Genomic DNA, 121,896 nt, shown 5'->3' with positions numbered 1-121,896 from the left:
TGATTAGGGTTAAAAACGTTTTATTCAGAGGTAAAGAAAACATGTGTGTATATATAGTATAGATATAGGAAGTAATAGGCGTGCTATTGCAGCCATTTGAATAATAACAGGTCTCTTAAGAGACCTGTTAATAAAATGGGTATGGCCATGCACAATGCATGGGCTATATAAGAATAAGAATGGCCCATAGATGGCCAAATAATATGAATGGCAAAAAAAAAAAAATCAAATAATTACCGAAAGTTCAACGGAAAAAAAATCAACAAAAATATGGGATATTACATTCTCCCCAACCTAATAAAAATTCGTCCTCGAATTTAACACAACACAACCCGCTTAAAAGAATATCATAAAACCATATGCTGTCTGAACGAAAACGCATATAGCCAACGTAAAAACCCATAAACAAGATAGTCTTGGTAATCAAGGACAGTACTAATTACAATTCTGCATAACGAACTCGGCCTCTTAAAAACATTCCTCAACCAAGTAACCAATAAAACCAAAACCATATAACAGTTAAGCCTTATCCAGTTCCATTTGAAAATATAATCCGGAAACCTTTTCAAACCATTTGGTAAAACAACTTAAAATAAAACAAAATGGTACTTAGCCGAGTCAACCAAGACTTCCAAGCTTAAATCACGTGTCGGACGACTCAAGTCAAACCCGAACCGAGGAAACCCTAATATAAACCAATGTTTAAAATCTAAAAAATCATTTGATAAAACGACAGGAAGTTTGAAAATTAACGGAACTCAACATTACTTAACTAGTCAACAATTATAAACGCGCACCCAGAGTGTTCGATAAAATCCAAAATAACAAACATGCTAAAAATGGCACCACAAGCCACAACATAGTAATTTTGTGCTTAACAACTTAAGCGCTTACGTAAGTAAAACTCAACAGGTTGTTCCTCGAACAATGACTCAATACTACAACTCATACACTAAACAATCTCAAATGGTCACAAAAAGTAATAACACTAACTTTCACTTGACATAAACGATAGCACCATATCTAGATGACATTAACGAGGGAAAACAAACTCTCCCACTAAAGTTTTGACTAAAAAACTTAAAATAATCTAGAACGAAACCTCGAATCTCTCGCAGTGATAACTCCAAACAAAATTTCCACTCAGAAAGGTCAACACAAGACAAAACACGCCGAAAACATATGGGGTATTACATTCTCCCCAACCTATGAAAAACTCGACCTCCAATTTTTAAATCTAAAATTGACTCGCAGTTTAAACGGTCACAACACATTTATGCGCAAAATTCTGATTCTAACAACTTAGTGCCCCAACGATCACTCGATCATCATAATGTGAATAATCAACAATTATCCAATTGAGAGCCACAAATACTCTTTAACAAGTTGGCTTTCAAAACTAACTTAAATCTATATGATTGCTAACTCCACATTATCAAAGTGCAAGAACAAGCCCTAAGCTCAACTATAGTTCTTACAATTCCAAACTCTATCGTTTCATACAGGGTCTTGAAAACACAAGCTGATAAAATCTTGCGTTCTACAACACCTACTCACTTATCCACTTATAATGAGCTCGACACCCAAAGCAATCGATAACAATACTCCACAATAACTAAATAATATTTTGGCCAAAAACAACCATTATTTGAATCATTTGATCCAACGATTAAAACCAATTTCGATAATACCATTAACTTCATGAATCATAAACACAAAACTCTTACCGTCATTCAAAAGAATACGTAAACTTAACTCATGATAACATAATCTCCAGATTAGCAACAAAATCTCAATCCTAGTTATTTCTCCAATAATTCAAAAATAAAATAGGTCGTAATAATCTAAGTATCCAATCATCAACTTACATCCTAACTATGTCTCACAAACTTAACTTTATTCCATACAGTTAGATTTTAATATTCGAACAAAACAATATCAAAACTCTCAACAATTAAACCCTCATTTTACAGTGTCGACCAACCAACTTTATTGTCGAAACTCACCAAACACATCATTAGATTTTTTTCAAATCAACTAGTTCATATACCCAAATCAAATCTAAATTCTCAAAAATTTTCATCGATTGACTATAACCTCGTATACAACAAAAAATCACTACGACCAATTTATCCGACCGGATTGTTAGTTATGCTCTAATCCAACCTATGAAAGTATAAAATTTTCAAATACGCAAAACATTTTATATTTGAAATTTTCCACCTCTCTTTTAAAAAACTTCACATTTTAAACCTTCTTTTTATATATCAAAATCGAAGTACATTTACCGTTGGAAAACCATAAGTTTTGTAAACCCCTGAAAATTTTCAAAATATTTGGATTTTTAAATTCGCAGATTCCCCTTAATTTTAAATAAGTTTGCAATTTGTGAAATCTTTCAACTGATAAACTTATGTGATCGGTAAATCAAACTTGCTAAATGATTTATCATTTTCTCGTAAATAATCAAACTGTGGAAAAATCCTCCATATTCAGAATTCACATTAAAGTTTCAAAATATCCAGAATTTAAGTCGCTCTTAAGTCTTACTCTCAAACAAAAACACGATATGAAGAATCGTTCAACCGAAAAAAGTAATTTTTCTTTTTAAATCAAATTTGACAAAATTCCTTTCTTCCTATCAGGACGTAAAATTTACCAATGTAAATCTCTTTATTTACAAAAATACCTTTCTATCAATAAACCAAAATGTTTGAACAAAAATCAAATTAATAAAACAAATTTTATTTTAAAATCATAGTGTAATTACATAAGTTGAGCATAACCAAATCATTTAATCCATAAAAATTAAATTCAATATCGGAAACTTCTATGAATGTTTTCTAATCTACTTATAACTATGTACCGCACTTAGCACAACTAAAATCTCGAACGCAACCTCAAAATATTCCTCCAACTCCATACTTACAATCTACCAAATCATATGATACCACCATAACAATTTGAAAACGATATTTGCACTAAAACTCATAAGTATAAAGTAATATCAAATAAAACTCCAAATAAATTGAAACTTAAAAGAAGACAACACATCACATATTAAAACAAAACAAAAATTTACGAATTCTATAAACCATAAACCACGTAAGCATGTCATTGAACACAATTAACTCAAACATACTTAAAAGACAAAATTCAGACATGCTACAACAAGCTCGGATTTTCGTACCAAATCAACTTGTAATAAATCATCTTTCAAGAGTACGCTTCAAAATTCAATTTGAAATTTAAAGTCAACTACAAAACATCCAAATTTGTTGAGCCCCATGGTTAAAAAAAATCCAGAAAATATCTTCTTATAATTTCATTGCTTAAAAGAATTCCCAATGTATCTCAATCTATAGAGCCATCGAGTTAGCCGAGTCATTACAACTACCAAGCTTAACTCCAAAATTTGGGGGACCCAAGTCGAACCCAAAACAACCGTTTATAAAACGATTTAAAAATATTTGTAAATCTGAAAAAATATTTAAATAAAATTTCAATCCTTTCAAAGTTATGAGCTCAACGAAACCCAAACAATAAACAGCAGTTTAAAAAAAATACTCAAATGAGAAATCTTTAATCTCAAACAGCCATTTTATAAATCTCAAAAATTCAAAACAAGAAAATTCTTTTTACTGGCAACTTAATCAAAATCAAACTTCTCTTCTGATTCTGTGTCAAAACACAGATCGAATAAAACAATTTTCTCAATGAAACTCTTAAAACAACATATGGTCAAACAATGTATGACCATAAGACACGTTTAAAGTTTAACCCAAAATTTCTTTACTAGAAAAAAACAAGTCTGAAGCCCATCATACAATCATATCTAAAATCAACAATCGAGGCCAAAGCCAAGATGTACTTTAATAATAAGACAAAATCAATCCAACGCATCAAGTAAAATAACCGTAACCATACCATATACTCAAAGTCATTTCAAGCATAAACGCCAAAATTTATCAAACAAAATCATACCCAAGTATGAATTTAGGAAAATTACCAACATAAGATTTCCCAAGAAATTAAAAGCAATTAAAATCACTCAAGTGAGATTGCATCAACAGTATAAGGTATTAGCATTAAATCAAGACATCAAATTGACTGACTCAACACATTTCTATTGGTGTAGGCAGAAAGTTTTAAAACAAAAGATGACTTTTCAAAAGACATGACACGAATCCTAATTCCGCAGTAGTTCCTAGGACAAGTTGACCACTTAACATGTCAAACAATTAAACACTTAACAATTTAAAAGGCCTTGGTTTGAAATCAAAGCTCTGATACCAAGTTTGTCACGACCCATTTTCATGAATCGTGACCGGCGCTAGGGTATGGGTATGGTTGTACCAAAACCCGTAGCTAGCCTTGCGGATAACCAATTTATAACATTTAAAATAATGTACCTGCAGAAAACCACATGCTCGGGGCAACCGAGACTCCAACCTAGTCTAGCAGTACATTTAAGCAACATATATTCAAAGCATACTTAATTTCAAATTAAACTCCAACAACATGGCAAATCAATATATAATACCAAAGTTACTGTAATCATGCCAAAGCTGATAAAATCATAGTTGAACTATATCAACAATCAATAGTCTAAAACAATAAGTATAAGACCAAAACATAAATAATCCAATACTACTATTGCGGTCTAAGAGTTTAAAACAGTTCGACTCTTTTATTTTGAAAATAAATAAAGAACCTCCGAGAATGAAGAAACGGAGATCGACAAAAGCTCAAATCACAAACCTGGAAAATTTGGGAAAACAACGGGGTCAGATTTACTGAGTAGAGTTTATATAACCATTTACATTTATTAAGTTAAAAACCTTTAAAACGTTTAATAAAACATTTTCATTATGGATTATCAATGAAACCCTAAACCACAATTCTAAATCCATTGTCGTGTCGGTGAGACGTATCTCAATAACCGATCCCCGACTAACACTTAATAAATAGTGAGCCCAGGAGACGTATCTTCCACCGGTGCCCTTACTAAGGTGAGACGTATCTCAAACCTACCTCAATATCATAATCATTACCGGTGCGCACGCAGTCCCGATGATGCCCATCGAGTAGCACGTTCCAAATCAAATCCACAATATCGAAAAACAGTTCAAAAGCTGTTTATACATATACATATACAAAATATAATATTTGCTTAATAAAGAGGTAAATAGAGATATAAACTCACTGCTTGCTATTCCACGTGAACCTGGCAAGCAACCTAACTCTGGTTCGCCTTTAAAGTACGAAAAGTCGACGGGTCTAGACAAGGTATAAAATCATTATTAAAAACAGACCCTAACTCTAGAGAGTACTAGACACCATATAGGACTAGCACAAGCAACAGATCATGGCAAAGCAATCCAGAGTAACACAATAACCAAATAAATTATAATGCCAAAAATAATACAAGTCTATTGAGTTCGCTATAAAATCCGTTTTGAAAAATATTACTTAATTATTATTTAAATAATAAAATAATTTAAATTATAAATAATGGGTTAGCCGAGTTACCGATAACTACTAAACTAACCTCAAATGTCTGGCGACCGAAGTCTAACCCGACCCACACATAATCCAAAATTATAAACCACACTTTATAATTTAAAAAAAATAACCATTTGATAAAATAATAAATTAATGTTTAAAACGGAACTCACTAACTTGACGCAAGTAACCAATAGTTACTAATAATTTATTTAATTAAAATAAGTTAAGAAAAAAAAAATTCAAAGCTAAAACGTAAATTAGACAAATTGGCACGTCAAGCTAAAGTTTAAATTAGACAATAATTACATAAGTAATTATATGAATTTAGGCTATAAAATAATTATCGATTTTTTTAGAGTATAACTATTTATATCAAGCCAATTATAAATAAAATAATATTATTTTTTTTAAATTTAAAATAGTGTTAACAATTAACAATTTAGCAATTAAAACGATATTCAAAAGTTTTTTTTTTTTTTATAATCAGTAATTAATCAAAATAATAGTTTCATTTTTTTAAATAACTTAAAATTATAATAATTGGAATTTAAAAACCAATTATGAATATCCTAATAATTGAAATAAATAAGCCAATTATGGATATCATAATAAGCATAACCAAAACAATGATATTATCATATTATGTAATCAAGTGGCCAAAGTTTTATGCCAAAATTGCCGCCAAGTCAAAGCATTAAGCATTCCCAACATTTAAGCCTCAAGCCATAAACAAGTCCTAATTATGCCTAAACACCCATGAAAATGAAGTAACTCCATGCACAGAGGCAACTCAACCACGTTGGTTCAACAATGAACGAAATCAACGTAAAAAGCAACTGTTAGGAGAAACCAACCCACAATAATGACTTACTCCCCTGATATCATATAACATGCAAGTTTAAGAAGTTTAACACTCAACACCATGTAATCACATCAGCAAAATAAAATAATGGCAGCATCATGAACAAGAATAACGCGCAATGAAGGATTGAACTAATGCAGAAATTTCACGATTTAAAAACAAGATCATTAACAGCAAACACATGAGATTATAATCAAAGCAAAACCCATCATTTACTGATCTCAAATACAACACATAAACACCTCAGTACTCAAGAACAAGGGCAGCAACTATAAGGAGAGATTGGAAACAACAAACAATAACAAGTAGCCTTAGAACATTTAAAAGCGGTGAAACGACGGCGCTTAGTACGGAGAGAATAACGTACCAAAATATGATTTCCAAGCGTAGAATCAAAGAGGGCTGACCTAGCTACGACGGAAAACAAACGGAGCTTGATTTGGTGCAAAAACGAATGAGATATTGATGAAAAACGGGACGTTACGTTAATGAACTAAAACTGAAATTTAGATAAGAATTCTTACCGATTTTACAAGCAATTTGATGGATTTCTTTGACGAACAAAGTCAGAGAACAAAGGCGTTTGTGACGGCTAGGGTTGAGTAAAATAATTGAGAATGATTAGGGTTAAAAACGTTTTATTCAGAGGTAAAGAAAACATGTGTGTATATATAGTATAGATATAGGAAGTAATAGGCGTGCTATTGCAGCCATTTGAATAATAACAGGTCTCTTAAGAGACCTGTTAATAAAATGGGTATGGCCATGCACAATGCATGGGCTATATAAGAATAAGAATGGCCCATAGATGGCCAAATAATATGAATGGCAAAAAAAAAAAAATCAAATAATTACCGAAAGTTCAACGGAAAAAAAATCAACAAAAATATGGGATATTACATTCTCCCCAACCTAATAAAAATTCGTCCTCGAATTTAACACAACACAACCCGCTTAAAAGAATATCATAAAACCATATGCTGTCTGAACGAAAACGCATATAGCCAACGTAAAAACCCATAAACAAGATAGTCTTGGTAATCAAGGACAGTACTAATTACAATTCTGCATAACGAACTCGGCCTCTTAAAAACATTCCTCAACCAAGTAACCAATAAAACCAAAACCATATAACAGTTAAGCCTTATCCAGTTCCATTTGAAAATATAATCCGGAAACCTTTTCAAACCATTTGGTAAAACAACTTAAAATAAAACAAAATGGTACTTAGCCGAGTCAACCAAGACTTCCAAGCTTAAATCACGTGTCGGACGACTCAAGTCAAACCCGAACCGAGGAAACCCTAATATAAACCAATGTTTAAAATCTAAAAAATCATTTGATAAAACGACAGGAAGTTTGAAAATTAACGGAACTCAACATTACTTAACTAGTCAACAATTATAAACGCGCACCCAGAGTGTTCGATAAAATCCAAAATAACAAACATGCTAAAAATGGCACCACAAGCCACAACATAGTAATTTTGTGCTTAACAACTTAAGCGCTTACGTAAGTAAAACTCAACAGGTTGTTCCTCGAACAATGACTCAATACTACAACTCATACACTAAACAATCTCAAATGGTCACAAAAAGTAATAACACTAACTTTCACTTGACATAAACGATAGCACCATATCTAGATGACATTAACGAGGGAAAACAAACTCTCCCACTAAAGTTTTGACTAAAAAACTTAAAATAATCTAGAACGAAACCTCGAATCTCTCGCAGTGATAAATCCAAACAAAATTTCCACACGGAAAGGTCAACACAAGACGAAACACGCCGAAAACATATGGGGTATTACATTCTCCCCAACCTATGAAAAACTCGACCTCAAATTTTTAAATCTAAAATTGACTCGCAGTTTAAACGGTCACAACACATTTATGCGCAAAATTCTGATTCTAACAACTTAGTGCCCCAACGATCACTCGATCATCATAATGTGAATAATCAACAATTATCCAATTGAGAGCCACAAATACTCTTTAACAAGTTGGCTTTCAAAACTAACTTAAATCTATATGATTGCTAACTCCACATTATCAAAGTGCAAGAACAAGCCCTAAGCTCAACTATAGTTCTTACAATTCCAAACTCTATCGTTTCATACAGGGTCTTGAAAACACAAGCTGATAAAATCTTGCGTTCTACAACACCTACTCACTTATCCACTTATAATGAGCTCGACACCCAAAGCAATCGATAACAATACTCCACAATAACTAAATAATATTTTGGCCAAAAACAACCATTATTTGAATCATTTGATCCAACGATTAAAACCAATTTCGATAATACCATTAACTTCATGAATCATAAACACAAAACTCTTACCGTCATTCAAAAGAATACGTAAACTTAACTCATGATAACATAATCTCCAGATTAGCAACAAAATCTCAATCCTAGTTATTTCTCCAATAATTCAAAAATAAAATAGGTCGTAATAATCTAAGTATCCAATCATCAACTTACATCCTAACTATGTCTCACAAACTTAACTTTATTCCATACAGTTAGATTTTAATATTCGAACAAAACAATATCAAAACTCTCAACAATTAAACCCTCATTTTACAGTGTCGACCAACCAACTTTATTGTCGAAACTCACCAAACACATCATTAGATTTTTTTCAAATCAACTAGTTCATATACCCAAATCAAATCTAAATTCTCAAAAATTTTCATCGATTGACTATAACCTCGTATACAACAAAAAATCACTACGACCAATTTATCCGACCGGATTGTTAGTTATGCTCTAATCCAACCTATGAAAGTATAAAATTTTCAAATACGCAAAACATTTTATATTTGAAATTTTCCACCTCTCTTTTAAAAAACTTCACATTTTAAACCTTCTTTTTATATATCAAAATCGAAGTACATTTACCGTTGGAAAACCATAAGTTTTGTAAACCCCTGAAAATTTTCAAAATATTTGGATTTTTAAATTCGCAGATTCCCCTTAATTTTAAATAAGTTTGCAATTTGTGAAATCTTTCAACTGATAAACTTATGTGATCGGTAAATCAAACTTGCTAAATGATTTATCATTTTCTCGTAAATAATCAAACTGTGGAAAAATCCTCCATATTCAGAATTCACATTAAAGTTTCAAAATATCCAGAATTTAAGTCGCTCTTAAGTCTTACTCTCAAACAAAAACACGATATGAAGAATCGTTCAACCGAAAAAAGTAATTTTTCTTTTTAAATCAAATTTGACAAAATTCCTTTCTTCCTATCAGGACGTAAAATTTACCAATGTAAATCTCTTTATTTACAAAAATACCTTTCTATCAATAAACCAAAATGTTTGAACAAAAATCAAATTAATAAAACAAATTTTATTTTAAAATCATAGTGTAATTACATAAGTTGAGCATAACCAAATCATTTAATCCATAAAAATTAAATTCAATATCGGAAACTTCTATGAATGTTTTCTAATCTACTTATAACTATGTACCGCACTTAGCACAACTAAAATCTCGAACGCAACCTCAAAATATTCCTCCAACTCCATACTTACAATCTACCAAATCATATGATACCACCATAACAATTTGAAAACGATATTTGCACTAAAACTCATAAGTATAAAGTAATATCAAATAAAACTCCAAATAAATTGAAACTTAAAAGAAGACAACACATCACATATTAAAACAAAACAAAAATTTACGAATTCTATAAACCATAAACCACGTAAGCATGTCATTGAACACAATTAACTCAAACATACTTAAAAGACAAAATTCAGACATGCTACAACAAGCTCGGATTTTCGTACCAAATCAACTTGTAATAAATCATCTTTCAAGAGTACGCTTCAAAATTCAATTTGAAATTTAAAGTCAACTACAAAACATCCAAATTTGTTGAGCCCCATGGTTAAAAAAAATCCAGAAAATATCTTCTTATAATTTCATTGCTTAAAAGAATTCCCAATGTATCTCAATCTATAGAGCCATCGAGTTAGCCGAGTCATTACAACTACCAAGCTTAACTCCAAAATTTGGGGGACCCAAGTCGAACCCAAAACAACCGTTTATAAAACGATTTAAAAATATTTGTAAATCTGAAAAAATATTTAAATAAAATTTCAATCCTTTCAAAGTTATGAGCTCAACGAAACCCAAACAATAAACAGCAGTTTAAAAAAAATACTCAAATGAGAAATCTTTAATCTCAAACAGCCATTTTATAAATCTCAAAAATTCAAAACAAGAAAATTCTTTTTACTGGCAACTTAATCAAAATCAAACTTCTCTTCTGATTCTGTGTCAAAACACAGATCGAATAAAACAATTTTCTCAATGAAACTCTTAAAACAACATATGGTCAAACAATGTATGACCATAAGACACGTTTAAAGTTTAACCCAAAATTTCTTTACTAGAAAAAAACAAGTCTGAAGCCCATCATACAATCATATCTAAAATCAACAATCGAGGCCAAAGCCAAGATGTACTTTAATAATAAGACAAAATCAATCCAACGCATCAAGTAAAATAACCGTAACCATACCATATACTCAAAGTCATTTCAAGCATAAACGCCAAAATTTATCAAACAAAATCATACCCAAGTATGAATTTAGGAAAATTACCAACATAAGATTTCCCAAGAAATTAGAAGCAATTAAAATCACTCAAGTGAGATTGCATCAACAGTATAAGGTATTAGCATTAAATCAAGACATCAAATTGACTGACTCAACACATTTCTATTGGTGTAGGCAGAAAGTTTTAAAACAAAAGATGACTTTTCAAAAGACATGACACGAATCCTAATTCCGCAGTAGTTCCTAGGACAAGTTGACCACTTAACATGTCAAACAATTAAACACTTAACAATTTAAAAGGCCTTGGTTTGAAATCAAAGCTCTGATACCAAGTTTGTCACGACCCATTTTCATGAATCGTGACCGGCGCTAGGGTATGGGTATGGTTGTACCAAAACCCGTAGCTAGCCTTGCGGATAACCAATTTATAACATTTAAAATAATGTACCTGCAGAAAACCACATGCTCGGGGCAACCGAGACTCCAACCTAGTCTAGCAGTACATTTAAGCAACATATATTCAAAGCATACTTAATTTCAAATTAAACTCCAACAACATGGCAAATCAATATATAATACCAAAGTTACTGTAATCATGCCAAAGCTGATAAAATCATAGTTGAACTATATCAACAATCAATAGTCTAAAACAATAAGTATAAGACCAAAACATAAATAATCCAATACTACTATTGCGGTCTAAGAGTTTAAAACAGTTCGACTCTTTTATTTTGAAAATAAATAAAGAACCTCCGAGAATGAAGAAACGGAGATCGACAAAAGCTCAAATCACAAACCTGGAAAATTTGGGAAAACAACGGGGTCAGATTTACTGAGTAGAGTTTATATAACCATTTACATTTATTAAGTTAAAAACCTTTAAAACGTTTAATAAAACATTTTCATTATGGATTATCAATGAAACCCTAAACCACAATTCTAAATCCATTGTCGTGTCGGTGAGACGTATCTCAATAACCGATCCCCGACTAACACTTAATAAATAGTGAGCCCAGGAGACGTATCTTCCACCGGTGCCCTTACTAAGGTGAGACGTATCTCAAACCTACCTCAATATCATAATCATTACCGGTGCGCACGCAGTCCCGATGATGCCCATCGAGTAGCACGTTCCAAATCAAATCCACAATATCGAAAAACAGTTCAAAAGCTGTTTATACATATACATATACAAAATATAATATTTGCTTAATAAAGAGGTAAATAGAGATATAAACTCACTGCTTGCTATTCCACGTGAACCTGGCAAGCAACCTAACTCTGGTTCGCCTTTAAAGTACGAAAAGTCGACGGGTCTAGACAAGGTATAAAATCATTATTAAAAACAGACCCTAACTCTAGAGAGTACTAGACACCATATAGGACTAGCACAAGCAACAGATCATGGCAAAGCAATCCAGAGTAACACAATAACCAAATAAATTATAATGCCAAAAATAATACAAGTCTATTGAGTTCGCTATAAAATCCGTTTTGAAAAATATTACTTAATTATTATTTAAATAATAAAATAATTTAAATTATAAATAATGGGTTAGCCGAGTTACCGATAACTACTAAACTAACCTCAAATGTCTGGCGACCGAAGTCTAACCCGACCCACACATAATCCAAAATTATAAACCACACTTTATAATTTAAAAAAAATAACCATTTGATAAAATAATAAATTAATGTTTAAAACGGAACTCACTAACTTGACGCAAGTAACCAATAGTTACTAATAATTTATTTAATTAAAATAAGTTAAGAAAAAAAAAATTCAAAGCTAAAACGTAAATTAGACAAATTGGCACGTCAAGCTAAAGTTTAAATTAGACAATAATTACATAAGTAATTATATGAATTTAGGCTATAAAATAATTATCGATTTTTTTAGAGTATAACTATTTATATCAAGCCAATTATAAATAAAATAATATTATTTTTTTTAAATTTAAAATAGTGTTAACAATTAACAATTTAGCAATTAAAACGATATTCAAAAGTTTTTTTTTTTTTTATAATCAGTAATTAATCAAAATAATAGTTTCATTTTTTTAAATAACTTAAAATTATAATAATTGGAATTTAAAAACCAATTATGAATATCCTAATAATTGAAATAAATAAGCCAATTATGGATATCATAATAAGCATAACCAAAACAATGATATTATCATATTATGTAATCAAGTGGCCAAAGTTTTATGCCAAAATTGCCGCCAAGTCAAAGCATTAAGCATTCCCAACATTTAAGCCTCAAGCCATAAACAAGTCCTAATTATGCCTAAACACCCATGAAAATGAAGTAACTCCATGCACAGAGGCAACTCAACCACGTTGGTTCAACAATGAACGAAATCAACGTAAAAAGCAACTGTTAGGAGAAACCAACCCACAATAATGACTTACTCCCCTGATATCATATAACATGCAAGTTTAAGAAGTTTAACACTCAACACCATGTAATCATATCAACAAAATAAAATAATGGCAGCATCATGAACAAGAATAACGCGCAATGAAGGATTGAACTAATGCAGAAATTTCACGATTTAAAAACAAGATCATTAACAGCAAACACATGAGATTATAATCAAAGCAAAACCCATCATTTACTGATCTCAAATACAACACATAAACACCTCAGTACTCAAGAACAAGGGCAGCAACTATAAGGAGAGATTGGAAACAACAAACAATAACAAGTAGCCTTAGAACATTTAAAAGCGGTGAAACGACGGCGCTTAGTATGGAGAGAATAACGTACCAAAATATGATTTCCAAGCGTAGAATCAAAGAGGGCTGACCTAGCTACGACGGAAAACAAACGGAGCTTGATTTGGTGCAAAAACGAATGAGATATTGATGAAAAACGGGACGTTACGTTAATGAACTAAAACTGAAATTTAGATAAGAATTCTTACCGATTTTACAAGCAATTTGATGGATTTCTTTGACGAACAAAGTCAGAGAACAAAGGCGTTTGTGACGGCTAGGGTTGAGTAAAATAATTGAGAATGATTAGGGTTAAAAACGTTTTATTCAGAGGTAAAGAAAACATGTGTGTATATATAGTATAGATATAGGAAGTAATAGGCGTGCTATTGCAGCCATTTGAATAATAACAGGTCTCTTAAGAGACCTGTTAATAAAATGGGTATGGCCATGCACAATGCATGGGCTATATAAGAATAAGAATGGCCCATACATGGCCAAATAATATGAATGGCAAAAAAAAAAAATCAAATAATTACCGAAAGTTCAACGGAAAAAAAATCAACAAAAATATGGGATATTATATATACTATCAAGTCACATACTTGATGACCTTAGAAAGAATTAACCATTCAAGTATTTTAATCATTAATATAAAATGATAAAAACTGCCAATCAATAAATAACAAAATGATAAAGTCAAAACATGGTCAAACATGATTGACCTAGTGCATATCACTAACACTGTTCCCATTTAATTAATGAGAATGAAATCGTTTCCATTTAATTAATGGGGATGAAATCGTCTCCATCTCCATCCCTATGGAGATCCCTGTTTCCCGTACAATTTAATATAAATTCATAAATAATTTTCTTATTTTCATAATATTTAAAATTTTTCCGATTATAGAAAATTCTGTTACCTTTATGATATTATATGTTTATAATGAACATATACTAATAAAAAATTAAATTAAAATATTTAAAATTATAAATAACATACAAAAAATTATATATATATATATATATATATATATATATATATATATATATATATATATATATATATATCGAGTCTCCATGGGATGTGGATTTTCATAAAGTGGAAATTATACTCTCTGTTCCTTTCCCATTCCGTGGATGGAGAATAATTTTTCTACATTCCCGTATTCATAGGAGTTATTGATGAGGATTTGCTGCCCCCATTAAGGGTGGGTCTCCATGGAAAACGGAAAATCCCGCCCCGTTGTTTTCCCTAAATGAGAAGGTGAAAACTAGGGGTGTAACCGAGTCGAGCTGAGTCGAGTACTGAGAAAATTGAGATTGACTCGTTTAATTTCGAGTCGAGTTTCAAATTAATTTATCGAGTATTTATCGAGTTTATCGAAAGCTCGCGAGCTTAACGAGTTTAATCGAGTCTTATTATTATTTAATAAATTTTTAAATTTCAATAAAAATTTAAAATTTAATAAAAATTTAAATACTATATTTCTTTTTATATATAAATAAATTTATATTACCTATTTTATGCATATTTCTTAACGAAAGATATATGAATTAGATATTTAAGGTTCAAAATTAAAATAACATCATGTCAAATTAGCATAGAAATATATAAACGAGCTTACTCGCGAGCTTTCGAGTCGAGTATCACTGAGATTGAGATTGACTCGTTTATTAAACGAGCCTTGAAAATTCGAGTTCGAGTAAGCTTTATCGAGTCGGGTTTCGAGTAGCTCGCGAGCGAGATTGACTCAGTTACACCCCTAGTGAAAACAATCCTTTGTTTAAAACAAAATATTAGTATAATGTTTTTAATGATAAAAATAATAAAAGAATACAAAAAGAAAACACAGATAATAAAATAAAAAAAAAAGAATGACGGGTTACGTAGCTGATAGTGCAACCTAAGTTAAGTGACCTCTGTCTCAAAAACAAAACTATAAAAACTGGAGTAAAAGCCGCTGCTACCACTTCACGAGCCGAGCCCGATCCTTCAATTCAATTCAATTCAGGCTTTCCCCATGCAGCCGCCGCCTCCTCCGCCGCTGTTACAATCAACCCAACACCACCACCACCTTCACAATCCCAAGTCAGCCAGGAAGAGAGCGGTGATGGCGGATATGGAAGGTGACGTGATCGAAATCTCTCCTCCTCCGCCCTCTGTCCGACACTATCCGCATAACAACAGTCAAGACAAACTTAAAGAGGTGTTTTTTCTTTTTCGATCACAACAATTTAAAATTTAAGTGCTTTAGGATGTTGGTTTTTGCTAATTCTTGAATTAGTTTAAAGGAATCAAATTTTCATATAAAAGTTTTCCCTTTTCAATGTTAATTTTTAAAATTATGTCAAACAAACCACCACGTAAAGTTTATTACTTTTCTTGGTTTCAATCGGTAGAAGCATGGATTGTATGATCAGGTACTGTTTTTGATTGCTTTCTTTGAAAAATGTGGATCATTCTGAAGTAAGATGCATTCATGAATTGCTTATAGTATCGGGTTTTTGACGGATGAACTTATTGCAAGAATCATTTGTTTTCGATGGATTAATGATGTTGGAATAAGAAAATATGATTAATGATGTTAAGAATCATTTATTCCCCACTAGATCATGTTAAAGAGTGATAAAGGAAGACAATTTAGGAGTTAATCTCGATTTAGTTATATTGGGCTATGAATCCATGTCATACTAACTATTTAAGAAAGCATGTTTATTTGACTTCTTACTTTAAAAGTTCAATTTTCATGATGGTTTTTAGCTAGACAAGCTTAATCACTATGTTTGTTTGATTAAACTATGGATGGATGGTATGAATACGGTGGAAAAGAATGTGACCAAGAGGAAGAGCAAAAGAGGGGAAATAGAAATATAAGAGTAAATCGTTTGAGGCAGAGAATGGAAAAAAGAACTGTTTGCTAGGTGGTGAGGGGGAGAGGAATAAAGCAATCAGAAGAAGAATAATCTAAGGCAGTTAAACTAACCAGAGAAATGTTGGAGAGGAATTTGGGTAGTGTTACAAAGATGATAGCAAGCACGAGTCAATACCTAATTAGTTAGAGTAGTTCCTGGAGATGGTCCCTTTGGCTGAAAGGAAGTTACTGCAAGTGCGTTTGCTAGACGTTATAGGACACACACTTGAAGGTTTTGATAGATTTAATGGTTCACAACACATTAGTACTTATGTTTTGGTGTTTTTCTCCTGGTGTCATATTTATGCTATAGTGATTAAATGAATTGTAAATCGAATTGGAAACCGAGCTGTCTAGGATTTTCATATTACCTAACAACTCTGCAATTATCAGCAGCAGTTATCCTTTTTGTCCACTAAATAGTATTGATTTGAAGAATGAATTTCCTGTAGGCGATACTTCAAGAAGTAATTGATGTTGACAATGATGAAGATTTTTCTGATGTCATGGTCCTCGGTGAGAAAGTTGACACAAAGATCAAAGGGAAAGCTTTAGAAAAACATTCTGATGGATATCTTCCAGCTTTGGTACTACAAACGCAATTTCTCTTCTTTCAATGTTTCATTGCCTTACTTCTGTCTTTGTTTTATTTGTTCTTCTTTTCTAGGATGCTGCAGCCGGTTATCCTCCTAAAAGCTATGCTTTTGATAACCTAATCAGTGTAGATGATTATACTTCAGATATGTTTTACGGGAGTGAGTTTATGGATATCTATGATGATGACTCGATGGAGTTTGATTCGTACGCGTATTTACAAACCCATTTTGATAATGTGGATGTTCCTGCTGGAGTAGAGGCACCTTTTCCATGCTTGCTGGATTCTATTCCCAAGACAAAAAATACTGTGAATGGAAATGACGCTTCGGGTACACAAAATCAAAAGGATCAGAATAATTTGGTTACATGGAAATCAAAATCTTCTGGTGCTTGCAAGAAGCTGTCTTCCGAGAGTAGTTCAGTTTTTGAATTCACTCCTGGGAGCCATGCTTCTGGAGCCGACTTATCTTGCCATCAGTCATTTCCACAAATTTCCGGAAGTAAGAATAAATCAACTGTCTTACAACATAGTAAAAGCATTATGAATCCACCAAATCTTAAGGGAAAAAAGGTACCATTTTCTTCAGGTAGTGCAACTAAGAATAGTTCTGTAGATCAATTGCATAAGAAAACAAGTTCATTTGGCTTTAAGCCAAATCAATGGGCACCTCCTCCTCACGCATTCCATTTCAGCAAGCAAGGTGGTTCAGGTAATCCATTATGGTCAAATTATTCTACAGATGAGAATGGATTGAAATACTTCGGGCTGCAGCCGTCACATATGTTAGTTCCCCCTATGCCAGGCCATCCTATTTCAGCCCCACCTATGCCGCCTGTGTCCTCATTTAAATTAAAGAATGCATCGTTTAACTATGCAATTCAAGCAGATTATTATAATCCATATTATGGTCCACGAGATCTTCCTGAAGATGGCGCAGCAAGAGCTCCGAAGCATGTAAATAAAGAGGACATTCTAAGAAAGTACCAAAACTTTAAGAGATTTGATACTGTTGAAGATCATTCAGATAATTACTACAGTTCCAAGGGTTCTTCAGCTGGGCAGGTTGTTAACTTTAGAAGATGCATTTTATTCTTTCTTTTTTCAATGGCTTTTCATTTTTGGGTAACTTTTTTTTTTAATTTTACTTCCAGCCAACGAAGACATGGGCGAAGAAAATTCAGGATGAATGGAGAATCCTGCAGAATGATTTGCCAGGTAAGTTATGCGTTTTCTATTCTGAGTCCTCATGGCAATGATAAGCACCTGCACAGATATCCTATCCTTTTTCCGAGGCATTGTTTCTATGAACTACATTAATTTCTAGAGACTTGATTTTTTGCTAGAGAAAGAAACCAATTTTTTCCTTAAAATTTTAAGCTGTATAGAAAGGCTTTATACGTGAAATCTAATAGCTTATTTACCTCGTAGGATTTCTATGGTTTTGTTTGCCATTTCCATATCACAATAGCAGGTGAATAGGTGCTATGTATAGTATTCTATTTATTATGCTAAGAAAATAGAAAATAGCTGTTTATACTTGCAGGATAATGAATTAAAAAAAGAAAAGAAGAAGCTGCAATACCTATTTTCATGCTCACGTGCATTTACTTGTCAATTCGTTCAACTTCTATTGCTATCATTGTTCTCACACAAATTACTATAAATTCTATTTCTGTCATTGCTTTGAACTTCATCGTTTCTCTAGCTCTATTTTTTTTATTTCACAGAAATGTCAAATACTTTTGTTTGTTATCTTAAATTTTATTTTTTCGAATCGTACTGTCATGATTGGAGAGAACATCCCCAAAATATAACTATTTATGAAACAATTTGCCGATAATATTTTAAAAAGGAGCTGTATCTACTCATTTTGCCCTTGAAGTTGCATTCTTTCACTCCCTGGGGCCAATGGCGGTACTTAAAATTAGTTGAAAAAATGACTACAGAACCTCCTTTAAATTCTCATATAATGATCTTGACGGATACTAATAGAAGAGTGTTTTTTCTTAGTTCATTTTACACATGTCACTATTTTGTATTTGGCAAACGTGGACCATAATTATATGACAATTGTCTGATTTTATGGATGCAAATATGTAATTTTAGTGTTTCTTCTGTGCTCTTCCTTGTCATCTTTACTTGTTTTGACCACACTTATTGATCAAGATAGAAAGTTAAAGGTAGTTTGAGAAATAGTTTTTCATTAGGTATCTTTTTTCTTGCCAAGTTTTAGGCCAAATTATTGCCGGCATCTTTAATCCATTTTTATCATGTCGACAGATGCAATATTTGTCAGGGCTTACGAATCAAGGATGGATTTATTGAGGGCTGTAATAATCGGAGCGGAGGGCACTCCCTACCATGATGGCCTCTTCTTTTTTGATGTTTTTTTCCCTAGTTGTTATCCCAACGTACCACCGGTATATAATTTAAGTTGTCTATGATAATTTTGCATCCTGTCTTGTAAAGTTCTGCTCTCTCAATGTTGGAATTGTCCTTGTCAGAATGTCTACTATCATTCTGGTGGGCTTCGTCTCAATCCGAACTTGTACAATAATGGTAAGGTGTGTCTCAGCCTTCTTGGCACTTGGCAAGGTAACAAGAATGAGATGTGGCAACCTGGTGTGTCCACTGTGTTGCAAGTTCTCGTATCTATACAAGCACTGATATTGAACCAAAAGCCCTTCTTTAATGAGCCTGGATTTGCAAGTATGAGTGGATCAGTATCTGGTGAAAAGAGGTCACAGCAGTACAATGAGAGCACATTTATGTTATCACTTAAGACGATGGTTTACTCAATGAGGAGACCACCAAAGGTACGTTTTTAAGCATTCGTGCTCGCTTGTTATCACCCGTTTTTGGCATTTTGGGAACAGCATGTCTGGAACTTTTCCATTTAGCCAGCTTAAATTGCCGCTTTAATTGTTTTTATAATAATCTAAGTGGGATAAATAATTTGGTTGGTGAGAACAGTATGAATGCTGGGGAAAATCACTATGAATAGCTGAATGGAGCTGTACCGCTATTTTTTCTTGCTTTTGATGCACTAAAATTCCAATTGCTATTGGTTTGTAAATGATTTCCCTAAATTAGCATTCAAATGGCATGGACTCTTTATTCTTTAGATAGAAAATGGAAGGCTTAACCTATCCTAAGGTCTCTTTACTTTCTATTCTTTCTTTACTTCGTCTCAATGCGGTGTTGTTTCTTTATTTGATCCTTATACTCTCAAAAACAGTTTTATAAACTCCTTTTTATTTACTTAGTTGCTGTACTTTCAAAAAGATTTTCACTTAGTCCCTCACTCTTTCGCATTTTTATTAACAGAAGGACTTTATAAAATTATTTTCGCAAGTACACGGACCAAGTAAAGAAACAAAACCACTTAGGGAGGAAGTAGGGAAAAAATAGAAAGTACATGGACCTTATGATAGGTTTTGCCAAAATGAAATGTTAAAATGACCCATCCACATTTAATGAGCCGATTTCACTCTTTCTTGTTTTGAGTAATGAAATTCAAGTCCTTATGCACTTTGTTCAGTAAATCTATCTTCTTATTGTTTTCTGTATATAGATAGTCAAATTTTAAAGACTTCGGTGAATTTGAACAAATATTTTTAATTTTTTTATTTAAGAAAATCATTGAAAACGCTCTTACTGAGTTCCGTTTCAAATTGTGGTTGAACTTAGTATTTCGAGGACTTTGTTTTGGGCCATTTCCACAAGTACGCGCATGACATTCTGGTGGCATGTAAAGCTTACATGGAGGGAGCCCAGGTAGGATGTCTTGTCAAAGGTGGGGTTCAGGATGTTGACGAGGGCGACAAGAGCTGCTCAAAGAATTTTAAGGAATCGTTACCTGCGAGTGTTGATTTACTTTTGAAAGAGTTGTCACTAAATGGAGTAACGGACATTGAAAAATTCCAAATTTTGGCGAAAAAGGATAATAACCAAGCGCCAACTGTCCCAAGGCAGCAATAACCGAGTTCTGGGTAAGTAGTTTTGAATTCGACACCAAGCGTTTTAACGTCTCGCTTGAGAAAGTTCAAAATTTCATAATGGGGGATTCATTTTTTGCTTTTGTATTTAAAAAATAGTTCTCTAACTGTACATAGGTGTAGATATGGTTGCAGATCATAGAATTGAGACTATTAAACCTTAGCATATTATCTAATTGCATCTTTTGATTATGGTGCAAGATCTCATGTCTCTGAGTGTTCGTATCTAATTTATCGCTCATTGTTCAAATGATTGGCCGTACTAGCAGTAAAGAATGAGTTTTCAAGGTTGATCTTGCACGATTTCGTGTGTATCTCACAGGTAGTCGTGAATTGGCTTGGTTACAACTTACAAGTGTAGTTTTTGCTGTATTCACCGTATCTTTTGGTGTAACTCGTTTTTTTTTTTTTTATCTTCGGGTTACATCGATTATTAATTTATTCGGGACTTTAAATTATCACAGGCATATGCCTTGAGTTATTCATTTAGAAGGGTAACCTTTGGGGGAGTTAATTTGGAAAATCATACAGATCTTGACAGAAACCATGAACTAAAACTAACAGAATGCTGTTTCAATTTTTGGGCCAAACTTGAAACGTATTGGTAAAAACATACCAAAAAAATCATATGAAGCAACATTATATGATAAAAGTATGAATTATTTATACCAAAAAGTATACTATCTTATTTTTTTTTTTTTTTTTTACCAAAGATAGAATTCATTGATGAAGAGTAAATTACATTGGAAAGTCATATAACAAAGTTAATATATGATCTTTCAATTTTGATCTAAAATACTAACAAACAACCCAAGATACAAGCAAAAAATAAATCGAAATTAAGCAAATCTAAACATCGATTCCGCATAAAAGGACCGAACATGAACTTAAGAGTGAAGTTCCGTTGGAGCGGGTCTTCGATTTGTCCTTCCGATTTGACCGGCAAACCGCTTGATCCGTTGAAGCTAAGTATTTCCGATCCTCATCTTCAATGAAGTTCTAAAAAGTTAGAACAATACCCATCCAAAAAATTTAGATCTACAAAAAATTGACTATGAAGCTTGAACAATCACTTGAGATTCTTGATAGATCTAAAAACACACACCATAAAAACATAAAAACATAAACTTTCAAGTAAAAAAACACTAAAATCCATACTAAAAAAGCTATTAAACGGATAAATTTATTAAAATAAGGCTTAAGTTTATAAAAGATTAAACTTTTATGGGCGGAGAGGAGGCGATTTCCGATTGAGATCGGAAAATCACCTCCTCCCACCCTTTAAGAGATGAAATAGAGAGGAAGTTGTTTAGAGAGAAGGGAGAGGAAAAAAGTTTGAGAGAGAGAGTGTGTATACTATCTTATGCTAAACATATAAATAACGTGTACAAAAAATAATTAATTATACATGGATTGATGTTGAATTGTCTACCAATACATCGCCCCTATATTGGAATTTTGGCATTGTATATATATTATAACCTATTAAAAAATCTTTATTACATTCTATAAGTGTAAAAATATATATTAAAAATAATTACTTTAAAATTATTAATTAAAAATGTGACATTATAAACTAAACTAAAAATAAAATATATCTACAGTATATTATGGTATATTAAAATTATACATGTCGTATACGAACAATATAAAAATGATCCACTAAAAATCATTTTTAAAATATGATACTATGTATTAAATTTAATAAACTAAATTAAATTATATTCAAAATATACATATTTTATATTCAAAATATAAAAAAATATACAAAAAATAGTTTATTTTAAAATCGCATTTGTAACATTGTTGCATATTAAAATATAAAAAATAAATTATCGACACATGAATGGGTATCAAAGGTATAGATAAAGTGCACCAACATAATTTGATTTTGAATACTCTATTATGTGGTACCATATAGTAAACTATAAATAAGTGAGATTAGATGTATAAATATTGATATATTAATGTAACAAAAACAATGATTTAAAAGACATGTTCACCCAGGTTTCAGAATAAACGTTTTTTAGTTGGCTTCCACGTGAGAATTGAACTAATAAATAATGACGATTCTTTCTCTAGACCTGCATTTGGTTTGTCATTAACCACACTTAAAGAAGATTAAAAATTAAACTTCATTTTATTACATGATCCATAATTTAATGACTTTAAATTTAAAGAAACTATAAAGAAGTTTGGAGAAATATAAGGTTTTTGGATTCCAACTTGAAAGTTCGCGAGTTTAATACCTCATACTCGTTACCTTCTTTATCAAATAGTATAATTTGTTTTTTCAATTAGAATGAAACGAAATGTACTAATAATAAGTCAACGCTAATTATAAGTGCTTCAAATAATTTGATCAAGAGTATCAACAAAGTACATCTTTGTATTCAAAGGCTAACTCCATCACATTTTCAATTAGCACAGTAATAATTTTTATTTCTAAAATTAATTCTCGATCGGCATATATTATTTAACTCAAACTAAAAATATTTCTGAAAACCAAAAAAAAAACACTACCTACTAAGAAAGTGATAGTAATCGTTTATGCTACTGGATAAAGAGCAATCTGTCGCTATACCACAAAGGCCGTTCTCCGATTTTACTTCTTTTTCCATCCTTACGAATCCTTTCCCTCCCCATTTAGTTCCCCACGAATTCTTGACAAGCCAATACTTTATTTCAGTTTTAGTTCTTCCATATCCTACTGCTAATACTCCATGATTTACATTACTTCCACAACTTCCGCTGTAAATTCCACTTTTATAGAATTGAAAAGATTTTGCACCAGCATCAATTGCGACCGAGACAGGCTGATTAGCCACTGCCTTCATTAGTTTTCCTCGTTGTTGGTCGGAACTTTTTGGTACCCGGTGATTTTAACTATCCTAGAAGTTACCTTTTTAGGGTCACACTTCTCGTCGGTTCCTTTATAAGGGTATTTCAGTTCGATAGTGATACCACGATTATTTATAATAAACTTGTAAGCATCCTCCATCAAACCGCCTTCGCAACCTTTGTCTTCGCTTTTAATGTCGCAATTCTACAAGCTCTTTTACGGATAGGGATTCTAAGTGTCTTGTTTCTATCTTATGAAGTCTTTCTGTTGCTCCAACGGCTGAGAAAGCCCAGCAACTTCCTGCTCGTACGAAATATAGTGTCACGACCCGAAATCTCGAGTCGAGACCGGCGCTAGGGAATGAGAGTGGTTGCTCCGAAACCCGTAGCAAGCCTAAAAAAACACTATAAATTTTTCGCTTTGAAAATAGACATGTATGAAATATTTATTAAATAACTTATGAGGCAAAACATCAGAGTTTAAATGCGCTATAAAACGTTTGAATACAATAAGACTATATTAATCTACTGCGGACAACTATAATTTAAAACCTTCTATACAGTCTTTTACCAAAATAGACTTCCAAGAAATAAATATTCGAAAGCCTCCTTCAAAATCGGACCAGCTTTCCCTGAAAATGTTGGGAGGAGTGGGTCAGTATAAAACTGAGTGAGTTCATGCTGTTACAAATAAATATTACATAAAGTGAAAAACGTTTTGTATTATAAAATAACTTTATGTATTTTCGAAAACCTTTGAAAACATTTTAAAAACCATTGAGGCCTGAGCTCACACATAGCATATTTTGACAAGTCATTCCATATCAATAAAAGTCAACCATTCGCCTTGACTTTTAAATCGAAAACACATTTCTCAATTCCATCCATCTATCATTGATGGCAAAACTAACAGGTGTGATATACACACATATTACTATGGGATCGATAACATAGCCAACCGATCAACCATATTCACCTGACATCGATAGCACAGCCAACCGATGTAACACACACAAATAAACTAATATCGATAGCACAGCCAACCGATGTAATATACAATCCTAATATCGATAGCACAACCAACCGATGTGATACACACACAATATTATGGGACCGATGGCACAGCCAACCGATCAACCATATTCACCTGAGACCGATAGCACAACCAACCGATCTAATACACACACACACAATATTATGGGACCGATAGCACAGTCAACCGATCAACCATATTCACCTGACACCGATAGCACAGCCAACCGATCTAACACACACACATACACACACACACAATATTATGGGACCGATAGCACAGCCAACCGATCAACCATATTCACCTGAGACCGATAGTACAGCCAACCGATCTAACACACACACACACAATATTATGGGACCGATAGCACAGCCAACCGATCAACCATATTCACCTGAGACCGATAGCACAGCCAACCAATCTTTCCTAATCGCCTTAGACCGATAGCACAGCCAACCGATTTTTCCTAATCGCCCGAGACCGATAGCACAGCCAACCGATCTTTCCTAATCGCCTGACATCGATAGCACAGCCAACCGATGTAACACACACATAAACTGACATCGATAGCGAAGCCAACCGATGTAACACACACACACACATAAACTGACATCGATAGCGAAGCCAACCGATGTAACACACTGTCACGACCCATTTTCATGAATCGCGACCGGCGCTAGGGTATGGGTAATGTAGTACCGAAACCCGTAGCTAGCCTTTCAATTAATTCATAAACGCATAAACCTGCAGAAAACCAATGCTCGGGGGCAACCGAGACTTCAGCCTAAACTAGCAGTTATAATAATCAACAGTTAATATAACATGCTTATTCAATTCTGAGTCTAAAATAGATTTATCATAACCAATATAACATGCCAAAGCAATATAACCAGTCGAACCAATCCGACAAAATATATAATAATAACAAAGACGTCTAGTTACTACTGCGGTCTAAGAATAAAATAGTTTCACTGTTTTACTAAAATAAAAGGGAACCTCCGAGGAAAAGTAAATGCGGAGATCACCAGACTCTCTCAGATCATAACCCTGGGAAAAATTGGGAAAACAACGGGGTCAGATATACTGAGATGAGTTCATACCACTATTTACATTTATTAAGTGGAAAACCTTTAAAACGTTTAAAACATTTAATAACGATATTACAGTTAATAGTTGGAACCCTAATCCACAATTCTAAATAATAATCATAATCCAATAGGTCTGGTCCCGAGAGCTGAGCTACACCGAGTTACCACTGACCCCACTTATACCAGAGTCCCGAGAGCTGAGCTACACCGAGTTACTCTACCTGGTCCCGAGAGCTATGCTCACACCGAGTTACCACATTACCATATATACCTTACCCAGATCAATACCGGTGCGCACGCAGTCCTAATGACGCCCATTAGGTAGCATGTTCCAACTAAGAACCATAATATAAAAACAGTTCGAAATATACGTACAGTATATATATTTAATATTAAAATAACAATTTACTTAATAAAGCGGTAAATAGTAAATATAAACTCACAGCTTGCTAATCCGCGTGAAATACCGGCAAGCAACTAACTCTGGTTCGCCTCTGAAGCACGAACAGTAGACGAGTCTAGACAAATAAAATAATTATTAAAATCAGACCCTAACTCTAAAGAGTACTAGACACCACATAAGACTAGCACAATTAACACGTAGTAAATAAACAATCCAAAGTAACACAAATATAACCAAAAAGTAATAAAGCCCAATTAATATAAGTCTATTGAGTTCCCGCTTAAAATCCAATTTATAAATATTATTTAATAACTTTAAATACTAAATAATTTCCAAATTGTGGGTTAGCCGAGTTATCACAAACTACCAAGCTAACCTCACTTGTCGGGCGACCCAAGTCTAACCCGATTCAAAACGTTTATCAAATATAAACCCAAGTTTATATTTATAAAACAATTTAACAAAATAATAATCCATTTTAAATGCGGAACTCAATAACTTCAATTTCAAGTAATCCAAGTTACACCCCAAAAATATAACCATTATAAGTTTATAAAAGTTTAGGGACTAAATTGCACTTTAGCCAATTAGGGACTAAACTGTACTTTAGTCAATTTGATATCCGAAATCAAATTAATTACTTCTGTTTATAATTAATACTAAATATAACGTTACCAATCAAAAACTTAAGTAAATAAGTTTTAAAAACATTTAGGGACTAAATTGTAATTTAGCCATTTTTTGACAAAACGACATTTGAAGGCAAATATAATTTCCCGAGTAAATATATTAACTTAGATTATAAAAATATCGTTTACAATAAATCAATTGTAAGTTATAATGAAATTTAAGTTATTATCAAATAAAATAAACCTAAAGGACTTAATAATATCAAGCCAAATAAGATGGTGACTTAACATGGCATTTATACCATCATCTTCAACTAAGAGAAAAAAGAACAGAGCCATGTTCCTGCCGCCATTTCCCATTTGAAATAATCAAAACCGAACTAAATCTCATTCACTATATAACTAACAACTTAAACACTGAACACGAATCCAACATTCCCAATCCAATCATACCACCTTCATTCTATAACTCAACAATTAAACACAACCAAATCACAAGAACTAACAAGAATCATTCGGCAAAACTCAAGATCATGGCATGACATAATTCAACCAAAATCTAATTAACCCATTAACAAGGATGCCAAACCATGAAGAAGAAACAAAACCTAAGCCTAATGCGTGAAGGAACACAACGGCAGCAACCAACAAATCAAGAACAGAATTTTAACAAAACCAAAGCGATAAACCGAACGGCAAAAGAACGAGATCAACGGCGTACCGTTAAGCGAAGCGAACGAATTGAATCGAAGGTAAACGAGTCTAGAACGCCTGAGATCAAACGGTTTCAGTTTCGATCTAGAAACGAACACACACGGATCAGAAAACCGAAGTATGTTCAAAGCTAAAATTCTGAAATGAAAATGGTTAAGAACACTTACCACGGGGCTGAGTTTGGAGCAGATTTTGGAGGTGAAAATCATGAAGGGAAAAGAGAAGGATGGTGGCTAGGGCTAGCTGAATATGTAGAGAAGGAAAATGAGGAATCAAATCAGCTAAAAAGGGAAAGAAATCAGAATGGTAACGGCAGAAATTAAGCCTCCTAACTGCCGTTACCAGTCTCGAACGAGACTCAGCAAAAATGCTGAGTTCTCGTTCGGGACAGCCTGGTCTCGTACGAGACCAGTGCAAAATTTGCACAGTCCCGTACGGGACAGGCACAGTCCCGTACGAGACCGTACGGGAAAACATCAGGTCTCTTACGAGACCTGGTTTAATTCCTTGGTTCAACCATTTGGTTGAACCAAGACCCAAGGAAGAAGTTTATATTTTTTTTTTTTAAAACCGAACCGAAAATGAATCGAACCACAATTAATTTACGAAACTTCAAATACCCCTCAAAACACATTCGGAACCACGTCGGAAATTAACCAAAATAAATTTAAAATTTTACGGGATATTACATTCTCCCCAACTAATTAAAAATTCGTCCTCGAATTTATCACGACAAGCAAATCACATCAGAACAACACGTAACACAGTAAAAATCGTAAAAGTCACAGAAATCAAGATATCGTACCTCACGGAAAAAGAAAAGGATAGCGATTCCGCATATCCAACTCGGTCTCCCAAGTACACTCCTCTACAGAATGATTGCGCCAGAGAACTTTAACCATCGGAATCTCCTTGTTCCGCAGTTTACGCACTTGCGTATCAACAATCTCAACTGGCTGCTCCTCATAGGACAGCTCCTGGTCAATCTCAACACTCTGAGGCACAATCACGTGCGAAGGATCAGAAATGCACTTTCTCAACATAGAAACGTGAAACACCGGATGTACTAACGACATGTCTGGCGGTAGAACCAGACGATAAGCCACAGCTCCAATCCTCTCCGAAATCTCATAAGGACCAATATACCTCGGTGCCAACTTTCCCTTGACACCAAAACGAACCACGCCTTTCATAGGCGAAACCCGAAGAAATACGAAATCACCAACCTGGAACTCAATGTCTTTCCTCTTCGGATCAGCATAACTCTTATGCCGACTAAAAGCAGTCTCTAACCTCCGCTTAATCAACGGTACCTTCTCAGAGGTAATCTGAATAATTTCCGCTCCCGAGAGTTTACGCTCCCCGACCTCCTCCCAACAGATAGGAGATCTACACTTGCGCCCGTACAAAGCCTCATACGGCGCCATCTCGATACTCGCATGATAACTGTTGTTATAGGAAAACTCAATCAACGGCAAATGAGTATCCCAGCTACCCTGAAAATCGAGAACACACATCCTGAGCATATCCTCCAACGTCTGAATAGTCCTCTCAGACTGACCGTCAGTCTGAGGATGAAAAGCTGTACTGAAATCCAACCGAGAACCCAAGGATTCCTGTAACGCTTTCCAAAACCTCGAAGTAAACACAGAACCTCTGTCTGAAACAATGGAAACCGGTACACCATGCAAACTGACAATCCTGTCGATGTACAACTGAGCCAACCTCGAAGCAGTATACGAAACCTTTATCGGAAGGAAATGAGCTGACTTAGTCATACGGTCAACTATAACCCAGATGGAATCGTATCCCTGTCGAGTACGTGGTAACCCAACCACAAAATCCATAGCAATCCGCTCCCACTTCCACTCTGGAATAGGTAGTGGCTGCAGATAGCCAAAAGGTCTCTGATGCTCCAGCTTCACCTGCTGGCACGTCAGACACTTAGAAACATACTCAGCGACATCCTTCTTCATCCCGCTCCACCAGTAGGTACCCTTAAGATCATGGTACATCTTAGTAGAACCCGGATGAACACTATAAGCAGACTTGTGCGCTTCTTCCAGAATCTGGTCCCTCAAACCATCTGAATCCGGAACACACAATCTCGAACCATGTCTCAGAACACCATCCACAAAAGTAAATTCAGGATTTCCATCCTGCTGAACCTCCTCAATAATCCGTTTCAACTGTGAATCCTCAGCTTGTAAAGCTTTGATCCGATCAATCAAAACGGGTTGCACTTGCAACTGTGCTAACAAACAACCAGTCTGAGAAATCTGAAATCCATAGCCTGAAGCTATCAAACTGTGCCACTCTCTAACCATGGGCCTACGCCCAATCCCAGAAATATGAGCCAAACTGCCTGAAGACTTGCGACTCAACGCATCGGCTACCACATTAGCCTTACCAGGATGGTACTGAATAGTACAGTCGTAGTCTTTCAGCAACTCTAACCACCTCCTCTGTCTCAAGTTCAATTCTCTCTGATCGAAGATATACTTCAGACTCTTATGATCAGTGAAAATCTCACAAGTAGCACCATACAGATAATGTCTCCAGATTTTCAGCGCAAAAACTACAGCTGCCAACTCTAAATCATGAGTAGGGTAATTCACCTCATGCTTCTTCAACTGTCTGGAAGCATAGGCAATCACCTGTCCATGTTGCATCAGAACGCAACCCAAACCAATCCGAGACGCATCACAATACACTGTGAAACCGTCAATACCAGAAGGCAATGCCAAAACCGGAGCTGTAGTCAAAATCTCCTTGAGCTTCTCAAAGCTCGCCTCGTACTTGTCAGTCCACTCAAACTTGACACCCTTCTGTGTCAGTTTAGTCAAAGGTGCAGATATTCTGGAGAAATCTTGCACGAACCGACGATAGTAGCCAGCTAAACCCAGAAAACTTCTGATCTCGGTAACTGACCTTGGCCTCTGCCAATCCATGACCGCCTCAATCTTCTTCGGATCAACCTTGATCCCATCTTTCGACACCACGTGTCCTAGAAAGGTAACCTGATCCAACCAGAACTCACATTTTGAGAACTTAGCATACAACTGATGCTCACGCAACGTCTGTAGTATAGTCCTCAAATGATAAGCATGCTCCTCCTCACTCCGAGAATAGATCAAAATGTCATCAATGAAGACGATAACAAATTGATCCAAAAACGGCTTGAACACTCGGTTCATCATATCCATAAACGCTGCTGGTGCGTTCGTCAGACCAAAGGACATAACCAGAAACTCAAAATGTCCATAACGAGTCTGAAAAGCAGTCTTAGGCACATCTGCATCACGGATCCGTAGCTGATGATACCCAGACCTCAAATCAATCTTGGAAAAACACTTCGCACCCTGCAACTGGTCAAACAGATCATCGATGCGAGGAAGAGGATATCTGTTCTTGACAGTAGCCTTATTCAACTGTCTGTAGTCGATACAGAGCCGAAAGGAACCGTCTTTCTTCTTTACAAACAGAATTGGAGCACCCCACGGAGAAGTACTCGGTCTGATGAACCCGCTATCCAACAACTCTTGTAACTGGTCCTTCAACTCCTTCAGCTCTGCAGGAGCCATCCGATACGGCGGTATCGAAATCGGAGCTGTACCAGAAACCACATCAATGCAAAACTCAATATCACGATCAGGTGGTAATCCAGGCAATTCCTCTGGAAACACATCAGTGAACTCATTCACTATCGGAACACTATGCACATCACCACTACTAGTCTCCAAATCACGAACCACAGCAAGAAAACCCTGGCAACCCTTGCCTAACATCCGCTTCGCCTTGATGGCGGAAATCAGATTCTTAGGTGTCTCTGCCTTTTCTCCCTGAAAGGAAAAAGGTAGACCACCTGGAATCCTGAACTCGACTGACTTCCCTCGACAGTCAATAGAAGCATAATGGCGTGACAACCAGTCCATCCCCAAGATAACATCAAAAGAAAGAACGTCAAGTACAATCAAATCAGCACATAATTCTCTACCCTGAATAACCACAGGACAAGAAGGATAAACGACGTCCACTACTACACCTTCAGACATAGGTGTAGACACAGCTAGAGGTTCACTCAAAACAGATGGTGCTCTACCCAATTTCCCAGCAAAACAAGTAGAAACAAACGAATGGGTCGCACCCGCATCAAATAATACCAAAGCATCAGTAAAAGAAATCGGGATGGTACCTTGCACCACAGCGTTTGATGCACGCGCATCCTGAGGAGTAAGTGCGAATACTCTGGCCTGACCCTGCGGCTGCTGCTGCGAACTCTGTCCAGTACCATAACCGTTGGAACCTCTACCGCCGTTACCACGGCCACCAAAACCTCTGCCACCAGAACCACGGCCCCGCTGGCCACCAAAAGATGCTGCAGGTTGAGAGTACCCTACAGACTGTGTAAACGCAGGTCTCTGCTGCTGATAAGATGACTGCGCCACACTGGAGTTAGACATCTGCTGCCCAGATGTCGGACACTCCCTAGAAAAATGACCCGGCTGGCCACAAGTGAAACAACCTCCAGGAGCTAACTGGCACTGACCATAATGCCTACGTCTGCAATTCTGGCAGAACGGAATGTTCGATCCACCACTGTACCCGCGTCCTGAACCACGGTTGCTCCCACTGCTACTAGAACTGTACGGAGCACTCCTGGCACTATGCCTCCCTTTGTTGTGAGTCCGTCGACTCCCCCTGTTGGCCTGAGAAGAGCCACTGTAGTAATTCCCACTACTATGCTGCACTGGGGCCTGCTGCCCCCCACTAGGAAGGTCACTCTTTCCCTTTTGATTCTGGAAAGGGTCAGAGATCGTTCCAAACTGAACCATCGAATTCTCCATCCGCCGCGCACTATCCACTAACCGGGCAAACTCCATGTTTGTCCCTATCAGCAAAGGGAGAAACTCCGAGCCTAAACCCCTGATATAACGGTCGTTCACTCGCTCTTGATCACCCTGCAGATCTGTAGCAAACCGCCCCAAACGTACAAACTCAGTAGTGTAGTCTGTCACCGATCTATCCCCCTTCTTCAAAGTGAGCAACTTTTCTCTGAAACTCTCAGTAACAGAGAAGGGTAGATAGTAACCTCTGAACCTGATCACAAAATCAGCCCAAGGCAAAGTATCCATAACTGGCCTGATGTTATCGCGATACCAATCCTTAGCTGGACCCTTCAGCGACATTTCCACAAGCATCACTGATTGACGATCAGACGCTTGAATCCTCTGACTGTTGTACTCAAATTCCTCCAAAAAGTCAAGAGCATCACCAGTACCATCAAAAGAAGTCGGATTCAACTTCAAGTAGATCATCACCAACTCTCTGTCCGTCGGAACATGACCGACACCAGCAAGTCCACCAATACCAGCTACAGCACCAACCTGAGGTTGCTGTTGCTGCGCTAACTGACCCAGTAAATTACACTGATTCTGCAGTAGAGCCTGATTGTTCTGCATCTCGACAACGCCAGCCAAGAAAGTAGTGAAGTCGAACGCTTGCATATTTGGTGCCTGCTGCACCCCTGGTGCCTGCTGCACGTTCGGTGCCTGCTGCACATCCGGTGCCTGAACACCTGCTGCACCACGTCCTCCAGCTCCACCTCTACCAGCACCAGCTCCTCTGCCTCTACCTCTACCTCTGCCAGCACCTCTACCTCTACCACGTCCAGCATTGGCCGGAACTGGTGGTACGTTCTGATCGACTTCCATGGAAATCGCATCATCAGCCACAACGTCTTGCTCTGCCGCAGCACGAGCACGAGTACGAACAACGTTGTCCATATCCTAAGATTGAACAACAACAATTTAAATAACACATAATTCATACCCAAGTATGAAGCAAAACAGTTAATAATTAGGATTTCCCGAGAAATCAACAGCAACAAAATACTCACCCAAGTGAAATAGCATTAACAATTAACAGCATCAAATCAACAAATAATGACTGACTCGACGCAATCCTATTGGTGTAGGCAGAATATTTTAAAATCAAAAGATGACGGTTTTAAAGACATGACAGAATCCTATATCCGCAGTAGTTCCTAAGACACAACCATACTTAACAGAGTAAACACATAGCAAGCAATGGCCTTGGTTTTGAAACCAAAGCTCTGATACCAAGTTTGTCACGACCCATTTTCATGAATCGCGACCGGCGCTAGGGTATGGGTAATGTAGTACCGAAACCCGTAGCTAGCCTTTCAATTAATTCATAAACGCATAAACCTGCAGAAAACCAATGCTCGGGGGCAACCGAGACTTCAGCCTAAACTAGCAGTTATAATAATCAACAGTTAATATAACATGCTTATTCAATTCTGAGTCTAAAATAGATTTATCATAACCAATATAACATGCCAAAGCAATATAACCAGTCGAACCAATCCGACAAAATATATAATAATAACAAAGACGTCTAGTTACTACTGCGGTCTAAGAATAAAATAGTTTCACTGTTTTACTAAAATAAAAGGGAACCTCCGAGGAAAAGTAAATGCGGAGATCACCAGACTCTCTCAGATCATAACCCTGGGAAAAATTGGGAAAACAACGGGGTCAGATATACTGAGATGAGTTCATACCACTATTTACATTTATTAAGTGGAAAACCTTTAAAACGTTTAAAACATTTAATAACGATATTACAGTTAATAGTTGGAACCCTAATCCACAATTCTAAATAATAATCATAATCCAATAGGTCTGGTCCCGAGAGCTGAGCTACACCGAGTTACCACTGACCCCACTTATACCAGAGTCCCGAGAGCTGAGCTACACCGAGTTACTCTACCTGGTCCCGAGAGCTATGCTCACACCGAGTTACCACATTACCATATATACCTTACCCAGATCAATACCGGTGCGCACGCAGTCCTAATGACGCCCATTAGGTAGCATGTTCCAACTAAGAACCATAATATAAAAACAGTTCGAAATATACGTACAGTATATATATTTAATATTAAAATAACAATTTACTTAATAAAGCGGTAAATAGTAAATATAAACTCACAGCTTGCTAATCCGCGTGAAATACCGGCAAGCAACTAACTCTGGTTCGCCTCTGAAGCACGAACAGTAGACGAGTCTAGACAAATAAAATAATTATTAAAATCAGACCCTAACTCTAAAGAGTACTAGACACCACATAAGACTAGCACAATTAACACGTAGTAAATAAACAATCCAAAGTAACACAAATATAACCAAAAAGTAATAAAGCCCAATTAATATAAGTCTATTGAGTTCCCGCTTAAAATCCAATTTATAAATATTATTTAATAACTTTAAATACTAAATAATTTCCAAATTGTGGGTTAGCCGAGTTATCACAAACTACCAAGCTAACCTCACTTGTCGGGCGACCCAAGTCTAACCCGATTCAAAACGTTTATCAAATATAAACCCAAGTTTATATTTATAAAACAATTTAACAAAATAATAATCCATTTTAAATGCGGAACTCAATAACTTCAATTTCAAGTAATCCAAGTTACACCCCAAAAATCTAACCATTATAAGTTTATAAAAGTTTAGGGACTAAATTGCACTTTAGCCAATTAGGGACTAAACTGTACTTTAGTCAATTTGATATCCGAAATCAAATTAATTACTTCTGTTTATAATTAATACTAAATATAACGTTACCAATCAAAAACTTAAGTAAATAAGTTTTAAAAACATTTAGGGACTAAATTGTAATTTAGCCATTTTTTGACAAAACGACATTTGAAGGCAAATATAATTTCCCGAGTAAATATATTAACTTAGATTATAAAAATATCGTTTACAATAAATCAATTGTAAGTTATAATGAAATTTAAGTTATTATCAAATAAAATAAACCTAAAGGACTTAATAATATCAAGCCAAATAAGATGGTGACTTAACATGGCATTTATACCATCATCTTCAACTAAGAGAAAAAAGAACAGAGCCATGTTCCTGCCGCCATTTCCCATTTGAAATAATCAAAACCGAACTAAATCTCATTCACTATATAACTAACAACTTAAACACTGAACACGAATCCAACATTCCCAATCCAATCATACCACCTTCATTCTATAACTCAACAATTAAACACAACAAAATCACAAGAACTAACAAGAATCATTCGGCAAAACTCAAGATCATGGCATGACATAATTCAACCAAAATCTAATTAACCCATTAACAAGGATGCCAAACCATGAAGAAGAAACAAAACCTAAGCCTAATGCGTGAAGGAACACAACGGCAGCAACCAACAAATCAAGAACAGAATTTTAACAAAACCAAAGCGATAAACCGAACGGCAAAAGAACGAGATCAACGGCGTACCGTTAAGCGAAGCGAACGAATTGAATCGAAGGTAAACGAGTCTAGAACGCCTGAGATCAAACGGTTTCAGTTTCGATCTAGAAACGAACACACACGGATCAGAAAACCGAAGTATGTTCAAAGCTAAAATTCTGAAATGAAAATGGTTAAGAACACTTACCACGGGGCTGAGTTTGGATGTCACGACCCATTTTCATGAATCGTGACCGGCGCTAGGGCATGGGTAATGTAGTACCAACACCCGTAGCTAGCCTTACTTATAACATACAAATTAATTAAACCTGCAGAAAACCAATGCTCGGGGGCAACCGAGACTTCAGCATAAATCTAGTAGTTATAATATTCATTAATTAACATAACAAGCTTATCCAATTCTGAGTCTAAAAATAGGCATAACATAAATAATCTGAATAAATCATATAATATGTCAGAGCAATATAACTAGTCAGACCAATCCGACAAACAACTGTAATAATAATAAAGACGTCTAGTCAACTACTGCAGTCTAAGAATAAAATAGTTTGATAGTTCTACTAAAATAAATGGAACCTCCGAGGAAAAGTAAATGCGGAGATCACCAGACTCTCTCAGATCATAACCCTGGGAAAAATTGGGAAAAGCAACGGGGTCAGATATACTGAGATGAGTTTATACCACTATCTACATTTATTACGTGGAAAACCTTTAAAATCGTTTAAAACACTTCACAACGATATTACGAATAATAGTTGGAACCCTAATCCACAATTCTAAATAATAAACATAATCCAACAGGTCTGGTCCCGAGAGCTGAGCTACACCGAGTTACCACTGACCACACTTATACCAGAGTCCCGAGAGCTGAGCTACACCGAGTTACTCTACTTGGTCCCGAGAGCTATGCTCACACCGAGTTACCACATTACCATAATTACCTTTCCCAGATCATTACCGGTGCGCACGCAGTCCTAATGATGCCCATTAGGTAGCATGTTCCAACTAGAAGCCATAATATAAAAACAGTTCGAAATATACGTACAGTATATATATTTAATATCAAAATAACAATTTACTTAATAAAGCGGTAAATAGTAAGTACAAACTCACTGCTTGCTAATCCACGTGAAATACCGGCAAGCAACTAACTCTGATTCGCCTCTGAAGCACGAACAGTAGACGAGTCTAGACAATAAAATAATTATTAAAATCAGACCCTAACTCTAGAGAGTACTAGACACCACATAAGACTGGCACAATTAACACGTAGTAATAAACAATCCAAAGTAACACAAATATATCAAAAAGGTAATAAAACCCAATTAATATAAGTCTATTGAGTTCTCGCTTAAAATCCAATTTATAAATATTATTTAATAACTTTAAATAATAAATAATTTACAAATAGTGGGTTTGCCGAGTTACCAATAACTACCAAGCTAACCTCACTTGTCGGATGACCCAAGTCTAATCCGACTCAAAACGTTTATCAAATATAAACCCGAGTTTATATTTATAAAACAATTTAACAAAATATTAATCCATTTTAAAAGCGGAACTCAATAACTTCAATTCTAAGTAACCCAAGTTACAACCAAAAACTTAATCAGACAAATTTTAAAAACGTTTAAGAGCTAAATTATAATTTAGCCAAAATGACATACCAAAAAGATATTTAAAATCAAATATAATTACCCCAGTAATTATATTAATTTAAATTATAAAATAATCGTCGATTTCAATTTGTCAAATTTTATATAACGAAATCCAAAGTTTAAAAATATAAACTCAATCACATTGGCACGCTAAGCCCGAAATCTCTAATTAACCATTAAATAATAATTAATAATAATTGTTAATTGAATTTTTAATAACTCAAATATTATTTTGTAGATTTAAAAATAATATTACCAAACTGTCAACTTATTAATTTAACATGAATTCCCCAAATTAAAATCAAAATCAATTAATCAGTAGATAAAATTTAACTTAAAAATTTTATTGATTTAAACCAAAAAAACCTAAATACCACTTTAGTCACTTACCCATCTCTTTCATTTAACAAACAGATTCAACTCCCTATTGAATATAGTCCAAATAAATAATTTAATTAAAAATTATTTAAATTATAATAAGATTAATATTAATTCTAGAATTAAAATAATGGTACCCAAAGTAATTTAAAATCATAATTAACAATTAAATCGTCGAAGTAATAGTCGAAACTAAATTTGTAACTTAAATTAAAAATCAATTATAAAACAGTTAATAAATAAGTTAAGGAATCAATATGTTAAAAGCAAAATAAATCAATGACCTAAAAAAACCTTTAACCAAAAAAAAAATCAAAGCAGCCAATAAGCCAAAGACACCTCGTCATCTTCAACATAAGAGCAAACCTATCATTAACAATACAGTAAACAAAAGCCGCAACCAAGATTTCAAAAGATAAAAATGATGGAATTTACCAAATTAATAATTAATATAATAATGATTAATTCTTCAAAAAAAGCATAAGAAATAGATTATTTTTCCATTAACCCATGGCATCACAAAAAGACGAAACAATGATGGACAAGAATTATACAAATGGAAAAGTTACGTTGATGACATGGACTAATACATGGGTGGTGAAATTTTTTCCTAACAAATGTATTAGAATAAAATAATGAAAAATAATAGATTACCTCTTTTCAAATTGCAGAGGAAGGAAATAATAATCGCATAAAGACAATGCCACTTTCCGCCGAAAAATAAAAAGGAGGAGTCTGAGTTTTGTTATTGAATTAGGGCAATGAGATGAATGGTAAAACACGTGTGTGTGTATTTATATATAAGTAAATTGGAGTTAAAATATTTTAAATGCACTCAAAAAAAATATTCATCTATAAAATTTTATCCAAAAATTCAAATTTAAAATATAATACGTCATAAAATTTAAATTAAATAAAATAAGATAATAAAAAAAATATGGGATATTACATTCTCCCCAACTAATTAAAAATTCGTCCTCGAATTTAAATAAAACTATCGACATACCACATAACATAAAGTTACACATCCAGTTAAACAAAATGTACAAAGCCGATAAGAAAACACATCCACAAGATACCTATCGTAAATTAGGACAACAAAATATAACGAAACTGCACACGACCTCTGTCATTAAATAACAGATCAAAACCAAGAAACCAACCCACTGTCGTTGATGGTATTCCATGACCAACGGCATACGCACGCGCGTAAGCAAAATTTAACAGGTTGTCCCTCAAAACAATCCAAAACCTTCAGTTGCAAAAACTGAACACACTCAAAGGTCACCAAAGTACTAACACAACTTCCACTAGGCATAACGATAACATAACTCTAGGGCAGTTCAACTAAGATACAACAAGCTCTACTACCCAACACTCGGCTAATATACTAGGATAATTGAGATCCAATCTCCAATCGCATAACCGACACTGGCTCGCAATATAAGCGATCACAACACACTTATGCACCAAATCCTGTTTCTAGCAGTAGATGCTCCAACTCATAATAACACAATTTATTCAACTGAGAGTCACCATTTTTCTATACCGGAGTGGTTTCCAAAGCCAGCTCGAAACTCATCTATTACAAAATCCTCATTATCATACATGGTTAAGCGTTAAGCTCAACTATAGCTCTACAACTCCAAACTCTTTTGCCTCAAACAAAACAATAACATTGCAATATAGTTGATAAAATCTATCATTCCTAAACCCTTACTTCCTTTTACTTATAGCATCTCTACTTCAAAATGGCCGATAACAAAACCCAATAATTTCAGAAAATATTTCGGTTCCAAAACAAACATGATAATAATCATCTAATCCTAACGATTGGTACCAGCTCGATAATACTATTAACTTGTGAATCCACAACACAAAAACTCGTAACGCAATTCAAAGAAAAGCGAACATCTCTCATGAATACAAAATAAATTTCTATATCAATTATAAACAATATCCATCATAATGATTCTTCCAATCACTCAGAAACATAACGCCATGACTACTCTGCACATTGACTGCATCTGACAACATAAAATTTGTCACCCTTACCAAGGGTTCAACAAATGACCCAACGATATTCATTATTACGATAATACCCTCTATAACAAAATCAATCAACCTATTTTAGTTGTCGAAACCTATTAACCGCGATTTCGATTTTTAAATCAACTACCTCATATAACAAAATCGAATTCAAATCCTCAAAATTATTCAATCAATTGACTACAGCCTCGTATACAACGAGAGATCAATACGATCAGATTGTTAGTTATGCTCAAAACCAACTCCTGTGGGTATAAAATCTTTTAATATCAAATATTTTATACACAAAAAGAAGTTCCACTTTGATTAAAAGACTCTACGTCTTACACCTCCTTTTCGTTCGAAATCAAAATACCCTTACCGTTGAAAAATCATCGGTTTTGCAAACCCTTGAAAAATTTCAAGACCTCCACATTTAAATCCGAAATTTCCTCTTACTTTCCAATACATTTGCAAATCTATAAAACAGTTCAATTGACAAAAATTTATGTTTTTTTTTTTATTTCAAACTTGCTAATACACTTTTTAATAATTTATACAAAAAAAAAAACCACTGTGGCCGAATTTTCCGTATTCAAAATACACATTGATGTTTCAAGCATCCCAAAATTTTTAAGTCGCTTCAAATTTTTTTTTTTTTTTTCAAACAAAAACAAAATTGAAGAAATCGCTCAAGCGAAAAAATTTATTATCCCTTTTGAATCAATTTTGACAAAATTTCTCCCTCTCATCAGAAAGGTAAAATCAGCAATGTAAATCTCCGGTTTATAAACATACCTTATATCGATACAAAATTATTTGGACTAATTACATTTTGAAAAGATAAGGTCTCTTTTTTTTTTTTTTTTTTTTTTAAAAAGAAATACAGTGTATACATACACATGAGCATAACCAACATCCTTAATCCACAAATCTCTAAAATCACAAATCAAAAGTTATCACGAACACTTTCTAATCTGAATCTAACCATATTCCGCACTTGGTGCAACTATACCTCGAGCGCAACCTCAAAATCATTCTTTCTTATAACTACAAGATTCTGATTCTACAGACCAATCGCTCACAACGTAAACGTCCAATAATCATCACTATCATCACAGAGTATTTGTCTAGCTACCTTTCGGTATCGGTTTTAAAATCATTTGAAATTCCACAACTTTATAAATATATTTACCCCAAAGGGACTCGCGAGATTATTTCAAAACATTTTTTTTTTTCCAAATCACTTTATTGATAAAATCCATTTTACATAATTGTGCGCCAGGGTGATGACATCTCTCATCCCCAAAGAGTTGCATCCAACCCTAATCATTTCTATGCACGTGATGCATGTACTATTATGCATGTATTAATTATTAATTTATCTTTATTTAGTGAACATACTTTATGCTCAATGCAATCCTATTCGTGACATTTAAAATGCATGTTCATGATATGTCTGGGCACAATTACGTGTTGAAAATATTTCAAATATTTTAACGAATCAACCTTTGAAATCCATTTCCCAATAAATCATGTGCTAGACGTTACACTCTGTGAGGTGTGCACTCGAATCCTCAAAAATATTCCTCAAATTTCGTACTTGCAATCTATCATCATTCAATGTTATATAACAATTTAACTTGATAACTTGCTAAAACTTAACACATTAAGTGTCCAACCAACCTCAACCCTACTGAAACTTATTTCCAAAGAAAAAGCACATCAAATATGTCCCTAAAAAATTTACCGCCAGCTCCCGCATCGCATCATCAGACTTGATGGAAACACCAGTGTATTAATACATCGATCTATCTTTTCGGTTCAGAGTTTGCAATACCCATCCTAGGATAATCAGAAATCATCAACCAATCCAAAGGAAGTACCTCCCTTGTATTCCTCGATATCGAAACCCAAGGGTTTCGATCCACAAAACAGAAATAGTAAAGCCCCGCGCAACCCAAAACCGAAACAAAAGGGAAACAAGATTTAAAAGAAGATCTAACTCAAAGGTCAAAACTATACATCAAGGTAAGCCAACCATAACCACATGATTAGATCATCTCACGTGCTACACCGCACGAAGAGACAAAACTAAAACATTCAACTTAGTCCAACAGACAAGCGAGTTATAAAAACACAAATTCTGATCACAAGATAACAAATCTGTAAATCGCAAACCACGTAACCATGCCATTGAACACAATTAACTCAAGCATACTTAAAACAAATCAGGATATGCCACAACATTTCCTTGAAATCTCTTTACAAATTTACCATGTAATTATATCGTCCTTTAATAGTACGCTTTAAAATTCGTTTTAAAATTAAAATTAAATACGAAAATTTTCAAATTTTGCTGAGCCCCAAGGTTATAACAAAATCACAGTTCGTAAAAATCTCTTCTTATTAATCAGTTGTTTTAGAACGTATACTCAAGTATCTCAGACAATAAAATTATCGAGCTAACCGAGTCATTACAACTACCAAGCTCAACTCCTAAATTTTTTTGGTGACCCAAGTCGAACCCAAAACAATCGTTTATAAAACGTATTTAAAATATTTGTAAATCCGGAAAAGTATTTTAAATAAATTTCCACCCTTTCAAATTTTTTTTTTTTTTTTTTTTGGAGCTCAATTTAAACCAACTGCTAAACGGTAATTTAAACTCAATTGAGAAATCTTTAATTTCAAACATCTATTCTGTAAATCTCAAAAATTAAAATGCTGGCATACTACAACATGATAAAATAACTTCAACGTTGAATTCTTAAAACAATGACTTATCTCATAAAACATCATTTGAAACCATCGCTTGTTAACACCAGACCAAACATAATATTTCAAAATATTTACTGGCAACTCAACCAAAAACCATCTTTTTAAGAATTTAAAAATTAAACTTCTCTTATAACTCTATGTCGAAATACAAATCGGATAAAACAATATTCTCGATAAGAATCTCTAAATCAACATGTGGTCAAACAATGCATGACCATCAAACACGTTTTAAGGTTTAACCCAAAATCTCTTTAATTGAAAAATAAGGCTAGCGTCCAACATACGATCACATTTAACATCAACAATTGAGGCCAAAGCCAAGATGTACTTTATTAACAAGACAAAAGCAGTTCAACGCATCACGTAAAATAACTGTAACATTACCATATATTCTAAATCGTTTTAGGCATAAACGACAAGTTTTGTCAAACATCATACCCAAGTATGAGTCTTTAGGGAAGATTTACCAACCAATGATTTCCCGAGAAATCAAAAGCAATAATACTCACCCTAGTGAAATAATCTCAACATGGTAAAACACAGCAATTAACATCCAAGTGAAATAAATTGTCAATCAAAGCATCAATACCAAATAAGGACTGACAGACATCACCTATAGGATGTAGGCTGAAGGTTTGAAAACAAATGATGACGTTTAAAAGACAAGACACGAATCCTAATTCCGCAGTAGTTCCTAAGACACAACGATACTTAACAGAGTAAACACATAGCAAGCAATGGCCTTGGTTTGGAACCAAAGCTCTGATACCAAGTTTGTCACGACCCATTTTCATGAATCGTGACCGGCGCTAGGGCATGGGTAATGTAGTACCAACACCCGTAGCTAGCCTTACTTATAACATACAAATTAATTAAACCTGCAGAAAACCAATGCTCGGGGGCAACCGAGACTTCAGCATAAATCTAGTAGTTATAATATTCATTAATTAACATAACAAGCTTATCCAATTCTGAGTCTAAAAATAGGCATAACATAAATAATCTGAATAAATCATATAATATGTCAGAGCAATATAACTAGTCAGACCAATCCGACAAACAACTGTAATAATAATAAAGACGTCTAGTCAACTACTGCAGTCTAAGAATAAAATAGTTTGATAGTTCTACTAAAATAAATGGAACCTCCGAGGAAAAGTAAATGCGGAGATCACCAGACTCTCTCAGATCATAACCCTGGGAAAAATTGGGAAAAGCAACGGGGTCAGATATACTGAGATGAGTTTATACCACTATCTACATTTATTACGTGGAAAACCTTTAAAATCGTTTAAAACACTTCACAACGATATTACGAATAATAGTTGGAACCCTAATCCACAATTCTAAATAATAAACATAATCCAACAGGTCTGGTCCCGAGAGCTGAGCTACACCGAGTTACCACTGACCACACTTATACCAGAGTCCCGAGAGCTGAGCTACACCGAGTTACTCTACTTGGTCCCGAGAGCTATGCTCACACCGAGTTACCACATTACCATAATTACCTTTCCCAGATCATTACCGGTGCGCACGCAGTCCTAATGATGCCCATTAGGTAGCATGTTCCAACTAGAAGCCATAATATAAAAACAGTTCGAAATATACGTACAGTATATATATTTAATATCAAAATAACAATTTACTTAATAAAGCGGTAAATAGTAAGTACAAACTCACTGCTTGCTAATCCACGTGAAATACCGGCAAGCAACTAACTCTGATTCGCCTCTGAAGCACGAACAGTAGACGAGTCTAGACAATAAAATAATTATTAAAATCAGACCCTAACTCTAGAGAGTACTAGACACCACATAAGACTGGCACAATTAACACGTAGTAATAAACAATCCAAAGTAACACAAATATATCAAAAAGGTAATAAAACCCAATTAATATAAGTCTATTGAGTTCTCGCTTAAAATCCAATTTATAAATATTATTTAATAACTTTAAATAATAAATAATTTACAAATAGTGGGTTTGCCGAGTTACCAATAACTACCAAGCTAACCTCACTTGTCGGATGACCCAAGTCTAATCCGACTCAAAACGTTTATCAAATATAAACCCGAGTTTATATTTATAAAACAATTTAACAAAATATTAATCCATTTTAAAAGCGGAACTCAATAACTTCAATTCTAAGTAACCCAAGTTACAACCAAAAACTTAATCAGACAAATTTTAAAAACGTTTAAGAGCTAAATTATAATTTAGCCAAAATGACATACCAAAAAGATATTTAAAATCAAATATAATTACCCCAGTAATTATATTAATTTAAATTATAAAATAATCGTCGATTTCAATTTGTCAAATTTTATATAACGAAATCCAAAGTTTAAAAATATAAACTCAATCACATTGGCACGCTAAGCCCGAAATCTCTAATTAACCATTAAATAATAATTAATAATAATTGTTAATTGAATTTTTAATAACTCAAATATTATTTTGTAGATTTAAAAATAATATTACCAAACTGTCAACTTATTAATTTAACATGAATTCCCCAAATTAAAATCAAAATCAATTAATCAGTAGATAAAATTTAACTTAAAAATTTTATTGATTTAAACCAAAAAAACCTAAATACCACTTTAGTCACTTACCCATCTCTTTCATTTAACAAACAGATTCAACTCCCTATTGAATATAGTCCAAATAAATAATTTAATTAAAAATTATTTAAATTATAATAAGATTAATATTAATTCTAGAATTAAAATAATGGTACCCAAAGTAATTTAAAATCATAATTAACAATTAAATCGTCGAAGTAATAGTCGAAACTAAATTTGTAACTTAAATTAAAAATCAATTATAAAACAGTTAATAAATAAGTTAAGGAATCAATATGTTAAAAGCAAAATAAATCAATGACCTAAAAAAACCTTTAACCAAAAAAAAAATCAAAGCAGCCAATAAGCCAAAGACACCTCGTCATCTTCAACATAAGAGCAAACCTATCATTAACAATACAGTAAACAAAAGCCGCAACCAAGATTTCAAAAGATAAAAATGATGGAATTTACCAAATTAATAATTAATATAATAATGATTAATTCTTCAAAAAAAGCATAAGAAATAGATTATTTTTCCATTAACCCATGGCATCACAAAAAGACGAAACAATGATGGACAAGAATTATACAAATGGAAAAGTTACGTTGATGACATGGACTAATACATGGGTGGTGAAATTTTTTCCTAACAAATGTATTAGAATAAAATAATGAAAAATAATAGATTACCTCTTTTCAAATTGCAGAGGAAGGAAATAATAATCGCATAAAGACAATGCCACTTTCCGCCGAAAAATAAAAAGGAGGAGTCTGAGTTTTGTTATTGAATTAGGGCAATGAGATGAATGGTAAAACACGTGTGTGTGTATTTATATATAAGTAAATTGGAGTTAAAATATTTTAAATGCACTCAAAAAAAATATTCATCTATAAAATTTTATCCAAAAATTCAAATTTAAAATATAATACGTCATAAAATTTAAATTAAATAAAATAAGATAATAAAAAAAATATGGGATATTACATTCTCCCCAACTAATTAAAAATTCGTCCTCGAATTTAAATAAAACTATCGACATACCACATAACATAAAGTTACACATCCAGTTAAACAAAATGTACAAAGCCGATAAGAAAACACATCCACAAGATACCTATCGTAAATTAGGACAACAAAATATAACGAAACTGCACACGACCTCTGTCATTAAATAACAGATCAAAACCAAGAAACCAACCCACTGTCGTTGATGGTATTCCATGACCAACGGCATACGCACGCGCGTAAGCAAAATTTAACAGGTTGTCCCTCAAAACAATCCAAAACCTTCAGTTGCAAAAACTGAACACACTCAAAGGTCACCAAAGTACTAACACAACTTCCACTAGGCATAACGATAACATAACTCTAGGGCAGTTCAACTAAGATACAACAAGCTCTACTACCCAACACTCGGCTAATATACTAGGATAATTGAGATCCAATCTCCAATCGCATAACCGACACTGGCTCGCAATATAAGCGATCACAACACACTTATGCACCAAATCCTGTTTCTAGCAGTAGATGCTCCAACTCATAATAACACAATTTATTCAACTGAGAGTCACCATTTTTCTATACCGGAGTGGTTTCCAAAGCCAGCTCGAAACTCATCTATTACAAAATCCTCATTATCATACATGGTTAAGCGTTAAGCTCAACTATAGCTCTACAACTCCAAACTCTTTTGCCTCAAACAAAACAATAACATTGCAATATAGTTGATAAAATCTATCATTCCTAAACCCTTACTTCCTTTTACTTATAGCATCTCTACTTCAAAATGGCCGATAACAAAACCCAATAATTTCAGAAAATATTTCGGTTCCAAAACAAACATGATAATAATCATCTAATCCTAACGATTGGTACCAGCTCGATAATACTATTAACTTGTGAATCCACAACACAAAAACTCGTAACGCAATTCAAAGAAAAGCGAACATCTCTCATGAATACAAAATAAATTTCTATATCAATTATAAACAATATCCATCATAATGATTCTTCCAATCACTCAGAAACATAACGCCATGACTACTCTGCACATTGACTGCATCTGACAACATAAAATTTGTCACCCTTACCAAGGGTTCAACAAATGACCCAACGATATTCATTATTACGATAATACCCTCTATAACAAAATCAATCAACCTATTTTAGTTGTCGAAACCTATTAACCGCGATTTCGATTTTTAAATCAACTACCTCATATAACAAAATCGAATTCAAATCCTCAAAATTATTCAATCAATTGACTACAGCCTCGTATACAACGAGAGATCAATACGATCAGATTGTTAGTTATGCTCAAAACCAACTCCTGTGGGTATAAAATCTTTTAATATCAAATATTTTATACACAAAAAGAAGTTCCACTTTGATTAAAAGACTCTACGTCTTACACCTCCTTTTCGTTCGAAATCAAAATACCCTTACCGTTGAAAAATCATCGGTTTTGCAAACCCTTGAAAAATTTCAAGACCTCCACATTTAAATCCGAAATTTCCTCTTACTTTCCAATACATTTGCAAATCTATAAAACAGTTCAATTGACAAAAATTTATGTTTTTTTTTTTTATTTCAAACTTGCTAATACACTTTTTAATAATTTATACAAAAAAAAAAAACCACTGTGGCCGAATTTTCCGTATTCAAAATACACATTGATGTTTCAAGCATCCCAAAATTTTTAAGTCGCTTCAAATTTTTTTTTTTTTTTTTCAAACAAAAACAAAATTGAAGAAATCGCTCAAGCGAAAAAATTTATTATCCCTTTTGAATCAATTTTGACAAAATTTCTCCCTCTCATCAGAAAGGTAAAATCAGCAATGTAAATCTCCGGTTTATAAACATACCTTATATCGATACAAAATTATTTGGACTAATTACATTTTGAAAAGATAAGGTCTCTTTTTTTTTTTTTTTTTTTTTAAAAAAGAAATACAGTGTATACATACACATGAGCATAACCAACATCCTTAATCCACAAATCTCTAAAATCACAAATCAAAAGTTATCACGAACACTTTCTAATCTGAATCTAACCATATTCCGCACTTGGTGCAACTATACCTCGAGCGCAACCTCAAAATCATTCTTTCTTATAACTACAAGATTCTGATTCTACAGACCAATCGCTCACAACGTAAACGTCCAATAATCATCACTATCATCACAGAGTATTTGTCTAGCTACCTTTCGGTATCGGTTTTAAAATCATTTGAAATTCCACAACTTTATAAATATATTTACCCCAAAGGGACTCGCGAGATTATTTCAAAACATTTTTTTTTTCCAAATCACTTTATTGATAAAATCCATTTTACATAATTGTGCGCCAGGGTGATGACATCTCTCATCCCCAAAGAGTTGCATCCAACCCTAATCATTTCTATGCACGTGATGCATGTACTATTATGCATGTATTAATTATTAATTTATCTTTATTTAGTGAACATACTTTATGCTCAATGCAATCCTATTCGTGACATTTAAAATGCATGTTCATGATATGTCTGGGCACAATTACGTGTTGAAAATATTTCAAATATTTTAACGAATCAACCTTTGAAATCCATTTCCCAATAAATCATGTGCTAGACGTTACACTCTGTGAGGTGTGCACTCGAATCCTCAAAAATATTCCTCAAATTTCGTACTTGCAATCTATCATCATTCAATGTTATATAACAATTTAACTTGATAACTTGCTAAAACTTAACACATTAAGTGTCCAACCAACCTCAACCCTACTGAAACTTATTTCCAAAGAAAAAGCACATCAAATATGTCCCTAAAAAATTTACCGCCAGCTCCCGCATCGCATCATCAGACTTGATGGAAACACCAGTGTATTAATACATCGATCTATCTTTTCGGTTCAGAGTTTGCAATACCCATCCTAGGATAATCAGAAATCATCAACCAATCCAAAGGAAGTACCTCCCTTGTATTCCTCGATATCGAAACCCAAGGGTTTCGATCCACAAAACAGAAATAGTAAAGCCCCGCGCAACCCAAAACCGAAACAAAAGGGAAACAAGATTTAAAAGAAGATCTAACTCAAAGGTCAAAACTATACATCAAGGTAAGCCAACCATAACCACATGATTAGATCATCTCACGTGCTACACCGCACGAAGAGACAAAACTAAAACATTCAACTTAGTCCAACAGACAAGCGAGTTATAAAAACACAAATTCTGATCACAAGATAACAAATCTGTAAATCGCAAACCACGTAACCATGCCATTGAACACAATTAACTCAAGCATACTTAAAACAAATCAGGATATGCCACAACATTTCCTTGAAATCTCTTTACAAATTTACCATGTAATTATATCGTCCTTTAATAGTACGCTTTAAAATTCGTTTTAAAATTAAAATTAAATACGAAAATTTTCAAATTTTGCTGAGCCCCAAGGTTATAACAAAATCACAGTTCGTAAAAATCTCTTCTTATTAATCAGTTGTTTTAGAACGTATACTCAAGTATCTCAGACAATAAAATTATCGAGCTAACCGAGTCATTACAACTACCAAGCTCAACTCCTAAATTTTTTTGGTGACCCAAGTCGAACCCAAAACAATCGTTTATAAAACGTATTTAAAATATTTGTAAATCCGGAAAAGTATTTTAAATAAATTTCCACCCTTTCAAATTTTTTTTTTTTTTTTTTTGGAGCTCAATTTAAACCAACTGCTAAACGGTAATTTAAACTCAATTGAGAAATCTTTAATTTCAAACATCTATTCTGTAAATCTCAAAAATTAAAATGCTGGCATACTACAACATGATAAAATAACTTCAACGTTGAATTCTTAAAACAATGACTTATCTCATAAAACATCATTTGAAACCATCGCTTGTTAACACCAGACCAAACATAATATTTCAAAATATTTACTGGCAACTCAACCAAAAACCATCTTTTTAAGAATTTAAAAATTAAACTTCTCTTATAACTCTATGTCGAAATACAAATCGGATAAAACAATATTCTCGATAAGAATCTCTAAATCAACATGTGGTCAAACAATGCATGACCATCAAACACGTTTTAAGGTTTAACCCAAAATCTCTTTAATTGAAAAATAAGGCTAGCGTCCAACATACGATCACATTTAACATCAACAATTGAGGCCAAAGCCAAGATGTACTTTATTAACAAGACAAAAGCAGTTCAACGCATCACGTAAAATAACTGTAACATTACCATATATTCTAAATCGTTTTAGGCATAAACGACAAGTTTTGTCAAACATCATACCCAAGTATGAGTCTTTAGGGAAGATTTACCAACCAATGATTTCCCGAGAAATCAAAAGCAATAATACTCACCCTAGTGAAATAATCTCAACATGGTAAAACACAGCAATTAACATCCAAGTGAAATAAATTGTCAATCAAAGCATCAATACCAAATAAGGACTGACAGACATCACCTATAGGATGTAGGCTGAAGGTTTGAAAACAAATGATGACGTTTAAAAGACAAGACACGAATCCTAATTCCGCAGTAGTTCCTAAGACACAACGATACTTAACAGAGTAAACACATAGCAAGCAATGGCCTTGGTTTGGAACCAAAGCTCTGATACCAAGTTTGTCACGACCCATTTTCATGAATCGTGACCGGCGCTAGGGCATGGGTAATGTAGTACCAACACCCGTAGCTAGCCTTACTTATAACATACAAATTAATTAAACCTGCAGAAAACCAATGCTCGGGGGCAACCGAGACTTCAGCATAAATCTAGTAGTTATAATATTCATTAATTAACATAACAAGCTTATCCAATTCTGAGTCTAAAAATAGGCATAACATAAATAATCTGAATAAATCATATAATATGTCAGAGCAATATAACTAGTCAGACCAATCCGACAAACAACTGTAATAATAATAAAGACGTCTAGTCAACTACTGCAGTCTAAGAATAAAATAGTTTGATAGTTCTACTAAAATAAATGGAACCTCCGAGGAAAAGTAAATGCGGAGATCACCAGACTCTCTCAGATCATAACCCTGGGAAAAATTGGGAAAAGCAACGGGGTCAGATATACTGAGATGAGTTTATACCACTATCTACATTTATTACGTGGAAAACCTTTAAAATCGTTTAAAACACTTCACAACGATATTACGAATAATAGTTGGAACCCTAATCCACAATTCTAAATAATAAACATAATCCAACAGGTCTGGTCCCGAGAGCTGAGCTACACCGAGTTACCACTGACCACACTTATACCAGAGTCCCGAGAGCTGAGCTACACCGAGTTACTCTACTTGGTCCCGAGAGCTATGCTCACACCGAGTTACCACATTACCATAATTACCTTTCCCAGATCATTACCGGTGCGCACGCAGTCCTAATGATGCCCATTAGGTAGCATGTTCCAACTAGAAGCCATAATATAAAAACAGTTCGAAATATACGTACAGTATATATATTTAATATCAAAATAACAATTTACTTAATAAAGCGGTAAATAGTAAGTACAAACTCACTGCTTGCTAATCCACGTGAAATACCGGCAAGCAACTAACTCTGATTCGCCTCTGAAGCACGAACAGTAGACGAGTCTAGACAATAAAATAATTATTAAAATCAGACCCTAACTCTAGAGAGTACTAGACACCACATAAGACTGGCACAATTAACACGTAGTAATAAACAATCCAAAGTAACACAAATATATCAAAAAGGTAATAAAACCCAATTAATATAAGTCTATTGAGTTCTCGCTTAAAATCCAATTTATAAATATTATTTAATAACTTTAAATAATAAATAATTTACAAATAGTGGGTTTGCCGAGTTACCAATAACTACCAAGCTAACCTCACTTGTCGGATGACCCAAGTCTAATCCGACTCAAAACGTTTATCAAATATAAACCCGAGTTTATATTTATAAAACAATTTAACAAAATATTAATCCATTTTAAAAGCGGAACTCAATAACTTCAATTCTAAGTAACCCAAGTTACAACCAAAAACTTAATCAGACAAATTTTAAAAACGTTTAAGAGCTAAATTATAATTTAGCCAAAATGACATACCAAAAAGATATTTAAAATCAAATATAATTACCCCAGTAATTATATTAATTTAAATTATAAAATAATCGTCGATTTCAATTTGTCAAATTTTATATAACGAAATCCAAAGTTTAAAAATATAAACTCAATCACATTGGCACGCTAAGCCCGAAATCTCTAATTAACCATTAAATAATAATTAATAATAATTGTTAATTGAATTTTTAATAACTCAAATATTATTTTGTAGATTTAAAAATAATATTACCAAACTGTCAACTTATTAATTTAACATGAATTCCCCAAATTAAAATCAAAATCAATTAATCAGTAGATAAAATTTAACTTAAAAATTTTATTGATTTAAACCAAAAAAACCTAAATACCACTTTAGTCACTTACCCATCTCTTTCATTTAACAAACAGATTCAACTCCCTATTGAATATAGTCCAAATAAATAATTTAATTAAAAATTATTTAAATTATAATAAGATTAATATTAATTCTAGAATTAAAATAATGGTACCCAAAGTAATTTAAAATCATAATTAACAATTAAATCGTCGAAGTAATAGTCGAAACTAAATTTGTAACTTAAATTAAAAATCAATTATAAAACAGTTAATAAATAAGTTAAGGAATCAATATGTTAAAAGCAAAATAAATCAATGACCTAAAAAAACCTTTAACCAAAAAAAAAATCAAAGCAGCCAATAAGCCAAAGACACCTCGTCATCTTCAACATAAGAGCAAACCTAACATTAACAATACAGTAAACAAAAGCCGCAACCAAGATTTCAAAAGATAAAAATGATGGAATTTACCAAATTAATAATTAATATAATAATGATTAATTCTTCAAAAAAAGCATAAGAAATAGATTATTTTTCCATTAACCCATGGCATCACAAAAAGACGAAACAATGATGGACAAGAATTATACAAATGGAAAAGTTACGTTGATGACATGGACTAATACATGGGTGGTGAAATTTTTTCCTAACAAATGTATTAGAATAAAATAATGAAAAATAATAGATTACCTCTTTTCAAATTGCAGAGGAAGGAAATAATAATCGCATAAAGACAATGCCACTTTCCGCCGAAAAATAAAAAGGAGGAGTCTGAGTTTTGTTATTGAATTAGGGCAATGAGATGAATGGTAAAACACGTGTGTGTGTATTTATATATAAGTAAATTGGAGTTAAAATATTTTAAATGCACTCAAAAAAAATATTCATCTATAAAATTTTATCCAAAAATTCAAATTTAAAATATAATACGTCATAAAATTTAAATTAAATAAAATAAGATAATAAAAAAAATATGGGATATTACATTGGAGCAGATTTTGGAGGTGAAAATCATGAAGGGAAAAGAGAAGGATGGTGGCTAGGGCTAGCTGAATATGTAGAGAAGGAAAATGAGGAATCAAATCAGCTAAAAAGGGAAAGAAATCAGAATGGTAACGGCAGAAATTAAGCCTCCTAACTGCCGTTACCAGTCTCGAACGAGACTCAGCAAAAATGCTGAGTTCTCGTTCGGGACAGCCTGGTCTCGTACGAGACCAGTGCAAAATTTGCACAGTCCCGTACGGGACAGGCACAGTCCCGTACGAGACCGTACGGGAAAACATCAGGTCTCTTACGAGACCTGGTTTAATTCCTTGGTTCAACCATTTGGTTGAACCAAGACCCAAGGAAGAAGTTTATATTTTTTTTTTAAAAACCGAACCGAAAATGAATCGAACCACAATTAATTTACGAAACTTCAAATACCCCTCAAAACACATCCGGAACCACGTCGGAAATTAACCAAAATAAATTTAAAATTTTACGGGATATTACACACACACACACAATCCTGACATCGATAGCGAAGCCAACCGATGTAACACACACACACACAATCCTGACATCGATAGCGAAGCCAACCGATGTAACACACATTCAGGCATAAGCAATTGCATAATAATTTTCAAAACTATGTGTGTGCCTTTCTATATCAAAATAATATATACATATAGTATATACATAAAACATACATCCATACAAGGCATGTAAACATATAACACCGCAACACATTTATCACACAGTATGTTAAAATATGAGACTTTACGAATAGCGAAATGTAAAAACATGTATTCACAGAAACCGTTTAACTACGGTATTACTCCGTCAATGCTCCTTAAGATAAACTCCGTTAATTCCCTTGGTCCTCCGACCCGGTAGCCCGACAACTTGTTGAATCTAGTTAGGATCAAAATATTAATTCTCTTAATTAATAAAATCCTAACTCTAGAATTAATTCTATACCATCTTAATTAAATTTAATTAATTAATTCTATCCTCCAAATAATTTCTTATTTAATAAGTTCATAACTTATTCTATTCATGTAATTTTTCTTTACTTATCTCTTTTTACACATAAAACCATTTTTCAGAAATATTCATTTAAATATTTCACTTTTCATAAATATTCTTTAATATATAAAATATATTTCTTTATATAGAATAATACTTTCCACTTCAAGGTTATTTATTTAAATTTATTAAAACAGCCTCGCATTAGCTTAAATTCCACTTTTGGTTAAAATACCAAAATACCCTCAAACTTTTCAAAATTGACCATTTAGGTCCTTTCGTAAATCAATAAATTTTAGAATCAACAAAATCATTTTATCTCAGATTATTAACTTACATACTCTGGAATATTTGGCTAACATAGCATGTAATCCCTCAATTTTGGAAAAAATACAATTTAACTCAAAAACTCTAGTTTTCGGCAAACATATCCAATTCTTTCAAAAATCATCAAAATTCTTTAAAATTCTCAAAATCATTTCACATCAGATTATACACATCAATAATCTGGAAATATGGTTAAATTACAGATTGGTCCTTTATTTTTACAAAATTATATTTTAACCCCTAAACTTTAAATTTTGACAATCAAGTCCAAATCAAACCAAATTTAATAAATCATCAACTCTCAAACTCAGAATCCCAACTATGGTTTGATCACTCCGGTCACCAAGTTCTGGTCACCGGATTCCGGCCAAGTTCCGATGAGCTTTAAAACCGTTAAAACGTTCAAGAATCATTTTTACACAATTTTAATCACCCAAAAATCAACCAATACATATTTTAATTTAATATTTTAAAAACAGCAGCCCCTAAATCCAAAATAAATTATTTTTCATGGTTTTAATAATTTAAAACCGATTAAACAATTAATAACCAAAACCGATTATTAAACCACCAAAACTCATCACTTTAACACTTTAATCTCATGAAAATTTAACCAATAAATATATTTAATTTATCAAAAACATAAATCAGCCCAGAAATTAAATTTAACTTAAATACCCACATTTTAACAATTTTTGAGTTTTAAAACAATCAAAAACCGAAACTCATCTCTTTAAACTAATTACCCACCATTTTTAACACTTTTAACCCATGAAAATCACATTTTAAAACATATATACAAATAATATTTAACATCAGCCCATAAATTAAAATTAATTTAATTTCCCATACATAAAAATTTATTAAAACCGAATATATCAAAATTATACACAAAAACCGAATTAAACACAATTAAACCACAAATTTCAACAACTAAAACACATACTTTAAGCTTAATTGAAAGCAGAAAATTAACACAAAGTTTTGAGCTAGCAATTATACCTTGATCCTACATGCAATTGTAGATTAGTAATTAGCGGGTGATTTCTAACGTTTTTCGTTAAGGAATTATTGAGAAATAACAAATAAATAATACAGCTAAGGGTAAATGGTGAGTTGAGAGCATTCAACAATGAAGGTAAAAGAAATTTTCTGGAAATGAAGTGGGGAAGAAGACTTAGAATATTTATTAGTCTAGGTAAAATTACAAGTTTGCCCTTGTGGCAATTTCGTAAATAAAAGTAACTTTTGCAATATTCGAAATTAAACTTTCTCAATAATTTTCGAATATTATTTCATGAATAATAACTTCCAAATTATTATCTCGGGACGTCTATTTTATTTTATAATGAATTTTCTTTATTAATTATGCAGTCCAATTGCAGTCCGGCTAAAATATATTTTTTCGTCCAAAAATTCTCAAATTTATTCCTTGGACTCCAAATATATTAATAAGCTTCCTCGATTATTTAAATTCTCAATTTGAATTTAAATAATACGTTTCCTTCGTCCTGGTTACCTAAATCCTGACGAACCCAGCGGTTCGATTTGAGCTGCATTGTTCTTTAAATTTCTTGAAGAGGACGTCGATAGCTTCGATTTGACATATAGATCATCGAATTCTGATGTCGGAATAGGAAGATATGAATTTTGGAAGTTCGTCATTCCAAAATTGTCATACTATTATACTTATCCAAAAATTTCCAAAATAATTTCTTATGATTTCAATATTTTTATGGGTTTCCTTAAATATTTAAATTCTCCATTTGAATTTAAATATCACTTCTTATAATTCCGATCGTCCAAATTACGACATATAGCTTAATTTAATAATTCAAAATTCCGGGTTATTACATATAGCAAGCTCGCCCGTGAGTTAAGTTATATGAAAACAAAAATGCTCAGAAAAATGGTTAATATGGAGAAATTATATGTTTGAATATTTAAAATATATATATAACAAATGATTTTATGAATCAAAAAATTAAAATGAATATTGTGTCAATACTAATAAAACTTGTAAGTTTTAGAAGTACTGATTTTAACTAATTCTATTGAACGTATTTAGCTATAACTTATTATAATTAAAAAAATAAAAGGTTTAACCAAAATATTTAATATAAAAACGCATTAAATAGAAAGGAAAATGTTTGAGATCATGTCACTTACCACACTGTCCTTGATCCTTAACACTCGTAACAGCATGTTTGTCTGTCCAATCTATTTCGGAAGGCGGATTAGTAACATTCTCATACTTAAACGCTGTTACCGCCATTATTAAACTACTCGGCTTTTTATAACTAGTCGAATAAGCTGTAAATTCTTCATTAGTTAAATCTGCAAATTAATTAATTGTAATACCCAATATATTTTAAAGTAATTAAATCGTGTCACGTGTCGCGAATTCTGATAAATTAAATAATTATGGATTTAATTTAATAGTATCAGGAATTTAGACTAATATTATTAAGCAATTTAGCGGGATTTGAGAAAAAGTTAGAAAATTAATATAAAATAAAAAATAAATCCCGTAATGGAAATTATTTCGCTAAGGTCCGTGAAATGTCTTATAGTATCTGTGGTAAAAGTTTCGGGCCAATCGGAGATCTTTTAAAATTTGGACGCCGATACGTTTTGGGCTAAATTGCAACTTTTGAAAAGTTTCAAGGACCAAAGTGTAAGTTAGCCAATTAGGCCTCATGAATAGCAATTTAAAAGATTATTGACGGAAAATAATAATTTTGAGCTAGTATTATTTATTTGGATATAAATAATACGTAAGTAATTGAGTTAAAGCGGATATTTAACCATTGGATTAAAAGGATAAGTTTAAAAGAGAAATGGTTTAAGTTAAAGAAATGAAGGATTAAAGTGGCAAGTTAACCAAGATATGTATATATATATATATATATATATATATATATAACCTTTCCTTATGAATAAGGAAAGAAGAAAGTATCCAGAAGGGGAGGAGAGTATTAGAGAAGGAAGTGACGATCAATTCGATCCGCCGCGGTTTCGCCGTTTCTCGTCCAAATCGAGCGTTCTTTATATAGATTCGTTCAGAATTCAATTCCCTATCTACCACGAGCATCAAATCGAGGTAATTTGATGGATTTTGATGTTGAAATGATAGGATTAGGGTTATTTTGTTTTTAAACGAATCAACCGAATCGTAATCACGTTTCTATTGTCGTTTTGATGAATTTGGAGTTAAGTTGTGTTAAATAGAGGTAGGAGCATGACGGAATCGAGTTTGAGCACGTCAGAATACCCGGAAATGGATTTCGGGGTGTGCGAAAGACCGCACAGAAATGTGTGCGGGCGCACACAAATGTGTGCGGGCGCATACCAGGTTGTGCGCACGCATAGAGACAGCCAACAGTTTATGCATTTTCGCCCCGTTTTGACCTAACTTCCGACTTTGAGAGTGTCGGACATTGAAAAGGAAACACGAACCCAGAAAACTTGAAATTTGGATATCGAACTTGACGTGTTCGAAATGGGTTTCGAGATTTAAAGAACCTATGATTAAAAATCAACAAACGAGAGATATAACAAGTATCTCGACTAAGTATTAGAACACGATCAAAGTTAAAAGACGTATTTAGAATAAGATCGTGATAACTTAAGTTTACAACTTAGGATTTCGATACTAAGTTTACGTTTATAAATTAAACGTACAAGTAATCTGGATAAGTAACGGACGTACCAACGAGCTACCAGGCCGACGAGCTGGAATAGCTACGATATCGAACGACGCATGGAACCTGCGTGATAGATTGATAACGTTGCGGTTTTTGGGATAAAAATTTATGTGAGTACACTTTAATTACTCGTCAATATTCATAAAGTCGCATATTTTAATATGAAAGGCTATATGAGTATATTTTTATATATTACATGTATGTTTAAAAGTGTACTATGTTATATGATTTGAAAACAATTTTTTTCCATATTATGTTATTTTGAGAATAATATAAGTATATGAAAGAAACAAATATGTTTAAATATTGGAGAAGGGTAAAGTAATATAATACAAATCGAATATCGAATAATATACAAGTATTGGATCAAATATGAATAAGGAAGTATAGTACATTCCGATATGTACTATCAAACATAATAAATACCCATACGTGCGTGTGTTATGAATGTATGCTTGTAGATTGTAATGTGTATGCTATGATCCATAAAGGATCAATACAACAAAACGTAAAACGAGAATCGTATTATGGTACAACCAAATATAAGAACTGAGATACAAGGCTGAACTTGGTAGAATTATCCCGAGACCTGTATCTCACTCATTCTCGATAATAGTCCTCAGGACTCATATAAAAATAAAATCAAGCATAATACATCGAGAATAAATGTGAGATAAGAGCAGTAATTAAGATATGATATAAGATACATCGGTTGGCGTGGCTATCGATGTCAGGTGATCGAGAACACATCGGTTGGCTTTTCTATCGATGTCAGACATGTGAAACACATCGGTTGGCTTTTCTATCGATGTCAGAAAGATAAAGTCAGAGAAACTTAATGAGAAAAACAAAGACAATCAAATTCATAATAGTAAACAAAACATGTCAAGTAAGTACGTAGTATAAACGTACATGAGATATAAGAATGAGGCAAAGGTACTAAGTACGTCTACAACATAAACGCTTAGTTTATGATACATACATGACCTATGAAAGCATGAATGAACATACGAAGTATGTTTGGAAGTAAGATCATATGAAGTATGATCCAAAAAGAATATTTTCTACATAAAGAGGTTTTCAAACATTTTCACCCTTTATGTAAAATTACTTGTAATTGTGTGTATTCACTCAGTTTTATACTGACCCCGTTGTCACTCCAATTTTTACAGGTTGAGTTAGGTACGATTTGGAGAATGAAGTTTCCGAAGTTTTAATTCTCGGAAGTAGTACGAGTCATGAGACCAAGTTATCATTCTAGCAAATCCGCAGTAGTTTAGAATGGGCAGACTCTATTTTGTAAAGCGCTTTAACTCTGATGTATGCTTCAAACATGGGTCGTGTGTATTTTGATATTATTGTGATATATGAAGTATGATTTGATTTGCAAAAAAATTGTATGTATTTTCAGGTTTGCTACGGGTTTTGGGGCTACCACTCCCATTCCCTAGAGCCGGTTGCGACTCGTGATTTTGGATCGTGACATTGATCCCTAACTCAAATGACTAATTACCCGCATCATTAAACGACTCAATGAACTCAACATTGCTCTTGAAAATATGATACCGTTTGAGTTTCTCCTGATCATCTTTATAAGTTTTTCCATATTCAGACACCCATAGCTCATGTTTTTCCGCCATTTTTGACGCATGAAGCTAGCGACAAGAAGCGAAATTGAAAAAGAAGAGAGCAATTAACAAAAATTGAATTGCCATTTTAATACTAAAACAAGTGTGTTTGATTGTGTTTGAGTGATGAGTTCTGTCTTAAATAGAGCCGAAGAGATGTTAGAAGTGAAAGATTCAAAGAGTTAATTACAGAAGTTGTATGAAAATTTTAAAGTTGTCCATGTGTTTGGTTATGAGGATTTTAAGGTTTCCAAATGTTTTTATTTTTGAAGAATTGAAGTATTAGATTATATGTGGCGATCAAAGATGAGATGGGTTAGTTGAGAGTGTTACATGTGGTGACAATTATGTGTCACGACCCGATTTCCGCCTCGAAACTCGAGCCGAGACCGGCGCTAGGGAATGGGAATGGTTGTTCCGAAACCCGTAGCAAGCCTAAAACCTCTATAAATTTTTCGCCTCCTAAATATAAATATATATCGTACATCGCGTACGACCCGTTTTCAGAAAACACCGTTAAAACATTTTTCCGTTTAACGTGGAAAACATATTCTGAAAATATTCATATAGGCGATATCGCGTTTTCAGAAATGCTGGTTGAATAACCCTAGTTATTCTGACCCACGCGCATTTTTGAAAACCGGTGCGGTGGTACAGGGACTTAGCTCACATGCCTTGCCTCGCAGGCAGCCCTGTCTCAAACCGCGCACCCGAACAATATGTTTAATAAAATATATCGAACACTTTCCTTTTCAAAGCGTTATATCAAACATATAAAAAAACATGCACAGCAGACACACAAACGTAAGGCCAGCTAAAACTACACACAGTGTCTTTGCAGACCAAAGACACGAAGCTTGGCCACCCGTAGGGGACACCATAAAACACCATATGCCTATTGAGTAGCCACTTATTAGAGCTAGACAAAGTCAGGATTCCTATCAGAGTATATAGACAGAGGAACCATGACGTGGCTACAGGCATATCGAACCTATATACACTATTGCAGCAGCTAAGAGTTTAAAGTGTTATTTACATAATAACAGAATAAGCTTCCCTGATGGAAAAGGGTGGAAGCTCGACCAGACCCGGTAGCTAGGTACCTGAAAATGATAAACAACAACGGGGTCAGAAATATAAATATTTCTGAGTGAGTAGATAGGTTTACAATTAAATACCAAAATCGCGTATATACAAAATATCGGTATATAAAAATATTACCAGTCCTCGATCCAAATGAAACCCTAATCCTGATTACGTTATAGTGCTATCATATATATAATGCATATGCACAACTCTTGTTTAATACAGGATGAGCTGTATACATATGTATCACAGCCATCTTGACTCTGTATAGGGTTGCTGGGCCGGAACTTAAATCACTGCCACCTCAGGACTACCCATTAGGTTTAAGCCGCTTTATAAGCATCTGGCTTAAAACCTAATCTCAATATGTATGCTTATAATATTTACCTCTCATCTAGTTCATTAACACCGGTGATCACACAGTCCTATTGTTGCCCAATAGATAGCTCGTTTCAGTGGATCTTCCTTGGCTAAGTTTCATACTTAGTGCGATTTATGATTTAAAAACAATTGAATACTAATATTCAAAAGTAAACAAATGAACTCACAAACACCGCTAGGTCTGGAACTTAATCCTGTGGTTGTGGTCAGACTGCTGGCTAGCTGGTCGGACTAAACACACAAAGCAAACAGGATAAAACACATCAATATATGTTTCCTATAAAATTTCTAGGTCCTTAAACCCAGATCTAGGTCAAACATATAATCATTCAAACACGTAACACTTATGGTCTGTTTTTAAAACCATATTATAAATTCTCGTTTTGAGAAAACGTTCTAACTTCACTCTAGAAGTTATTTTAGGTATCACAATACCTAAAGAAAACCATTTATAGTATAGACCTAATTGTCAAAACAATTCTCGGTCATATACTAAGTATTTAGCAAAAGCGATTGCTAAATCTTTAAAACCGTTTAAACATTGACTTTAACTCTTTTAAAGTCCATTATAAACGTTTAACTTTACTTTTAAAATCTCCTTTTAAAAGTCTTTAGGTTTAGTATATAAAACCTTTTCAATTTCTTCTAACACAAGTTATCGTTTTAAAACGTTTTCGAATTAACGAAACTATGTCAAGTTCTTAGGGCAAAAAGCCCCAAAAACAAATCCCTATCCGTCAGCGTCTCGGCACGGTGCACGATCGTGCACCTTGGGTGCATGATCGTGCACCCCAGGGCAGTGCACGATCGTGCACAATTGGTGCACGTTCGTGCACCCCAGATGGTGCACGTTCGTGCACCTTGGGTGCACGTTCGTGCACCCTCTCATGGTGCACGTTCGTGCACCAAATGGTGCACGTTCGTGCACCCGAGTGCACAGCCCCGGGAAAGTTGATTTCCCGGGCTTTCCGACGTGCTTTAACTCCATTTTTCCGCCCCTAACACGTATACACATCCCAATCTATCCATATTCACGTTCGAAACGTAAAACTAATACGTTTACGTTCGATTCGATACGGTAACCGTTTATAAACGAATATATATTCGAAATATATCGATATATATCAAAATAAACATTTAATACGGGTATACTACCTCGATTACTTGAGTAATCGTTGAAGAAATGGAGTTAGAATCGAGAAAAGATCAAGTTTGATCCGAAACCCTAGCTCGCACACGTACTGAGAGCTAAGCAGCTCCTTTTTATTTGCTGAAATGAAGAAATGGACTTGCTGTGTCCATTTCTTACAACTTATAACATATATATAGTATTGGCTAAAGTACCATTTGGTACTAGCTCAATCATGCACTTTAAACCAACTTCTAAACTAGTCGTCCGTAGCCTAAACGGAAACGATTTCCAAATTTCGTGAAAATTTTACCAAAAACCAAATAAAATATAACAAGAATAAAAATATAATTTTTATTCCCATCCGACTTATATTTTATTCATAATAAATCATTTTCGATTTATTAAGCCCGCATTGACTGCGCTTGATAAAATTTCTGCTTCCAAATTTTATCAAATTTTCACGATAACCTTTTTAAAATATTTTGCGAATATTGGCACCAAAAATATTCGCTAGGGACTTATGAATTATTCTGCACCCAATTCATAAATCCATATTCTCTCCGTTAACTATATAACTAATCAAATTTAAATTCTAAAAATTTAAATTTGCAATCCTATAGCCATATTAAAAATTTAGGGACACTTGTAAATTAAATTTATCTTTAAATTTAATTTACCTACTCCCGTCTAATAAAATATTAGACATGTGGCTATATTTTAAATCCTTAAATTTCCGGGTTATTACATTCTCTCCCCCTTATATAAATTCGTCCTCGAATTTACATATACTTACTTTTCCCTTATAATCCAAACACCACTTATACTTAATCTCACTTCATGCTTCGGAAAGCATAGCACCATCTTGTCTGGCGTTCTCAATCATATCTCTCTTCCTCGCTGTTGTTCTTATCATCTGTTTGAACTTCCATTCCGCAACAGATTATCCACTTTATATACTCCTCTTGATCCTATAATTTGTATATAATATCTTTTACTCCTTAGCTTAGCGTCTTGCAACCATTCCAAGGACTAATCTCTAGTCTTTCTTGTTAAGCGATCCAAGTAGGTTGGTATAAGTTAATACCATTTAACTTACTCCAGGGTTATCATAAAACTAGGTTACTTTTGCTAGCTTCTGATAATTCCTCTTTTAGTATACCACCTTTGTCATACATATCTTTATTTATTTTTTTTTCTTTAACTTTTCTTTTCAATCTTAATTGTTTGTTTATGGCTCATCTTATTATTGAGATGACTTTTAGTATGTTTTATGATTACTGTTTCATAACTAACCACTCATCTTTTAGTTTCCTTACGTTTCTATACCTTGTATAGAATGTCCTTTATTTACTCCTCAATCTATAGTAACTTCCTGTTACAGATTGGGTAGCTGATCTTCTCTCTTGCAGGAATGTGGTTGAATAGGTGTGGGTGTGGTTATAATCTAACTACCTCACTATGAAACACCTTCTAACGTCCTTCACAATCATCGCAAAACTATATTTCCATTACTAGTTTTCGGGATTTTCAATGTTAATTGGACTTCTTAACTTCTTCTCCATATACATATCTTCCTTGATCACAGCTAACAGTTTTCATAACTGTGCTATAGCTGTTACTATCATGTTTAATTAACTGACTATCAACTTTAGCTCCATTTTCAAAACATTTTACATTTAAAACAAAATGTTTATTAAATATTTTTCAATTTTAGTCGGCCATGCTTTACGCATTTCTGGCCCGACACTCAAAATACATGTACGCTACATGTATATTCCGTTACCAGTCAGCCTCGACTTCATAGTCATATGGCTCGGTTCTCGGAATTTATCTTTTGAAATTACTGTCTCAATACATTTTTCAAATCCTTTTTATACATATATGGAGCTTATGTTGATAATTCCAAGTTAACTAAAGTTTACACTTATTATCGTGATTACTTGCGTTTTTGACTCACTGCCAAAATTCACGCAAGTTTCACAGCATCACCTCCATCTTCAAGCATCATATACCTCCCCGTTCGTCAATCGCAACGGTTAAAACTTAGATAACCGTCCTGGGATTATCCTATCCCAAAATCAAACCAATCTAACGGTTCGATCACTAGTTACTGGGGTTTTACTATACTCTGTTAGTTTCCAGATAACATCTGAAACTTACTCCTTGAGTTCTTTATTCTCATCTCTTTCTCACTTTGATAACATTTCCATTTATGTTAATCCAAGGTTTATTATACTGTTTAAGTATATTATTTATTCATCAAATAATTAATAATTATTTATTAATGAATACCTTCATTTGACACGACTTCACAAAGTCTGTCAGTCGTTAACATAATCAACGACTCTCTTTATTCAAATCAGAACTAGTAGTGTAACTACTTGGTTCTGAGAATTAGTTTCCTTTTCATCATCTTTCTTTTAACTATTCGTTATTATTTATTAGTTAAGTGCTGAGGTTTACTCCTCTCAGACTTATGAGTTTTGGTTTATCTAACCACTCGTTTGGATTTAAGAGATATGTCTATTACTGACATCTGCTCTGTCTGTAAGACCAATCTCAGATCCATTTTAATTAAACACATGCGTATGACTTTGTTCACCGACAGTTACTTGAAGTCAAACTAACCGAGTTGTGTTTAATTAGATCCTACTCTCTCTTATCTTAATCGCAATTATCTTCTATTATCTATTCTTGAACTTCTATTTATCATAAAAGTCCATCACTAGACTTACATCTCAGTCTATTTCAGAGTAAGAATGTAAATTCTCACTTCCTACTTTTCTCAATCCTTAATAATTTCTGATGTTTCGGAATGAAACATTAGAATCCAGATCTTTATTGTATGTTATGAACAATAAAAATCGCAACATCTCATCTCCACTATCTTGTATCCTATCTTGACATTATTACAGAGTTTTCGTTTGAGTATGCTTACATTTTAAAACAAATACAGTTTGTTTTGTAAACAAATTGTTTCTCAACAATTTATTTCACAAAAATTTTGTTTAATAAACAAATGGTTTCTCAAACTAATAATTTCAAACATATGTGCATATACACATATTCACCCACATATATAAGTATATGTGTGTACCAGCTGGATTTTTCTTTAACTTTATCTCTTCAAAACTGTGAATCTAACAATTCACATTTTAAAACTTTTGTACAATTGTGGCTCAGGGTGATGACATCTCTCATCCCCAAAGAGTTGCTATACAATCCTCTTTCTCTTTGATATGCAATATACATGATGCATGTCCTAACAAAATCATTTTGTATAAATATATGGAATTCAAGTATTCCTTTTTCTATAGTGATTGTTGCAATATGCATTCATGATGCATCTGAGCACAATAATACATTCTTTTAAAACAAAACTGCAATACTCACTTGTAAGCTTCTTTCAAACTACTTCTCCGTAACATTTCAAGTTTCTTAATCCTAATAATTTATCCTCACTTTAGGATTATTATTGCTTCATATCATTTGGTTAATTATCAATAGTTATTGATTTCTATTTAAGGATGCACGTTTTTAACATCCCTAACTTGTCAATTCTCAATTCTCATTTACTTTTAATGTTTACTTATATATGTATTTCTTTTTGTTTAAGGATATGATTTATATTTGTAGTTTATGTTTTCCAATTCTAATGTGAATATTGAAAACACATAAACATACTAACTTAAACATTAAACACATAACTAAACATTACCTGACGATGATCGCGAAGACGGAAACGCCTCACGAATCATCGGGCCTTTACCTCGCCCTCCGCGGAATTTCAGTTTTCCCTTATCCTTTCCCCCTCGCGGAACAAAGTAGGGGTTGTAGTGCCTCGCGGGTCCAGAGTTTCCTATCCTAGGAAATGTAGCAGTAGGTTCTTCAGGTTTGGTGTAATAGTACGGCTGGAGGGGTATGTCATTCCTCCTCAACTTACTTTCTATCTGCTTCGCACGCCCAGCCAGATATGCTACAGAATCAGACTTTACCGCCATGAGTTCCTCGAACTCAGGCCCTAAACCTTTGACGTACCTACTTGCAACTTCCTCACCATCTCGAACTAACTCAGGTACTTCTTCACATAAACGCATAAACTCAACAGTATATGCCTCCACATTCAAGTCTTCCCTAGTGTACTTATCCATATAATCCCTTAGCCTATCCAAACTTTGGTTTTCTTGCACCTCCCACTCGCTTACGTATTCCCACGACTGATTTGGTGAGTGTCTTATTTGCTGTTGAACCCTCCTTAGATGGTCCACCTCAGCTAAGAACTCTTTTACCTTAAATCCCAGATAAGCTGATGTAGCAGTCGATTCAGACACAGAGCTATGGCTATTTCCAGTACTGTGTATGTCTTCATTCAACATTCTCTCTAATTCCTCTACTCCAATAGCATCCTCCCATATGTCCATGTCACATGCTGATGTTGAGTCAACAGCCTCTATGGGAACAGATGTATCAGGTATAACAGGCAAACCTGGTACACTATGTGGATCAGACCCCACATGCGTATGAGCTCTACTAGGCCCAGACATACTGAAACACATGAAATTTCAGCATAAGTACCGTATGTAATAGTTATAGAAAATCACATTTTCATATAGCAGGTATCAACTATTAAACCTATATGAGCAAAACATATAACAATCACACACAATTCAGAGAAAATCTAACTATTTTCTCGAACAAAAATTCAGAGGAAATCTTCGCTTTGTCCTGTGTTCAAACAGAACCATTCTCCTCAAATACTGGTCATCTGTTCTGACCATTTCGCTTCATGATTGTAACGTGTTTCCAACTTAGGAACATCTCACATGTTCCATCAGTTGTAACGTATCTCGAACACAAGAACAACTCATGTGTTCCTGATCATAACATCAATACACACTACACACATGTATAGTTGCTATCTATAGCTGAATGTATTCAATAACTGACAACTGATCAAGACATGACTCGAATCCTATGTTGCTGCAATAGTTCACTAGGAACTCTTATGACTTCTAGTACCTCTACTTAACAAATATCAGCAACAATACTTCAGACATTCAAGTCCTAAAACATTGCTCTGATACCACCTTTGTCAGGTGCGGCCATAGCCGATATGGACTCATTCCTATCCCATAGGGTGACATCCATATGTACCTATCAAAGCACGTATAAAATACGCTCCAGGGCGGAGAGCCTCACTTCGTCACACTGATCATGAGTGAGAGTTCCCTAGAATTGGGCAGGTCTCGTGAGCCCAGCTCAACCGAGTTACCTAGCACCCTTTGCTCTGATACCACCTTTGTCACGACCCGATTTCCGCCTCGAAACTCGAGCTGAGACCGGCGCTAGGGAATGGGAATGGTTGTTCCGAAACCCGTAGCAAGCCTAAAACCTCTATAAATTTTTCGCCTCCTAAATATAAATATATATCGTACATCGCGTACGACCCGTTTTCAGAAAACACCGTTAAAACATTTTTCCGTTTAACGTGGAAAACATATTCTGAAAATATTCATATAGGCGATATCGCGTTTTCAGAAATGCTGGTTGAATAACCCTAGTTATTCTGACCCACGCGCATTTTTGAAAACCGGTGCGGTGGTACAGGGACTTAGCTCACATGCCTTGCCTCGCAGGCAGCCCTGTCTCAAACCGCGCACCCGAACAATATGTTTAATAAAATATATCGAACACTTTCCTTTTCAAAGCGTTATATCAAACATATAAAAAAACATGCACAGCAGACACACAAACGTAAGGCCAGCTAAAACTACACACAGTGTCTTTGCAGACCAAAGACACGAAGCTTGGCCACCCGTAGGGGACACCATAAAACACCATATGCCTATTGAGTAGCCACTTATTAGAGCTAGACAAAGTCAGGATTCCTATCAGAGTATATAGACAGAGGAACCATGACGTGGCTACAGGCATATCGAACCTATATACACTATTGCAGCAGCTAAGAGTTTAAAGTGTTATTTACATAATAACAGAATAAGCTTCCCTGATGGAAAAGGGTGGAAGCTCGACCAGACCCGGTAGCTAGGTACCTGAAAATGATAAACAACAACGGGGTCAGAAATATAAATATTTCTGAGTGAGTAGATAGGTTTACAATTAAATACCAAAATCGCGTATATACAAAATATCGGTATATAAAAATATTACCAGTCCTCGTTCCAAATGAAACCCTAATCCTGATTACGTTATAGTGCTATCATATATATAATGCATATGCACAACTCTTGTTTAATACAGGATGAGCTGTATACATATGTATCACAGCCATCTTGACTCTGTATAGGGTTGCTGGGCCGGAACTTAAATCACTGCCACCTCAGGACTACCCATTAGGTTTAAGCCGCTTTATAAGCATCTGGCTTAAAACCTAATCTCAATATGTATGCTTATAATATTTACCTCTCATCTAGTTCATTAACACCGGTGATCACACAGTCCTATTGTTGCCCAATAGATAGCTCGTTTCAGTGGATCTTCCTTGGCTAAGTTTCATACTTAGTGCGATTTATGATTTAAAAACAATTGAATACTAATATTCAAAAGTAAACAAATGAACTCACAAACACCGCTAGGTCTGGAACTTAATCCTGTGGTTGTGGTCAGACTGCTGGCTAGCTGGTCGGACTAAACACACAAAGCAAACAGGATAAAACACATCAATATATGTTTCCTATAAAATTTCTAGGTCCTTAAACCCAGATCTAGGTCAAACATATAATCATTCAAACACATAACACTTATGGTCTGTTTTTAAAACCATATTATAAATTCTCGTTTTGAGAAAACGTTCTAACTTCACTCTAGAAGTTATTTTAGGTATCACAATACCTAAAGAAAACCATTTATAGTATAGACCTAATTGTCAAAACAATTCTCGGTCATATACTAAGTATTTAGCAAAAGCGATTGCTAAATCTTTAAAACCGTTTAAACATTGACTTTAACTCTTTTAAAGTCCATTATAAACGTTTAACTTTACTTTTAAAATCTCCTTTTAAAAGTCTTTAGGTTTAGTATATAAAACCTTTTCAATTTCTTCTAACACAAGTTATCGTTTTAAAACGTTTTCGAATTAACGAAACTATGTCAAGTTCTTAGGGCAAAAAGCCCCAAAAACAAATCCCTATCCGTCAGCGTCTCGGCACGGTGCACGATCGTGCACCTTGGGTGCATGATCGTGCACCCCAGGGCAGTGCACGATCGTGCACAATTGGTGCACGTTCGTGCACCCCAGATGGTGCACGTTCGTGCACCTTGGGTGCACGTTCGTGCACCCTCTCATGGTGCACGTTCGTGCACCAAATGGTGCACGTTCGTGCACCCGAGTGCACAGCCCCGGGAAAGTTGATTTCCCGGGCTTTCCGACGTGCTTTAACTCCATTTTTCCGCCCCTAACACGTATACACATCCCAATCTATCCATATTCACGTTCGAAACGTAAAACTAATACGTTTACGTTCGATTCGATACGGTAACTGTTTATAAACGAATATATATTCGAAATATATCGATATATATCAAAATAAACATTTAATACGGGTATACTACCTCGATTACTTGAGTAATCGTTGAAGAAATGGAGTTAGAATCGAGAAAAGATCAAGTTTGATCCGAAACCCTAGCTCGCACACGTACTGAGAGCTAAGCAGCTCCTTTTTATTTGCTGAAATGAAGAAATGGACTTGCTATGTCCATTTCTTACAACTTATAACATATATATAGTATTGGCTAAAGTACCATTTGGTACTAGCTCAATCATGCACTTTAAACCAACTTCTAAACTAGTCGTCCGTAGCCTAAACGGAAACGATTTCCAAATTTCGTGAAAATTTTACCAAAAACCAAATAAAATATAACAAGAATAAAAATATAATTTTTATTCCCATCCGACTTATATTTTATTCATAATAAATCATTTTCGATTTATTAAGCCCGCATTGACTGCGCTTGATAAAATTTCTGCTTCCAAATTTTATCAAATTTTCACGATAACCTTTTTAAAATATTTTGCGAATATTGGCACCAAAAATATTCGCTAGGGACTTATGAATTATTCTGCACCCAATTCATAAATCCATATTCTCTCCGTTAACTATATAACTAATCAAATTTAAATTCTAAAAATTTAAATTTGCAATCCTATAGCCATATTAAAAATTTAGGGACACTTGTAAATTAAATTTATCTTTAAATTTAATTTACCTACTCCCGTCTAATAAAATATTAGACACGTGGCTATATTTTAAATCCTTAAATTTCCGGGTTATTACATTATGCAAGAATATAGAGAAAGTTATGAGGATGATTTCTCAGTTTATATAGGAATTAGGTTGATGTCCGCACAATTTTTATATTATTGATATTTTATTAAATTATCAAAAAAAAAATTATGTTTATTTGAAATTTGTTTTTAAGCCTTATACTATATAATTTAATTAGTTGTTAAAAATAAAAGATTGAGTTAATTTTATTTATTTATTTAATCTAATTAATTTAAATTTGAGATCGAATGAAATTAATTAATTTATTTTTAAAAAAATTTCCTTTATTTCTATATCTTATATTAACGTAAAATTATTTCTATAACCTAGAAATAAATTTTTGTAATTTTATAATATGATACAATTTAAATTTAATAATTATATAAAACAATATTACATTTAATAACTTATAAAATTATTGATATACTAAAATTCTTTAAATTTTACAAGCATAAAATGTATAAACTTCTATTAGTTTACACTTTTGCATGGTAACTTTAATTTTAAAAAGTATTTTATTTACTAATAATTTATAAAATACATATATATTAAAAAACTCTTCAAATAATTGCCGTAAAGCGGTTTGGGCCTACAAAATGCAAAAATTGAAAATGTGAACCAACCTCTTTTGATTTTGAATATTCGATCATGTGTTACTATACACTAAAATATAAATAAGTGATATTAGATCTTCATATTTGGTTCATGAAATAGATGTGGAATGAAATAACTATTTTTTATAGAATGATTATTATTTACTTTACTTCATGGAATAGTTATTTTATGGAATTTCTATTCCATGATTTTGTGAAATAAACATTATAAAAAATTACTATTTTATTTAATGCTATTTTATTTTATGAACTAAATATGACCTATATGTATATATCTTAACATATTAAACGTAACAGAAACAATGATTTGAAAGACCCGTTTATCCAGACTTCAGAATAAATGTTTTTTAGTTGGCTCCGAACTGAGAATTGAACTAATAAATAATGACAATTCTTTCTCTAGATTTGCATTTGGTTTGTCATTAACCACACTTAAAGAAGATTAAAATTCAAAATCCATTTTATTACATGATCCATAATTTAATGACTAAATTAAAAAAAAATAGAAAAAAGTTTGGAGAAATAGAGAGTTTTGGTTCCAACTTGAAAGTTCGGGAGTTTAATACCTTACATTAGTTACTTTCTTAATCAATTTTTTTTTTCAATTAGAATGAAATGAAATGTATTAATAATAAGTCAAAGCTAACTATGAGTGCTTCAAAATAATTTGATCAAATTAAGAGTATCAACACAGTACATCTTTGTATCCAAAGGTTAACTCCATCACATTCTCGAATAGCACAGAAATAATAATTTTTTATTTCTAAAATTAATTCTCGATTGGAATACATTATTTAAGTCAATCTAAAAATATTTCTGAGAACAAAAAAAAAACACTAACTACTAACAAAGTGATAGCGAATGTTTATGCTACTGGATAAGAACAATCTGTCGCTATACCACAAAGACCGTTCTCCGATTTTACGTCTTTCTCCATTCTCACGAATCCTTTCTCTCCCCATTTTCTTCCCCATGAATTCTTGACAAGCCAATACTTTATTTCAGTTTTAGTTCTTCCATATCTCACTGCTAATACTCCATGATTTACATCACTTCCACAGCTCCCGCTGTAAATTCCACTTTTATAGAACTGAAATGTTTTTGCACCAGCATCAATTGCGACCGAGACAGGCTGATTAGCCACTGCCTTCATTAGTTCTTCCTCGTTGTTGGCCGGAACTTTTTGGTACCCGGTGATTTTAACTATCCTAGAAGTTACCGTTCTAGTGTCACACTTCCCGTCGGCTCCTTTATAAGGGTATTTCAGTTCGGTAGTGATACCGCGATTATTTATAATGAACTTGTAAGCGTCCTCCATCGAACCTCCTTCGCAACCTTTGTCTTCGCCTTTAATGTCGCAATCTACAAGCTCTTGTACGGACAGGGATTCTAATTGTTTTGTTTCTATCTTATGAAGTCCTTCTGTTGCTCCCACAGCTGAGAAAGCCCAGCAACTTCCTGCTCATACGAAATATAGCAAGCTCGCTTATAAGTTAAGTTATACGAAAACAAAAATGCTCATAAAAATAGACATGGAAAATATATATATTTCAAATGGTTTTATGAATCAAAAAATTAACATGAATATTGTGCCAATACTAATAAAACTTGTAAGTTTTAGAAGCACTGATAAAAATGGTAAATAATGAAATTATATCTTCGAATATATTGGAAAAGAGTTTCATTTTGCAATGGTTTCATGTTCGAAAATTAAAATATACCAACAGTGTCACTACTAATTAAAAAAATTATTTAATTAATTACAGTATATGATTGAAAGACTAAATTGTAAATATAACTAAATTCACCAATTTATATTAATTGCTTCTAATTTTGCTTATGTAACGATCCTTGTCACGTAAGTTATTTGATTGAATCAAGAAAAGACACATAATTCAAATGATTCGATATATATTATCTTAGCAAAATAAAATTTAATTAACTCTATTGAACGAATTTAGCTATAATTCATTATAATTAAAAAAAATAAAAAGGTTTAACCAAAATATTTAATATAAAAAGCGTTAAATAGAAAGGAAAATGTTTGAAATCATGCCACTTACCACACTGTCCTTGATCCTTAACACTCGTAACGGCATGTTTGTCTGTCCAATCTATATCAGAAGGCGGATCAGTAACATTCTCATACTTAAATGCTGTTACCGCCATTGATGAACTACTAGGCTTCTTATAACCAGTCGAAAGAGCTCTAAATTCTTCATTAGTTAAATCCGTAAATTGATTAATCCCTAACTCAAATGACTTATTACTCGCAGCATTAAACGACTCAATGAACTCAACATTGCTCTTGAAAATCTGATACCGTTTAAGTTTCTCCTGATCATCTTTATAAGTTTTTCCATATTCAGACACCCATAGCTCATGTTTTTCCGCCATTTTTGACGCATGAAGCTCGCGACAAGAAGCGAAATTGAAAAAGAAGAGAACAATTAACAAAAATTGAATTGCCATTTTAATACTAAAACAAGTGTGTTTGATTGTGTTTGAGTGATGAGTTCTGTCTTAAATAGAGCCGAAGAGATGTTAGAAGTGAAAGATTCAAAGAGTTAATTACAGAAGTTGTATGAAAATTTTAAAGTTGTCCATGTGTTTGGTTATGAGGATTTTAAGGTTTCCAAATGTTTTTATTTTTGAAGAATTGAAGTATTAGATTATATGTGGCGATCAAAGATGAGATGGGTTAGTTGAGAGTGTTACATGTGGTGACAATTATGAAAGAATATAGAGAAAGTTATGAGGATGATTTCTCAGTTTATATAGGAATTAGGTTGATGTCCGCACAATTTTTATATTATTGATATTTTATTAAATTATCAAAAAAAAATTATGTTTATTTGAAATTTGTTTTTAAGCCTTATACTATATAATTTAATTAGTTGTTAAAAATAAAATATTGAGTTAATTTTATTTATTTATTTAATCTAATTAAATTAAATTTGAGATCGAATGAAATTAATTTATTTATTTTTAAAAAAATTTCCTTTATTTCTATATCTTATATTAACGTAAAATTATTTCTATAACCTAGAAATAAATTTTTGTAATTTTATAATATGATACAATTTAAATTTAATAATTATATAAAACAATATTACATTTAATAACTTATAAAATTATTGATATACTAAAATTCTTTAAATTTTACAAGCATAAAATGTATAAACTTCTATTAGTTTACACTTTTGCATGGTAACTTTAATTTTAAAAAGTATTTTATTTACTAATAATTTATAAAATACATATATATTAAAAAAACTCTTCAAATAATTGCCGTAAAACGGTTTGGGCCTACAAAATGCAAAAATTGAAAATGTGAACCAACCTCTTTTGATTTTGAATATTCGATCATGTGTTACTATACACTAAAATATAAATAAGTGATATTAGATCTTCATATTTGGTTCATGAAATAGATGTGGAATGAAATAACTATTTTTTATAGAATGATTATTATTTACTTTACTTCATGGAATAGTTATTTTATGGAATTTCTATTCCATGATTTTGTGAAATAAACATTATAAAAAATTACTATTTTATTTAATGCTATTTTATTTTATGAACTAAATATGACCTATATGTATATATCTTAACATATTAAACGTAACAGAAACAATGATTTGAAAGACCCGTTTATCCAGACTTCAGAATAAACGTTTTTTAGTTGGCTCCGAACTGAGAATTGAACTAATAAATAATGACAATTCTTTCTCTAGATTTGCATTTGGTTTGTCATTAACCACAATTAAAGAAGATTAAAATTCAAAATCCATTTTATTACATGATCCATAATTTAATGACTAAATTAAAAAAAAATATAAAATTTTTTGGAGAAATAGAGAGTTTTGGTTCCAACTTGAAAGTTCGGGAGTTTAATACCTTACATTAGTTACTTTCTTAATCAATTTTTTTTTTTCAATTAGAATGAAATGAAATGTATTAATAATAAGTCAAAGCTAACTATGAGTGCTTCAAAATAATTTGATCAAATTAAGAGTATCAACACAGTACATCTTTGTATCCAAAGGTTAACTCCATCACATTCTCGATTAGCACAGAAATAATAATTTTTTATTTCTAAAATTAATTCTCGATTGGAATAAATGTATTTAAGTCAATCTAAAAATATTTTCGAGAACCAAAAAAAACACTAACTACTAACAATGTGATAGCGAATGTTTATGCTACTGGATAAGAACAATCTGTTGCTATACCACAAAGACCGTTCTCCGATTTTACGTCTTTCTCCATTCTCACGAATCCTTTCTCTCCCCATTTTCTTCCCCATGAATTCTTGACAAGCCAATACTTTATTTCAGTTTTAGTTCTTCCATATCCCACTGCTAATACTCCATGATTTACATCACTTCCACAGCTCCCGCTGTAAATTCCACTTTTATAGAACTGAAATGTTTTTGCACCAGCATCAATTGCGACCGAGACTGGCTGATTAGCCACTGCCTTCATTAGTTCTTCCTCGTTGTTGGCCGGAACTTTTTGGTACCCGGTGATTTTAACTATCCTAGAAGTTACCTTTCTAGTGTCACACTTCCCGTCGGCTCCTTTATAAGGGTATTTCAGTTCGGTAGTGATACCGCGATTATTTATAATGAACTTGTAAGCGTCCTCCATCGAACCTCCTTCGCAACCTTTGTCTTCGCCTTTAATGTCGCAATCTACAAGCTCTTGTACGGACAGGGATTCTAATTGTTTTGTTTCTATCTTATGAAGTCCTTCTGTTGCTCCCACAGCTGAGAAAGCCCAGCAACTTCCTGCTCATACGAAATATAGCAAGCTCGCTTATAAGTTAAGTTATATGAAAACAAAAATGCTCATAAAAATAGACATGGAAAATATATATTTTTCAAATGGTTTTATGAATCAAAAAATTAACATGAATATTGTGCCAATACTAATAAAACTTGTAAGTTTTAGAAGCACTGATAAAAATGGTAAATAATGAAATTATATCTTCGAATATATTGGAAAAGAGTTTCATTTTGCAATGGTTTCATGTTCGAAAATTAAAATATACCAACAGTGTCACTACTAATTAAAAAAATTATTTAATTAATTACAGTATATGATTGAAAGACTAAATTGTAAATATAACTAAATTCACCAATTTATATTAATTGCTTCTAATTTTGCTTATGTAACGATCCTTGTCACGTAAGTTATTTGATTGAATCAAGAAAAGACACATAATTCAAATGATTCGATATATATTATCTTAGCAAAATAAAATTTAATTAACTCTATTGAACTAATTTATTCATTATAATTAAAAAAAATAAAAAGGTTTAACCAAAATATTTAATATAAAAAGCGTTAAATAGAAAGGAAAATGTTTGAAATCATGCCACTTACCACACTGTCCTTGATCCTTAACACTCGTAACGGCATGTTTGTCTGTCCAATCTATATCAGAAGGCGGATCAGTAACATTCTCATACTTAAATGCTGTTACCGCCATTGATGAACTACTAGGCTTCTTATAACCAGTCGAAAGAGCTCTAAATTCTTCATTAGTTAAATCCGTAAATTGATTAATCCCTAACTCAAATGACTTATTACTCGCAGCATTAAACGACTCAATGAACTCAACATTGCTCTTGAAAATCTGATACCGTTTAAGTTTCTCCTGATCATCTTTATAAGTTTTTCCATATTCAGACACCCATAGCTCATGTTTTTCCGCCATTTTTGACGCATGAAGCTCGCGACAAGAAGCGAAATTGAAAAAGAAGAGAGCAATTAACAAAATTTGAATTGCCATTTTAATACTAAAACAAGTGTGTTTGATTGTGTTTGAGTGATGAGTTCTGTCTTAAATAGAGCCGAAGAGATGTTAGAAGTGAAAGATTCAAAGAGTTAATTACAGAAGTTGTATGAAAATTTTAAAGTTGTCCATGTGTTTGGTTATGAGGATTTTAAGGTTTCCAAATGTTTTTATTTTTGAAGAATTGAAGTATTAGATTATATGTGGCGATCAAAGATGAGATGGGTTAGTTGAGAGTGTTACATGTGGTGACAATTATGCAAGAATATAGAGAAAGTTATGAGGATGATTTCTCAGTTTATATAGGAATTAGGTTGATGTCCGCACAATTTTTATATTATTGATATTTTATTAAATTATCAAAAAAAAAATTATGTTTATTTGAAATTTGTTTTTAAGCCTTATACTATATAATTTAATTAGTTGTTAAAAATAAAAGATTGAGTTAATTTTATTTATTTATTTAATCTAATTAATTTAAATTTGAGATCGAATGAAATTAATTAATTTATTTTTAAAAAAATTTCCTTTATTTCTATATCTTATATTAACGTAAAATTATTTCTATAACCTAGAAATAAATTTTTGTAATTTTATAATATGATACAATTTAAATTTAATAATTATATAAAACAATATTACATTTAATAACTTATAAAATTATTGATATACTAAAATTCTTTAAATTTTACAAGCATAAAATGTATAAACTTCTATTAGTTTACACTTTTGCATGGTAACTTTAATTTTAAAAAGTATTTTATTTACTAATAATTTATAAAATACATATATATTAAAAAACTCTTCAAATAATTGCCGTAAAACGGTTTGGGCCTACAAAATGCAAAAATTGAAAATGTGAACCAACCTCTTTTGATTTTGAATATTCGATCATGTGTTACTATACACTAAAATATAAATAAGTGATATTAGATCTTCATATTTGGTTCATGAAATAGATGTGGAATGAAATAACTATTTTTTATAGAATGATTATTATTTACTTTACTTCATGGAATAGTTATTTTATGGAATTTCTATTCCATGATTTTGTGAAATAAACATTATAAAAAATTACTGTTTTATTTAATGCTATTTTATTTTATGAACTAAATATGACCTATATGTATATATCTTAACATATTAAACGTAACAGAAACAATGATTTGAAAGACCCGTTTATCCAGACTTCAGAATAAACGTTTTTTAGTTGGCTCCGAACTGAGAATTGAACTAATAAATAATGACAATTCTTTCTCTAGATTTGCATTTGGTTTGTCATTAACCACAATTAAAGAAGATTAAAATTCAAAATCCATTTTATTACATGATCCATAATTTAATGACTAAATTAAAAAAAATAGAAAAAAGTTTGGAGAAATAGAGAGTTTTGGTTCCAACTTGAAAGTTCGGGAGTTTAATACCTTACATTAGTTACTTTCTTAATCAATTTTTTTTTTCAATTAGAATGAAATGAAATGTATTAATAATAAGTCAAAGCTAACTATGAGTGCTTCAAAATAATTTGATCAAATTAAGAGTATCAACACAGTACATCTTTGTATCCAAAGGTTAACTCCATCACATTCTCGATTAGCACAGAAATAATAATTTTTTATTTCTAAAATTAATTCTCGATTGGAATACATTATTTAAGTCAATCTAAAAATATTTCCGAGAACCAAAAAAAACACTAACTACTAACAAAGTGATAGCGGATGTTTATGCTACTGGATAAGAACAATCTGTCGCTATACCACAAAGACCGTTCTCCGATTTTACGTCTTTCTCCATTCTCACGAATCCTTTCTCTCCCCATTTTCTTCCCCATGAATTCTTGACAAGCCAATACTTTATTTCAGTTTTAGTTCTTCCATATCCCACTGCTAATACTCCATGATTTACATCACTTCCACAGCTCCCGCTGTAAATTCCACTTTTATAGAACTGAAATGTTTTTGCACCAGCATCAATTGCGACCGAGACTGGCTGATTAGCCACTGCCTTCATTAGTTCTTCCTCGTTGTTGGCCGGAACTTTTTGGTACCCTGTGATTTTAACTATCCTAGAAGTTACCTTTCTAGTGTCACACTTCCCGTCAGCTCCTTTATAAGGGTATTTCAGTTCGGTAGTGATACCGCGATTATTTATAATGAACTTGTAAGCGTCCTCCATCGAACCTCCTTCGCAACCTTTGTCTTCGTCTTTAATGTCGCAATCTACAAGCTCTTGTACAGACAGGGATTCTAATTGTTTTGTTTCTATCTTATGAAGTCCTTCTGTTGCTCCCACAGCTGAGAAAGCCCAGCAACTTCCTGCTCATACGAAATATAGCAAGCTCGCTTATAAGTCAAGTTATACGAAAACAAAAATGCTCATAAAAATAGACATGGAAAATATATATTTTTCAAATGGTTTTATGAATCAAAAAATTAACATGAATATTGTGCCAATACTAATAAAACTTGTAAGTTTTAGAAGCACTGATAAAAATGGTAAATAATGAAATTATATCTTCGAATATATTGGAAAAGAGTTTCATTTTGCAATGGTTTCATGTTCGAAAATTAAAATATACCAACAGTGTCACTACTAATTAAAAAAATTATTTAATTAATTACAGTATATGATTGAAAGACTAAATTGTAAATATAACTAAATTCACCAATTTATATTAATTGCTTCTAATTTTGCTTATGTAACGATCCTTGTCACGTAAGTTATTTGATTGAATCAAGAAAAGACACATAATTCAAATGATTCGATATATATTATCTTAGCAAAATAAAATTTAATTAACTCTATTGAACGAATTTAGCTATAATTCATTATAATTAAAAAAATAAAAAGGTTTAACCAAAATATTTAATATAAAAAGCGTTAAATAGAAAGGAAAATGTTTGAAATCATGCCACTTACCACACTGTCCTTGATCCTTAACACTCGTAACGGCATGTTTGTCTGTCCAATCTATATCAGAAGGCGGATCAGTAACATTCTCATACTTAAATGCTGTTACCGCCATTGATGAACTACTAGGCTTCTTATAACCAGTCGAAAGAGCTCTAAATTCTTCATTAGTTAAATCCGTAAATTGATTAATCCCTAACTCAAATGACTTATTACTCGCAGCATTAAACGACTCAATGAACTCAACATTTCTCTTGAAAATCTGATACCGTTTAAGTTTCTCCTGATCATCTTTATAAGTTTTTCCATATTCAGACACCCATAGCTCATGTTTTTCCGCCATTTTTGACGCATGAAGCTCGCGACAAGAAGCGAAATTGAAAAAGAAGAGAGCAATTAACAAAAATTGAATTGCCATTTTAATACTAAAACAAGTGTGTTTGATTGTGTTTGAGTGATGAGTTCTGTCTTAAATAGAGCCGAAGAGATGTTAGAAGTGAAAGATTCAAAGAGTTAATTACAGAAGTTGTATGAAAATTTTAAAGTTGTCCATGTGTTTGGTTATGAGGATTTTAAGGTTTCCAAATGTTTTTATTTTTGAAGAATTGAAGTATTAGATTATATGTGGCGATCAAAGATGAGATGGGTTAGTTGAGAGTGTTACATGTGGTGACAATTATGCAAGAATATAGAGAAAGTTATGAGGATGATTTCTCAGTTTATATCGGAATTAGGTTGATGTCCGCACAATTTTTATATTATTGATATTTTATTAAATTATCAAAAAAAAAATTATGTTTATTTGAAATTTGTTTTTAAGCCTTATACTATATAATTTAATTAGTTGTTAAAAATAAAAGATTGAGTTAATTTTATTTATTTATTTAATCTAATTAATTTAAATTTGAGATCGAATGAAATTAATTAATTTATTTTTAAAAAAATTTCCTTTATTTCTATATATTAACGTAAAATTATTTCTATAACCTAGAAATAAATTTTTGTAATTTTATAATATGATACAATTTAAATTTAATAATTATATAAAACAATATTACATTTAATAACTTATAAAATTATTGATATACTAAAATTCTTTAAATTTTACAAGCATAAAATGTATAAACTTCTATTAGTTTACACTTTTGCATGGTAACTTTAATTTTAAAAAGTATTTTATTTACTAATAATTTATAAAATACATATATATTAAAAAACTCTTCAAATAATTGCCGTAAATTGGTTTGGGCCTACAAAATGCAAAAATTGAAAATGTGAACCAACCTCTTTTGATTTTGAATATTCGATCATGTGTTACTATACACTAAAATATAAATAAGTGATATTAGATCTTCATATTTGGTTCATGAAATAGATGTGGAATGAAATAACTATTTTTTATAGAATGATTATTATTTACTTTACTTCATGGAATAGTTATTTTATGGAATTTCTATTCCATGATTTTGTGAAATAAACATTATAAAAAATTACTGTTTTATTTAATGCTATTTTATTTTATGAACTAAATATGACCTATATGTATATATCTTAACATATTAAACGTAACAGAAACAATGATTTGAAAGACCCGTTTATCCAGACTTCAGAATAAACGTTTTTTAGTTGGCTCCGAACTGAGAATTGAACTAATAAATAATGACAATTCTTTCTCTAGATTTGCATTTGGTTTGTCATTAACCACAATTAAAGAAGATTAAAATTCAAAATCCATTTTATTACATGATCCATAATTTAATGACTAAATTAAAAAAAAATAGAAAAAAGTTTGGAGAAATAGAGAGTTTTGGTTCCAACTTGAAAGTTCGGGAGTTTAATACCTTACATTAGTTACTTTCTTAATCAATTTTTTTTTTCAATTAGAATGAAATGAAATGTATTAATAATAAGTCAAAGCTAACTATGAGTGCTTCAAAATAATTTGATCAAATTAAGAGTATCAACACAGTACATCTTTGTATCCAAAGGTTAACTCCATCACATTCTCGATTAGCACAGAAATAATAATTTTTTATTTCTAAAATTAATTCTCGATTGGAATACATTATTTAAGTCAATCTAAAAATATTTCCGAGAACCAAAAAAAACACTAACTACTAACAAAGTGATAGCGGATGTTTATGCTACTGGATAAGAACAATCTGTCGCTATACCACAAAGACCGTTCTCCGATTTTACGTCTTTCTCCATTCTCACGAATCCTTTCTCTCCCCATTTTCTTCCCCATGAATTCTTGACAAGCCAATACTTTATTTCAGTTTTAGTTCTTCCATATCCCACTGCTAATACTCCATGGTTTACATCACTTCCACAGCTCCCGCTGTAAATTCCACTTTTATAGAACTGAAATGTTTTTGCACCAGCATCAATTGCGACCGAGACTGGCTGATTAGCCACTGCCTTCATTAGTTCTTCCTCGTTGTTGGCCGGAACTTTTTGGTACCCGGTGATTTTAACTATCCTAGAAGTTACCTTTCTAGTGTCACACTTCCCGTCGGCTCCTTTATAAGGGTATTTCAGTTCGGTAGTGATACCGCGATTATTTATAATGAACTTGTAAGCGTCCTCCATCGAACCTCCTTCGCAACCTTTGTCTTCGCCTTTAATGTCGCAATCTACAAGCTCTTGTACGGACAGGGATTCTAATTGTTTTGTTTCTATCTTATGAAGTCCTTCTGTTGCTCCCACAGCTGAGAAAGCCCAGCAACTTCCTGCTCATACGAAATATAGCAAGCTCGCTTATAAGTTAAGTTATATGAAAACAAAAATGCTCATAAAAATAGACATGGAAAATATATATTTTTCAAATGGTTTTATGAATCAAAAAATTAACATGAATATTGTGCCAATACTAATAAAACTTGTAAGTTTTAGAAGCACTGATAAAAATGGTAAATAATGAAATTATATCTTCGAATATATTGGAAAAGAGTTTCATTTTGCAATGGTTTCATGTTCGAAAATTAAAATATACCAACAGTGTCACTACTAATTAAAAAAATTATTTAATTAATTACAGTATATGATTGAAAGACTAAATTGTAAATATAACTAAATTCACCAATTTATATTAATTGCTTCTAATTTTGCTTATGTAACGATCCTTGTCACGTAAGTTATTTGATTGAATCAAGAAAAGACACATAATTCAAATGATTCGATATATATTATCTTAGCAAAATAAAATTTAATTAACTCTATTGAACGAATTTAGCTATAATTCATTATAATTAAAAAAAATAAAAAGGTTTAACCAAAATATTTAATATAAAAAGCGTTAAATAGAAAGGAAAATGTTTGAAATCATGCCACTTACCACACTGTCCTTGATCCTTAACACTCGTAACGGCATGTTTGTCTGTCCAATCTATATCAGAAGGCGGATCAGTAACATTCTCATACTTAAATGCTGTTACCGCCATTGATGAACTACTAGGCTTCTAATAACCAGTCGAAAGAGCTCTAAATTCTTCATTAGTTAAATCCGTAAATTGATTAATCCCTAACTCAAATGACTTATTACTCGCAGCATTAAACGACTCAATGAACTCAACATTGCTCTTGAAAATCTGATACCGTTTAAGTTTCTCCTGATCATCTTTATAAGTTTTTCCATATTCAGACACCCATAGCTCATGTTTTTCCGCCATTTTTGACGCATGAAGCTCGCGACAAGAAGCGAAATTGAAAAAGAAGAGAGCAATTAACAAAAATTGAATTGCCATTTTAATACTAAAACAAGTGTGTTTGGTTGTGTTTGAGTGATGAGTTCTGTCTTAAATAGAGCCGAAGAGATGTTAGAAGTGAAAGATTCAAAGAGTTAATTACAGAAGTTGTATGAAAATTTTAAAGTTGTCCATGTGTTTGGTTATGAGGATTTTAAGGTTTCCAAATGTTTTTATTTTTGAAGAATTGAAGTATTAGATTATATGTGGCGATCAAAGATGAGATGGGTTAGTCGAGAGTGTTACATGTGGTGACAATTATGCAAGAATATAGAGAAAGTTATGAGGATGATTTCTCAGTTTATATAGGAATTAGGTTGATGTCCGCACAATTTTTATATTATTGATATTTTATTAAATTATCAAAAAAAAAAATTATGTTTATTTGAAATTTGTTTTTAAGCCTTATACTATATAATTTAATTAGTTGTTAAAAATAAAAAATTGAGTTAATTTTATTTATTTATTTAATCTAATTAAATTAAATTTCAGATCGAATGAAATTAATTTATTTATTTTTAAAAAAATTTCCTTTATTTCTATATCTTATATTAACGTAAAATTATTTCTATAACCTAGAAATAAATTTTTATAATTTTATAATATGATACAATTTAAATTTAATAACTATATAAAACAATATTGCATTTAATAACTTATAAAATTATTGATATACTAAAATTCTTTAAATTTTACAAGCATAAAATGTATAAACTTCTATTAGTTTACACTTTTGCATGGTAACTTTAATTTTAAAAAGTACTTTATTTGCTAATAATTTATAAAATACATATATATTAAAAAACTCTTCAAATAATTGCCGTAAAACGGTTTGGGCCTACAAAATGCAAAAATTGAAAATGTGAACCAACCTCTTTTGATTTTGAATATTCGATCATGTGTTACTATACACTAAAATATAAATAAGTGATATTAGATCTTCATATTTGGTTCATGAAATAGATGTGGAATGAAATAACTATTTTTTATAGAATGATTATTATTTACTTTACTTCATGGAATAGTTATTTTATGGAATTTCTATTCCATGATTTTGTTGTAATAACCCGTAAGATTTTTAAGGAAAAGTCGTACCGGAAATATTTGGAGTTTAGGATTTCAAGAAAGAAGGACGGAAAAGAGATTAGACTTTAGGATTTTGTCGGGTCTTAGAAAATTTAAGAAATTGATAAAACAAAGTCTAAGCTAAAATTTTATTTTATTTTAGAATATTTATTAGTAGGATTATAAATAAATAGGAAATTAGTCCTAGCTAATGAATTAAGTACCCGAAAGGAATATAAAAATGAAATTTATACGAGAAGTGTTAAGTTTAAGAAACGATTCGGGTTTAGTATGACGACGTTTACGGAAGTGAAATAAAATATAATTTAAGTTAAAAAAAAAAAAAAAAAGGGCCTAAGATTAATTAAAGCCTATTTCTATTGTTAAGCCCATATACCCAAAGCCCACTAACTAAACCCATTAGCTATTAATCATAATCTCATATTTTTCTTATCTTCCACCATAAGCCATAAAGACCAAACTCTCATCCTCACCAAGCTCTCATTGCCGAACCCACCCCCTTCCTCCATCATCACCATTAATCAACCTCAAGCTAAGGGATTTTGAAGGAAAAATCAATTAAAAAAATCAAAGGTAAACTCTTTTCTTTCATTTATTTAAAGCTTGGTTGATTAATTAAGGTTAATTGGAGGGTGAATTGATGTTAGGTTTTGGAGAATTGTGAAAGAATTTTAAACCATTTATTTTCAGCTTTATTAATTGGTAAATTGTGGATTAGTAATATGTTAGGATTTGGTAATTTTAATGATTAGAATTCAGCTATGATATTTGATGTTTGTTGTGAGTTTTTAATGAGTTTGAGAGTTGATTTTGAGCTAAATTTGAGAAATAAAATGGCTAGGGTGATGGCTGATCTTAGGTGCTCGACGGGACGGGTTTCCGGCGGCCGGAGATAGCTCCGGTGAGCAGCAAAGGCTGCTCACCATGAGCAGCCCCTACGGGCAGAATTCTGCCTCGGCAGAATTCTGCCGCAGGGCAGCAGCTCTGCTCTTAAAGAGCAGAGCTGCGGCAGCCTTTGAGGGCTGCAATTGCAGCCCTCGGACATCGGGGGAGAGGGTAATTCGACGTGATTTCGACCCTCGCTCGAACACCTTTGAGTTTGAATTAAAAACGAGAACTTAGCGAGTTGTTAAAAGTGGATTACGTTGTTAAGAAAATGTTCAAAAGTGTTGGAAAAATGGAAAAAAACAAAAATGTATGAATATATATATAATTTAAGGTTAAGTTAAGATTAGTTATTTATTAGTTAAATTGGTATTTAAGATTTGTTATGAAAAATGGAATAGAATTATATGTTAAATTTATAAATAGAAGTTTAAGTTACGATAACAAAATCGTAACGCCTAAAAAAAAAAAATGGATTTGTTAAATGTCGATTAAGGGTTCGACATGAGTTGAATACTAACATAATGTTAGCTATTCAAAATGTTGAGATTGAGTTCGGAATGTGTTAGTCATTTATAATCTTTGTCGATAAGCAAAACTTTGACGATTAACATGTTAAGTTGTTAGAAGTTTGTAAACTTCTATTAAATAAACTCTTGGACTTAGGATTTTTATTAGACCTTAAAAAGGTCTACTTTGTTAGTTTTAGGTCGAGGTTAGACACGGTTAAATTATAGCGAATCAAGTGTGCGTTTTACCTTAAGTCTATAGAGTCCATCGAGTTAGAATCTTATTTAAGTTAATTTACATCTTATTTAGATCCGGCAAGGAACGCAGCTAACGGACAAGGAGCACCTTAAACTAGACGGCAGTTAATCGATCGAGGTTTTAGGAGTAGCAAGCGGTGAGTTTATATATGTTTACATTTGACGTATTAACTGTGCATAACTTTTAAATACAAAACTTTTATATAAATTGCATAGCATTGTTTTATTATTGAAATGTTTATTATAAATTACATGCATCATTGTTTTGAAACCAATGTAAGTCCGATGAAACAAGCTTTCCTATTGGGCGGCAATAGGAACTGTGTGATCACCAGTTTTGATCTGAGCGCTTTATAATTAGAAATGTGAAATGTGAAATCGGAAGGAGGATTATGTATTTGATAGATACGTGAGTAACTCGGTCGAACTATCTCGGGACCCGTATCTAGTGAGTAACTCGGTCGAACTATCTCGGGACTCACACCTTGGGATTAAGTAGTGGCATAAGTAACTCGGTCGAACTATCTCGGGACTATGCCACGTGGTAACGGTAACTCGGTCGAACTATCTCGGGACCGTACCACTAAGGATCAAATGATATGATGTTATATATTATGGTTACAATGATTCTCGAATATGAATGATTTATTTGGGTGTAGGGTTTCATTCGGAATTTATGTTTGGATGCATATGAATAAATGTTTATAGCATTGTTTTGTTTTAAATAATACTCATTTGTAAACTATAAACTCACTCAGCGTTGACTGACCCCCAAATAGTCTTTCCTTTCAGGTAAAATGTTTTGATGTGACGGACTTCTATCCTTGTTCAGAAGTCCGTATTTTGGAAGTATGTAAATAAGAAGACGTCGATCGATAGTGCTGCAGTAGATGTCAAGTCCTAGTTATGAATATGGCTTTACTGAACGGTTTTAATATTTTATCCAACTCTGATATGTAAATAAAGCTTTAAACTGCGCTTTTAACCGTTTACTATATTTTGCAAACCGGGCTATGCTTGATGTGTGACATCGCATGATAAGACCCTGGCTTATCGTACATCGCTTCGGACGATGTTACAAGTATTGTAAATATTTCAAGTTTATGAAAATGTTTTATGAAGGATCGTTTTATTTATATTATTCATTATATTGCGAAAAAGTTTTACTCGTTTTTAGGCTTGCTACGGGTTTCGGAGCTACCACTCCCACTCCCTAGCGCCGGTCACGGCTCGAGATTTCGGGTCGTGACATTTGTGAAATAAACATTATAAAAAATTACTGTTTTATTTAATGCTATTTTATTTTATGAACTAAATATGACCTATATGTATATATCTTAACATATTAAACGTAACAGAAACAATGATTTGAAAGACCCGTTTATCCAGACTTCAGAATAAACGTTTTTTAGTTGGCTCCGAACTGAGAATTGAACTAATAAATAATGGCAATTCTTTCTCTAGATTTGCATTTGGTTTGTCATTAACCACACTTAAAGAAGATTAAAATTCAAAATCCATTTTATTACATGATCCATAATTTAATGACTAAATTAAAAAAAAAATAGAAAAAAGTTTGGAGAAATAGAGAGTTTTGGTTCCAACTTGAAAGTTCGGGAGTTTAATACCTTACATTAGTTACTTTCTTAATCAATTTTTTTTTTCAATTAGAATGAAATGAAATGTATTAATAATAAGTCAAAGCTAACTATGAGTGCTTCAACATAATTTGATCAAATTAAGAGTATCAACACAGTACATCTTTGTATCCAAAGGTTAACTCCATCACATTCTCGATTAGCACAGAAATAATAATTTTTTATTTCTAAAATTAATTCTCGATTGGAATACATTATTTAAGTCAATCTAAAAATATTTCCGAGAACCAAAAAAAACACTAACTACTAACAAAGTGATAGCGAATGTTTATGCTACTGGATAAGAACAATCTGTCGCTATACCACAAAGACCGTTCTCCGATTTTACGTCTTTCTCCATTCTCACGAATCCTTTCTCTCCCCATTTTCTTCCCCATGAATTCTTGACAAGCCAATACTTTATTTCAGTTTTAGTTCTTCCATATCCCACTGCTAATACTCCATGATTTACATCACTTCCACAGCTCCCGCTGTAAATTCCACTTTTATAGAACTGAAATGTTTTTGCACCAGCATCAATTGCGACCGAGACAGGCTGATTAGCCACTGCCTTCATTAGTTCTTCCTCGTTGTTGGTCGGAACTTTTTGGTACCCTGTGATTTTAACTATCCTAGAAGTTACCTTTCTAGTGTCACACTTCCCGTCGGCTCCTTTATAAGGGTATTTCAGTTCGGTAGTGATACCGCGATTATTTATAATGAACTTGTAAGCGTCCTCCATCGAACCTCCTTCGCAACCTTTGTCTTCGCCTTTAATGTCGCAATCTACAAGCTCTTGTACGGACAGGGATTCTAATTGTTTTGTTTCTATCTTATGAAGTCCTTCTGTTGCTCCCACAGCTGAGAAAGCCCAGCAACTTCCTGCTCATACGAAATATAGCAAGCTCGCTTATAAGTTAAGTTATACGAAAACAAAAATGCTCATAAAAATAGACATGGAAAATATATATTTTTCAAATGGTTTTATGAATCAAAAAATTAACATGAATATTGTGCCAATACTAATAAAACTTGTAAGTTTTAGAAGCACTGATAAAAATGGTAAATAATGAAATTATATCTTCGAATATATTGGAAAAGAGTTTCATTTTGCAATGGTTTCATGTTCGAAAATTAAAATATACCAACAGTGTCACTACTAATTAAAAAAATTATTTAATTAATTACAGTATATGATTGAAAGACTAAATTGTAAATATAACTAAATTCACCAATTTATATTAATTGCTTCTAATTTTGCTTATGTAACGATCCTTGTCACGTAAGTTATTTGATTGAATCAAGAAAAGACACATAATTCAAATGATTCGATATATATTATCTTAGCAAAATAAAATTTAATTAACTCTATTGAACGAATTTAGCTATAATTCATTATAATTAAAAAAAAGGTTTAACCAAAATATTTAATATAAAAAGCGTTAAATAGAAAGGAAAATGTTTGAAATCATGCCACTTACCACACTGTCCTTGATCCTTAACACTCGTAACGGCATGTTTGTCTGTCCAATCTATATCAGAAGGCGGATCAGTAACATTCTCATACTTAAACGCTGTTACCGCCATTGATGAACTACTAGGCTTCTTATAACCAGTCGAAAGAGCTCTAAATTCTTCATTAGTTAAATCCGTAAATTGATTAATCCCTAACTCAAATGACTTATTACTCGCAGCATTAAACGACTCAATGAACTCAACATTGCTCTTGAAAATCTGATACCGTTTAAGTTTCTCCTGATCATCTTTATAAGTTTTTCCATATTCAGACACCCATAGCTCATGTTTTTCCGCCATTTTTGACGCATGAAGCTCGCGACAAGAAGCGAAATTGAAAAAGAAGAGAGCAATTAACAAAAATTGAATTGCCATTTTAATACTAAAACAAATGTGTTTGATTGTGTTTGAGTGATGAGTTCTGTCTTAAATAGAGCCGAAGAGATGTTAGAAGTGAAAGATTCAAAGAGTTAATTACAGAAGTTGTATGAAAATTTTAAAGTTGTCCATGTGTTTGGTTATGAGGATTTTAAGGTTTCCAAATGTTTTTATTTTTGAAGAATTGAAGTATTAGATTATATGTGGCGATCAAAGATGAGATGGATTAGTTGAGAGTGTTACATGTGGTGACAATTATGAAAGAATATAGAGAAAGTTATGAGGATGATTTCTCAGTTTATATAGGAATTAGGTTGATATCCGCACAATTTTTATATTATTGATATTTTATTAAATTATCAAAAAAAAATTATGTTTATTTGAAATTTGTTTTTAAGCCTTATACTATATAATTTAATTAGTTGTTAAAAATAAAAGATTGAGTTAATTTTATTTATTTATTTAATCTAATTAAATTAAATTTCAGATCGAATGAAATTAATTTATTTATTTTTAAAAAAATTTCCTTTATTTCTATATCTTATATTAACGTAAAATTATTTCTATAACCTAGAAATAAATTTTTATAATTTTATAATATGATACAATTTAAATTTAATAACTATATAAAACAATATTACATTTTATAACTTATAAAATTATTGATATACTAAAATTCTTTAAATTTTACAAGCATAAAATGTATAAACTTCTATTAGTTTACACTTTTGCATGGTAACTTTAATTTTAAAAAGTATTTTATTTACTAATAATTTATAAAATACATATATATTAAAAAACTCTTCAAATAATTGCCGTAAAACGGTTTGGGCCTACAAAATGCAAAAATTGAAAATGTGAACCAACCTCTTTTGATTTTGAATATTCGATCATGTGTTACTATACACTAAAATATAAATAAGTGATATTAGATCTTCATGTTTGGTTCATGAAATAGATGTGGAATTGAATAACTATTTTTTATAGAATGATTATTATTTACTTTACTTCATGGAATAGTTATTTTATGGAATTTCTATTCCATGATTTTGTGAAATAAACATTATAAAAAATTACTATTTTATTTAATGCTATTTTATTTTATGAACTAAATATGACCTATATGTATATATCTTAACATATTAAATGTAACAGAAACAATGATTTGAAAGACCCGTTTATCCAGACTTCAGAATAAACGTTTTTTAGTTGTCTCCGAACTTAGAATTGAACTAATAAATAATGACAATTCTTTCTCTAGATTTGCATTTGGTTTGTCATTAACCACACTTAAAGAAGATTAAAATTCAAAATCCATTTTATTACATGATCCATAATTTAATGACTAAATTAAAAAAAAAATAGAAAAAAGTTTGGAGAAATAGAGAGTTTTGGTTCCAACTTGAAAGTTCGGGAGTTTAATACCTTACATTAGTTACTTTCTTAATCAATTTTTTTTTTTCAATTAGAATGAAATGAAATGTATTAATAATAAGTCAAAGCTAACTATGAGTGCTTCAAATAATTTGATCAAATTAAGAGTATCAACACAGTACATCTTTGTATCCAAAGGTTAACTCCATCACATTCTCGATTAGCACAGAAATAATAATTTTTTATTTCTAAAATTAATTCTCGATTGGAATACATTATTTAACTCAATCTAAAAATATTTCCGAGAACAAAACAAAAACACTAACTACTAACAAAGTGATAGCGAATGTTTATGCTACTGGATAAGAACAATCTGTCGCTATACCACAAAGACCGTTCTCCGATTTTACGTCTTTCTCCATTCTCACGAATCCTTTCTCTCCCCATTTTCTTCCCCATGAATTCTTGACAAGCCAATACTTTATTTCAGTTTTAGTTCTTCCATATCCCACTGCTAATACTCCATGATTTACATCACTTCCACAGCTCCCGCTGTAAATTCCACTTTTATAGAACTGAAATGTTTTTGCACCAGCATCAATTGCGACCGAGACAGGCTGATTAGCCACTGCCTTCATTAGTTCTTCCTCGTTGTTGGTCGGAACTTTTTGGTACCCTGTGATTTTAACTATCCTAGAAGTTACCTTTCTAGTGTCACACTTCCCGTCGGCTCCTTTATAAGGGTATTTCAGTTCGGTAGTGATACCGCGATTATTTATAATGAACTTGTAAGCGTCCTCCATCGAACCTCCTTCGCAACCTTTGTCTTCGCCTTTAATGTCGCAATCTACAAGCTCTTGTACGGACAGAGATTCTAATTGTTTTGTTTCTATCTTATGAAGTCCTTCTGTTGCTCCCACAGCTGAGAAAGCCCAGCAACTTCCTGCTCATACGAAATATAGCAAGCTCGCTTATAAGTCAAGTTATACGAAAACAAAAATGCTCATAAAAATAGACATGGAAAATATATATTTTTCAAATGGTTTTATGAATCAAAAAATTAACATGAATATTGTGCCAATACTAATAAAACTTGTAAGTTTTAGAAGCACCCATAAAAATGGTAAATAATGAAATTATATCTTCGAATATATTGGAAAAGAGTTTCATTTTGCAATGGTTTCATGTTCGAAAATTAAAATATACCAACAGTGTCACTACTAATTAAAAAAATTATTTAATTAATTACAGTATATGATTGAAAGACTAAATTGTAAATATAACTAAATTCACCAATTTATATTAATTGCTTCTAATTTTGCTTATGTAACGATCCTTGTCACGTAAGTTATTTGATTGAATCAAGAAAAGACACATAATTCAAATGATTCGATATATATTATCTTAGCAAAATAAAATTTAATTAACTCTATTGAATGAATTTAGCTATAATTCATTATAATTAAAAAAAACAAAAAGGTTTAACCAAAATATTTAATATAAAAAGCGTTAAATAGAAAGGAAAATGTTTGAAATCATGCCACTTACCACACTGTCCTTGATCCTTAACACTCGTAACGGCATGTTTGTCTGTCCAATCTATATCAGAAGGCGGATCAGTAACATTCTCATACTTAAATGCTGTTACCGCCATTGATGAACTACTAGGCTTCTTATAACCAGTCGAAAGAGCTCTAAATTCTTCATTAGTTAAATCCGTAAATTGATTAATCCCTAACTCAAATGACTTATTACTCGCAGCATTAAACGACTCAATGAACTCAACATTGCTCTTGAAAATCTGATACCGTTTAAGTTTCTCCTGATCATCTTTATAAGTTTTTCCATATTCAGACACCCATAGCTCATGTTTTTCCGCCATTTTTCACGCATGAAGCTCGCGACAAGAAGCGAAATTGAAAAAGAAGAGAGCAATTAACAAAAATTGAATTGCCATTTTAATACTAAAACAAGTGTGTTTGGTTGTGTTTGAGTGATGAGTTCTGTCTTAAATAGAGCCGAAGAGATGTTAGAAGTGAAAGATTCAAAGAGTTAATTACAGAAGTTGTATGAAAATTTTAAAGTTGTCCATGTGTTTGGTTATGAGGATTTTAAGGTTTCCAAATGTTTTTATTTTTGAAGAATTGAAGTATTAGATTATATGTGGCGATCAAAGATGAGATGGGTTAGTTGAGAGTGTTACATGTGGTGACAATTATGCAAGAATATAGAGAAAGTTATGAGGATGATTTCTCAGTTTATATAGGAATTAGGTTGATGTCCGCACAATTTTTATATTATTGATATTTTATTAAATTATCAAAAAAAAAATTATGTTTATTTGAAATTTGTTTTTAAGCCTTATACTATATAATTTAATTAGTTGTTAAAAATAAAAAATTGAGTTAATTTTATTTATTTATTTAATCTAATTAAATTAAATTTCAGATCGAATGAAATTAATTTATTTATTTTTAAAACAATTTCCTTTATTTCTATATCTTATATTAACGTAAAATTATTTCTATAACCTAGAAATAAATTTTTATAATTTTATAATATGATACAATTTAAATTTAATAACTATATAAAACAATATTACATTTTATAACTTATAAAATTATTGATATACTAAAATTCTTTAAATTTTACAAGCATAAAATGTATAAACTTCTATTAGTTTACACTTTTGCATGGTAATTTTAATTTTAAAAAGTATTTTATTTACTAATAATTTATAAAATACATATATATTAAAAAACTCTTCAAATAATTGCCGTAAAACGGTTTGGGCCTACAAAATGCAAAAATTGAAAATGTGAACCAACCTCTTTTGATTTTGAATATTCGATCATGTGTTACTATACACTAAAATATAAATAAGTGATATTAGACCTTCATGTTTGGTTCATGAAATTGATGTGGAATGAAATAACTATTTTTTATAGAATGATTATTATTTACTTTACTTCATGGAATAGTTATTTTATGGAATTTCTATTCCATGATTTTGTGAAATAAACATTATAAAAAATTATTATTTTATTTAATGCTATTTTATTTTATGAACTAAATATGACCTATATGTATATATCTTAACATATTAAATGTAACAGAAACAATGATTTGAAAGACCCGTTTATCCAGATTTCAGAATAAACGTTTTTTAGTTGGCTCCGAACTTAAAATTGAACTAATAAATAATGACAATTCTTTCTCTAAATTTGCATTTGGTTTGTCATTAACCACACTTAAAGAAGATTAAAATTCAAATCCATTTTATTACATGATCCATAATTTAATGACTAAATTAAAAAAAAATAGAAAAAAGTTTGGAGAAATAGAGAGTTTTGGTTCCAACTTGAAAGTTCGGGAGTTTAATACCTTACATTAGTTACTTTCTTAATCAATTTTTTTTTTCAATTAGAATGAAATGAAATGTATTAATAATAAGTCAAAGCTAACTATGAGTGCTTCAAATAATTTGATCAAATTAAGAGTATCAACACAGTACATCTTTGTATCCAAAGGTTAACTCCATCACATTCTCGATTAGCACAGAAATAATAATTTTTTATTTCTAAAATTAATTCTCGATTGGAATACATTATTTAACTCAATCTAAAAATATTTCCGAGAACCAAAAAAAAACACTAACTACTAACAAAGTGATAGCGAATGTTTATGCTACTGGATAAGAACAATCTGTCGCTATACCACAAAGACCGTTCTCCGATTTTACGTCTTTCTCCATTCTCACGAATCCTTTCTCTCCCCATTTTCTTCCCCATGAATTCTTGACAAGCCAATACTTTATTTCAGTTTTAGTTCTTCCATATCCCACTGCTAATACTCCATGATTTACATCACTTCCACAGCTCCCGCTGTAAATTCCACTTTTATAGAACTGAAATGTTTTTGCACCAGCATCAATTGCGACCGAGACAGGCTGATTAGCCACTGCCTTCATTAGTTCTTCCTCGTTGTTGGCCGGAACTTTTTGGTACCCTGTGATTTTAACTATCCTAGAAGTTACCTTTCTAGTGTCACACTTCCCGTCGGCTCCTTTATAAGGGTATTTCAGTTCGGTAGTGATACCGCGATTATTTATAATGAACTTGTAAGCGTCCTCCATCGAACCTCCTTCGCAACCTTTGTCTTCGCCTTTAATGTCGCAATCTACAAGCTCTTGTACGGACAGGGATTCTAATTGTTTTGTTTCTATCTTATGAAGTCCTTCTGTTGCTCCCACAGCTGAGAAAGCCCAACAACTTCCTGCTCATACGAAATATAGCAAGCTCGCTTATAAGTCAAGTTATACGAAAACAAAAATGCTCATATAAATAGACATGGAAAATATATATTTTTCAAATGGTTTTATGAATCAAAAAATTAACATGAATATTGTGCCAATACTAATAAAACTTGTAAGTTTTAGAAGCACTGATAAAAATGGTAAATAATGAAATTATATCTTCGAATATATTGGAAAAGAGTTTCATTTTGCAATGGTTTCATGTTCGAAAATTAAAATATACCAACAGTGTCACTACTAATTAAAAAAATTATTTAATTAATTACAGTATATGATTGAAAGACTAAATTGTAAATATAACTAAATTCACCAATTTATATTAATTGCTTCTAATTTTGCTTATGTAACGATCCTTGTCACGTAAGTTATTTGATTGAATCAAGAAAAGACACATAATTCAAATGATTCGATATATATTATCATAGCAAAATAAAATTTTAATTAACTCTATTGAACGAATTTAGCTATAATTCATTATAATTAAAAAAAAAAGGTTTAACCAAAATATTTAATATAAAAAGCGTTAAATAGAAAGGAAAATGTTTGAAATCATGCCACTTACCACACTGTCCTTGATCCTTAACACTCGTAACGGCATGTTTGTCTGTCCAATCTATATCAGAAGGCGGATCAGTAACATTCTCATACTTAAACGCTGTTACCGCCATTGATGAACTACTAGGCTTCTTATAACCAGTCGAAAGAGCTCTAAATTCTTCATTAGTTAAATCCGTAAATTGATTAATCCCTAACTCAAATGACTTATTACTCGCAGCATTAAACGACTCAATGAACTCAACATTGCTCTTGAAAATCTGATACCGTTTAAGTTTCTCCTGATCATCTTTATAAGTTTTTCCATATTCAGACACCCATAGCTCATGTTTTTCCGCCATTTTTGACGCATGAAGCTCGCGACAAGAAGCGAAATTGGAAAAGAAGAGAGCAATTAACAAAAATTGAATTGCCATTTTAATACTAAAACAAGTGTGTTTGATTGTGTTTGAGTGATGAGTTCTGTCTTAAATTGAGCCGAAGAGATGTTAGAAGTGAAAGATTCAAAGAGTTAATTATAGAAGTTGTATGAAAATTTTAAAGTTGTCCATGTGTTTGGTTATGAGGATTTTAAGGTTTCCAAATGTTTTTATTTTTGAAGAATTGAAGTATTAGATTATATGTGGCGATCAAAGATGAGATGGGTTAGTTGAGAGTGTTACATGAGGTGACAATTATGCAAGAATATAGAGAAAGTTATGAGGATGATTTCTCAGTTTATATAGGAATTAGGTTGATGTCCGCACAATTTTTATATTATTGATATTTTATTAAATTATCAAAAAAAAAATTATGTTTATTTGAAATTTGTTTTTAAGCCTTATACTATATAATTTAATTAGTTGATAAAAATAAAAATTTGAGTTAATTTTATTTATTTATTTAATCTAATTAAATTAAATTTGAGATCGAATGAAATTAATTAATTTATTGTTAAAAAAATTTCCTTTATTTCTATATCTTATATTAACGTATAATTATTTCTATAACCTAGAAATAAATTTTTGTAATTTTATAATATGATACAATTTAAATTTAATAATTATATAAAACAATATTACATTTAATAACTTATAAAATTATTGATATACTAAAATTCTTTAAATTTTACAAGCATTAAATGTATTAACTTCTATTAGTTTACACTTTTGCATGGTAACTTTAATTTTAAAAAGTATTTTATTTACTAATAATTTATAATATACATATATATTAAAAAACTCTTCAAATAATTGTCGTAAAACGGTTTGGGCCTACAAAATGCAAAAATTGAACATGTGAACCAACCTCTTTTGATTTTGAATATTCGATCATGTGTTACTATACACTAAAATATAAATAAGTGATATTAGATCTTCATGTTTGGTTCATGAAATAGATGTGGAATGAAATAACTATTTTTTATAGAATGATTATTATTTACTTTACTTCATGGAATAGTTATTTTATGGAATTTCTATTCCATGATTTTGTGAAATGAACTGTCACGACCCAAATTATTGAGCCGCGACCGGCGCTAGGGAATGAGAGTGGTAGCTCCGAAACCCGTAGCAAGCCTAAAATCGTTATTAATTTTTCGCAATTAAAAATATATTATTATATATAAAACGTTTTCAGAAAGCTCGTTTAAACATTTTATTAATAAATATCAAAATCTCATATTACTTTCTGAAAACCATTAAAACACGATTCGTCATAGGTAGGGTTTTACAGTGCGATATCCCATATCCAGCCCTGCCCTGCTTCTAGTCACAGTCACTACCAATCCCACATATGGTAATTGGTTGACGAAATCAAACGGTTAAACATTACTGTTATGCACAGCTTCTTATATCAGAATTCATATTTCAAATACCGTTTGAAAATAAGCGTAAATCTCATATAGACACCTACGGACTACTGCAGCTCTAAAGGACAACGTGCTTTGTGCAAGTCAAACGACTTCCAACACAAAGGAGATGGTCTATCTGATCCGACTCCGATCACCTGAAAACAACAATGGTGAGGGGTCAGTATTTAGGGAAATACCGAGTGAGTCTGCATTTTACTAATGGTATTATCATACGAATATAGCATCGCATCTCAAGAAAACAATAATATAAAACATATAAACATGTATTTGATCCGTACGAAACTAATATCCTAACATGCGACACACTTCTCGAATAATCATTATCATTCAATCCAATCGTAAAGATCAATCGCGAGTCTAACTCGCTGGTGGCCCAGCCACTAGATACGGGGACTCCAGACTACACCGTAGCCGAGTACTCACTCGTATCAAAAACCCAATCGTAAATATAAATTGCGAGTCCAACTCGCTGGTGGCCCAGCCACATAAATTTCATAATCATCATCAGCTCCCAGCTGTGTCAAGTCATTTCTCAAATGCAAACATACTAGACTGACTCAATACTGGTGATCACACAGCCTATTGACACCCAATAGGTAGCTAGTTTCTTCGGATCGCATACTAGTCTTTCATAAATAAACTTGATAAAACATATAACATCTCAATCAATCATATGTAATGCGATGCGTATAAACAATATACGTATATATATATGAAAATTAACTTTTATACAAATAATACGCGAAAGTAAATTTGCCACTCACAGTGACCGCTTTCCGAAATACAATAGTATAACGATCCCATGAACTTCCATTCGTCGTTTGATCACATAGCTAATCCAGCTCGTCGGCCTGGTAGCTCGTTGATACTTCAGTTACTTAGTCAAGTTACCTGTACGTTTAATCCATAAACGTAGGCTTAGTATCAAAACCCTAAGTTATAAACTTAGGTTTACTCGATCTTATTCTAAATAAGTCTTTTTACTTTGATCGTGTTCTAAGACTTAGGCGAGATACTTGTTATATCTCTTATTCATTGATTTCTAATCATAGGTTTCTTTTATCTCGAAATCCTAATCGAATACGTCATGTTCGATATCTAAATTTATCGTTTTCGGGGTCCGTATTTCCTTTTTTGATGTCCGACACTCTTAAAGTCGGAAAACGGGATCATAGCGGGGTGAAAATACCGTATAGGTGCTTCACATAAACTATGCGCCCGCATAGTCTTGCTACGCGCCCGCGCATTATAGTTGCGCGCCCGCGCAAAGTCCTTACGCGCCCGCGTAAGATAGATACGCGCCCGCGTAACATTCTTACGCGCCCGCGTAAGACAGTTACGCGCCCGCGTAACATACTTACGCGCCCGCGTAACTATGTTACGCGCCCGCGTAACATTGTTACGCGCGCGCGTAACACTCGCCCTCGGCCATTCCGACGTGCTTCCGGTGTGAAAACGCTCCAAACGTGTTAATAACACTTAATCTAAGCTCAAAACACTATAATCCAATTCTAATATCGATTAAAACGATATAATCGTTTCGTGGCCTAAAACTTTGAATCGATATAACTTAAAATATATCCGTTTAAACGGTAAAACGACAAGCTTACCGCGATTCGCCTCTGGAATACGATCAATTCGAGCTATTAAACGTCGGAAACGGACGAGAAACGGAGATCGAGCGACGGATCGTTCAAAACCAACGTGAAAGATAAAAAGGAGAAAGAAATGATTTTTTGTTTCTCAATCCTTCATCTGGAAGGAGATCATATATATATAATTGGTCAAATGTCACTTTTAGTCCTTGAACTCTTTAACTTAAACCAATTCTCTATTAAACTTTCTAACTCAATTACTTACGTATTATTTATATCCAAATAAATAATACTAACCCAAAAATTATTATTCCCATCAATAATCTTCTAATTGTTATTCCCGAGGCTTAATTGGCTAATTTACACTTTAGCCCTTGAAACTTTTCAAAAGTTACAATTTAGTCCAAACGCATCCGCGTCCAAATTTTAAAAGGTCTCCGATTGACCCGAAACTTTTACCACATATACTATAAAACATTTCGCGGACCTTTGCGAAATAATTTCCATTTTAAGTCGTAGTGGCTAAATTACCACTTTAGTCCATGTACCTTATTTCGAGCTTTTCTTGACATTTCTCCTTCTAATTCCAATTCTAACTTTAGAATTGAAATATAATATTAAGTTTCTCGAAATAATCTTTTTCAAAACCGTCCTGCTAATATTTTATACTTATCTTAATTTCTCGGAAATCCTTCCGATATCGCTACTCCGGCGATGCAACACTGGACACGTGGTCCAATTAAATACTTAACTATTTTGGGGTATTACATTCTTCCCCCCTTATAAAAATTCGTCCTCGAATTTTCATATACTCTTCTTACTTACTTTAATCCCTTTTTTTTACATCTAGAATTGTATTCATAGTAGGAATACCGTGTTCGTCTTTTAATGCTGGTCAGCGCAAGGAATCGTCATTCCAATTTCTGTACTTCTTGCACTTTGATGTCAGTTATCACTGACAGCCTCACTTTTGATTTCATCTCTTTGAACTTTTAGTTTCTTACTGCAATCCAATGGCAGTTCGTCTTAATGACATCTTATTACTAAAGATAATAATCTTTGTCATTCAACATCTCCCTTTTATGACGACATTAGTCGTATTCATATGTATCTATGATTCGCCGTTCTTAATTCTTTACTTTTGTAGTCTCTTCCACATGGCCGTCATCACGGTCTGGTTCTTATTTGTCATTATGTTGGGATTTTTATCCCATTATCCACTATTCTCTTTTTGTCTCGTCACTTTACTTCTCGTATGAAGATTCTTTTGTTATCGTCGTTAATCATGGTTATCCATGAGGTGAATACTCAGGACATATCCTTATGAGGTCTTCACTTTTCTTGTAAAGCTTATTTAACCTTCTCCTTGCATCTAGATATATCGCATACCTTTTTATTCATCTGCATATCCATTGATTTATTTCCTTTATGCATGACGTACTTTTCTTTGAAATTCCTCGTTTCTTCTTATCTCACGTCGATCTGTTTCATCAATCTGGTTTTCAACCAGATAGGATTGTCATATAAGTCGCTGAATTCTTATTTTAATAAGACAGCGTGTGACTAATGCTTTGGTAAGCTTTCTTTCCTTACAATCCCTAAATGAGGATCTTAATCCTTTTCCAATCATATATTTGCATCAGAATGTCCTCTGATGACATCATTACTTGCTCCATATTTGATCTTTTTATTCATCATAATTTAACTCTTTCTTATCTATTCCTCCATTCCAATTCTCAATCTTAATTGGCTCTTAGCTTAGAAACCATTGTTCTTTACTATCACGTAGTGTTAAACTTACTTCTCACTACTATTCATGATCTTGCTACTTCACTTGTTATTCCTACTTTTGCTCATACTGCAGACGTACTTCTCCATAACTTTCTTTCACTTCTCGTCCTTTGTTAACCAATAGGATTAATAGTCTAAATGCTATGATCCTATGGTATTCTTCTTGCGTTCTCTATTCACGCTTTTATCGTGTTTCTTGATCATTTTCTATTGCATTCTTTGTTTTCCTTCTCAGCGCATCTTGTACATCGTGTACTACTTGCTTTTAATATCCACAACATCGATCATTAATAGAGAGTTGTGGCCTTCTTTGTCTAATTTTCTCGATGTAGTGCGTTCTTAATCGTATATATATCATCTTGTTGTATTTGTACTATCATCATGGCCGTCTGTAAAGCCGATCATATGCGGGTATCACCTTTATCGCATCTTGTATTCTTAATATTTCTTGTTTCGGCACTCTGAACGTCGATTACTAATTACATAATAGGTCACAATTCTTTTACCTGAATTATCGACGTAGTGCATTCTCGATCATTTACATATCGTCCTATTGTACCCTTACTGACATCTTAACTGTCAGTGGATCCTTTCATATGACTCTATCATCTTTATCCCTTTTTGTTTCTATGCGTTGACGACTACATAGAATTTAATCCATATGATCCTCTCGTCATCTTTCCACGTGACTTTCTCTTTTCCATTTCTCAATAACTCTTATCAAGTTCCTTGCGATATACGCAGGTTATCCGTACTTTCCTTAACTCTGTTTACTTTAACTAATTTCTTATAATCCATAATCTACTTTTGCGTCTTTATACTTTATCATATATGTCATGTACCTTTGGCAATCCCTCGACCGTACGCAGGAAGTTAGTGGAATACTGTTCCACTGGTAGTATTCCTTGTGGAAAGGAGCGCATTTGCTTCCTAACCTGATCAGAGCCACTCGTGTCTGATCATTGGCTATCTCTGCATCCTTCCTCAGATTGCGATATTTCCGTACATTTGACCAGAAATACTCGCTCCGGTACTTCTCGACATCGAACTCGTCTGATAACTCTTCTTTCCCGAAGTCCTCTTCCTGAGGATCTCTTTCTGGGAACGTATTAAACAGATTTGATCGTGCCTAATACATCTTAATCCTTTAAGGATCATAATCAATCTTCTATACTGATTACATCACTCTTTATTTGATTTAACTTGAAGTTTAAGGCTAACACTTCACAAACATCCATTACATTTGTACCTTTCACAACTTACTATTCCACTTCGTAACCGAAATCTTAAGGTGGAAGTTTCAACTCTCAATCCACCGATTACAGTTCTTGTTGTTTGTCTCTTGATCTAAGTACCTTGATCTTTCCCGATTATCCTTAATTGGGACTAATAGTTGAAAGAATTTCCCAAATCGGGTCACAAACTTAGTTCATGTTATTTGGTCTTTCACCGCTCTAATTGCATGTTGGAACTAATCATAGGTTGAACCTTTCATCGACATCTTCATCGACATTACTGTTTGTCCTTCATCCGCTTGATGTGTACGAGCATCTTACTTTACTTTCCTAGTGGATTTAGCATACCACTTGATCCGTCAAACTCTTTTAGTCTTAACTTAAGTATACTAACATCAAATCTCTATAGGTGTTCCTTTCTTCACGTTGATACTATCTTTATATCCATCATCCTGTCATTGGCACACAGTTCCTTATATCAGTTACTTTTACTGCTAACTGATTCTTAATGTCGTTGGGTTATTGCGGTACTTCTGATGCCTGTATATTCCCACCTTATCTTACTAGGTTCCCGTTGACCTTCATCATATTTCTGGCTTTTGCAGGCCAATTAGACTAGGTTGCATTCGCTTCTGTTACTTCGATCTTCTTCTCGCATCTCATATACTTGCTGTGCAACAGCACGCGTTCGCCCAGTTCTTTGTTCATAGTATGGCGATTATATAAAGAATACTAATGAATTCCTTAAATATATCGCTTACTAGTCATCACAAATACTCGCTGTCCACGTAAGTTGGACTCTAAGGACGTCTCCTTCCTTTAAGCCTTCTATGATTACGTCTCTTATTGGAAGACTTCTGAGTGTTCTGACTCATCGTAGACTAGCCAATTGCCAAAACATATACTCGCGTTGTATATGTTAAACGCATATTACTATCGTAACTATAAGCATCTATGTTGACCGGATTCAAGAAAATCAGTGTCCCCTAGATTTTCTTGATTACGTATCGCATCTTAAGTCTTGCGAGCATTCCACTCACATGGACTTAATCAAACATCATCAGTATCAAATCACATCATATATGTTCTATACATTATTATTCGGATATAAATTATTATCCGAACACATATATTATTCTAACTATGTACTAGCCTGTTTAATCAAGGCTAAGTTCATTAACTAGAGACACAAATCCTATGTTCTCACGAACATACGTATTCATACGCCTCGTGGCCTTGATTGTAGCTTGCTCGCGCGCACTTCACTTCCGTCACAGAGTTCTGGTCTAGGTATACTCACACTAAAAACAAAACTCTTGAAAACTCTTTCAAATAAAACGACTCATTTGAAAAAATTTCATTTAAATCTTAGCAAAATTGTGCACTAGGGTGATGACGTCTCTCATCCCCAAAGAGTTGCCACATCTCACCTCTTCGTTTGAACATAATGCATATGATGCATGTCCTATTAATGCATGTACTGATGTATGTAGTGATGCATTTCTATCAATGTCGTGGCAATTATCAATGGCTATTACGGGTCTAGGCACAATTATGCTTTCAGAATCGTTAAACAAATAACTTTTAAAAGTTATAAACTTTACGTTTTGTAAGTTCTCTAGACCTTTAAACTCTGTACCTGGAAAGTTCTTCAACTTCTGAAACTTTCCATTCCTTCTTCTCACTCTTTCTAAAATTTCGATCGATCGAATCCAATAACATCGCTCATGCTATCTGGTGCTAAGCACACATGTATATATAACATCAAATCGCAATCATAACAATTATTTTCTATTCAGAGGAGGCAATACATCTCCTAGAAGTTTCATCAAAATAGGCATATCATGCGTGCCTACCCAATCAAGAACAAAATGCGTGTATGTATCTCATATACACATATCACAAGAAGCTAACAAACATTTCACAAATCAACTTATCATACTTATCTTATAACACATCATATAAACGACTTGGATCAGACAAAACTCAACTCTATAGCTGCAGTAGTTCCTAGGTCATTTAACCGACAAAATGTCACGACCCATTTTCATGAATCGTGACCGGCGCTAGGGCATGGGTAATGTAGTACCAACACCCGTAGCTAGCCTTACTTATAACATACAAATTAATTAAACCTGCAGAAAACCAATGCTCGGGGGCAACCGAGACTTCAGCATAAATCTAGTAGTTATAATATTCATTAATTAACATAACAAGCTTATCCAATTCTGAGTCTAAAAATAGGCATAACATAAATAATCTGAATAAATCATATAATATGTCAGAGCAATATAACTAGTCAGACCAATCCGACAAACAACTGTAATAATAATAAAGACGTCTAGTCAACTACTGCAGTCTAAGAATAAAATAGTTTGATAGTTCTACTAAAATAAATGGAACCTCCGAGGAAAAGTAAATGCGGAGATCACCAGACTCTCTCAGATCATAACCCTGGGAAAAATTGGGAAAAGCAACGGGGTCAGATATACTGAGATGAGTTTATACCACTATCTACATTTATTACGTGGAAAACCTTTAAAATCGTTTAAAACACTTCACAACGATATTACGAATAATAGTTGGAACCCTAATCCACAATTCTAAATAATAAACATAATCCAACAGGTCTGGTCCCGAGAGCTGAGCTACACCGAGTTACCACTGACCACACTTATACCAGAGTCCCGAGAGCTGAGCTACACCGAGTTACTCTACTTGGTCCCGAGAGCTATGCTCACACCGAGTTACCACATTACCATAATTACCTTTCCCAGATCATTACCGGTGCGCACGCAGTCCTAATGATGCCCATTAGGTAGCATGTTCCAACTAGAAGCCATAATATAAAAACAGTTCGAAATATACGTACAGTATATATATTTAATATCAAAATAACAATTTACTTAATAAAGCGGTAAATAGTAAGTACAAACTCACTGCTTGCTAATCCACGTGAAATACCGGCAAGCAACTAACTCTGATTCGCCTCTGAAGCACGAACAGTAGACGAGTCTAGACAATAAAATAATTATTAAAATCAGACCCTAACTCTAGAGAGTACTAGACACCACATAAGACTGGCACAATTAACACGTAGTAATAAACAATCCAAAGTAACACAAATATATCAAAAAGGTAATAAAACCCAATTAATATAAGTCTATTGAGTTCTCGCTTAAAATCCAATTTATAAATATTATTTAATAACTTTAAATAATAAATAATTTACAAATAGTGGGTTTGCCGAGTTACCAATAACTACCAAGCTAACCTCACTTGTCGGATGACCCAAGTCTAATCCGACTCAAAACGTTTATCAAATATAAACCCGAGTTTATATTTATAAAACAATTTAACAAAATATTAATCCATTTTAAAAGCGGAACTCAATAACTTCAATTCTAAGTAACCCAAGTTACAACCAAAAACTTAATCAGACAAATTTTAAAAACGTTTAAGAGCTAAATTATAATTTAGCCAAAATGACATACCAAAAAGATATTTAAAATCAAATATAATTACCCCAGTAATTATATTAATTTAAATTATAAAATAATCGTCGATTTCAATTTGTCAAATTTTATATAACGAAATCCAAAGTTTAAAAATATAAACTCAATCACATTGGCACGCTAAGCCCGAAATCTCTAATTAACCATTAAATAATAATTAATAATAATTGTTAATTGAATTTTTAATAACTCAAATATTATTTTGTAGATTTAAAAATAATATTACCAAACTGTCAACTTATTAATTTAACATGAATTCCCCAAATTAAAATCAAAATCAATTAATCAGTAGATAAAATTTAACTTAAAAATTTTATTGATTTAAACCAAAAAAACCTAAATACCACTTTAGTCACTTACCCATCTCTTTCATTTAACAAACAGATTCAACTCCCTATTGAATATAGTCCAAATAAATAATTTAATTAAAAATTATTTAAATTATAATAAGATTAATATTAATTCTAGAATTAAAATAATGGTACCCAAAGTAATTTAAAATCATAATTAACAATTAAATCGTCGAAGTAATAGTCGAAACTAAATTTGTAACTTAAATTAAAAATCAATTATAAAACAGTTAATAAATAAGTTAAGGAATCAATATGTTAAAAGCAAAATAAATCAATGACCTAAAAAAACCTTTAACCAAAAAAAAAATCAAAGCAGCCAATAAGCCAAAGACACCTCGTCATCTTCAACATAAGAGCAAACCTATCATTAACAATACAGTAAACAAAAGCCGCAACCAAGATTTCAAAAGATAAAAATGATGGAATTTACCAAATTAATAATTAATATAATAATGATTAATTCTTCAAAAAAAGCATAAGAAATAGATTATTTTTCCATTAACCCATGGCATCACAAAAAGACGAAACAATGATGGATAAGAATTATACAAATGGAAAAGTTACGTTGATGACATGGACTAATACATGGGTGGTGAAATTTTTTCCTAACAAATGTATTAGAATAAAATAATGAAAAATAATAGATTACCTCTTTTCAAATTGCAGAGGAAGGAAATAATAATCGCATAAAGACAATGCCACTTTCCGCCGAAAAATAAAAAGGAGGAGTCTGAGTTTTGTTATTGAATTAGGGCAATGAGATGAATGGTAAAACACGTGTGTGTGTATTTATATATAAGTAAATTGGAGTTAAAATATTTTAAATGCACTCAAAAAAAATATTCATCTATAAAATTTTATCCAAAAATTCAAATTTAAAATATAATACGTCATAAAATTTAAATTAAATAAAATAAGATAATAAAAAAAATATGGGATATTACATTCTCCCCAACTAATTAAAAATTCGTCCTCGAATTTAAATAAAACTATCGACATACCACATAACATAAAGTTACACATCCAGTTAAACAAAATGTACAAAGCCGATAAGAAAACACATCCACAAGATACCTATCGTAAATTAGGACAACAAAATATAACGAAACTGCACACGACCTCTGTCATTAAATAACAGATCAAAACCAAGAAACCAACCCACTGTCGTTGATGGTATTCCATGACCAACGGCATACGCACGCGCGTAAGCAAAATTTAACAGGTTGTCCCTCAAAACAATCCAAAACCTTCAGTTGCAAAAACTGAACACACTCAAAGGTCACCAAAGTACTAACACAACTTCCACTAGGCATAACGATAACATAACTCTAGGGCAGTTCAACTAAGATACAACAAGCTCTACTACCCAACACTCGGCTAATATACTAGGATAATTGAGATCCAATCTCCAATCGCATAACCGACACTGGCTCGCAATATAAGCGATCACAACACACTTATGCACCAAATCCTGTTTCTAGCAGTAGATGCTCCAACTCATAATAACACAATTTATTCAACTGAGAGTCACCATTTTTCTATACCGGAGTGGTTTCCAAAGCCAGCTCGAAACTCATCTATTACAAAATCCTCATTATCATACATGGTTAAGCGTTAAGCTCAACTATAGCTCTACAACTCCAAACTCTTTTGCCTCAAACAAAACAATAACATTGCAATATAGTTGATAAAATCTATCATTCCTAAACCCTTACTTCCTTTTACTTATAGCATCTCTACTTCAAAATGGCCGATAACAAAACCCAATAATTTCAGAAAATATTTCGGTTCCAAAACAAACATGATAATAATCATCTAATCCTAACGATTGGTACCAGCTCGATAATACTATTAACTTGTGAATCCACAACACAAAAACTCGTAACGCAATTCAAAGAAAAGCGAACATCTCTCATGAATACAAAATAAATTTCTATATCAATTATAAACAATATCCATCATAATGATTCTTCCAATCACTCAGAAACATAACGCCATGACTACTCTGCACATTGACTGCATCTGACAACATAAAATTTGTCACCCTTACCAAGGGTTCAACAAATGACCCAATGATATTCATTATTACGATAATACCCTCTATAACAAAATCAATCAACCTATTTTAGTTGTCGAAACCTATTAACCGCGATTTTGATTTTTAAATCAACTACCTCATATAACAAAATCGAATTCAAATCCTCAAAATTATTCAATCAATTGACTACAGCCTCGTATACAACGAGAGATCAATACGATCAGATTGTTAGTTATGCTCAAAACCAACTCCTGTGGGTATAAAATCTTTTAATATCAAATATTTTATACACAAAAAGAAGTTCCACTTTGATTAAAAGACTCTACGTCTTACACCTCCTTTTCGTTCGAAATCAAAATACCCTTACCGTTGAAAAATCATCGGTTTTGCAAACCCTTGAAAAATTTCAAGACCTCCACATTTAAATCCGAAATTTCCTCTTACTTTCCAATACATTTGCAAATCTATAAAACAGTTCAATTGACAAAAATTTATGTTTTTTTTTTATTTCAAACTTGCTAATACACTTTTTAATAATTTATACAAAAAAAAAAAAAAAACCACTGTGGCCGAATTTTCCGTATTCAAAATACACATTGATGTTTCAAGCATCCCAAAATTTTTAAGTCGCTTCAAATTTTTTTTTTTTTTTTTCAAACAAAAACAAAATTGAAGAAATCGCTCAAGCGAAAAAATTTATTATCCCTTTTGAATCAATTTTGACAAAATTTCTCCCTCTCATCAGAAAGGTAAAATCAGCAATGTAAATCTCCGGTTTATAAACATACCTTATATCGATACAAAATTATTTGGACTAATTACATTTTGAAAAGATAAGGTCTCTTTTTTTTTTTTTTTTTTTTAAAAAAAGAAATACAGTGTATACATACACATGAGCATAACCAACATCCTTAATCCACAAATCTCTAAAATCACAAATCAAAAGTTATCACGAACACTTTCTAATCTGAATCTAACCATATTCCGCACTTGGTGCAACTATACCTCGAGCGCAACCTCAAAATCATTCTTTCTTATAACTACAAGATTCTGATTCTACAGACCAATCGCTCACAACGTAAACGTCCAATAATCATCACTATCATCACAGAGTATTTGTCTAGCTACCTTTCGGTATCGGTTTTAAAATCATTTGAAATTCCACAACTTTATAAATATATTTGCCCCAAAGGGACTCGCGAGATTATTTCAAAACATTTTTTTTTTTTCCAAATCACTTTATTGATAAAATCCATTTTACATAATTGTGCGCCAGGGTGATGACATCTCTCATCCCCAAAGAGTTGCATCCAACCCTAATCATTTCTATGCACGTGATGCATGTACTATTATGCATGTATTAATTATTAATTTATCTTTATTTAGTGAACATACTTTATGCTCAATGCAATCCTATTCGTGACATTTAAAATGCATGTTCATGATATGTCTGGGCACAATTACGTGTTGAAAATATTTCAAATATTTTAACGAATCAACCTTTGAAATCCATTTCCCAATAAATCATGTGCTAGACGTTACACTCTGTGAGGTGTGCACTCGAATCCTCAAAAATATTCCTCAAATTTCGTACTTGCAATCTATCATCATTCAATGTTATATAACAATTTAACTTGATAACTTGCTAAAACTTAACACATTAAGTGTCCAACCAACCTCAACCCTACTGAAACTTATTTCCAAAGAAAAAGCACATCAAATATGTCCCTAAAAAATTTACCGCCAGCTCCCGCATCGCATCATCAGACTTGATGGAAACACCAGTGTATTAATACATCGATCTATCTTTTCGGTTCAGAGTTTGCAATACCCATCCTAGGATAATCAGAAATCATCAACCAATCCAAAGGAAGTACCTCCCTTGTATTCCTCGATATCGAAACCCAAGGGTTTCGATCCACAAAACAGAAATAGTAAAGCCCCGCGCAACCCAAAACCGAAACAAAAGGGAAACAAGATTTAAAAGAAGATCTAACTCAAAGGTCAAAACTATACATCAAGGTAAGCCAACCATAACCACATGATTAGATCATCTCACGTGCTACACCGCACGAAGAGACAAAACTAAAACATTCAACTTAGTCCAACAGACAAGCGAGTTATAAAAACACAAATTCTGATCACAAGATAACAAATCTGTAAATCGCAAACCACGTAACCATGCCATTGAACACAATTAACTCAAGCATACTTAAAACAAATCAGGATATGCCACAACATTTCCTTGAAATCTCTTTACAAATTTACCATGTAATTATATCGTCCTTTAATAGTACGCTTTAAAATTCGTTTTAAAATTAAAATTAAATACGAAAATTTTCAAATTTTGCTGAGCCCCAAGGTTATAACAAAATCACAGTTCGTAAAAATCTCTTCTTATTAATCAGTTGTTTTAGAACGTATACTCAAGTATCTCAGACAATAAAATTATCGAGCTAACCGAGTCATTACAACTACCAAGCTCAACTCCTAAATTTTTTTGGTGACCCAAGTCGAACCCAAAACAATCGTTTATAAAACGTATTTAAAATATTTGTAAATCCGGAAAAGTATTTTAAATAAATTTCCACCCTTTCAAATTTTTTTTTTTTTTTTTTTGGAGCTCAATTTAAACCAACTGCTAAACGGTAATTTAAACTCAATTGAGAAATCTTTAATTTCAAACATCTATTCTGTAAATCTCAAAAATTAAAATGCTGGCATACTACAACATGATAAAATAACTTCAACGTTGAATTCTTAAAACAATGACTTATCTCATAAAACATCATTTGAAACCATCGCTTGTTAACACCAGACCAAACATAATATTTCAAAATATTTACTGGCAACTCAACCAAAAACCATCTTTTTAAGAATTTAAAAATTAAACTTCTCTTATAACTCTATGTCGAAATACAAATCGGATAAAACAATATTCTCGATAAGAATCTCTAAATCAACATGTGGTCAAACAATGCATGACCATCAAACACGTTTTAAGGTTTAACCCAAAATCTCTTTAATTGAAAAATAAGGCTAGCGTCCAACATACGATCACATTTAACATCAACAATTGAGGCCAAAGCCAAGATGTACTTTATTAACAAGGCAAAAGCAGTTCAACGCATCACGTAAAATAACTGTAACATTACCATATATTCTAAATCGTTTTAGGCATAAACGACAAGTTTTGTCAAACATCATACCCAAGTATGAGTCTTTAGGGAAGATTTACCAACCAATGATTTCCCGAGAAATCAAAAGCAATAATACTCACCCTAGTGAAATAATCTCAACATGGTAAAACACAGCAATTAACATCCAAGTGAAATAAATTGTCAATCAAAGCATCAATACCAAATAAGGACTGACAGACATCACCTATAGGATGTAGGCTGAAGGTTTGAAAACAAATGATGACGTTTAAAAGACAAGACACGAATCCTAATTCCGCAGTAGTTCCTAAGACACAACGATACTTAACAGAGTAAACACATAGCAAGCAATGGCCTTGGTTTGGAACCAAAGCTCTGATACCAAGTTTGTCACGACCCATTTTCATGAATCGTGACCGGCGCTAGGGCATGGGTAATGTAGTACCAACACCCGTAGCTAGCCTTACTTATAACATACAAATTAATTAAACCTGCAGAAAACCAATGCTCGGGGGCAACCGAGACTTCAGCATAAATCTAGTAGTTATAATATTCATTAATTAACATAACAAGCTTATCCAATTCTGAGTCTAAAAATAGGCATAACATAAATAATCTGAATAAATCATATAATATGTCAGAGCAATATAACTAGTCAGACCAATCCGACAAACAACTGTAATAATAATAAAGACGTCTAGTCAACTACTGCAGTCTAAGAATAAAATAGTTTGATAGTTCTACTAAAATAAATGGAACCTCCGAGGAAAAGTAAATGCGGAGATCACCAGACTCTCTCAGATCATAACCCTGGGAAAAATTGGGAAAAGCAACGGGGTCAGATATACTGAGATGAGTTTATACCACTATCTACATTTATTACGTGGAAAACCTTTAAAATCGTTTAAAACACTTCACAACGATATTACGAATAATAGTTGGAACCCTAATCCACAATTCTAAATAATAAACATAATCCAACAGGTCTGGTCCCGAGAGCTGAGCTACACCGAGTTACCACTGACCACACTTATACCAGAGTCCCGAGAGCTGAGCTACACCGAGTTACTCTACTTGGTCCCGAGAGCTATGCTCACACCGAGTTACCACATTACCATAATTACCTTTCCCAGATCATTACCGGTGCGCACGCAGTCCTAATGATGCCCATTAGGTAGCATGTTCCAACTAGAAGCCATAATATAAAAACAGTTCGAAATATACGTACAGTATATATATTTAATATCAAAATAACAATTTACTTAATAAAGCGGTAAATAGTAAGTACAAACTCACTGCTTGCTAATCCACGTGAAATACCGGCAAGCAACTAACTCTGATTCGCCTCTGAAGCACGAACAGTAGACGAGTCTAGACAATAAAATAATTATTAAAATCAGACCCTAACTCTAGAGAGTACTAGACACCACATAAGACTGGCACAATTAACACGTAGTAATAAACAATCCAAAGTAACACAAATATATCAAAAAGGTAATAAAACCCAATTAATATAAGTCTATTGAGTTCTCGCTTAAAATCCAATTTATAAATATTATTTAATAACTTTAAATAATAAATAATTTACAAATAGTGGGTTTGCCGAGTTACCAATAACTACCAAGCTAACCTCACTTGTCGGATGACCCAAGTCTAATCCGACTCAAAACGTTTATCAAATATAAACCCGAGTTTATATTTATAAAACAATTTAACAAAATATTAATCCATTTTAAAAGCGGAACTCAATAACTTCAATTCTAAGTAACCCAAGTTACAACCAAAAACTTAATCAGACAAATTTTAAAAACGTTTAAGAGCTAAATTATAATTTAGCCAAAATGACATACCAAAAAGATATTTAAAATCAAATATAATTACCCCAGTAATTATATTAATTTAAATTATAAAATAATCGTCGATTTCAATTTGTCAAATTTTATATAACGAAATCCAAAGTTTAAAAATATAAACTCAATCACATTGGCACGCTAAGCCCGAAATCTCTAATTAACCATTAAATAATAATTAATAATAATTGTTAATTGAATTTTTAATAACTCAAATATTATTTTGTAGATTTAAAAATAATATTACCAAACTGTCAACTTATTAATTTAACATGAATTCCCCAAATTAAAATCAAAATCAATTAATCAGTAGATAAAATTTAACTTAAAAATTTTATTGATTTAAACCAAAAAAAACCTAAATACCACTTTAGTCACTTACCCATCTCTTTCATTTAACAAACAGATTCAACTCCCTATTGAATATAGTCCAAATAAATAATTTAATTAAAAATTATTTAAATTATAATAAGATTAATATTAATTCTAGAATTAAAATAATGGTACCCAAAGTAATTTAAAATCATAATTAACAATTAAATCGTCGAAGTAATAGTCGAAACTAAATTTGTAACTTAAATTAAAAATCAATTATAAAACAGTTAATAAATAAGTTAAGGAATCAATATGTTAAAAGCAAAATAAATCAATGACCTAAAAAAACCTTTAACCAAAAAAAAAATCAAAGCAGCCAATAAGCCAAAGACACCTCGTCATCTTCAACATAAGAGCAAACCTATCATTAACAATACAGTAAACAAAAGCTGCAACCAAGATTTCAAAAGATAAAAATGATGGAATTTACCAAATTAATAATTAATATAATAATGATTAATTCTTCAAAAAAAGCATAAGAAATAGATTATTTTTCCATTAACCCATGGCATCACAAAAAGACGAAACAATGATGGACAAGAATTATACAAATGGAAAAGTTACGTTGATGACATGGACTAATACATGGGTGGTGAAATTTTTTCCTAACAAATGTATTAGAATAAAATAATGAAAAATAATAGATTACCTCTTTTCAAATTGCAGAGGAAGGAAATAATAATCGCATAAAGACAATGCCACTTTCCGCCGAAAAATAAAAAGGAGGAGTCTGAGTTTTGTTATTGAATTAGGGCAATGAGATGAATGGTAAAACACGTGTGTGTGTATTTATATATAAGTAAATTGGAGTTAAAATATTTTAAATGCACTCAAAAAAAATATTCATCTATAAAATTTTATCCAAAAATTCAAATTTAAAATATAATACGTCATAAAATTTAAATTAAATAAAATAAGATAATAAAAAAAATATGGGATATTACACAAAACACATATTAGCAGAGGTAACTGGACCAACTGCTCTGATACCACAATTGTCACGACCCAAATTATTGAGCCGCGACCGGCGCTAGGGAATGAGAGTGGTAGCTCCGAAACCCGTAGCAAGCCTAAAATCGTTATTAATTTTTCGCAATTAAAAATATATTTGTCACGACCCATTTTCATGAATCGCGACCGGCGCTAGGGTATGGGTAATGTAGTACCGAAACCCGTAGCTAGCCTTCCATATAATTCATAAACACATAAACCTGCAGAAAACCAATGCTCGGGGGCAACCGAGACTTCAACCTAATCTAGCAGATATAATAATCAACAGTTAATATAACATGCTTATTCAATTCTGATTCTAAAATAGATTTATCATAAACCAATATAAATAATATAACATGCCAAAGCAATATAACCAGGCGAACCAATCCGACAAAATATATAATAATAACAAAGACGTCTAGTTACTACTGCGGTCTAAGAATAAAATAGTTTCACTGTTTTACTAAAATAAAAGGGAACCTCCGAGGAATAGTAAATGCGGAGATCACCAGACTCTCTCAGATCATAACCCTGGGGAAAATTGGGAAAACAACGGGGTCAGATATACTGAGATGAGTTCATACCACTATTTACATTTATTAAGTGGAAAACCTTTAAAACGTTTAAAACATTTAATAACGATATTACAGATAATAGTTGGAACCCTAATCCACAATTCTAAATAATAATCATACTCCAATAGGTCTGGTCCCGAGAGCTGAGCTACACCGAGTTACCACTGACCACACTTATACCAGAGTCCCGAGAGCTGAGCTACACCGAGTTACTCTACCTGGTCCCGAGAGCTATGCTCACACCGAGTTACCACATTTCCATATATACCTTACCCAGATCAATACCGGTGCGCACGCAGTCCTAATGATGCCCATTAGGTAGCACGTTCCAACTAAGAGCCATAATATAAAAACAGTTCGAAATATACGTACAGTATATATATTTAATATTAAAATAACAATTTACTTAATAAAGCGGTAAATAGTAAATATAAACTCACTGCTTGCTAATCCGCGTGAAATACCGGCAAGCAACTAACTCTGGTTCGCCTCAGAAGCACGAACAGTAGACGAGTCTAGACAAATAAAATAATTATTAAAATCAGACCCTAACTCTAAAGAGTACTAGACACCACATAAGACTAGCACAATTAACACGTAGTAAATAAACAATCCAAAGTAACGCAAATACATCCAAAAGGTAATAAAGCCCAATTAATATAAGTCTATTGAGTTCTCACTTTAAAATCCAATTTATAAATATTATTTAATAACTTTAAATAATAAATAATTTACAAATAGTGGGTTTGCCGAGTTACCAATAACTACCAAGCTAACCTCACTTGTCGGATGACCCAAGTCTAATCCGACTCAAAACGTTTATCAAATATAAACCCGAGTTTATATTTATAAAACAATTTAACAAAATATTAATCCATTTTAAAAGCGGAACTCAATAACTTCAATTTCAAGTAACCCAAGTTACAACCCCCAAAACTTAGTTAAATAAGTCAAATAAAAGTTCAGAGACCAATTTGCACTTTAACCAATTAGGGACCAAATTGTACTTTTGCCATTTAGGGACTAAATTGTAATTTAGCTAATTTGATATCCAAATACAATTTAATAGCTCTTGTTTTATAATTAAAACAAAATATAAAGTTATTAACCAAAAACCTATTTAAATAAGTTATAAAACTCGTTTAGGGACTAAATTGTAATTTAACCATTTTCGTGTTAAATTGACATACGAATATAATAAAATTACCCGAGTAATTATGTTTGATTTAGATTATAAAAATCCCGTTACAAAATGTCGATTGTAAATTATAATCAAACACAAGTTATTATGGAACCAAAGTAACTTAAGAACCTAATCATTTTAAGCCTAAAAAGATAGTGACTAAAGTGGTACATTGGTCATCTTCCTCAATCAAACAAGAACAACCCGCCAAAATGAACCTTGCGGCAATCATAATTTCTAAGCCAAACCTTAAGATTCAACACCAAATATTCACACACACCCTAAGCTATTAAGATTCATGCTATCAATTATCAATCCAAGAACAATCACAACACATTACAAATACCATCTTAAACATCAAGCATCAAGAAATCTAATAACACGCTACTGTCGACGGAAAGGAAGAAAATAAACCGAATACCCCATGAAACCATAAACTAACAATAACCCAAGAATCTATAACTTCCAAACAATCAAGAACAAGGCATAATGAAAAGAACTCCACGGCAGTAACCCATGCCAAACAAGACAGAATCTAACAAACTTAGAAAACGGAAACCGTACGGCAATCAACAAATCGATATAACACATCACTTATCAATTTATTATGAAGCACAACATTCTTAGAGCTCTAAACAACATGAAGACCAAGCCAACAAAAAGAAGTAGATCGGCAGAATCCTATCAAGCATGAACAGCAACCAAAGCAACCAAAAACGATAAAACGGGATTGATTATAACGAGATCGACGGCGTACCGTTCAGCGAAATTGAGGTAGGGAAACGTAGATACGTGAGTCTAGATCGCCTGGAATCAAACGGTTCTGATTTCGATTAAGAAACGAGCAAGAACGAATCAGAAAACCGAAAGGCGTTTCAAAATGAAAACTGAAATTTAACGAAACCAGAAAACTTACTGAACAGCGACCTTTGGAGGACGATAACAGCTTCGATACTCAGCGAATGGACAAGAGGAAAACGGCTAGGGTTTGTTTGCAGCGTGATGAAGGTTTTCTGTTAAGAAGTCGACTTTAAATATCGAGAGGAGATGGGTCGAAAATGAGTACGAAGTGGGCTGGGCAAAGGGGTCAAAAAGGCAGACCTGTTCCCGAACGGGAATGGCCAAATTTGGCCTGATCCCGTTCGAGAAAGGGCCTGGTCCCGAACGGGATCAGGCCTGAAAAAGGATTCTCGTTCGAGAATCCTTGGATTCTCGAACGGGAACCTTCGTTTTTCTCAGGTCTCAAATGAGACCTGAGTCAAACGAAAGTGGTTCAACCACTTCGGTTGAACCACAACCCAAAGAAGAAGTTTTTTTTTTTTTTTTTTAAACCGAACCAAAACGAATCGAACCACGAAAATTTACGAAACTTCAAATACCCCTCAAAACACATCCGTAACCACGTCGGAAATTAACAAAATAAAATTTAAAATTTTACGGGATATTACATTCTCCCCAACTAATTAAAAATTCGTCCTCGAATTTAACACGATAAGCAATTTCCAACTGAACAACACGTAACACAAGTAAAAATCATAAAAGTCACAGAAATCAAGACATTGTACCTCACGGAAATAGAAAAGGATAGCGATTCCGCATATCCAACTCGGTCTCCCAAGTACACTCCTCTACAGAATGATTGCGCCAGAGAACTTTGACCATCGGAATCTCCTTGTTCCGCAATTTACGCACCTGCGTATCAACAATCTCAACTGGCTGTTCCTCATAGGACAGCTCCTGGTCAATCTCAACACTCTGAGGCACAATCACGTGTGAAGGATCAGAAATGCACTTTCTCAACATAGAAACGTGAAACACCGGATGTACTAACGACATGTCTGGCGGTAGAACCAGACGATAAGCCACAGCTCCAATCCTCTCCGAAATCTCATAAGGACCAATATACCTCGGTGCCAACTTTCCCTTGACACCAAAACGAACCACGCCTTTCATAGGCGAAACCCGAAGAAATACGAAATCACCGACCTGGAACTCAATGTCTTTCCTCTTCGGATCAGCATAACTCTTATGCCGACTAAAAGCAGTCTCTAACCTCCGCTTAATCAACGGTACCTTCTCAGAGGTAATCTGAATAATCTCCGCTCCCGAGAGTTTACGCTCTCCGACCTCCTCCCAACAGATAGGAGATCTACACTTGCGCCCGTACAAAGCCTCATACGGCGCCATCTCGATACTCGCGTGATAACTGTTGTTATAAGAAAACTCAATCAACGGCAAATGAGTATCCCAGCTACCCTGAAAATCGAGAACACACATCCTGAGCATATCCTCCAACGTCTGAATAGTCCTCTCAGACTGACCGTCAGTCTGAGGATGAAAAGCTGTACTGAAATCCAACCGAGAACCCAAGGATTCCTGCAACGCTTTCCAGAACCTCGAAGTAAACACAGAACCTCTGTCTGAAACAATAGAAACCGGTACACCATGTAAACTGACAATCCTGTCGATGTACAACTGAGCCAACCTCGAAGCAGTATACGAAACCTTAATCGGAAGGAAATGAGCTGACTTGGTCATACGGTCAACTATCACCCAGATGGAATCGTATCCCTGTCGAGTACGTGGTAAACCAACCACAAAATCCATAGCAATCCGCTCCCACTTCCACTCTGGAATAGGTAGTGGCTGCAGATAGCCAAAAGGTCTCTGATGCTCCAGCTTCACCTGCTGGCACGTCAGACACTTAGAAACATACTCAGCGACATCCTTCTTCATCCCGCTCCACCAGTAGGTACCCTTAAGATCATGGTACATCTTAGTAGAACCCGGATGAACACTATAAGCAGACTTGTGCGCTTCTTCCAGGATCTGGTCCCTCAAACCATCTGAATCCGGAACACACAATCTCGAACCATGTCTCAGAACACCATCCACAAATGTAAATTCAGGATTTCCATCCTGCTGAACCTCCTCAATAATCCGTTTCAACTGTGAATCCTCAGCTTGTAAAGCTTTGATCCGATCAATCAAAACGGGTTGCACTTGCAACTGTGCTAACAAACAACCAGTCTGAGAAATCTGAAATCCATAGCCTGAAACTATCAAACTGTGCCACTCTCTAACCATGGGTCTACGCCCAATCTCAGAAATATGAGCCAAGCTGCCCGAAGACTTGCGACTCAACGCATCGGCTACCACATTAGCCTTACCAGGATGGTACTGAATAGTACAGTCGTAGTCTTTCAGCAACTCTAACCACCTCCTCTGTCTCAAGTTCAATTCTTTCTGATCAAAGATATACTTCAGACTCTTATGATCAGTGAAAATCTCACAAGTAGCACCATACAAATAATGCCTCCAGATTTTCAGCGCAAAAACCACAGCTGCCAGCTCTAAATCATGCGTAGGGTAATTCACCTCATGCTTCTTCAACTGTCTGGAAGCATAGGCAATCACCTGTCCATGTTGCATCAGAACGCAACCCAAACCAATCCGAGACGCATCACAATACACTGTGAAACCATCAATGCCAGAAGGCAATGCCAAAACCGGAGCTGTAGTCAAAATCTCCTTGAGCTTCTCAAAGCTCGCCTCGCACTTGTCAGTCCACTCAAACTTGACACCCTTCTGTGTCAGTTTAGTCAAAGGTGCAGATATTCTGGAGAAATCTTGCACGAACCGACGATAGTAGCCAGCTAAACCCAGAAAACTTCTGATCTCGGTAACTGACCTTGGCCTTTGCCAATCCATGACCGCCTCAATCTTCTTCGGATCAACCTTGATCCCATCTTTCGACACCACGTGTCCTAGAAAGGTAACCTGGTCCAACCAGAACTCACATTTTGAGAATTTAGCGTACAACTGATGCTCACGCAACGTCTGTAGTATAGTCCTCAAATGGTAAGCATGTTCCTCCTCACTCCGAGAATAGATCAAAATGTCATCAATGAAGACGATAACAAATTGATCCAAAAACGGCTTGAACACTCTGTTCATCATATCCATAAACGCTGCTGGTGCGTTCGTCAGACCAAAGGACATAACCAGAAACTCAAAATGTCCATAACGAGTCCGAAAAGCAGTCTTAGGCACATCTGCATCACGGATCCGTAGCTGATGATACCCAGACCTCAAATCAATCTTGGAGAAACACTTCGCACCCTGCAACTGGTCAAACAGATCATCGATGCGAGGAAGAGGATATCTGTTCTTGACAGTAGCCTTATTCAACTGTCTGTAGTCGATACAGAGCCGAAAG

The 121,896-nt window shown here is 32.9% G+C and overlaps 7 protein-coding genes, 1 long non-coding RNA gene and 2 pseudogenes across 10 annotated transcripts; 2 read left to right on the top strand and 8 right to left on the bottom strand.

Annotated features, from left to right (window-relative positions):
• Positions 1–15,578: 15,578 nt before the first annotated feature.
• On the top strand, positions 15,579–21,487 carry LOC126669643 (probable ubiquitin-conjugating enzyme E2 26). 3 transcript variants are annotated; one of them, XM_050363165.2, is made up of 8 exons: positions 15,579–15,883; positions 17,041–17,175; positions 17,256–17,685; positions 17,773–18,248; positions 18,338–18,401; positions 19,467–19,606; positions 19,691–20,002; positions 20,877–21,487. In XM_050363165.2, the coding sequence occupies exons 1-8, from the start codon at positions 15,698–15,700 to the stop codon at positions 21,165–21,167; spliced, it is 2,034 nt and encodes a 677-aa protein (XP_050219122.1). In that variant the 5' UTR covers positions 15,579–15,697; the 3' UTR covers positions 21,168–21,487. The 3 variants fall into 3 exon arrangements, with proteins under 3 accessions (XP_050219122.1, XP_050219123.1, XP_050219121.1); XM_050363166.2 differs by having other exon boundaries at positions 17,256–17,895; positions 17,989–18,248; XM_050363164.2 differs by having other exon boundaries at positions 17,256–18,248.
• Positions 21,488–23,703: 2,216 nt separating this feature from the next.
• On the bottom strand, positions 23,704–60,918 carry LOC126668227 (senescence-specific cysteine protease SAG39-like; annotated as a pseudogene).
• Positions 60,919–73,000: 12,082 nt separating this feature from the next.
• LOC126669337 (senescence-specific cysteine protease SAG39-like) lies at positions 73,001–74,680 on the bottom strand. Its single transcript, XM_050362783.2, has 2 exons — positions 74,257–74,680; positions 73,001–73,651 (listed from the first exon to the last, which is right to left on the bottom strand). The coding sequence occupies exons 1-2, from the start codon at positions 74,663–74,665 to the stop codon at positions 73,059–73,061; spliced, it is 1,002 nt and encodes a 333-aa protein (XP_050218740.1). The 5' UTR covers positions 74,666–74,680; the 3' UTR covers positions 73,001–73,058.
• Positions 74,681–76,263: 1,583 nt separating this feature from the next.
• On the bottom strand, positions 76,264–78,013 carry LOC126669336 (senescence-specific cysteine protease SAG39-like). The gene is made up of 2 exons (XM_050362782.2): positions 77,585–78,013; positions 76,264–76,986 (listed from the first exon to the last, which is right to left on the bottom strand). The coding sequence occupies exons 1-2, from the start codon at positions 77,991–77,993 to the stop codon at positions 76,394–76,396; spliced, it is 1,002 nt and encodes a 333-aa protein (XP_050218739.1). The 5' UTR covers positions 77,994–78,013; the 3' UTR covers positions 76,264–76,393.
• A 1,576-nt stretch (positions 78,014–79,589) lies between these two features.
• LOC126669338 (senescence-specific cysteine protease SAG39-like) lies at positions 79,590–81,393 on the bottom strand. The gene is made up of 2 exons (XM_050362786.2): positions 80,916–81,393; positions 79,590–80,311 (listed from the first exon to the last, which is right to left on the bottom strand). The coding sequence occupies exons 1-2, from the start codon at positions 81,322–81,324 to the stop codon at positions 79,719–79,721; spliced, it is 1,002 nt and encodes a 333-aa protein (XP_050218743.1). The 5' UTR covers positions 81,325–81,393; the 3' UTR covers positions 79,590–79,718.
• Positions 81,394–82,834: 1,441 nt separating this feature from the next.
• Positions 82,835–84,695, bottom strand: LOC130015067 (senescence-specific cysteine protease SAG39-like; annotated as a pseudogene).
• Positions 84,696–86,132: 1,437 nt separating this feature from the next.
• LOC126669342 (uncharacterized) lies at positions 86,133–88,511 on the top strand. The gene is made up of 3 exons (XR_007638462.2): positions 86,133–86,311; positions 87,443–87,527; positions 88,170–88,511. It is a non-coding gene; the product is annotated as an uncharacterized LOC126669342 (long non-coding RNA).
• A 676-nt stretch (positions 88,512–89,187) lies between these two features.
• LOC130014718 (senescence-specific cysteine protease SAG39-like) lies at positions 89,188–90,958 on the bottom strand. Its single transcript, XM_056104546.1, has 2 exons — positions 90,509–90,958; positions 89,188–89,909 (listed from the first exon to the last, which is right to left on the bottom strand). Exons 1-2 carry the CDS (start codon positions 90,915–90,917, stop codon positions 89,317–89,319), a joined length of 1,002 nt encoding a protein of 333 aa, XP_055960521.1. The 5' UTR covers positions 90,918–90,958; the 3' UTR covers positions 89,188–89,316.
• Positions 90,959–92,514: 1,556 nt separating this feature from the next.
• LOC126669339 (senescence-specific cysteine protease SAG39-like) lies at positions 92,515–94,275 on the bottom strand. The gene is made up of 2 exons (XM_056104562.1): positions 93,843–94,275; positions 92,515–93,237 (listed from the first exon to the last, which is right to left on the bottom strand). The coding sequence occupies exons 1-2, from the start codon at positions 94,174–94,176 to the stop codon at positions 92,645–92,647; spliced, it is 927 nt and encodes a 308-aa protein (XP_055960537.1). The 5' UTR covers positions 94,177–94,275; the 3' UTR covers positions 92,515–92,644.
• Positions 94,276–95,846: 1,571 nt separating this feature from the next.
• On the bottom strand, positions 95,847–97,595 carry LOC126669340 (senescence-specific cysteine protease SAG39-like). Its single transcript, XM_050362787.2, has 2 exons — positions 97,172–97,595; positions 95,847–96,569 (listed from the first exon to the last, which is right to left on the bottom strand). The coding sequence occupies exons 1-2, from the start codon at positions 97,578–97,580 to the stop codon at positions 95,977–95,979; spliced, it is 1,002 nt and encodes a 333-aa protein (XP_050218744.1). The 5' UTR covers positions 97,581–97,595; the 3' UTR covers positions 95,847–95,976.
• Between the last annotated feature and the right edge of the window lie 24,301 nt (positions 97,596–121,896).

Source organism: Mercurialis annua, linkage group LG2, assembly GCF_937616625.2.
Source record: "Mercurialis annua linkage group LG2, ddMerAnnu1.2, whole genome shotgun sequence".
NCBI lineage: Eukaryota > Viridiplantae > Streptophyta > Magnoliopsida > Malpighiales > Euphorbiaceae > Mercurialis > Mercurialis annua.
Note: the sequence above shows the minus strand (reverse complement) of the source record. Positions and strands in the feature narration are given on the sequence as shown.

What these genes read in the sequence shown, in the direction of transcription:
- LOC126669643 (XM_050363164.2), top strand. Translation starts at nt 15,698, where the DNA reads ATGCAGCCGCCGCCTCCTCCGCCGCTGTTACAATCAACCCAACACCAC. An exon ending in GTCAAGACAAACTTAAAGAG is followed by an intron (nt 15,884 to 17,040) that starts GTGTTTTTTCTT and finishes AATTTCCTGTAG; the next exon opens with GCGATACTTCAAGAAGTAAT. An exon ending in CAATGAGGAGACCACCAAAG is followed by an intron (nt 20,003 to 20,876) that starts GTACGTTTTTAA and finishes GGTTGAACTTAG; the next exon opens with TATTTCGAGGACTTTGTTTT.
- LOC126669337 (XM_050362783.2), bottom strand. Translation starts at nt 74,665, where the DNA reads ATGGCAATTCAATTTTTGTTAATTGTTCTCTTCTTTTTCAATTTCGCT. An exon ending in TAAGGATCAAGGACAGTGTG is followed by an intron (nt 73,652 to 74,256) that starts GTAAGTGGCATG and finishes TCGTATGAGCAG; the next exon opens with GAAGTTGCTGGGCTTTCTCA.
- LOC126669336 (XM_050362782.2), bottom strand. Translation starts at nt 77,993, where the DNA reads ATGGCAATTCAAATTTTGTTAATTGCTCTCTTCTTTTTCAATTTCGCT. An exon ending in TAAGGATCAAGGACAGTGTG is followed by an intron (nt 76,987 to 77,584) that starts GTAAGTGGCATG and finishes TCGTATGAGCAG; the next exon opens with GAAGTTGCTGGGCTTTCTCA.
- LOC126669338 (XM_050362786.2), bottom strand. Translation starts at nt 81,324, where the DNA reads ATGGCAATTCAATTTTTGTTAATTGCTCTCTTCTTTTTCAATTTCGCT. An exon ending in TAAGGATCAAGGACAGTGTG is followed by an intron (nt 80,312 to 80,915) that starts GTAAGTGGCATG and finishes TCGTATGAGCAG; the next exon opens with GAAGTTGCTGGGCTTTCTCA.
- LOC130014718 (XM_056104546.1), bottom strand. Translation starts at nt 90,917, where the DNA reads ATGGCAATTCAATTTTTGTTAATTGCTCTCTTCTTTTTCAATTTCGCT. An exon ending in TAAGGATCAAGGACAGTGTG is followed by an intron (nt 89,910 to 90,508) that starts GTAAGTGGCATG and finishes TCGTATGAGCAG; the next exon opens with GAAGTTGCTGGGCTTTCTCA.
- LOC126669339 (XM_056104562.1), bottom strand. Translation starts at nt 94,176, where the DNA reads ATGGCGGAAAAACATGAGCTATGGGTGTCTGAATATGGAAAAACTTAT. An exon ending in TAAGGATCAAGGACAGTGTG is followed by an intron (nt 93,238 to 93,842) that starts GTAAGTGGCATG and finishes TCGTATGAGCAG; the next exon opens with GAAGTTGCTGGGCTTTCTCA.
- LOC126669340 (XM_050362787.2), bottom strand. Translation starts at nt 97,580, where the DNA reads ATGGCAATTCAATTTTTGTTAATTGCTCTCTTCTTTTCCAATTTCGCT. An exon ending in TAAGGATCAAGGACAGTGTG is followed by an intron (nt 96,570 to 97,171) that starts GTAAGTGGCATG and finishes TCGTATGAGCAG; the next exon opens with GAAGTTGTTGGGCTTTCTCA.